We start from the raw sequence: 144179 nt of genomic DNA, 5'->3' as shown, positions 1-144179 counted from the left end.
CTAACTTTTTTCACATCCTCTGGCTCATACTCAACCCTCTGTGTCTCTTGTTTCTGATGCCATTAATCTTCTGGATTCCTTACTTGTGTTTTTCTGGAATACAACCTCAAATAATTTTTTCAGATGAATGTATGGGGGGCCAGTAAACTTTACAAGTGCTTTCAGGTTAAAAAATGCACCCCAAACTCCCCCCGGCCACACACACACTTGATTGACAGTTCAGCTGAAAACAGAACTCTAGGACTAAATTCCTTTTAAATTCCTTTTTCCTCAGGACTCCGAAGACAGTCTTTTAAGGACAGATCTCACATTGGTGCTGAAAACTCTGATATGGCAACGGTCAGACTCTTTTTCCTTTGGATCCCGGGCACTCACTTTATAGCAGGGTTTCTCAACCTCAGCACTATTGACATCTAGGGTCCAATAATTCTTAGTTGTGGGGTCTGCCCTGTACATTGTGGGATGTTTAACAGCATCCCTGTCCTCAACCCACTGGATACCATTATGGTTTAATAAATGCAATAACAGAACAAGTCATAGGAGTGTTAGAGCACAGATGAGGGTTTCATCCATGGTGGCAGCAGGGAGGTTAGGGAGCTGTCAGGTGATATTCGAACTGGGTCCTAAAGAAGGAGAAGAGGGAGTGAGCCAGGCAGAGACTGGGAGACCATGTTCTTGGCAGGGTGAACAGCAGCACAAATACATGGAGGCCTGAAATCAAACATCGCTTGTGTGATGGGGGCCTGAGGGAGGGGAGGTAAAGGGACAAGGAGGGAAAGGCAGAGAGGGCCAACTCCTCGGGAGGGTGCTACATTCTAGGATAAAGAAATGTTCATCCAGACTTTGGGCTGCAGATGACAGCAAAACCATAACTCTCACTCTCTCCTCTCCTTCTCCCTTCCATCCCACCCTATTTCCTTCCCTTTCTCTGTCTCTTAGGTCAGATTTCCTTGATCTTGGTCATTCTCACGTAGTCGATCTTCAAGTGATGGATCACTAGGGATTAATGACTTTAGAAAGAAATGGATGCCACTTTCCTCACAGCTCCAGCAAAAGTTCCCGGGGGAAAATCTGGATGAGCTCTGCTGGGGTTGGTCGGGCATCTATGACCCAGTCAGCAGGGACGGGGTAACCTGGGGCAGACCTGGGTCATGTGCCTACCCCCTAAGCTGGGGGGTAGGAGATGCTGAAAGGCAAAAAGCATATCTTCTCTATAGTGAACTCCTGAAGGGATTTTAGAATGATGATTGCTGGCAACAGTGTAGAAAGTGGCTGCAAGGGAGGGAACAGCAGCTAGAAAGATGGATTGGAAAGTCTTGTAAGGTCCAGGAATGAGCAGATGAGGGCTGTACGCTAGAGGAAAAATGTCACGCTGAAGAGATGTTTAGGAAGAAGAATAAGCACAAGGTGAGGGGTGCTTGAGTGTGGGTGTGAAGAGGGGGGTGTCTAGTTTGATAGGCTGATTTCTGATTTGGGAGAGGGTATCCCCTGGCAAAGTCACAGCAGACAGACCTTTGTGCCCTGGAGCATTTTGGAGCTGAAAAACTTCAGGGGCTGAGAGAAAACACATCTGATAAAGCAGAGAGAAAAGGATCTGAAAAGTGCTGGGGGGGGGGTTATTCCTTTTCTCACATTCCCTGCTTTTCTAATATAAATGTAAATTTTTTTAGCAAGAAAAAGGGGGCCTCTGACTAATTGAATCAGTGTGTATTAATTATGCATTAGTGAAAAATTCATTGCAGTCCTCACAGTCTTCAAGCAGAAGGTAAGTGTAGAATATAATTTTTCATGATAATAATAAGATCTATTAAAGAAGACAAGTCCTCAGCACCACTCTTGCTAGAAATTGAATCAGGAGTAAAGTACTTGACAAACTGTCTGCTGGGGGGTTGACAAACAGGCAGCCTCTGTGGTCAAACAGTGTGGCTGTGCAGAGGCTGGGCTAAGGAAAAGTGTCTGAGTGTGCTAGGGATGCCATAACAAAATACCACAAACTGGGTGGCTTAAACAACGAAATTTACTTTCTCACCATTCTGAAGCCTAGACGTCCAAGATCAAGGTTCTGGTCCATTTGGTTTCTGGTGAGAGCTCTCTTCCTGGCTTGCAGTTGGCCATCTTCTCGCTATGTCCTCACATGGCCCTTTGGTGGTGTGCCTGTGGGGAGAGAGAGCTCTGGCGTCTCTTCCTCTTATAAAGACACCAGTTCTATTCAATTAAAGCCCCACCCTTATAACCTCACTTAACCTTTATTGCCTCCTTACAGCCCCATCTCCAAGTACAGTCACACTGGGGTAAAGCTCCAACATGAATTTTGCTGAAGACACGATTCGGTCTCTAACAGGAAGTCTGCCACAATACAAGTAGTTTTCACTGGAGGCTACCTCATTTCTAGAATTTCTGAGATTACCTGAGCTGAAATAGAAGGTGATAGCTGAGTGGCTATAACTAATATGATACCCAGTGCTTTTCCATCCTGTTTCAAGGCTCCCTTGCTATTCATTGTCCAGCCTCGGGGACACAGAGAGCAGAGGTGGCCAGCATTTTCTCTGAAGCCCCCTGCCACTTCCAAGACCCAGTTCCAGAGCCTTGAACATTTATGATATGGGGAAGTGGAAATGGGGCCACAGTGGGCCAGACAACAACCTTGGGGTTAGCAAAGGCCTGGAATTGAGAAACAGAGGTTTTTTCTAGGAACACATTCTTCAATCTCTCTGCAGCTCAGGTTTCTCATATATAAGATGATGCTAATGATGCCAGTTTCACAGGGTGGTCAGCACATTAGATAAAATGATGCATGTAAATAGCTGGCCTTTGAGAATTCATGCTTTTGGTTTTCTATTTTGGTACAATGGGAACTATTCCAAGGGCTTTTACTCTCCTTGCCTAAAAAATAAACCTTGCTCCACAGGACAGAGAGCCAATAGAGAGATTCTGCCAGTTGCTAATTTCATCTTTTCTAATTACACCCTCAAGTGCCTGGGAAGTAGAATGGAGCCATCAGACACATTTTGAGGTGGACATGGACCAAAACATGAACTTGTACCAAAACACCATTTCCAGGTTGATCTCACATTCTGTCTAGTAGACCACACTGGCATTTTAAGAGCCAAGACCAATGATCCCCTAAACGGCTGGGCATTTTCCTCCACCAGTATACAGTTACCCTGGTGAAAGCCTGCAGTCCCTTAGAGAAGGCTAAACGGGAGATTTAGAGGACATTTTTGTGACTTTGTCATCAGATCCTTCCTCAAGGTTATACCACACCCCTTCACTCAGGGAGCTTCAGATCTGCAAACCATCTCAGGCTTGGGAATTAGGGGAGGGGGCTTGATCCTCTATGATAATTCAAGCTAGCTTTTATTCTGAGGCGCAGACTTTTTTCAGCTACACAATTTCAGGAGTGCCTTAGTGGGCCACCCATCCATCCTAGTTCTAGGGACTCTGTGACTAATCAGTCACCAACAAAGTTCCTTGAGGATCAAACCATTCTGATATGCCATCTGGCCATTTGCCCATGACAGAAACCATGCCAACCTTGCCCCTGGCAGATAACTGCTGCTCCTTGGCCTCTCCTACCCAGGAATCTAAATATCCTCATGGAAACCAAGGAGGCTATTTCAACGTCAGCATCTCCACCTTCATCCTGGTCCTCGGAGGACAGCCATCTCTGTACTTTTCAAAGTTGTGAGCTGTCATAGCTCAGATTACCTAGAATCAGAGCCTGGCCAGGGTTTATTTGTGAAAATAATTTATTGGTGAGTGGTCTCAGGAGAAGGGAAGTGAGAGAAGCAGGATAGAGCAGGGGAAGAAAACGAAGCAAGGAGTCTTGGCTGGACACTAGTTTCAGCCTCGTCCCCAGTGCTGAAGTATGGATTGCACCACAGAGCTGGTAGCACCCGGGGGCAAGGGGACCTGCCTTAGATTCTTTTTATCCGTCAGTCTTTGGCCTCTGCCTGCTTAGGAGAGCAACGGGGGTGGGGTAAGCTCTCAGTCGAATGGCTTGTTTGGTGGAGGGGAATTCTATGGAGAAGGCAGTAGCCAGGACTCAGAGCAGCTGACAATAGATGTTCCAGCCTCATGAAGGGAATTGGCACCAACAGTATCCACCATGCAAACATTCCCTTACCCATGTATCACTCAACACCGTGGTGAAGGAGGTGTCCTCTGGATCTTTCAGGGGACATAGGGGCAAGTAAGCCAGTAGCACATGATTAAGTTACTGTCACATTTCTTCCTATATCCCCAAGTCTTTGAAATCCTTCTTCTACATTACCCCAAGGAAGTTCTGACATCTCACCTTTGCTTACTGTCGACCTAGACCACTACACTAAATGGAAGAAAGGGAGGCAGTGTTCCAAACAGAGGAAACAACGACTATACAAAGACTCAGACCCAGCACAGAGCATGGCAAGTTCAAGGACATGGAAGAAGTTCAGACAACCGGTGTGAAGACAGTGAGGGAGGAATGACCAAAGACAAGTTAGAGAGGTAAGTGGAGGCCATGTGATATGGGGGCTGGGGTGTAGTAAAGGAGCTGAACTTTATACAGCAGCAACAAGGGTTCTGACCATGGAAGCAGCATGATCACACTTTGCCTTCAGAAAATTTCACTCTGGCTATGTGTCCAGATTGGGCGTGGGTTGAAGGAGAGCAAGAGTGATCAAGGGGCAAACAGTTTGGAGGCTGTTGGGGTCATCCACGCAGCAGATGATGGGACATTGGGCTTAGGTGTTACTGGTGGCAATGGAGAGAGGGATTAGACCCGAGAGATTGTTAGGATGGTAGTTTTCAAACTATGGGTCTTGACTGATTAGTGGGCATAAATTTAGTCATGACTAGAATTGTTTTAATGAAATAGAACTAAATAAAAACTACCAGAGGGGAGTTTTACCCAGTTTTCCTGGGTAGCTCCCATGTATACAGGAGGTATAAATGTTAATAAACTTGTTTTTTTCTCCTGTCAAAGTAAATAAATAGATAAATAAATAAAAATAAATGCTACCAGAGGACTTTGCATCTAAGATGGGTAGGTATTGCTTCCTGAAACGGTTGTTTCAGGTATGTGTGTGTGTGTGATTGTGTTGTATGGTATGCTGAGCTGTCGCATACAATGCATGCCTTCCTGTGGGCCACAAGAAGCATTTGAAACCACAGATGTAGAAGCAAGACCTACTGAATTTGATGACTGATGGGATGCGTAGACTGACGGAGGGGCAGGAGCTGGGAGTGACTCCATTTTCAGGTGTCACCTCCCCCAACTGGGGGGTAGAAGTCACTGAGGTAGGGATGGACGCTACTGAATGAGGAGATGGGATAAACGATGTTTCTTTATCATTTTAGGTGGACCAAAATAGGTTACAAACCCTGTGGGGATGGAGGGTCCTTGGGATACACAGGGCTCTCAAAAAAGGCCTCTTGGCGGGAGTAAGCTGGCTCCTCTGCAGCATTTCCTGCCCGTCAGAAAAGGTATCAGCAGCCGCTAGACTGTGGGCAAGGTCTCGGACCTGGGCCTGGACCCTAGTCCCCTCCCAGGGGCATCTCCTGCGCGGGTGCAGAGAGGCCCACATGCCCGTCACAGACTCTGCAAGGGAGGCTGTCTGCAGAGTCGGCGCCAGGATTTCGGCCTCGTATAACTCACAGCCTGCTCCTGGGGTAATGGATGGCCTCTGCGTGGCTGGCCATTGATCCAGGTCCTCTAGGAGGAGTAAAACAGCAGTGGCCGCAACAGTTACATTGCGCGCTGACACGTGCCTGCCAGGCTGCGCCAAGGCCCGCGGGACTGTGCCCATGACATCGGCAAGGCAGCACACGGCTCAATTGCTCCTTCTCTCACCCCTTCGTAAATTGCCTTTGTCAGCTTCTCCTAGCGGAGGCTACTCTCTTCATCAATCAGAACCAATGGCCTGTTGGAATGAAAAATCCCCCTTCCCAGCCAGCTGAAGAAAAGGGTTTCAGGCCTGGGTGCTCTCTCTTGGCTCTCAGGCACCACCAACGTGCTACCACACCCACTGGGCCGTCGGGCCCCAGCCCCACCCCGTGGAGACACACACACACACACACACACACACACACACACACACACACACACACACACACACACACACACACACACACACACACACACACACACACACACACACACACACACACACACACACACACACACACACACACACACACACACACACACACACACCCCTCTGCCTGCAGCCCCCCACGGCCAGGCACTCATCTCCTACCTGATGGTTTTGGTGCCTGAGCAGAATTCAGATTTTGTCCCTTGATTGTAGGGATCAGACCTGCCCAATTTCTAATCCTAATAAAGACAGCATCTACTTATACGATTTTAACCCTTTATGTATCCATTAAATGTTTGTTTCATTAAGCCTTCCTTTTTGAAACATAGGCTAAATGCCTGCCTTCTGGAGGCAAGGGATTTCCAAGATAGTTACACATAGATTATCTTGGAAAAGTTACAGCATAAGGTGATGAGAGGAGGCCCTGAGGCCAGGCTGCGCAGGGTTCAGTTCTGCTTTGCTACTACTACTGGCTAGCTGTACAGCTGTGGGCAAGTACGTCACTTAACCTGTTATTTCTGTAAAGTGAGGATCATATGGGTACCTATCTCATAGGAGGGATATGAGGACTAAAAGAACTAATAGGTGTCTTACAACACTGCCTGGAACGTGGTAGGTGCTATGTAAGTGACACCTATTACTTACTATTATCATTGTCATCAACAACACCATCATCATCACCATGTTCATCAATATCTGAGTCATCCCGTGAGAGAAGAAGATTAAGCATTATTATGCCCATTTTCTAGATGGAGAAACTGAGCCTCAAACACTTAAAGATGTTAAGTGACTAACTCACAGCTCTGATGTCCGCAAGTATGTCCCAACTCCAAACCTAATGCTCTTTCCACCTCAGTTACGTAGGTCTATAGAGTTAAGAAGTCTCTTTTATGCACTTTATTACAATTCTAAGAAAGCTTCCAGAGCTCCCCACTCCCAATATGATTTGAACATCCTTCTCTGTGCACCCTCTCCTCCTTGTGGGCAGGATAAAGTACCCCCACACACCCAAATGAGACTCCCGTTGGGGTGTCTCCAACGACTTGGCTTCCAAAGGCTGCTGCCATCTGTCACCAGGGGAATGGCGGGGGGCAGAGAAAGTGTCACTGTCCTGAGGGCCACCACCACCATCCCTTTATGTCACCTGGGAACAAGTGTGCCCTGGAAAAGGTAGTAAGCTGCGAATCGTTTCCCAGGTTGCTGGTGATACACAGATCTATGGGTGTTAACATCAGTCCTCGTCTTCCAGCGGCTGGCTGGCCACCAGCACTGCAGGGCGCACTGCTCCACAGCCAGTGAGAGAAGTGGCTTAGGCTTCTGCCTTCTGTTTGGCTGGAGGTGGGAGCACAGTGCGGACCCAAGGGGATCAGTTGATGGGGAGCTGTTCAACAAGGTCCACACTGACACGAGGCTCCCAGGGCCCCTCCTCCCCACAGGGGATTTGCTCCCAGCTCCTGAATGTAGCCTTGTCTGGACAGACAGCCCAGTCCGCGCCGCAACACCCTCACCTAGGCCCCTCGTTGCTGCCTCCCTTCCTCTCTGTCCTCTCTCTGACATAGTCCCATGTCTCCAACAGCCAGTCCCAGCTTCCCGAGGGCTCTCTGTGGTCAGCACTTTTGGTTCTGGCTCCTGACTTGATGTCAGCCCCTCCCTACCCCAGCCTTGGGCCCAGTGGGCTTCCTCACTCCTCTAGGAAGTAGGAGCCTTTCTTCAAGGGTGCTCCTGCCTAACTGCACTGAATAATGATGGCCCACAGAGCTGGTTTCTGCTTGTGGCTTCCCTCTGCTGCTATTAGCCATCCATTTCCTTTCATGCCTATCTCCTGAGTGACAGAGCTAATCAATCTCCACTAGCCCACCTGGGAGGCATTAATGCAGTTGATTGCCTACTGACAACAGGTGGTGGAAATACATGAGTCTCTTGTTTCCAGGTGGGAGAATGTTTATGTAAACAGAGTAGCCCCAAATTTTAACCTAGCAGAAGAATGGATGCCAGTATTGGAAGTTGGAATGAAAACCCTTATCTGTACTTATCAACTTGCGTCTTCCTGCCTTTTATACAAATTCTTCCTAAGAAATTCTATGTCTCACACTGCTAGAATCCTGAATATTCCAAAAGCGAAACAGCATCAACCCAAGCAAGAAAAGGGCATTTGCTGTAATTTACACTCACTCCTGGGACGCTCATTAAATATGCTTGTCGTGTGCTGTGAAGGCTAAACCCGTAGAGGGCAGAGGTTGCTTCATGAGACACTAAAAACACTTAGACAAGGCTTAGGAGCTCATTTCCAAGCTCCTCAAGGTTAATGGAGGTGCCCCAAGAACTTCTGCTTATTGTTGAAGAAGGTTGGAGTGTGTTGGGAAGACAGCGCTGTTTGTGATGTGATGGCTTAGCTCTTCTGCATCTACATTCCTCTCTGCAGCTTTAGAGGTGGATTTGGTGGTGGTCGCAGTGAGCAGAGGCAGGGACATGGCTGCTGTCACCTGTGCACATAGAGAAATGTGTCCACGAGCACAGCTGTGCAACCACACACTCTGGAGAAGCCACAAACGTGGCAAATGCCTGAGGATGTCTCCCCGAGCGCAGGCAAAATCACTGCATGTCTGGGGTCAGGGAAGACTGGACGAACAGTGGTGTGGAGAAGGGGGGTGGTAACTGTGGACTCAGTACTCATGAAGACTCAGAACTTCTGGAATTTTCGAACTTCTCTCCCAGCTGCATTCAAATAAGGAGGTCCTTTGTAAAACCAAGTGCTACGCTTGCAATATGTTTTGTTCTGGTTGGCATTAAACCCACAAAGAAACAACCTAGTAAAGTCCCCCCACCCCCGATTTACCTTTTTATTTATTTTTTGCCATCTCCATCCCAATTCTTCTATTAGAATAAAATGTTATTGTTTTAGGTTTTATCCATCTTGGAGCTGCCTCTGTTCTCTGGACCAAACCAAGCTGATTCTGGTTTTACCGCCATGAGCTAGAAGTCACAGGACACTGAGAGAGAGATACTGTCAATGTGCTTTCCACATTCTTCATTCCCTGTCAGATGCCATGTCATGTCCAGATTGAGTATCTACTCTGTTCCCGGCTTCCTGCCCTCAGTGAGACTCTTCACCTGTGTAATCAGGGCCCCCAACACTGGTGCTGCTTCTTCAACAGTGGGGGAGCTGTGGGAGGGAAAGACCCAGGGGGTTGCCCACATCTTCAGCTGGCTCACTGCAGGTCTGCAGGAGCTCTGTTCTAAGGCAGGAGGCAGAGGGACCCACATTTTCCCGGTGCCCTCAGGTCTCAGCTGTGGACCCACGTCCATACGCAGTCTCAGCTCTCCAACCTTCTCTGGGACAACTATGGGCAGGTTTTCCCCTGTTCTTTAATGGGGACATAAAAAGTAAGGGAATTTACAGATGTTACCTCTGTCTACCCATTCTGTGGTGAGGTGCCCTGTCCTTAGGGAAGAGGGAGCACGGGCCTGGGTATATTTTGCTTCAAGGAGAGGGAGAGAATTCCCAATGTATCAATCCCGTCAGCTTCCCAGAGGACGTGCCTCGGGTGTCAGGTCCCTGTGGAGGAATTGTCCTGAGAGCCCCTGTGGCACGGCAGCTGAGTGACAGGTTTCTTGATACCAGAAAGCTTTCTCTTTCTTGACACATTTGCTGCCAGCAGAAATCACTTCAGAGCAGAACATGGAGCCACAGATCCAACACTGAAGCTTCAGTGTAAAGCTGTGTTGAATTCTACTGTAGAGTGTTCAAGGGGTAGAGACACTCTTTGCCTGGGACAGAAATCCTGCCACTTTCTCATTACCAGGTTTCCCCAAACAACAGCAAAAGCTCCTGATTTATAAACACTTTCTCTTTCTCCACAGCCCCTCGCTGAGCTATTTTTGGCCACTTGCTGAGGAACGGAAGCAAAATTACATTAGAACCAACTATTAGTTTACTGATGCTGAGAGGTTTGTTAATCAATTCAGACTTTTTCCTTTCTTGATCAATACAGAGCTGGCTTGTCCTGAGAACAGACAGTTACCCAATTACCCGCCTTTTAATTGCAGCCTCTACATCCTTCAACAATTCAGCTGGTTTCACCGATCAGGTAACAACTAAATTGGCACCGGGTCCCTTGCAGAACAGATTTAATCTGGCCTGCATTTGATTAAAACGCCTCACCAAAACTAGTGCCAGATGTGATTTTATCACTTGTTACAGTGCCCTCAGGAGTTTCCACAGCACAACATGTAACAAGGCCTAGCATGGGGAAATTGAAGTTATAAGTCCACTCACCAGTCCTTGGAGGCTCCCAAATATACGACGGGATAAATGTGCCCTAGAAACACCGAATTCCTGGTCCTCACCTCCTTGAGAAAAATTTCTAGAAGTGGAATTCTCAAGTCAAAGGGGCAGTTCCTTACACATCTGATGATCTGCTGACTGCAGAACAAAAAAAATCAGAATATAAATATCACCAAAATATAACTATGGGAAAATAGTATTCCCTTTGTAAATTGATTTAATAAAAGATAAATTTTGTGAGAATCACAGTGTGATACACTAATAATTTTATAGAAATCTTTAAAACAATTCCTATGTCCTCAAGCATTTGTGTTGCTAAAATTTACTTAACAAATCTCTCATATTGTGAAAATTTTTTAATTAAAATGCAACTGTAGACTGCAATTCATTCATACAGAGTAATCACTTACCCTGTCCTTGGGGATTAAATAATGAAGCTAAAGCCTTTCTAATTACCAAAGGAAAATAATCTGTTATCTGTGTCATTAGTTTTCACCTCAACCTTGTAAAAGGAGAAAAGGCAATGAATTCATTTGCAGTAAGAATCCTAAAATTGTAAGTAGAAAACCAAAATATATCCAGTATTTTATAATGTGTGATGTAAATATAAATTATTTATAAATGGATTACATTGTACTTGCAACAGAGGAACAATGAACTCCTTGTCCAGGATGAGGCAAATAAGGAACACGGTGACTCATTGTAAGATGCCTTAGAAGCCATGGGGGAAAGTTAGTGTCAGGATTCCTGCCTTGACTCCACATAAACTATCTAGGCAGCTATGCAAAGGGAGCTCAGACCCAAAATATGTGCTCAAAAATGCAGAAATATAAAATATTTAAAAATATAAAAATGTTTTTTAAAATCAGCTTTCTCACCTAAGAGGAGAGAATCAAGTTCGTTGCTATGGAATAATGCTTTACAGTCTTGTTTAAATAATATTAGAGTTGGATTCAGATGAAATGCCTGCACTTCCTTATCTGAAACCAGAAATAATAACACTAACCGCACACCATTAATATTTACAGGATTACAATATTATTTACAAAAAACGTTAGGTGACAGTTTTCTTTCTGTACGCCAGTACTATACAATAAAGTGGAGGCAAATATAAGGGCAACAGATTAAAAAGAATACCTGCAAAAAACAAATCGTGGCATTTCTAGATTTTACCTTTCTAAATCAGTCACACTGCTCTGAGAAAAACTACCCTAAAACAATGGACACTGGAACCTGGAGCTTCACAGAACAGGAACCAAGATGGGAAATCTTCAGTTTGCTGGTGGCCACACTTTTCTGGCTATTTCCCAAATACCAGAAACCCACCCTGTCTTGCTAGGTTAAGCAAGATCCAGCTTGTCATTTTCTAGGACACCATGTGAAGTACATTCTTGGATGGAATTGCCATTAATAGAACGTCTCTAGGAGTCCACAAGAGACTCTGCTTTTCCTTCCTTCTCCGGGCCCTTCACGATTGCCTTAACCCTAGTTCCATCCTTCCTTCTGACAAGGGGATTTGACTGAAGACTATCAATACAGCCAAGCACCTCAGCTATTCTCAGGGGACAAATTGGTAGGTTCTCCCCTGTTTTGACTTGGCTTTAGCTATTGCTTTCTGAGGGAGAAGAATAGCTTTATCTTTTCTTCTGTGGAAATGTCTGAAACTGTTTCTGTTGTAAAGTACTAGGTGGTGCTATCTTTCAAGGTTGAGAGCACCTTCAAACTGGGTGGAAGTGGGACCATTGAGTGCTTGCCTAAATTGTCCCCAGGCCTCCAGATAGGCATATAACCTGGGAGCCCTCAAGTGGAAATAACACTTTTTGTGGAGATGATGCTGAGAAAGAGTAAAGGTGATTATTAAAGTGTTTCCTGCTAATGAGGAATTGGAGCCAGCTTCCCCTGGGTTTGTCATGTCACACAGTGGGTGCCTAGGCCTGGTACACAGTAGGTCCTCAAAGAGTGCTGCCTGAATAAGTCTACAGTGCAGAAGAGTTGGGCTTTTACTGCCATTTCTGATAAGAGTCTCTCGGGGTCAGGCCAGGGCACCTAGGGACCAGGGCTCCTAGGAACCAGGGTGGCTATAGACCCAGGCTAGTCTACTCAACACCATTTGGAAGAGTCTATTCACTACAAGGTTCCCATGTCCAGTGGGGCTTAGGAATCTTCTTACTGTTTACATTCTTCCTCCTATGCCACAACCTCTTCCTTTTTCTGTCCCTACTTCATTCACTCCAGTTTGCTTCCCCGCCGAATCTCAGCTTTCTTAGTCTCCTTTCCCTTAATGCAGCCAAAAATCATAGACATTAAAAGACGAAAGAAGCATTTGTGATTTTCTATTCCAGTGCTTTCATTTTACCCATGAAGAAATCAAGGATTGGACAAATTACATGCACTGCTCAAAGCCACATAGCTAGTAATAGTTATGATAGTTAACACTTGAGTGTTTACTGTGCGCCAGACACTGTTAAGTGATTTACAGCTGTCACTTAAGCTTTACAACGACCTGTGATGTAGGTACTTGTGGTGGGTCAACTTGACTAGGCTACAGTCAAGCATAATACAATTAAATGCTAATCTATGTGTTGCTATGAAGACATTTGTAGATTTAATTAAAGTCCATAATCAGTTGGCTTTAGTAAAGGAGATTGTCTTGGAAAATCGGGATGGGTTTAAAAGCAGAGGTTTCCATGGTTATGTGTGTGAAGCATTTTGTTGGAGGCCACATTTGAAGGAAACTTCTGAGCCCCAGCTCAGCCCTAGAAGCCAGGGTTGGTGGTTCCTTCCTCCTTCCTGTTCAACTGAAAGCAAGGGTGCTGGGCTTTCATCAGAAAGGGTAATACTCTCCCCCTGCAGTTTGGGGGTGGGGAGGTAGTCACAGTGGACTGGCATCTAACTTTGGCTATCAAATTTATTTGTCTGTACCAGGTCTTAGTTGTGGCATGTAGGATCTAGTTACCTGACCAGGGATCGAACCTGGGCCCCCTGCATTGGGAGCCCAGAATCTTAGCCACAGGACCACCAGGGAAGTCCAGCTATCAAATTTAAATGGCAAAATATGACTGCTCTGCTGGTAGAAGGAGGGGTGAGGGGCAGCTACAAAGGAAAGGCCTAATCCTGCAGTGCCTACCCACCAGGCTTCCCAAGGACCAGCTGTGAGTCCTGGGCAGAGGCAACTTCAGCCCTGCTCAAGAGGGCCACCTGGAGGGGCAAAGTTCCCTCAGGATAACGAAGCTACAAGCTCCGAAGTTCAAGACACATCATGAGAGTAAATCACCCACATCAAGGGCACTGCAAGGGGCAGTTCCAGGCAAAGGGGTCAGGGAGGAAGGGTCTCTAGCCCCCATGAGAGAGTCAGCAATAATACATGCCAGGCTATGTACGAGAGGGTGACACGCATAACAGTGAGTTATGGCCCAAGCTTGGTGTGGGGAGATGCCTCAATTTTAAATCAAGTTCATAGTTTTGATTATTACAGGGACTGGGCTTGTAATTTCTAAATACCGTGCCGAAATTTAGAATACCTGGAGGATTTGTATGACATGAGAGTGACCAGGAAATTCATGTGATACCCAGCTCCAGGGAAGAAATTGGCCCTACCAAATAAATTTAAATGGAAACAGAAAAAAGTTTTTGTTTTCTTAATACAATGAGACACTTATATGAGACAAGTCTGCTCTATGTACCATTTACATGAGTTGAATATTTCCATAAAGTTTGCCACCCTCAATGCCCTAGAATTGGACGCCTTCTTCTCCAGAGAACATAGCATTGTTTTATCTTCTTTGAGGGTTCTTTGCAGTCTTAGGTGCTTGAGCTGCAAACTCAGATATCTGTGTCTTTCTTTGAAGTTACTCATTATCTTGTGAGTGACTCTGTTGATTGTCATTATGAAAGGAGAAAAATGTAAGCAAACAACTCATTCTTCTTTATCCTTCTACTTCTGACAAATCATTAGTCTTTGCAAATTCTTCAGCTGTCATACTTCTCAACCATTGCTACATTTTAAGCCTCCTAATTTCAAATGTTATTTTTAGGCCCCCAATTCTGAAATCAGTACTTCTCTACTCTGCAGGATCTGGTGCCACAGTGGGTCTTAACATATATTGTTTTTACTCTGTTCCATGAGGAGGTAAGAGAGTGGGAGATTTTTTTTTTTATTAACACACACATACCCACACATTTAAAGGGAGATTTTCATGTATTTGTACTCAAGCATAGAAGATTATGAAGGAAGAATGCTACTCTCCAAAGCTGTAACTCCAAATAAAATTTACTTGTGGACGTACCTCAGATGTTTGGATCTCATCTCCCTCAAAATTTGTTCTTCCCTTTCCTTCCTTTTCTCTCTCTCTTCCTTCTTTCTCTCCTTCTAAAGCAAGCCTCTGTTGTAATGTGAGAAGTTACGTATCTTTTCCTTTCCTCTGTGCAAGAACACTTCTGCCCATCTCCTGTGATGATGCATCTATCCCACAAATGGAAGTTTCACAGGATCACTTGCTGAGAAGGAAGGGCTCCCCCTCTCTAATCCATAAAGGGAGATTAATTGTCAAATGTGTGAACACAGCGAACCGGGCAGAGCTGCTGCCAGACCAGTGATCTTGGATCTTCAGTGTGCACCGTTTTAAGTACATTGTCTCACTCACCTTCGTGAAAGACTGAAAGAAAGATAAAGCAAGACAAACCCCAAATCCTACAGAAAGCAAAGTAGTTTTCTATTAGCTTAAGCAGCAAAAGAAAGCAATTGTACAGGGTTGTATATTTGGAAAAGCCTCTTTGCATTTAAATATTGTGCTACAAATATAACCAGCAAAACTGAATTTAGGTTAAATAGATAAGATGCAACATCTAACTGAAGGGTTACAATGCATGAAAAATGCATATTCATTAGGAGATTACATTTATAATCTCTGCTTGTTTTTTTTTTTTTTTTTTTTTTTTTTTTTTTTTTGCTGTACGCGGGCCTCTCACTGTTGTGGCCTCTCCCGTTGCGGAGCACAGGCTCCGGACGCACAGGCTTAGCAGCCATGGCTCACGGGCCCAGCCGCTCCGCGGCACATGGGATCCTCCCAGACCGGGGCACGAACCCGTATCCCCTGCATCGGCAGGCGGACTCTCAACCACTGCGCCACCAGGGAGGCCCCCTCTCTGCTTGTTATGAGAAGATAACACAAAGGTGCAGATAAGAAATGAGATGCCCAGAGCCATATAGAGATTTACATGCAATCATCCTTTTGGAATTCCACTAAATTCTCCCAAATTGCCTCCTAAGAAAATTGTGTTGCTGTTTACAGGAGCTCTTTTCTCCTCTTGACATTGCCCTGTTGGCAATCACTGTCACAGACTATTACGCTTTCCTCCCTCGACTCAAGTCCAGGTCAGAGGCAGGATGGAAATAAGTGACACAGTCATTCAAGACAGACTTTCCGGCTGAGTTTCCTGGCTCACAGCAACCTAAGAATATCTGTGACCCTAAAAAGTGACACTCGACTCTTGACCAGAGACCCCCATTTCCATTCATTTTGAGTTTTCCCAGGTTTTTCAGTCTATGACATGAATGACCATGTGAGTAGGTGGAAATCACTACAAAGAACCTGAAACAAGCCGATTTTCATGTTGTCCACAGCCAAATTGGAGTCACCCTGAAAGATGCCATCCAGTACAAGAATTGCACGTGTTGCCAGGAGGACACAGGCTCCATGGGAAAAGGGACTAAGGGACTGGCAGTTTTCTGGGCGGAGCTGGAGCTGGAGCCCCGGTCAGCAGTTCTCCCAGCACCCTGCCTAGACTGGCTCAGTTTGCCCGTCGGAGCTTTTGCGGACACACAGCCTCAGGAATCTCAGGAGCACTTGGAGCGCCCATCCCATCTCTGCTAAGGTGGGAAACTGTCTAGCAAGAGACAATTGTGAGAGGAGAGCGTCTCTGAGGATCCCAGTCAGTGCTCCATATCCACTCTAGAAAGGGGGCCTCCCCTTTATCTTCTCTGATTCCCCCGAGGCGGGAATGGATCCAGTAACTCTCCTGCCACTGTCTGGCTATCCACCCCACCCCCAAATCTTCAGTTTTTATTAAGGCAAGTTTACTGAAGTACAATTTGCACACAGTAAAGTTCACTCCACTCCCACTCCCAGCTCCTGGCAAATTCTTATCTGCCTTCTGTTCCCAAAATTTTGCCTTTTTCAGAACGTCATTTTGTATCTAACTTCTTTCACTTAACAGAATGCTTGTAAGACTCATCCATGCTGTTGTACTTAACAGTATTTCATTTCTTCTTATTGCTGAGACGTGTTTCATTGAATCTCTGTTCTACAATTTATTAGTTTACAGTTGATGAACATTTTGGTTCTCTCCAGGGTGGGGAGATTATGACTAAAGCTGCCTTGCAGGTCTTTTTGTGGACGTGTATCTTTAGGTCTTTCTCTTGGGTAATAACTTAGGAGTAGAGTTGCTGGGTCATACGGTGAGTGTATGTTAATATTATAAGAACTTGCTAACTGGCTTCCGAAGTGGCTGTACCATTTTGCACTCCCATCAGCAATGTAAGGGAGTCCTGGTTACTTCACATGCTTGCCAGAACATGGCACTGTCCGTTTAAAAACGTTTAGACGTGAGTGGATGTATAGTGGTATAGAGGAATAAGAAGAAGACGGAGGAGGGTGAGGAGGACCATCTCCTTAGCTTTCCCCAGTTGAGGCAGTTTACTTGGGGTCGGTCTGCTATGGTCTGAATGTTTGTGTCCTCCCACAATTTATATACTGAAATCTTAATGCCCAATCTGATGGTATTAGGAGGTGGTATTGAGAGGTAGAGCCCCCATGAATGGGATTAGTGCTCTTACAAAAGAGACCCCACAGAGCGCCCTAGCCCCTTCTGCCCTGTGAAGACCCGGAGAGAAGTCAGCAGTCTGCAACATGGAGGAGGGCCTTCACCAGAACCCTACTGGGCTGGTGCCATGACCTTGGACTCCCAACCTCCAGAACTGTCAGAAATCAATGTTTGTTGTTTATAAGCCACCCAGTTTATGGTAATTTCGTTACCGCCGCCTGAACAGACTAAAACAGGGTCTTTTCTCTCCATTCAGGGGCCTGGTTCCCACTCATCTGGTGGCCCAAGATGCAGACATACTCTTTGTCCACACCCCCCAGCATCTCCTCTGCACGCCAAGGCTGCCTGACTGCCAGTACCTGCCACTCTCTGCCTGAGCACCTTCTTTTCCTTGCTGCAGGCACCTGTGCACCAGGAAGCAGCCCTTAGCCAATGAAAGATGGGGAGTTGATGGATCAATATCCCAGCTTGCTCGCTGCCCTCCTTCCAAGGTGAAGTGCCTGATGTGTGTTCCACACTGTCCTCCAAATCCCAGGCAGGACTGAGCCCTGGTTCGGCAGTGGCAATAGGCCTGAGGCACACCCTTTATTGGCTTCTTCCTTCTCCCTAATTCACTTCCCCACTTCCCACCTGGGCTCCTACTGTCAGCCATCAAATAACCTACTTGCATTTAAATTTGTCTCAGGGTCAGCTTCTAGAGGAACCCAAATCAAGATAAATTTTTTGCATTCTTTTGGACAGCTTTGCCCTTATGTCTAAAATACAAGCCAAATCCTTTTCAGAGAAAGCCCTGGCCAGAGAAGCAGAAGGATGGATTCTGGTAGTCTGGTATCAGGGTCTTCTGAGTAGTCCACTCGGAACCCTCTGGGCTGCCTCTTTATCCTATATGCTTCCAGTAGATTCCAGGTCCAGTTGTTTCTAAAATTCAGAGCTAAATACAGTTGCACTTAAGAGAATTCAGTGGGTCTGGCATGATGTGCTTCACAGTGAGTCAGGCAGCTTCTGAGTCTCCAACATGAGTGGCTGTGGACGGACCATATTTAGATCAAACCATCAATGACCTTCACCGAAGTGCAAACCAAAGCAACAGTTTACATACACGAGATTCATCCAAGTACTTTCCTAAACCAAATAGCTGGGAGTATTTTATCTAACAGACCGGCAAAATGCTTTAAGAAAATTAGAAAAGTGTCTTGCAATAAGAGTCGGTCTAGTCTCAGATCAAGCCTATTCTGAAGTATCCACTTTATGAGCCCAGGCCACTTTTAATACAATGAAACTGCCTTCTTTATTGGCCTATATCATGTTTGAACCCATAAAGCAACATGACCCAGCTTTGACATTATTTGTAGGTATAAAAACATGGTGTTCTTTTTATAAGAACAATAAGAATTATAAATGCTTCACTTAGCTTTAGGAGGAAAGCCTTCTCTTGAAAAATGGAAATCAATGTATAGTGTAACATGTAACACACTTAGAAATAAGGCAGATTCTATACAAGTGACAGAAGCTTGCTGGAAACAACAAGCTTGAGTGCACTCAATCCAGCCATTGCTGTTATTCCTCACAGTAGCTGAAGCAGGTTCTTAACAGGAGAGATGGGAATGCTGGATCCACAGTGCAATGAGAACCACATGTGATACACTGTAGTGTCAGTGTCGACAGCTGTACTCACCACCCAGCGGGGTCTCATGTCAATGTCTAAAGCACTGTCACTAAGGAATGATGGAGAACATCTGGTCCACTGTGACCAGGGATTTGCACCTCTTCTAGTCTGTTCCGGTTGGGTCTGGGAGTCTCTTAAACTTGCCAGGTTCTACTGGTGTTCATCTGTGTGCCATGAATGATTTTATTATCTTCTTTATTGCCAGAATCTTTACTAATTTTCAGAAAATTCTTAGCTCCTGTGTGTGCAGTTGTCCAATGCTCACTTTAGTACTGAATCTTTACTTGATTGCTAAGAGTCTTCTACTTTCCATCACTGTGACCCACATTGCTGGTCGCTGGTTACTCACAGCCTGGAACAGCATCTCTCCACCGCACTGCAGGGCAGGGCTCTGAGTCCGAGCATCCCCATGCAGCTGCCCAGGCTGCCATCTTGCGAGGGTTATTTATTATGCATGTTTACTTTTAGGTAGGAGGTAAGGAGCATCCAAAGCTCACAAGATTTAAACAACATATGGGAATATGAATCCCAGGACTAATTAGAGTCCCCATTTGGATGGTTCCAGGAGATTCTTTCCCACCTGCATTTTCTGTGAGATTCTCTGTGAAAATTAAACTGTTAACACTGATATAACTAAACAGCAATGCTGACCAGTATATCTCTTTAGCTCAGGTCTTTGTTGGTCAGAGCTGAGCTCTCTTGAAATCACATAGAGCTCTGGGTTTGGGCTAAACTAATTTATGTCTGTGTAAACATCTTGCTTGGAGATGACATTTGTTTTTAAAACAATTAAAGGCAGAGCAGATGCAATAGATCTTTAGAGGAAAAAAATGTTCCCAAGATAATGAAAATCAATTGGATAATGTTAATGTGGAAATGGCTTTCAGAAATGGTTAGAGTGGTTTATCATAATATTAGTCACAGACCTCCGAGAATATTAAGAAAATGTTACACACGTAGTAGAGCACAGGGAGTCTTTTCACAATCACATAACTTTAGATGCAGACGACCTGCCATTTCTCTTAGATTTGTTTAATGGCTCAAGTGCTCAAGATCCTACTTAATGGTGATGTTTAAGATTCTTGAATGTGAGGGGGCAGCCAGAAACCTTTCCCCGCACGCACGTGTTTGCTGGATCTCAGCAACAGGCCAAACACCAGGGCAGGACCATTAATCATCTTGTACTAAAGTCCCAGCCGGGTTCAGGGCCTTGTGCTATTGATTGTTCCCTTCCTCTCCTGCACCATCAACCTGTTCCTTGCAACTAGCTCCTTTCCATTAACATTTAAAAAAAATTTTAGTTATTTCCACTTTATTAAACTATCTGAAGATTTTTTTTACATCTTTATTGGCGTATAATTGCTTTACAATGGTCCATTAACATTTAACACTTAAATATGCTCCATGTGCTCCTGTCTTAAAATTCAAATGCCTCCTCTTATGCCTTTCTTTTCACATTTGGATTCCTTACACTTACTGGCTTCAACTCCTTACCTGTCTCATTCATTCCTCAACCCAAACGCAGCCGGACATGAGCTCCATGAACACTGCTCTTGCTCCTTGTCATTGAGTCCAATGGACACCTTTCAACCTCCATCTCCCTTGACCTCTTGTCAACTTCTCATGTTGTTGACCTCCTGGGGATTCGGCTGGGATGGGGCAGAGGCTGACAGGCTGAGGAGGCAGCTCCCTGTGATGCTGAGTGAGATCATAAGAGGTGGGAGTGTTAAGGAAGTGGGAACTGGGAGAGTATAAAGTTTCAGGACACACATCACCCCCTTCACAATTCTGCCCACACTGATGCTAGAAATATGACCCGGCACCCTGTGCTATTTGTTGCAGGAAGGAAGAACCAAGACTGGCTTTGCAGCACTTTTTTTTCTCCTCCTTAAAATTCACCCATTCAAGTAAGGATGACAGTTTCCAAGCAACATGCCAAAATAAGGGCATCAGCCTTCTCTCTGAGTTTCTGGTTAGTTTACCAAGCATAATATGCTAAACTGTAAGCAAACTTTTTTTTTTTTTAACTGACGGAACTGGGCAGGTTAGCTGTCATCTATGTTTTCCCCTTTTACCTTCAGTCACATGTCCTTCCTCCACATCACCTCACTGCCAGCTTCATTCATTTCTATAAGTAGTCATAACTTCTTGATTTACAAACCACACCTTCACTCTTGCCATTATATTTGTCTCCACCATGATTCTGTAGCCATGACTTCTATCCAGGTAGCTTTCTGTAATACCTGGAATGACAGTCATGAATTTGTTTTCTTTACAGTTTGCTTTTTTTATTTCCTAGACAGAGCTCTGGAACATAGACACACGAGGCCATAAATGCTGGTCTTTGCGACCTCCTTCTCTTTCCCTCCTAAGCACTTAGGTAACCATTTTGTGACTGTGCCTTTTTTGTGCAACATCTCTTGTTGAACAGCTCTCTCTGCCAGAAAGCCCTTTTTGCACATTGCGGTACTTAATAAATGTTTTGCTAGACTTGCAAATCTCTCTCCACCTCCAGCAACATTCATTCTTCTTTCCTGTGTCTAACTTCTGGGGTTACCTGAGAATACCTGTGTGTTGGGTTAAAGCATGGTGTGTTTGCAGAACTGGTCATTCTACATGACAGTCGTTACAGTGAGTGAAGATAGATGTCCTGTGTTTGGTTAGGGCAGGCACCTCAAAGCACTCCCTCTTTTCTACTACAGTAAAGGAAAATGGTTTTTACTCCGATAAAAATAAAAATCCCTGAATCTTTACAGTGGTGTACAAGGCCATACTCTTGTTATCATCATGCAAACCTCCATCTACTCTCCCTGCTCACTGCTCTCCAGCCTCACGGCTTCCCTGCTGTTCTTCAAACACTCCAGGGACATCCCGCCTGAAGTCCTTGCTCTCCATTCCCTCTGCTTGCGCCGCTCTTCCTCCCCGCTTCCCACTGGGCTCTCCCGCCACCTCCATCAAGTCTGCCCTCACTACCTGCAGTTTGTCACAGAATTCTCAATACCCCGAATTCTTGCTCCATCCTCTTGTCCACGGTAAATGATGTAATTTACTTATTTGCTAAGTTCATTGCTTATTGTCTGTCAACCCTAAGCCTCACCATGAGGGCAGGATATTTGCCTCTTTGTGTCTCTTCACCGTGTATTCCAACTCCTGAGAAAATGCCAGGCACATAGTAGGTGCTCAACTTATTCATTACTGTATGAATAAATTAATGTAAGCAAGGTGGATATAAAAAAGTAAAAGTGTATTAATTATAAGCAAGTTTCAGCTGTTTGTCTTTTTCTGATAAAATGTCTACAGCTCTATTTACTATCTTCATGCTTTTTCACAGCTCAGTGGAAAATTAGTCCTTAGAAAAGAGGTTAAAGAGGTTCAGTTGCCAGAAGCCATAATTTTGACAAAGGATCATGTGGTGGGGTGGGTTTGGAGAGGAGGAGTTGGAGGATTACATTCAAGAGATGGTGGTGGGGCTTCCCTGGTGGCGCAGTGGTTGAGAGTCCGCCTGCCGATGCAGGGGACACGGGTTCGTGCCCCGGTCCGGGAAGATCCCACATGCCGCAGAGCGGCGAGGCCCGTGAGCCATGGCAGCTGAGCCTGCGTGTCCGGAGCCTGTGCTCCACAACGGGAGAGGCCACAACAGTGAGAGGCCCGCATACCGCAAAAAAGAAAAAAAAGGACCTTTAGTCTGACTGTTTCTGTTTGTTTGGAAGAATCAGAGAAGCTTTTATAGAGGAGGTGGAGGCTAAGCTGGAATGGGAGAACAGGTAGGATCTTAGTGGGGTGCGGGGAGCCCCTTCCTGGCAGAGGGGACTACATAGGAAGAAACATGGAGATGCTGAGAAGGGAAACTCTGGCAGATTTTCCACTCAGCAAAATGCATGGAACCCTTCAGGAGCAGTACAGGGAAATAAGCAGAGACAGGAAAGTCACGTTCAAATGGGGTAGGACCCCATACTCCCGTCTCAGGGATAAGCTTTATTCTGGCAGTGACAAGTCACTGGATGTTTCTGAGCAGGTATTTAAATGGATCAGAGGCAGTCTTTCCTTAGATGTCGAGAAGTGAAGACTAAAAGGAACCCATCGAGGGGCTTCCCTGGTGGCGCAGTGGTTAAGAATCCACCTGCCAATGCAGGGGACACGGGTCCTATCCCTGGTTCGGGAAGATCCCACATGCCACAGAGCAACTAAGCCCGTGCGCCACAACTACTGAGCCTGCACTCTAGAGCCTGTGCTCCGCAACAAGAGAAGCCACCGCAATGAGAAGCCCGCGCACCGCAACGAAGAGGAGGCCCCACTCGCCGCGACTAGAGAAAGCCCGCGCGCAGCAATGAAGACCCAATGCAGCCAGAAATAAATAAATAAATAATTTTAAAAATAAATAAATAAAAGTAGCATGACCAATATTCAGCAAATATTTAGAAAAAAGTAAATAAATAAAAGGAACCTATTGGGAAGGAGGCTGCACAGTTCTGGACTATTGTCGGGTCCAGCTACCATGACAGACGTTAGAGACCGGACGGGCAAGTGGAATATTACAGAAGCTCAGGGGACTGCTCCTCTGCTCAAGGCCCTGGGTCACGACATCCAGGCCTCTCTCTGGACCTCCCTAAGGCACGTGGCCCCAGGCCACAGAAATGAAGAAAGTATATCCAGGCCCACTAGCAATAGCAGTCATGTATCTGAAATCTACGTCCCCTAAATAGATTCTCTACCTCAAATTGTTTCTGCCAGCCTGCCAATTTCTTTTTCTGGTTTTACATTAAGTCAAAAATTAAAAAAAAATACAACCTTTAAAAGGAAACATAATAGACATACCGAGTGAAAAATAAGCAGAAGAGAGCTGTAAACCATATTTCTAAAAGTAGTAAGATGGAATAATCACATCCATTTCAGAATCTTGGCCACAAAGGCAACATCTAACATCTGATTAGATAGTCCTCTTCAAGAAATAAATATAGATGATGACAATTTTGTTGCTCTTTGTGTATGTCATCATAGGCCTGACTTCTTCAGAGGTTACAGGGCAGGAGTAGAAAAACTGCTTTAAAATAATCCTCTGTCATTTTTCAATTTCCAAATAAAATTGGTTACTTGGCTCAGAAAGTACTGCACAAGAGACAAATCATTTTTAAGAAATATTGAACGCTATTAAATTTTGTTCTTTATGTGGTAGACATTCTCACTTTAAAGATAAATACGTACTTTACAAATTAAAGTATAGCAGGAGCATTTGTTCTACCAAAGTTAACAAGAAAACATGTCGAAAGGCGCATGCCATCTGTTTCCCTGCCTTATGCTGATATGCCCCATTCCTTCGTATGTACCTACACACCTCGATGTACATCACGTATTAATAACAGGCAGTGTGACAGATGCTCCTGTTTCTGCTGCTTTTGGAAAAATTTAACAGATTGTATTTAGCTATTCCGTGATTATACTGTCTCATGTTGAACAACCACCGTAGACGTATGCTGTTCTGTAAGTAGCCAAAGCTAAGTACCAGCCATGTCTTTTTACTTTATTCGAGGGCACTGGCTGTGGAGCTGTATTTTAAAACCAGGAAGGTTGTCTTAGTTCAGGACTCTATAACAGAATGCCACAGACTGGGTGGCTTATAGACAAGAGAAATTTACTTCTCACAGTTCTTGAGGCTGGAAAGTCTAAGATCAGTGCACTGGCAGATTTGGTGTCTGGTGAGAGCCTGTTTCCTGGTTCATAAGCAACCTCTTCTCTCTGTGTCCTCACATGGTGGAAGGCGGAAGAGAGCTCTGTGGGGTCTCTTTTATAAGACCACTAATCCCACTCATGAGGGTGCCAACCTCATGCATGCAGCACCTCCCAAAGCCCTCATCTTCAAATACCATCACACTGGTGATTAGGTTTCAACATATGAATTTAGGAAAGATACAACCATTCCGTCTATAGCAAAGGTATAGCAGCTTTGTCTGGCTTCCTCAACTTCTTTGTTCCCTCTTCTATAACAGGTAATGCTGGCCATAAAAAAAGCATCTTTATTTTTTAAATTTCTATGTATTTTGATTAACTAACGTGTGCAGAAATACTTCATTCTTAATTAAAAATAAAACATTGTGTGCATATGGGCACGTGTGCACGCTCATGCACACACACACAGAAACACACACGATGATGTTGAGATTGCATTTTTCATTAAAGATATGTAGCTAAACTTCACAGAACCATCCCAGCGCTTGAGGTAAAATCCAGTTTGAGTGTGCCTTCAATCAATCTCCACATTTGTTTCAGTAACTGCATTCCATTCCACTCACACACATCTTTGTCTTTTCACAGTACATCTTTGGAGTATTTTCAATTAGTTGAAAAGCAATGCTAAAAAGCTTTATTGTTTTAATACAATTACCAGGTAAAAGCACAGGATGTATCTGTTGCTGAAAATTTACAGACTTGGTTTGACAACTCTGTCTCTCCACAATGTGGAGGAGATATTTTATTATGTGTTATTGGATTCAGGCTTATCATGCAGCATTAATGCATTTATTAGCTTACATTGAGGATTCTCTATTTACATGCAATCATAGTTTTATTTTCCTTTTAGTATAAACACCTCTGATGAACATAATGTACCCTGCAGTTAAGTGTGACATTTCCCTGCTTCTCTTCCACCTTGTCTGACCTTTTATGCATTCGCTGAATACCTTTCTGCTGTAGGACTTGAACAGCCCTTCCTGTGGCATGATGAATCCAATCAAAAGTGTGCCCTGGAGAAGATGGAAGTACTGACGTTCAAGGAGAGGACAAGAAGGAGTTAAGGCGCAAAGGCCATTCTGAGGTGTGGTTGTCACTAGGAATATTACTGAAGAAACTTACAGTCCCAACAAACATGGCATCCAGGGGACCATATTCCAAACACTTTTACCATTCTGAGCACTGTCCCGAAGAGTCCAGAAACTCTTCCATGTAAAGAATAAAGAAGCTGCTGAGGAGCCTTCTCTCCTCCCTCCCTCCAGTCACAATAAGAAATGGCTAAGGGAAAAGGAGGGAGAAAACTGGTACTGTGTTGTTCACGGGAACAGAGTCAGGGTCAGAGTGGGGAAGTCAGAAAGGACTGATTTTAGCATTCCAATATTAAGATGTAATCTGTACCTAGATTTGTCCTCTAGAGGAATGAACGGCCTTATGAACTCCATGGCACTGGAGTTTCCATGGGGAACCACAGATATTCTTCTCTATTGGAGGGTGAAGTTGGCCCCAATCAGTGGTTCTTGGTGCTGACTGTACTTTAAACTAATTGGAAGAAATTTTTTTAAACTGAACATTCCTTGGCCCTATACTTACTAATCAGAATACTCAAGGGGAGGTCCTAAATATTTGTCTTTTTATAAACTCCCCAGGTGGTTCAGATGTGCAACTAGCACTGGGAGCTACTTGTAACAAACAACTCTTACGATGTCACTCCAAATCAAACTTCTTCTCACATACCCACAACAATATGATAGCAGTAACAATACTAACACTCTGGCATCAGATATCCGCTTCTCTTTCCATGCCTAAAGTTTGCTTTCCTTGGCTTTGGATCAGCCAGGATCTCTCCAAGGGGTGGTAAACTTGACAACTTTCACATCCTCCCTTCCAAGTAATACGTATTTGCCAAAAATCTTATATTTCCCCTAATATGTATAGAGGCATGAAATGAAGCAGGAAGGAATTTTTAAGGAATTGTGTGCTGTTAACCTACACTCATATGAAAGGTTATTTTTTTTCCATTTTATTTATTTATTTATTTTTAAACATCTTTATTGGTGTATAATTGCTTTACAATGGTGTGTTAGTTTCTACTTTGTAACAAAGTGAATCAGCTATACATATACATATATCCCCATATCTCCTCCCTCTGGCGTCTCCCTCCCACCCTCCCTATCCCACCCCTCTAGGTGGTCACAAAGCACTGAGCTGATCTCCCCTTGCTATGCAGCTGCTTCCCACTAGCTATCTATTTTACATTTAGTAGTGTATATATGTCCATGCCGCTCTCTCACTTCGTCCCAGCTTACTCTTCCCCTCCCCGTGTCCTCAAGTCCATTCTCTACATCTGCATCATTATTCCTGTCCTGCCCCTAGGTTCTTCAGAACCACTTTTTTTTCTTTTAGATTTCATATCTATGTGTTAGCACACGGTATTTGGTTTTCTCTTCCTGACTTACTTCACTCTGTATGACAGACTCTAGGTCCATCCACCTCACTACAAATAACTCAATTTTGTTTCTTTTTATGGCTGAGTAATATTCCATTGTATATATGTGTCACACCTTCTTTACCCATTCATCTATCGATGGACACTTAGGTTGCTTCCATGTACTGGCTATTGTAAATAGAGCTGCAGTGAACATTGTGGTACGTGACTCTTTTTGAATTATGGTTTTCTCAGGGTATATGCCCAGGAGTGGGATTGCTGGGTCATATGGTAATTCTATTTTTAGTTTTTTAAGGAACCTCCATACTATTCTCCACAATGGCTGTATCACTTTACATTCCCATCGACAGTGCAAGTGGGTTCCCTTTTCTCCACATCCTCTCCAGCATTTATTGTTTGTAGAGTTTTTGATGATGGCCATTCTGACTGGTGTGAGGGAATACCTCATTGTAGTTTTGATTTGCATTTCTTTAATTATTAGTGATGTTGAGCATTCTTTCATGTGTTTGTTAGCTGTCTGTCTTCTTTGGAGAAATGTCTATTTAGGGCTTCTGCCCATTTTTACATTGGGTTGTTTGTTTTTCTGATATTGAGCTGCATGAGCTGCTTGTAAATTTTGGAGATTAGTCCTTTGTCAGTTGCTTCATTTGCAAATATTTTCTCTCATTCTGAGAGTTGTCTTTTCATCTTGTTTATGGTTTCCTTTGCTGTGCAAAAGCTTTTAAGTTTCATTAGGTCCCATATGTTTATTTTTGTTTTTAATTTCCATTTCTCTAGGAGGTGGATCAAAAAAGATCTTGCTGTGATTATGTCAAAGAGTGTTCTTCCTATGTTTTCCTCTAAGAGTTTGACAGTGTCTGGCCTTACATTTAGGTCTTTAATCCATTTTGAGTTTATTTTTGTGTATGGTGTTAGGGAGTGTTCTAATTTCATTCTTTTACATGTAGCTGTCCAGTTTTCCCAGCACCACTTATTGAAGAGGCTGTCTTTTCTCCATTGTATATTCTTGCCTCCTTTGTCAAAAATAAGGTGATATGTGCATGGGTTTATATGGGCTTTCTGTCCTGTTCCATTGATCTATATTTCTGTTTTTGTGCCAGTACCATACTGTCTTGATGACTGTAGCTTTGTAGTATAGTCTGAAGTCAGGGAGCCTGATTCCTCCAGCTCCATTTTTCTTTCTCAAGAATGCTTTGGCTATTTGGGTTATTTTGTGTTTCCATACAAATTGTGAAATTTTTTGTTCTAGTTCTGTGAAAAATGTCATTGGTACTTTGATACGGATTGCATTGAATCTGTAGATTGCTTTGGGTAGTAGAGTCATTTTCACAGTGTTGATTCTTCCAATCCAAGAACATGGTATATCTCTCCATCAGTTTGTATCATCTTTAATTTCTTTCATCAGTGTCTTATAGTTTTCTGCATATAGGTCTTTTCTCTCCTTAGGTAGGTTTATTCCTAGGTATTTTATTCTTTTTGTTGCAGTGGTAAATGGGAGTGTTTCCTTGATTTCACTTTCAGATTTTTCATCATTGGTGTATAGGAATGAAAGAGATTTCTGTGCATTAATTTTGTATCCTGCTACTTAACAAATTCATTGATTAGCTCTAGTCATTTTCTGGTGGCATCTTTAGGATTCTCTATGTATAGTATCATGTCATCTGCAAACAGTGACAGCTTTATTTCTACTTTCCGATTTGAATTCCTTTTATTTCTTTTTCTTCTCTGATTGCTGTGGCTGAAACTTCCAAAACTATGTTGAATAAGAGTGGTGAGAGTGGGCAACCTTGTCTTGTTCCTGATCTTAGTGGAAATGGTTTCAGTTTTTCACCATTGAGAACAATGTTGGCTGTGGGTTTATCATATACGGCCTTTATTATATTGAGGTAAGTTCCCTCTATGCTTACTTTCTGGAGGTTTTTTATAATAAATGGATGTTGAATTTTGTCAAAAACTTTTTCTGCATCTATTGAGATGATCATATGGTTTTTATCCTTCCTTTTGTTAATGTGGTGTATCACTTGATTTGCGTATATTGAAGAATCCTTGCATTCCTGGATAAACCCCAATTGATCATGGTGTATGATCCTTTTAATGTGCTGTTGGATTCTGTTTGCTAGTATTATGTTGAGGATTTTTGCATCTATGTTCATCAGTGATATTGGCCTGTAGTTTTCTTTCTTTGTGACATCTTTGGTTTTGGTATCAGGGTGATGGTGGCCTCGTAGAATGAGTTGGGGAGTGTTCCTCCCTCTGCTATATTTTGGAAGAGTTTGAGAAGGAAAAGTGTTAGCTCTTCTCTAAACGTTTGATAGAATTCGTCTGTGAAGCCATCTGGTCCTGGGCTTTTGTTTGTGGGAAGATTTTTAATCACAGTCTCAATTTCAGTGCTTGTGATTGATCTGTTTATATTTCCTATTTCTTTCTGGTTCAGTGTCACAAGGTTGTGCTTTTCTAAGAATGTGTCCATTTCTTCCTGGTTGTCCATTTTCTTAGCATGTAGTTGCTTATAGTAATCTCTCATGATCGTTTGTATTTCTGCAGTGTCATCTGTTACTTCTCCTTTTTCATTTCTAATTCTATTGATTTGAATCTTCTCCCTTTTTTTCTTGATGAGTCTGACTAATGGTTTATCAATTTTGTTTATCTTCTCAAAGAACCAGGTTTTAGTTTTATTGATGTTTGCTATTGTTTCTTTCATTTCTTTTTTATTTATTTCTGATCTGATCTTTATGATTTCTTTCCTTCTGCTATCTTTGGGGTTATTTTGTTCTTCTTTCTCTAATTGTTTTAGGTGTAAGGTTAGGTTTTTTTATTTGAGATGCTTCTTGTTTCTTGAGGTAGGATTGTATTTATATAAACTTCCCTCTTAGAACTGCTTTTGCTGCATCCCATAGGTTTTGGGTCATCGTGTTTTCACTGTCATTTGTTTCTAGGTATTTTTTGATTTCCTCGTTGATTTCTTCAGTGATCTCTTGGTTATTCAGTAGCATATTGTTTAGCCTCCATGTATTTGTATTTTTTACAGATTTTTTCCTGTAATTGATATCTAGTCTCATAGCGTTGTGGTCAGAAAAGATACTTGATATGATTTCAATTTTCTTAAATTTACCAAGTCTTGATTTGTGACCCAAGATATGATCTATCCTGGAGAATATTCCATGAGCACTTGAGAAGAAAGAGTATTCTGTTGTTTTTGGATGGAATGTCCTATAAATATCAATTAAGTCCATGTTGTTTATGTGTCATTTAAAGCTTGTGTTTCCTTATTTCATTTTGGATGATCTGTCCATTGGTGAAAGTGGGCTGTTAAAGTCCCCCACTATGATTGTGTCACTGTTGATTTCCCCTTTTATGGCTGTTAGCATTTGCCTTATGTATTGCGATGCTCCTATGTTGGGTGCATAAATATTTACAGTTGTTATATCTTCTTCTTGGATCGATCCCTTGATCATTATGTAGTGTCCTTCTTTGTCTCTTCTAATAGTCTTTATTTTAAAGTCTATTTTGTCTGATATGAGTATAGCTACTCCAGCTTTCTTTTGATTTCTATTTGCATGGAATATCTTTTTCCATCCCCTCACTTTCAGTCTGTATGTGTCCCTAGATGTGAAGTGGCTCTCTTGTAGACAGCATATATACGGGTCTTGTTTTCATATCCATTCAGCCAGTCTACGTCTTTTGGTTGGAGCATTTAATCCATTTACATTTCAGGTAATTATCGATATGTATGTTCCTATTACCATTTTCTTAATTGTTTTGGGTTTGTTATTGTAGGGGTTTTCCTTCTCTTGTGTTTCCTGCCTAGAGAAGTTCCTTTAGCATTTGTTGTAAAGCTGGTTTGGTGGCACTGAATTCTCTTAGCTTTTGCTTGTCTGTAAAGGTTTTAATTTCTCTGTCGAATCTGAATGAGATCCTTGCTGTTAGGGTAATCTTGTTTGTAGGTTCTTCCCTTTCATCACTTTAAATATGTCCTGTCATTCCCTTCTGGCTTGCAGAGTTTCTGCTGATAGATCAGCTGTTAACCCTACCGGGATTCCCTTGTATGTTATTTTTCCCTTGCTGCTTTTAAACTTTTTTCTTTGCATTTAATTTTTGACAGTTTGATTAGTATCTTTCTTGGCATGTTTCTCCTTGGACTTATCCTGTATGGGACTCTCTGTGCTTCCTGGACTTGATTAACTATTTCCTTTCCCATATTAGGGAATTTTTCATCTATAATCTCTTCAAATATTTTCTCAGTCCCTTTCTTTTTCTCTTCTCCTTCTGGGACCCCTATAATTTGAATGTTGGTACATTTAATGTTGTCCCAGAAGTCTCTGAGATTGTCCTCAATTCTTTTTATTCTTTTTTCTTTATTCTTCTCTGCAGTAATTATTTCCACTATTTTATCTTCCAGGTCACTTATCCGTTCTTTGCCTCAGTTACTCTGCCGTTGATTTCTTCTAGAGAATTTTTAATTTCATTTATTGTGCTGTTCATCACTGCTTGTTTGCTCTTTAGTTCTTCTAGGTCCTTGTTAAACATTTCCTGTATTTTCTCCATTTTAGTTCCAAGATTTTGGATCATCTTTACTATCATTACTCTGAATTCTTTTTCAGGCAGACTGCCTATTCCTTCTTCATATTTTGGGCTGGTGGGTTTTTACCTTGCTCCTTCATCAGCTGTGTGTTTCTCTGTCTTCTCATTTTGCTTAACTTACTGTGTTTGGGGTCTCCTTTTCGCAGGCTGTAGGTTCGTAGTTCCCATTGTTTTTGTTGTCTGCCCCCAGTGGCTAATGTTGGTTCAGTAGGTTGTGTAGGCTTCTTGGTGGAGGGGACTGGTGCCTGTGTTCTGGAGGATGAGGCTGGATCTTGTCTTTCTGGTGGGCAGGACCGCATCCGGTTGTGTGTTTTGGGGTATCTGTGACCTTATTATGATTTTAGGCAGCCTCTCTGCTAATGGGTGGAGTTGTGTTCCTGTCTTGCTAGTTGTTTGGCATAGGGTGTCCAGCACTGTAACTTGCTGGTTGTTGAGGGGAGCTGGGTCTTAGCATTGAGATGGAGATCTCTGGGAGAGCTTTTGCCGTTTAATATTACATGGAGCTGGGAGGTCTCCAGTGGACCAATGTCCTGAACTCGGCTCTCCCACCTCAGAGCACAGGCCTGTCACCTGGCCAGAGCACCAAGACCCTGTTAGCCACACGGCTTGCTTCCCCCTCTTGCAATCCTATCTCCATCTCAATTTCTATTCCTATGGCAGGCACCTGACATTTGAAAGAGCAGAAGGGTTTAAAGTCAGAAGAACTGGATGAAGTGATGCCTCACTCACTTGCTGGTTGTGGAGTCCAGGTACAGCCCAAATCTCCCTGAGCTTGTTTCTCACCAATATTAATGGATGTTTGGAAGAAGTTGATTCCAATCCTCCTGGATGACTTTGAGGGGTTCAAGACTTCAGTGGAGGAAGTACATCCACTCAGCCCCAGGGCTGTTCCAATGTCATCAGGTCTCTGCCTGTCCCTTGTGGCTGGTGCACCTCCTCCCCAGTGTCTGGTCCTCAGGTGACCTGGAAAGTTTATTTTCTTATAGAAGGTGAACCGCTGGTCTCAATTCCTCTTGAGAATAGTGCAAGACAAAACGAGTTTGGTTTAGACACGAAGACAAGCACCTTTTCATTGAAGGTCATCACACCTGGAATATGTTACTGATAGTACATGCATTTCTTGTAGGAATCTCTGGAAATTACATGGGCTCCTATGTGCCCAAGAGGACTGAGTTCTATCTACAGGTCAGAGGCTCTTGCAGCCCTAAATTCTGTATTAACTTTCAGCCCCCAAATGCATCTGCAATTTTGACTGCTTTCTCAGGTGTAGCTTCAGTGTCTCTTGGGGAGAAGGTATGTCTGCATCTGGTGGCAGGGGTTGTAGTAGTGGTGTGGCCCAGGGTCTGGCTTTAATTTTCACAAACTTTATTTTCATTGTTTCTCTTTGAGACCAGGGCACAAGAAGGTGATTGGACTTTTGTAGTTGTTTTGTTTATTCATTTATTATCTAACTCTCCTTTTCATAATGAGAGAATTAAATTTGTTTGATTGGCTCAAGGATGTTATCACCAATGCCTAGAACTCTGTTGAATGAATTAATCAGAAAAATAATTCGTTTGGAAGCTGGGAGATCAGTGGCCAACTTATAGGTGCTTCTTACTTTCTTTGCAGACTTTGCATGCACTTGGTCCACCTGACCAAACACAAGGTCCCCTCCCCTCTGCAGAGTGAAACCCTGGCCAGGGTACTCCCGGAGTGATGAGGGCCAAAGAGAGTTTGTGGTCTATGAGCTGTGCTTGCCTTGGGGAGAGGTCACTTGGTGGAGGTCATTAGCCACAGACCACTGAATACCATCCTGCAGGAAGCTGGGAAGGTGGTAGGGAAGCATGAGTGGTGTGCAAAGTGCAGAAGGGCTGTTCACTGTGCAGAATATCTAGGTGCTCCATGGGAGTGTCCAAGAAGCTCCATGTTGTGAAATCAAGGAACTGAGGATAGAAGTATCCTGAGCTGGTGTGAATGGAAAGCAATATCCCAGGTCAACCAATCAGAAATCTTTTCATCTCCTCATTTTGCTTTTTCATTTAACTTTATTGGTAAACATCCTCCTTTTTGGATACGTCAATGTTGCAAATGAAAAATATTTTACTGCTTTTTTCTTATAGAAATTCCAATTTATTGAGCCTACTTTGGCCACTTCTAAGATTGTGTTTGATAGAGAACACCCTGTCTTCATGTGAATTAGTGCAAGAGTGATCAAGGTGGTGGCCTGAAAGCCAGGAGGGGGATGGTTTGGACATGCCATTCCACAGGTAACCTGTCCTCCATGGGAGCTGCCAACTAGCCTTGACTGTGCCAGCTCATGTTATTTTTGGATCCAACATTCTACAATTCACACTTAAACAAGAGATAATGTAGTGAATGTCTTGTATTCCTTTTTAACCTAGAATTTCTTTTGCCACCCACCATCTAAACATGACAGACCAAATCTTCTGAAGAGTTTTCAACACCCACAGCCTGGCAACTCAGAATAGGAAAAAGTCACGCACTTTAAAAGTATTTTTAGTTTTTTCCATGAAGTGACATTTTATCTTACTCTTCTTAAAAACATTTAACTGTCAGCAATGGCTCATGTCTGCTGAGTTCTGCAATTTCTCTGAACAACTTGCTTAGTTCCTCAAGACAATGGACAGCTTCATCATAACTTGTTTGCCCAAGTTACAGCAGGCTCAGAGCAATTTGGTGTGATTGCGAAACAACAGAAGTTTACCAAGGGAAGTAGTAGGATCTGCTCTCCCCAAACCAAAAATGTCCAAGTCCTAATCCAGAATAGAATACATTTAGATCTACCTGACATGATATATATGAGCTATATCAGAGTCCTTGGGGAAAAAATGGCTGATCCAAAGCAGATAATTTGAGGGGATTTTTTTTTTAATGGACTACTTGCAATGGTGTGGGCAGGGTGATGGGAAATGGTAAGGAAATTTGCAGGACTAGCAAGAGCAGGGAGTCACCACCTCTAGGCCTTAGATGGATGGAGCAGTTATAGGACCCCAGAAACAGTAGTTGTACAAAAAGCACTTCCTAGTTCAGACCTCACTCTGCCTATCCTCCAGTCTCCTGCCAGTGGTCCCCATCAGCTAAACCTGTGGGAAGGCAGATGACAAGGGAGCCTGTTGATTTAGCCTCCTAGGCCACAGGGAGGATGGAGAAAGATGGATAATGGATCCCAGGGCAAGTGGAAGATATGCAGTAAATGGGGATTTAGAGAAGCAGAGGTGACTAACCAAATGCTCAAATTCAGCTCTTTGTTCATTCATTTACTCATCAAACATGTATTTGTTAGGCACTTTCTATATATTGTTAAGCACCTTGGAAAACACTGGTGAAGAATGATCAATAGTTCCTTCTCTCAAGGAGCTCTTAATTGAACAGGGGAAAGAAGGCATAACCACGTGGAATGTCGTAAAACAAAAGCTCAGCTCAAAGTAGTAGCATGGTAGAGAGTCAGAGGAGGGGGTAGTCAGCATGACCCCTGAGGGAAGGGCGTGGGTAGAAGAATAAGAGAATTTTAACAGGATTTACGGAGTGGGGTCGGGTTGGGGAGAGGAGTCCTGAAGGCTTCAGTCCCCACCTCAGCACCTCTGGAGTGACAAGCTAACCTAGTGATTTCTCAATGAATCCTAGGACCATACAAAAACTAAATATATATACTGTTTTTTATTGAGTACTTACAATGTATCAGGCATTTTACACACAATATCTCACTAAAGCCTTATGATGACATTACTGAGATGGATGTTATTTTCCACATTTTATGGATGAGGATAAATGAAACTCCAAGAGGTAGTGTGTCTTATCTAAGATAACCTATCTAGTGGTAGAAAAGATGTGATTCAAAGCCAAGTGTTTCTGACATCAAATTCTAAGCTATTAACTGTAAATAATAATGACAGTAAAGGACTTAGCAATGGTGCCTGACTTGGGTTTAAACATTTCTCTTGATAACACCTCCATGTGTTCTCCGATGACTAGTAGCTAGAACTAGCTATTCCTCTATTTTAAGAAGCTGCTTGATGTGTAAAATAGGTATTAGCTGCCTGCATTTAGTTGTAGCATTGGCATCTGAGGAAGTCTGAGGTGCTGCTATCTTTGTATCACCCCTATTTAAAGCCCTCTAATGACATTTCATTGTGCTTGGAATTAATTCCATGAGCTGTATGGACAGATGATCTAGCCTCTCCTACCTCTGACTTGTTCTCTTACTAACCGCCATTTTCTCACTCTGCTCTAGCCACACTGGCTTTCTTTCTAGTTTTTGAATAAGTTATGCTCCTCCCACTATGATTGTTGCTCTACATGTTCCCTCTGTCTAGAATCCTTGCCCACCAAGTCTTCACAAACAGGCTTCTTTTGTTATTCAGTCTCAACAGAAATGAAAGAGAGCCCTTTCTGACCATGTCCCATAATGGTGCCCCAATCAATCTCTAAAACATTACCTTTCTCCTAGAGTAATGGAAATAAAAACAAAAATAAACAAATGGGACCTAAATAAACTCAAAAGCTTTTCCACAGCAAAGGAAACCATAAACAAAATGAAAAGATAGCCCACAGAATGCGAGAAAATATTTGCAAATGATGAGACTGACAAGGGATTAATCTCCAAAATATACAAACAGCTCATGTGGCTCAATATAATAAAAACAACCCAATCAAAAAATGGCAGAAGACATAAGTAGACATTTCTCCAAAGAAGACATACAGATGACCAAGAGGAACATGAAATAATTAGCACATGAATAATTAGCTCAACATTGCTAATTATTTAGAGAAATGCAAATCAAAACCACAATGAGATATCACCTCACACCAGTTAGAATGGCCATCATTAAAAAGTCTACAAGCAATAAACGCTGGAGAGGGTGTGGAGAGAAGAAAACCAGGGAACCCTCACATACTGTTTGGAGGAATGTAAATTGGTAGAGCCACTATGGAGAACAGTACGGAAGTTCCTTAAAAAACTAAAAATAGAGCTACCATACGATCCAGCAATCCCACTACTGGGCATATATCCAGAGAAAACCATAATTCAAAAAGATACATGTACCCTAATGTTCACTGCAGCACTATTTACAATAGCTAGGACATGGAAGCAAACTAAATGTCCATCGACAGAGGAATGGATACAGAAGATGTGGTCCATATACACAATGAAATATTAAGCATCCATAAAAAGAATGAAATATTGTCATTTGTAGCAACATGGATGGACGTAGAGATTATCATACTAAGCGAAGTATGTCAGACAGAGAAAGACAAATACCATACGATATTGCTTATATGCTGAATCTAAAAAAAATAATACAAATGAACTTATCTACAAAACAGACTCACAGACTTAGAAAACATACATATGGTTACCAAAGGGGAAAGGTGGGGCGGGGGAGGGATAAATTAGGAGTTTGGGATTAACATATACACACTACTATTTTAAAATAGATAACAATAAGGACCTACTGTATAACACAGGGAACTCTATTCAATACTCTGTAATAACCTAAATGGGAATAGAATTCAAAAAAGAATAGATATATGTATATGTATAACTGAATCACTTTACTGTACACCTGAAACTAACACAACATTGTAAATCAACTATACTCCAATACAAAATAAAATTTTTTAAAAAAAACAAGGAAAAAATAAACATCTGTAATATTTAAAAAAAATTTTTAAATAAATAAAACATCACCTTGTCTTACGTAACACTCATCACTACATAATGTTTCCTGTTGGTCTATTTACTCTCCGTCCACAAGAAGACTACATACTTTCAGCATCTTATGCAATGCTAGATAACCCGTGTCTTGGATAGTGCTGAACTCCTTAACAGTTTGCCAAATGAATGAATGAATTCATGGAGATGAGCCCTGGTTCAGAAAGAAAAGTAATCAGCATGTTGTGTTTATTTATTATTTAATAGTCACCTACCTTTGTATTATTTCTCCTTATATTTCATGATGAGAAAAGTAAAGTTTAGGGATGCTCAAGACATGCAAACAACAGAGCAGGACCACAACACACACCTTCTGACCCCAAGCCTATTGAGCTTTCAAACCCACTACTGCTGCTTAATAAGTTATGGCTGTGATTATGAGGCCCCCATGTACAGTGGCTTAACTAAGATAAACTGATTTTTCTCCATGTAAGTGTAGAAGTCAGTGTCTCTGCCAGGTGGAAGGTATAGCCTCCCTCTATGGGTCTAGGCTGGCTGTTCCAGTTGTTGCCATTTCCTAGCCCGTGGAAAGGGTGAAAGAGGGAGAGGAGGGGAGAGGAGGGCCCGCAGTGCCTTGTGAAGACATGACGGGGAAGTTGCACACTTCACCTTCACCAGAGCTGCATGAGAACCTGGTAGATATAATGGCTGGTTTAGAGAATATGTGTCCAATTAGTGCTTGGTGAATTCTATTACTAAGAGGAAGAAGGGGAAACTAGACGTGGGGACAATAAGCAGACCTTTAGGCCTTATAACAATCACATTAGATAGAGATTAGTATCATTTCCATTTTACATATGGAGAAACTGGGGCTTAAAGAGGTCAGAGATCACACCGTTAGTCAGTAAAAAGGCAGGACTCATAACAAGATTACATTTTAGTTCGCTGTTTAACATTTTTGTCTGTCTGTCTCTCTCACACACATACACACACACACACACACACAAAACACACACACACAAAAAGAGCTCAGTGTTCTGTGCTTAGATGGGATTTATCCCATTTTCATGCTTGGAATGTCATTTATCCTTGACCTCTTAGAAAGAATTCAACCAACGAGGACAAGGAAGGAAGTAGAGGTGAGTGTCCGGAGGGCCAGGACCCTGACGCTCTGACAGCAAAGCTTGCCTTCTGGGGAAGCTGCCTCTGGGGGCAGCATGTACTGATGAGTCAGGACCTGGGTCTCAGGTGGAGGGGACTGCATGAGCACTGGGAGCTTTGTAAATAATGAAAGGCCGGGGTCCCTGACTCTTAAGCAACAATAGCAAACAGGCCATCAGTAGGTATGGTGGCCATATGTCCTTGTGAACTGAGATAATCCTTGTGCACAGCTGTTGTCCCAGTGCATTTATTAAAAGTACCCCTCTAAAAAGTGCCCCAGTTTGGATAAATTATATGGTTACCCTACCAACAGCCCTATGTTACCACTGGTACTCAGCCTTGAAAACGTCAGGGTAAAAACTATGGAGATCTTAACAGCTTGGAGAGATGCCTAAATATGAGTCCTAAATTTAATTGCCATTGTTAAGTCCCAATAAGAAATTGATCAGCTGTTCAAATTAACAGTAATTCCGCCCTGCTGGATAAACCTGAACAATCTAATTATAAAGGTTAATTTTATAATTCATACTTAGATTACTGAACAGAGTAAAAATGTCTTGGAGGATGTTTTATGCTGCAGAATCATTAATGATTAAAATGTCTGGGAACAGAAGCATGAATAGTTACAAATTATTCAAACCACATAGGACTTTATAAAATTCTATCTAGGAAAGGCATTCAATAAATAACCCAGAATTCATCTATTTCATGTCCATGCCCTTTGGTTTCAATGACATTCTCATTTTTCAAAACAATATTGAGTTACGCTGCACATGGAGTTTCAGAAAAGTTCTTCCCAGTTAATCAAAATTTACTCAACTTGTAGCACAACAATTTTATTCCCCAGAGGTCATCATTGACACTCCATATCTATGAACCTGACCAAAAAATCCTGGAAGAAGAATTGCAAAATGACAGTCCTCAAGGAACTTTGTGATTTGGAATCAGAAAAATGTCAAGATCAAGGCATAAGAGAAGTTTCTCCTTCTTGAAACATGTCCTTGAACTATAGGACATGTTCATTATCTAAGGATAATGGACAAGAGAAAGAAAACAGCAATTTAAATTGAACTCACATAAAATAGGGACCAACATTTCACAGTAAATAATGAAAACAAAACAAGTTTCCATAGAAGTCAATGAAATTAAGAACTGTGCAGATTTTGCTGTAACTTTCCAACAAAATTGTACTTCCGCATATGCCATATTTCATTTGATGCTTGATTTTCACAACATGACCACAAAGAGGATCATTTAACAAAAACATGTGAAGGCTTCCTTGGTCTCCCCAGGGGATTCCTTTAACCCTTTCATATCCAAATATTTACTTGGGTGCTTAGCTAGTTGGCCTCCTTGTCCTCTTCTCCTCTCAGCTGTCAATTAGTGTGACTCTAACAGGGCTTCATTTATCAAAGTCTTAGCGCATGTGCCTTTGAGCAGTTTTCACTTCCATCAACCTCAAGAAACCCTGCATCTTTCACAAGATGTGCATTTTCACTTTGCAATCAACGTGCATTGTACAATATTAACAATGCATTGTTGGATATTCCAAACAACCAATAATCCTGGAGTCTGAAAAACGAAGACATTGATGTGATCGGTGGGAATCAACCCTAAATGGAGCAGAATGTTTGAATGGGGAATAACTTTATGACTGTTTGGCCCATTAGATAATATTTTTCTTTTAAGCCCCCCTTGCCAACTGTGTGAACTCTGGGGTAGTCAGGACTCCCTAGTATTTCAGGCTCAAGTCCCAACTCCATCAACTTGTTCTATGGTCTTGAGCGAGTCACTTTATTTCAATGACAGTCCAAGCCCAAGAAACCCAGATTCATCTTCTGGGATCCAAGGAGTTCTGCATATATGTTTTAATGTGCATGTTCTCAGGGAGTTTGCTCATGTGTTTCCTCAAATTCTCAAAAAAAGTCAAACCATCAATCGTGAACTTTCTCACATGATCTCTAAAGTTGCTTCTGGCATTCACATTCTCGATTTCTGACTTTCCCTGGGTCAAACTATCTATAGGGAATACAAGTGGAAGATTGGATTAGGCCAGGGAAAAAATATTTGTGAACCTGTAATCAGTGTTGAAACATAGGTAGGTAACCCATCTGTTCTAACCAACAATCTGCTTCCCAGCAACGTCTTGAAACTTGTTTTGAGAAACTAAAGATTTTCAAGTTGTTTCAGGAGAGGCAGGACGCTATATAGACGATTTAATAATGCTTGCACAAATTGTTAGAGAAATACTGGGCATTCAGCTGAGTCTATTTCTTTTTTTTTTTTTTTTTTTTTGCAGTACGCGGGCCTCTCACTGCTGTGGCCTCTCCCGTTGTGGAGCACAGGCTCCGGACGCGCAGGCTCAGCGGCCATGGCTCACGGGCCCCACTGCTCCGTGGCATGTGGGATCTTCCCGGACCGGAGCACGAACCCGTGTCCCCTGCATCGGCAGGCAGACTCTCAACCACTGCGCCACCTGGGAAGCCCCATCTGAGTCTATTTCTAAGGATCTGAAATATCACCAATAACTACCATCCTGTATCAGTAATTAATTATGACTAAAATCATTGCAAATATCAGAACCAGAAAGATAGAAAATGATACATAATATCTGATGTGGGCAGAGCAAGTAGGTTTTCTGAACTGGACTTTAATACAGTTATTCCAAACCTTGACATCATCATAGCTATAAGTTTATTAAATACTCAATGCTAAATTTATATTTAAACCTCTAACGATGATCTCAATATGATATTCTTGTAACAGCAAATACAAGGGGAAAACAAGGAAACTGCTTTGATGACATCAGTTTCACTTTTAAAGTTCTTTAGAATCTCCTTTGTTGGACTCAAAGGATCTGAGTCTCATTTACTTATCTATTCATCAGAAATCGAAGGGACTCAAGATGGGGAAGTCTGGTATGACACTATCGCACTATTACACTGTAACTCATGAAATCTTAAACGACAATATTCAATAGTGGAAGGGCTAAGGCCCAAGACTTTAGGAAAATAGCCTATATATTTCTGTTTAGCATTCATAGGCAAATAGAGCCTATCCCTTTGTAAGTGTGGGGTTGAGAAATTTATGGAGAAACAGGTTATAGAGACTGACTTAATTCAAATATAATGAGAGGGTAGGACACAGAAATTGTTAAAGTGATTTACTATCTACTTTCTCAACCACAGAAAATTTTTGATTTTTAAAGGGCTCTGAGAGAACAAATATGTTGGACTCCTGATCAGACCATGCTTCCTTACAGATATGGAAAGACATATGAAGAAAATGATCGAAACTGTATGGAGAAACAGAGAGCGTAGCTTACTAATTCAAGTATATGCCAGGATTTATATTGAAATTAGATAGAAGTTTTGGGTAACTGACAATAAGAAGGAATTATTTTCTATTGCCAAACTGCCAAGCACTTATTTAAATCACAGATTCTCAAAACTTGCACAATGATGAAAGTCAATTAACAGTTTCAGAAGAGATTTGTAGGTTTTTATGACCACATAGTGGGTGACATTTTGGACATTTGTGGACATTTGCCTTCCCAGCATTCATTACCCCTTCTTTCTTGCAGTTGCCCCTGTTTTCCATTGGCATCAACCCCTTCCCCACCATCAGTCTATAGGTCTGTGCAACTCCATCCAAAGCTCCAGCGGTGGTCTTGTGCTGAAACACATGACTCAGGCCTGACCAATTATAGCACCACTTCCTTCTGGTCACAGTGATTTGAAGAGTAATGGGTATGACCAACGTGGCTACAATCATATTGCACTTCTGGGCTGTTGGGGAGGCTACTGAAAAGACCTCTCTTGATTTAGACTCAAACGTAGGAGGATGTGAGGCTGTAGATGCCATAGCGACTTTGTCAGGCACCACGCTGAGGAGCCTGAGAACGACGCACTGCTACCATCTAAGCCCCAGACCTCACTCTGGTTTACGCAAAAAGGTCCAGTTCTGTACCACGCATTGCATTTAATGATCATGTCTCTGAGGTCCTTTTTAGTCTGGAACAGTTTCTCAGCTTTTCTGACTTTCCTGACCTTGAACCTTTTGAAAATGACAGGCCAGTTGTCTTTGGAGTGTTTCTCAACTTGGGTTTTTCTGATGTTCCTTCATAGTTAGACTCCGGTTATGCATCTTTAGCAGGAATATCACAGAACTTCTTCTGAAGGCCACCTATCAGGTGACACAGGATCTCAATTTGTCTCATTACTGATGATGTTTCTTCACTTTGACAACTTGGATAACATGGTGTCTGCCAGATGTTTCCACTGCAAAGTTATCTTTTTGCAAAGTGTTTTATGGAAAAGTAATTTGAAATTATGTAATTATACTATTTTTAAATCAAACTTTCACTTATTTGTTTATTACCTGAACGGATTCATAGTTTCCTATTTTGGTTAATGGGTTATAGTCTTTCATGATCATTATTTAATTCGATGCACAAATTGTCCCCTATTTGGCCAGTGGGAGCTACTTCTAGCACCTTTTGAGACTTTGTGAACTGTCTCCATTCTCTGATCACTTCCTTTTCTGACTCAAGGTGTTTTAGGCTCACCTTGTACTTCTCCTAGCCCAGCCCTAGAATTAGCCATTTCTCCAATAAGCCATGGTCCCTTTTAGTGGAAGATGGTTTTTAGAGACCAAGATCTGGGTATTAGGATTATCACTACTCCTGGCATCTCAGTGGACAGAGGTAAGCAATGCATATTTGTATGCACACACACATACAAGCATTTACATCTCTATTTCTATATCTGTGTATACTGAAAACCATGAATTCACACTGACATATCCAATTCCAATCAATACCAGAGGGTTCATTTTCTCCCTCTCCACATTTGTAACTCCCTTCACTGACAGTAAAAAATCTGGATTCCGTATCATTAGTATATTTATTTATTTTATCAATCTCCCTGGATGTAACCAATCTCCTGTCTCTGCCACCACCATGTACAGCCTGCACTCACCTCACGGGCTCTGGCTCTCTACACAGGGCTACCTCTGCATGGATGCCCACCTCACCCAGCTTGGCCTTGACTCTCTCTGGCAGCCACCCCACTACTGCTTGGGATCTGATTACCCTGCTGGGCCCTTCTCTGTGGGGATGCTCTCCACACCTGTTGGGCTCCAGTACCCCACCCTGTGGCACTTGGACACACCATGATGAGCTGCTATGGAGGCATCTCCTCCCCCTTCTCAGACTTGGGCACCTACTCTGGGCCACATGGCTCCCCTCACCCCTGTGCCTATACCTCCCTCACTCTGCTCTACCTAATGGCTTTAGGACTGCAATTGTTCAGGAAGGAAAGAGGAAGAGGTAAGCTTTGGATTTTTTTAAGGAAATTTTTTGTGCTTTAAAGAATAGCTTTGGTACTGAAAAGTGAACCATTCTTTTTGATTGGAAAGAAAGAAAGAGAAGGAAGTTTTAAGGGTTTCCAGTGGTAGTCTGGTCCTCGCTTAAGCTTTTTGCTGAGAGTAATGGATGAAGGGATTATGAATGTCTTTATAGAAGCCGGTCCCAGCACAGAGAAAGTGCTTTTCCCCTTAATGGCTAAGAGAGACAACAGGCCTAGGGAACCACTACCACTGGCCCAGCCTTGGGGCCACCTCAGCTGGGTTCTTCAACACTAATTGTACCCTATAGAGGATAACTGCATGCATACTTCAGAGGGCCTCCTGGCCCATGGGTCTGGTCTCCTGAGCTGCCCTAGCAACTTGACCCTCAAATATATTTTTCTTTTGCTATAGAAAAGCTCATGTCCTGGGAGGCTTCATAATTTATCTTCAAAGTTTTGAAAATAAATTTGGGCCTTTTATTCAGCACACTACTTAATGGAACCCTTGCTATTTAGGAGAGTGGGTTATTAGTGGATTCGATTATTATTCATGAATTCTGTGAAAATCTGGATGATCATTTTACCCTGGACAGAAATTACAAATGATTATAAAGGAAAGCATGAGTTTTTTAATAACTCAGTAGGCTTATTTACACACACAGGAGGTGAGGGAAGTTTGAATTTGCGTGTTGGGAGCTCTATTTTAGCAGAACTCGGCAAAATGAGCACAGGGACCTCCTGACAATGCCACGTGGCACCAAGTGGCTGGACCCCAGCCTGTGCGCCTGGCCTTTCTCCATGAGCAGAGCCCTCGAGGCCTATGGAGCCCACCCAAGAAACAGCAGTGAGGAAGGAGTTCATGCTAGAGCCATAAATCACCAGGAAAAGGCCTTAGAAAACATGCTTGCTTACTTTTTATGTTTCTGAAAAAGATTAGGGAAATTCTTGCCCCTACAGAAGGTGTCTTACCCTTCTTAAAAAGATAAAATACAATTTTGATTGGGTGAAACATTGGGCTCTCAATTTCTGCCTTGAGTGAAATTCACTGTCTGAGTGAAGTCTCTAAAGTGTGAGAACATGCCCCACTTCAGCAGGGTTTCCTCTCTGTAGTGCAGCGGAGGCTCTGTGGTGACAGGGGACAGGCCCTCTCTTCTTGGCACCTCACTGCCTGGAGGCCCAGGACTGTTGGGACAGTGGAGGATCCCACCCTTAGTTTGAGGGCTGGAAGCAGTGGGATCATGACTGGGTATTTCATGGCACTATAATAATAGAGAATTAAGGAAAACTGAAACACTTTGGCCAGTCTTAGGACTCCAGAGTCCCATGCTTTCTGTTTTGTTGTGATCAAGAACCAAGTGAAGTGTGTCCTGAATAGTCAATCAGTCCTAACTATGGCAGGCAGGCCTCAAAGTGGAGGGAAAGCAAATAACAATCCTATGACAGGACAGCTTGCTTAAAAAATAATATTCTAAGCAGAAATTATTAAATTATAAATAAAAATTTCTAAAGAAAAGTCTTTGAGGATAAATAACACTCTGTTCACTGAGTTTTTAACTATACACACACACATGGCTTAATTTCACAGGATTCAGTTTGCTTTAAGAAATAATATAGATCACAGAAATCCCTGTGTGCTTTTCCTTGAGGGCTTTTGCCTAAAAAAAAGAAATTTTGCTCTAAACTTTAGTGAGCATGAGGATCACCCAGGAATCTGTTTACAAGGCAGATTCCTAAGTTCCATCCCCAAAGACTGTTTTAAATGATACAAAGAGCATACTTTGAGAAACAACAAATTAGAGAGAAAAGAGCAAGTCTTGCCATAGGAGACAAGACTGCTTAGTGTGACTCAGGCATGGGGACCCTGGGGCTACAGATTGCTGGGAGAAAGGCAATGGCTGACCCTCCCTTAGAAAGAAGGCATTTATTAAATTATATTAAAGTAATATAACTATATTACACTTTTTTAAAGCAGTAAGAAATAGAATCCAATTACTCTAACATATTCTCTATTATCACTTTATTCCCATCCTTTTTTCAGATGTTAAATTTTCCTTAGTTATAATCACAAGATATACATTTATAAAATTGCACTGCCTCCTTTCCTCTTTATTTTATTTCACAGAAGTCTTATTCCCTGTCTCTCCCTGGCCTCCCTAACATAATGGCAAAGCACTCCATATTGGCTTATTGATTGGTTTAGCAATGACTTTATCATGTCCTTCCTACATTTTGCTTCCAATTTTGCTATGTTGAATACCTTCATTCCTATAACCCTTGACCTTTTGAATTAAACGCTAAGGTAGATACACTTCTTTCCGGGCATCTAGTTTTTTAACCCATGAATACACCTCTCTTGTCATCTTTCCCTCAAGTCAGGGCCCAGGTACAGTCTATGGGCCTCAAGAGCACTGCAGTTGAGCGCTAGGAAGCAAAGAATTTTCATTCAGTCCAAACTACTGAAGGATATTAAGAAAGAAGGGGATTTCTTTCTGTGCTATCGTCCAGGTCTCTGGAATAATCATAAAAACAAACAACATCAACAAAAAATCCAGGGATCTTGCAGAGCTCAGAGAAGAGTTTATAAGCTTTTGAGAATGGAAGGGAAGGAGAAAAATGAAACATAAAATGCAAACTGAGGAAGTGTATCAAGACAGCAATGTAGGAAGATCCTGAACTCACCTCCTCCCACAGACATACTGTATCTACAGCCGCACATGGAACAATTTCCTCAGATAAAGGTCTGAAAACTAGCTGAGCAACTCCTACGCATGTGGCAAATGAGATAAAGGTCACATTGAAGTGGGTCAGAGAGGCTGAGACACAATCTCACCGTGAACCACACTCCCAGTGTAGGGACCCACAATCAGGAGGGAACTCACAAACCCTGAGCTTCTCCTTGAGAAGTGAAAGGTTCATACCTCATACCAGACACCTCAATTTTTAAGACATGTACCCGACCGACAAGCCCCTAAAACAGCTGACCAATGGGGTTCATTTCCATGAGAACCAAAGGGCTGTAATGAACTGAGAAACACCTCCTAAAGGGCTCATGCATGATGTCACCCACCCCAGGTCCCAGGGCAGAAGCAGCCATTTGAAATGTGCCCAGACTTCATGTGAAAGAGATTCATTTGCTAATCTTAAAGTGTTAGCCAGAGGAGCAGAGGCTTGTTGGGATATTCTCTGGGGATGGAGGAGTTGGCAGGTGCCATTTCTATACTCTCCCTCTGCCTTGCTAAAGCCAGCAGACATTACTATTTTTATTTTACTCTAGATCTTTGTTTTGTTCTCAGCAAGTGCCTTCTTTATCCTCCAACTGACAGGCGTCATCTTTGCACTCTCTGTCTGCATCTCCCAAAGGGGAGATTTCACACATGTCTGATGCCCCAGTTCTTATATCTGGTGCCTCAGTTTTTACAGCTGCAGCCCAGGGGATGCCCTTTCATCACCAGGCTCTGGAGGTCAGGGGATCTTGCATTCCTGTGTCCAAGGGGACCGTAACAATCAGAAAGACAGTTCTTGGCAGTCTACCACCTCCAAGGTACTACACAGATAGCTGACTGAAATACACCCCAGCCTCTCTAGGAAAGAGACCTATTTGCTTACACTGGAGCATCAGTCTGAAGGGCAGGCTTCAGGTTTGGCACACATCTAGGGGCCTAGGGAAGTGCTCTCAGGGAACATAGGCCAGAGGACACCATCTTTGTGCTTTCCCTCTGCCTCACTACACCTTGCTGGTATCTCCCAGAAAGGAGCCCATAGATCACGTAAAGCCCTGATTTCTGTGATTATCATCCAGGGGACACTCCAGATTGCCTGCTCTGGTGGCTGGTAGGGCTTACAGTTGCAATTACACAGGACTGTATATAATTGCATACTTTAAATTTTCCACCTGAAGCTGTGGCTTCCAATCAGCCTGAATCTAGGTGCTGAGATTCCACCCCTCTGGGACACTGACAGGTCTTGGAACACCCTCAAAAATTGAGAACTATTAAAAATAAAACAGACTACTTGGACAACCCCACAGGTTCAAGGGACAACAAAGAGCTAGGACAAGGTTGAACAAGGTTCATCTCCTGCATGAGGTTACTCCTTCATGACTGGGAAAGGTGGCTGTTTTATCTACTACATAGAAACAAACACAGAGAGTCAAGCATAATGATAAAACAGAGGAATATGTTCCAACGAAAGAACAAGATAAAACCTCAGAAAAAAACGTTGGTGAAAAGGAGATAAGTAATCTACCTGATAAGGGGTTCTAAGTTCTAAGTAATGGTCATAAAGTTGTTTCCTGAACTTGAAAGAAGAATGGATGAACACAGTGAGAATTTCAACTAAGAGACAGAAAATATATGAAAGTACTAAATAGAAGTCACAGACCTGAAGAATACAATAACTGAGCTGAAAAACACACTAGAGGGGTTCAGTGGAAGACTAGATAAAGCAGAATAAAGGATCAGTCAGCTTGAAGACAGGGCAATGGAACTCATCCAATCAGAGCAGCAAAAAATAAAAAGAATTTTAAAAAGTGAAGATAGCTTAAGGGACTTATGGAACAACATCAAGCAGATTAATATCTGCTTTATAGGGCTCCCAGCAGAAGAGAGAAAGGGGCAGAAAACTTATCTGAAGAAACAATGGCTGAAAAATTCCCTAACCTGGGGAAGGAAAGATATCCAGATCCAGAAAGCCCATAGAGGTCCAAATAAGATGAATCCAAAGAGACCCAAGACAAATTATAATTAAAATTTCAAATAAAGACAAGAAGAGAATCTTAAAAGCTGTAAGAGGAAAGCAACTTGTTATGTGCAAGGGGACCCCCATAAGACTATTAACAGATTTTTCAGCAGAAACTTTGCAGACCAGAAAGCATGATATATTTAAAGTGCTGAAAGAAAAACACTTCCAACCAAGAATACTCTAGCTGGCAAAATTATTATTCAGAATTGAAGGACAGATAAAGAGTTTTCAGACCATCAAAAGCTAAAAGAGTTCATCACCACTAAACCTACCTGAAAAGAAATGTTAAAGTACTTCTCTAAGATGAAAAGAAAGGGCACTAATTAATAACAAGAAAACATATGAAAGTATAAATCTGACTGGTAAAAATAAATATATAGTGACCGTAGTGGATTAATCACTTATAAAACTAGTATGAAAATTAAAAGACAAAGTAGTAAAAATAACTATAATAATTAAGGGATACACAAGATAAAAAGATGTAAAATCTGACATCAAAAACATCAAATGTGGTAGGGGAGAGAAAAATGTAGAGATTTGGAATGTGTTCAGACTTAAGCTGTTATCAATTTAAAATATACTGTTATAAATATACGTTGTTATATGTAAGCCTCATGGTAACCACAAAGCAAAAATTTATACTAGATGCACAAAAGATAATGAGAAAGGAATCTAAGCATACCACCAAAGAAAGTCATCAAACCACAGGGGAAGAGAGCAAGAGAAGAATAAAAAAACAGAAAACAATTTTAAACATGGATAAGTACATAGCTATCAATAATTACATTTTAAAAATGGATTAAATTCTTTAATCAAAAGACATAGAGTGGCTGAATGGATTAAAAAAATAAGACCCATCCATATGCTGCCTATAAGAGTCTTATATCAGATGTAAGGACACACACAGACTAAAAGCAAAGAGATGGAAAAGGATATTCCATGAAAATGGAAGCCAGAAGAGTGGGTGGCTATACTTACATCTAACAAAACAGACTTTAAAACAAAGACTGTAATCACAGACAAAGGAGGGCATTACATATGATAAAGGGGTCAATCCAACAAGAGGATATAACATTTGCAAATATTTATGCACTCAATATATGAGTGCTTAAGTATATAAAGCAAATATTAATAGACCTAAAGGAAGAAATGGACAGCAATACAATAATAGTAAGGGACTTTAATACCCCACTTACATCAATGAATAGATATCAGCCTTAAATGACACATTAAACTTAATAGATATATACAGAACATTTCAACCAAAAGAAGCAGATTACATATTCTCAAGTGCACATGGAATATTCTCCAGGATAGATCATATGTTTGGCCACAAAACAAGTCTTAATATATTTAAGAAGACTGAAATTATATCAAGCATCTTTTCTGATCACAGTGATATGAAACAAGAAATCAATTACAAGAAAAAACTGGAAATTTCACAAATATGTGGCGATTAAACAACATGCTACTGAGCAACTAATGGGTCAATGGAGAAATAAAAAAATACCTCTAGACAAATGAAAGTGGAAATACAACATACCAAAATTTGTGGGATGCAGCAAAAGTAGTTCTAAGAGAGTTCACAGTGCTAAGTACCTACCTTAAGAAATAAAAATAACCTCAAATAAATGAAGTTTACATCTCAGGTAACTAGGAAAAAAAGAACAAAGACCTAAATTATTAGAAGGAAGGATATAACAGAGTGAAAATAAATGAAATAGGGACTAAAAAGACAAGAGAAAAGATCAATGAAACTAAGAACTGGTTCTTTTAACGATAAACAAAATTGACAAACCTTTAGCTAGACTCATCAAGAGAAAAAGGCAGAGGACTCAAATAAGTAAAAATCACATAAGAAACAGGAGATGTTACAACTGATACACAGAAATACAAGGAATCATAAGAGACTTCTATAAATAATTATATGCCAACAAATTGGACAACCTGGAAGAAATGGATAAATTCCTAGAAACATACAACTTTCCAAGACTGAATTATAAGGAAATGGAAAAGCTAAATAGAATGATTACTAGAAAGGAAACTGAATTGATAAACAAAAATCTCGCAACAAACAAAAGTCCAGAACCTGATGGCTTCACTGGGGGATTCTACCAAACATTCAAAGTAGAATTAATACCAAACCTTCTCAAACTCTTCCAAGAAAAAAAAAAGAGAGAAAAGAAAACACTTCCAAACTCGTTTAAGGAAGCCAGCATTATCCTGATACCAAAACCAGAAAAAAATACAAGAAAAGACAATTATAGGCCAATATCCCAAATGAATATAGACACCAAAATTCTCAACGAAATATTAGCAAACCAAATTTAACAGTACATTAAAAGAATCATACACCATGATCAAGTGAGATTTATTCCAGGGATACAAGGATGGTTCAACATTCATAAATCAATCAACATGACACACCACATTAACAAAATGAAGGCTTAAAACCCATATAATCATCTCAATTGATGCAGAAAAAGCATTTGACAAAATTCAATATTCACTTATGATAAAAACTTTCAGTAAGGTAGTTATAGAGGGAATGTATCTCAACATAATAAAGGCCATTTTTGACAAGCCCACAGCTAACACCTTACTCAATGGTAAAAAGCTGCAAGCTTTTCTGCTAAAATCAGAAATAAGACAAGGATGCCCACTGTTGCTACATTTACTCAACATAGTACTGAAAGTCCTAGCCAGAGCAATTAGGCAAAAAAAGATATAAAAGGCATCCAAATCAGAAAGGAAAAAGTAAAACTGTCATTATTTACAGATTACATAATAATACATATAGAAAACCTTATAGACTTCACCAAAAACTGTTAGAACTAATCAACGATACATAAAGTTGCAAGATACAAAAATCTGTTGTGTTTCTATACTCTAATAACAAACTATCAGGAGGAAAAATTAGGAAAATAATCCCATCTAGAATTGCATTGAAAAGAATAAAATAGCTGGGCATAAATTTAACCAAGGAGGTGTACACCAAAAACTATAAACATTGATGAAAAAAGTTGAAGAACACACAAATAAATGAAAAGACATCCATGATCATGAATTGTAAGAATTAATAGTGTTATATATATGGAATCTAAAAAAAAAATGGTTCTGAAGAACATAGGGGCAGGACAGGAATAAAGACGCAGACGTATAGAATGGACTTAAGGACACGGGGAGGGGAAGGGTAAACTGGGACGAAGTGAGGGAGTGGCACTGACATATATACACTATCAAATGTAAAACAGATAGCTAGTGGAAAGCAGCCACATAGCACAGGGAGATCAGTTCAGTGCTTTGTAACCACCTAGGGGGGGGGGATAGGGAGGGTGGGAGGGAGATGCAAGAGGGAGGGGATATGGGGATATAAGTATATGTATAGCTGATTCACTTTGTTATACAGCAGAAACTAACACAATGATGTAAAGCAATTATACTCCAATAAAGATGTTAAAAAAAAGAATTAATAGTGTTAAAATGTCCACACTACTCAAAGAAATCTAGAGATTCAATGCAATCCCTATCAAAATTCCAATGGCATTTTTCATAGAAATAGAACAAACAATCCTAAGATTTTTATGGAACCACAAAAGACCCTGAATAGCTAAAGCAATCTTGAGAAAGAAGAGCAAAGGAGGCAGCATAATGCTCCCTAACTTCAAACAATATTACAAAGCTAAAGTAATCAAAACTGTATTTTATTGGCACAAAAACACATGAATAGATCAATGGAACAGAATAGAGAGCCCAGAAATAAACTCACGCATACATGGTCAATTAATTTATGATAAAAGAGCCAAAAATATACAAATGGGAAAGGACAGTCTCTTCAATAAATGGTGTTGGGAACACTGGATAGCCACATGCAAAAGAATGAAACTAGACCATTATCTTACACTGTACACAAAAATTAACTCAAAACGGATTAAAGACTTGAGTGTAACAACTGGAACCATAAAACTCCTAGAAGAAACATAAGCAGTAAGCTCCTTGACTCAGTTTTAGCAATGATTTTTTAGATCTGACTCCAAAAGCAAAAGCAACAAAGCAAAAATAAACAAGTGGGACTACGTCAAATCAAAAAGCCTCTGCAAAAAAAAAAAAAAGGCTTTGCATCAACAAAATGAAAAGATAATGTACTGAATGGGAGAAAATATTTGCAAACATTAAGAGTCCTCATCACAAGGAAAAAAATTTGTAACTATGTGTGATGATGGATGTTAACTAGATTTATAGTGGTGATCATTTTGTAATACATACATATACTGAATCATTATGTTGTATACCTGAAACTAACATAATGTCATACGTCAGTTTTACCTCAATATTAAAAAAATGTAACCTGAATGCTTAAAAAATGATAATAACTAACTTGGAGTGCTTACTATTGAGGACTTTGAGAGGGCTTGAATAAGTAGCACCCCTCTTTCCTGACCAAATTCTAAACAAACTGAGGAATAAGACAGAAGGGTTGCAGTTAGTGGCCAAAATAGCACCTCTGTTACCGATAAAGGTAAGACGGGGGAATAGTTTTTTTCTATGAGCAAATGCTTTTCTCCAGGACAACCCCTAAGGTGTGCAAGGCTCCAAAAATATTTCTGTTGGGCCCTTGTCTAGATAAATAATTTGATTAAAAATATATTATAAAACTCATGGACCCATGTGAGGTACTGTGATTCATCAATCAAGATTTAGAACCAGGGGCTTCCCTGGTGGCTCAGTGGTTGGGAGTCTGCCTGCTAATGCAGGGGACATGGGTTTGAGCCCTGCTCTGGGAGGATCCCACATGCCGCGGAGCAACTAGGCTCGTGAGCCACAACTACTGAGCCTGCGCGTCTGGAGCCTGTGCTCTGCAACAAGAGAGGCCGCAACAGTGAGAGGCCTGCGCACCGCGATGAAGAGTGGCCCCCGCTCGCCACAACTAGAGAAAGCCCTCGCACAGAAACAAAGACCCAACACAGCCAAAAATAAATAAATTAATAAACTCCTACCCCAAACATCTTCTTAAAAAAAACACACAAAAACTGATTTAGAACCAATAATGAGAAAAGAAGATGTACTTACATATTTGTTTATTATCCATCAGTGCATGTGAATATTTTTCATACTATGCAGGCACCATCTCTTCCCGTCCAGGTTCAGGAACCATTTATTCATGTTCTCTCTTATCATATGCAACGTTCCTGGCTAATTTCATATCGCCCATAAGGAGGAAATGACAGCAATAGCATTATTACTCATGAGGCCATGGCTTTCAGAACCTGTTTGTATTGAAACATGGGTCTTCTTGCCTCTGCAGGTTCCTCCTTCCATTATTTAATGCTGGTTATATCATTACTCCTGATGCCACTGTATTGCTCAAAGTGTGGCCTGTGGATACCAGCTTCCAAAGACTCCATCAAAGGTTGTTATTGTGCTTCATTGATGATGACCACATATGCAAGTCTTATCCAGAGTAGGCAGGAAAGTGGGAACAATAATTCATCTTCTAGATACGTTAAATGTACTGTTCTGAATTTTATGGCATCAACAGAACAGCGTATCTTCCAACTACATCCTCTCTTGAACTCCTTAGGCTGCAATCACTTCATTCCTCGAATGTGATCTCTTTCCATGTAGACCTCTTCCACACCATCAACAGGGAGAAGGGGTGTCAGATGGCGGGAGAGAGCAGTTCGTTCCGCACAAGAAATGCCGATCCCTCCCTCATCCAGCACAGTTTAAGACCAACCTGTGAGAGCACCACGATGTCACCACGACTGGAGGCAGGAGACACGGGTGGAAAGGGTCCCACTGGTGTGGTGGGGCAATGGTCTCCAGTGTCCTCAGAGGAGATGGCACTGCCACCCCAGAGACGACCTGCTGGGCGTGGGTGACTTCCCTGGGTGCCAGCGGTGGGAGTGGAACAGGGTGGAGGACACCTGCTGGCCCCCACCTTAAGTGCCATAGAACAGGCGGCTTCAGTGACACAGGCCCACACATGCAGCTCAAGCCAAGACTTGAACTTGCTCCCTTTCTGACGTGAGTGAGAGGCACTGAGGATCAGCATGATTCTGGCGGCCTAATCTTGTCCACTTTTCAAAAGAAATATTGTCAGTCAGCGGGAGAAAGTTGCTGGCCAGGTCATCCTCCTGAGGCCAGAGCCGGGCCACGGGTCATTGTGCCCACTTGCATGGTAGAGGGTGGGGGAGCAAATGCCGGGTCTGGGGCCCACAGGGATACCTGCCCAGACATCACGGCCTGTCCAGCCAGCCCCAGGCCCTGGAGGGGGACCAGGAACGCCTCGAGGAAGCAACGCCAAGGCGCAGGACCCTCACTTGCGGCAAAGCGCAGCGCTGCTCGTCTCAGTAGGGAATCTGGGATTAGCCTGATGGCGCCGCCGTTACAGCGCTGGGCCAGAGCCAGTCTCGTATGAGGACTGCCCTCGGAAGGGCAGAGGGGACTACTCACTTCCAAGAGATGAAGAGAAGCTGAGACAAGCACGCCGGTTTACTCGCCCTGATTCTAACCGGATTAAGCCACTTCCCAGCAAGTGAGAGCGAGAGAGGTCGGGAGTGTCCCAGCAGCAGAGTTCCCGCCCCGTGGAGGGAAACATGGGGAGCGAGGAAAAAGTGTTCCCCCCTACAAGTTATTAGGGGCCTGACCAGACTCAAGTATCACTGTACTGACTCAGTCAACTCTCATGACCACACTACAAGAGAAATACTATCTATCCCTCATGTATAGATGAGGCAACACACATGGAGGTCAAGTAAACTGCCCAAGATTTCACAGCTGGTAAATGGTTGGATTTAGGATTTCAACGGAACCAATCTGGCTGCTGTAGGAAAGAAGTAAAAGAAGGAAGGGGAGGAGGGAGGGAGGGAGAGAAAAGAGTAGAAAAGGCTAGTGCCTCTCACCTCTGGAGTAACAAGCAGGATTGAGGTGTTTTTCTCTTCCCTTGTAACTTGGATTGTGTAAATATTGCCTCATCTTCCCTCTTCTCAGGCTCAAGAAAGTCTGCACAGAACAACCTGAAATTTGTATTTCCATTTGAAAAGAAAAAATATTCTCCTTGGGTGCAATGAAGCTTATCCTCACTTTTGTGTACATCATCTCTTACTTTTAACACCAGAGAATGCTATTACTCAATTTACAAGACAGAGTGTTCCCTTCAATGTGATTTTTTTTTTTTTTACCCAGCAGGTTTCCTACTTCAGGACCACGAAGCAATCACCAGCTCCTAGGGATGATTAATCAGTGTTATCCTTAAAAAGCTCAAAATTTCACCCTGTACTTTCATTGTAATAAAAGGCCTCCTGCAAAGCAAGCTGTCAGAAACGCAAAGGCAGGCTAGGCTGCAGTCTAGAAGAGATGAAATGCACCTCACCTCCTGCCTGGAGCTGAAGAACCACCACTGCTTCCCATGAGGCCTTCCATAGACTTTCCAGGGAGGAACTACGGTGGAAAACAGGCCAGAGGTTAGAGGTAGAATTTTCTGCAGAGGGAGTCCATCCAGAGAAGGATAAGTTAATTCCTTTAAGAGATGTCTTCCTGAATGCAGTGCAGTTCAGCTTTTACAGTGATTTGGGAGCAGAGCATTACAACGGTGTCATCTCTTAAAGCTCGCAGGGTAGGGAGCTTATCTAGCTGTTGGGCTGAACAGCTGTGGCACATCCCACAGTGAACAGAGAGGTCTGGGCGGTGGGGGCGGGGGCGCAGGGAGTAGTGAGGTAGAGCTGGGAGCAAGCACGGCTCTCAGCCCCCACGCCAACCCTCCCACACTGGAGCTGGACATACCTTCCCAATCGTGGCACTCTCTCTCTCTGAGCCTGGATTCAGCTGTACTCTCTCCAGCAAACTGAGCAGAGTTGACAAGTTAGGCAAAGCCTATTTATGATCCTTGATGGTGGGAGACATATGTGGTTTTAGAAGGGCCTCTGAGAATGAATCAGGTAGTGGAGGTTGAGGTCAAAACAACTTTCCCAGGGACACGGCCCTTTTTTGAGGAAAAGGAACGACTATTATACATAAATATACATATGAGCATTTTTTTTTGTCAATGTGGTAAAATGTTAATAGTTCTTAAGTTGTCAAATCCACTGCAGACAGATGATGGGTATATAGGGATTTGCTGTATGTCCTTTTAATTTCTCGGGTATTTTTGCAATGTTATTAAAACTTATTTTTTAAACTCGTGACATTTGTATTTTAAAACCCCTTAGAAGTTTAACGTTTGTGCTCTGCAAGAGCGCGGAACACCTGTTGAGAAATTCCCTCAGGTGCTGGAAGCCAGAGAACCACTAACATTGCTTTTATTTTTTGTCTCATGCTAGTTCCCTGCTCTGCCACTCTGTTTTTTCTCTCTCTATCTCCCCCTACCTCCTCACCCCAAGTCTTTCCTAACTTAAAAAGGTCCAAAAATGGAAGAATAAAAACAGGAATTCACAAGCAAAAGTCTTCATCTGCTTATTTGTCATAATTTTCTCACTTTGTCTGCTGGCAGGTGAGGACCTACTCACAGAGCAGGTTTGGAGGTAAATACAACCTATTTCTGATCTAATCTTGCTGCTGCCCTGACTCACCAGAGGATGACACTGGGCCAGAAAGCAAGAGGAGTTTGGGGCATGGTCAGGAGACGTGCCTTCAAGTCCTAGCTCCAGCATTTTCTGGTTGTACGATCATGGGCAAGCTGCTGCTTCCTCCTTAGGCAAGGTAATATGTTGGTGATTTACTTGTTAAGTTTTCATTGATTCTAAGCACAGCAGTCTATGAATAGTAAAGCACCTTCTGCCAAGTTGCTTGGGCAATGCTCTCCCAGCTTCCCTTGGTATTTGTAACTGGAGATGATGAGGCCATGGGTACTCATTAACCAAAAGGATTAGCTCTCTGGGGCAGAGACCAATTAGGACAGAACAAGAGCATGTGGAGTGCATTTAGGGTGAAGAATAGTAGGGACTTGACACTTATCTCCATTCAATCACAACCTGCTTTCTACCCAGGCCTTACCAGTGTGACAAATAACAGGCTTCCTTGACCACATTATTGTTCTTGCTTACTTAGAGCTGTGGGTAATGGTCACTGGTACTGTGGGTACCACAGGGACTGACAAGAGAAGAATGATTGAGGCAGAATTCTCTCTGCAGTGGGCTGGAAAGTAACATAAACTTCTGCAGCTGCTGAGATCTTTTGCTTTCTTCAGGTAGGAGACTAAAGCAATTTAATATGTTTAGGCTCCTCTCAGCCTCTTTGGGCTGATTGATAAAGGTAATTACCAACTTCAGAGTAGTTTTTGGTCCAAATGTTAGGTTAGGCTATTGAACTTGCAGGTCAGTCTGTGAGAACTATCAGTACTGAAGCTGAAATTTACTTCATTTATTCTTACCTTGAGTGTTAACTCACTTGCCTATGCAGGATGCAATAGAACAAAGCAGTGAAGAGCACTGGATTGGAATCCTGACTCCCCTACTTACTAGCTGTGTGACCCTTGGCAGCTACTTAACCCTTCGATGCCCTTTGGAGATTAGAAGTCTACATCTAAAAATTTTTGTTAGGATTAACTAAGGTAATGCATGTAAAACTACCTCCAAACGTTCCTGGCATATAGTATGCACTCAATAAATGTTAGCCAATTTACTGACCTACGACATCTTTCTGCGCCTCTTCTGTTCCTTATAACCTGAGTTCTTTTTCAACTAAAGACTCACTCAAATTCTCTGCAGTAATGGCTTGTGTATGTGTTACTGTAACGGATGCCCATTTTGGTGTGGGGAGCAGATGGGGATGAAAAGTAAGGAGCTATGACTGCTTCTCTGTTCTCGTGTCCACAGTAACGAGGCTCCACTTCCTGCCTTCCACTGCAGTTGCCTTCCTTCCCCATCCACTCTCGCATATCTTCTCCCACTCGTAGTTTCTAGTTGCTCTTACTTTCTGCTGCCTCATCGCTTCAGCATGATCGTGGCTACTCACAACTTTAATACCTCCTTGTACAACCCTTTTGCTGAATTCATCTCCCATTTCCTACTGGGAATTGCCTATTTCCCAACCAAAATGGGCAAATTAGTGAGAGGACCTGCTGGCCTGCCTAACCTTTAGCCCCTGGCCACTGGCCAACCTCTGAATGGATGGGCTTTGAGTCTGATGCCCCCATCAGTCAAATCAGCTGTGGCTGGGGTGAGTGGGGTTTCTTGACCTGCAGTATCCCATCCCTTTAGCAGGGTCTACAGGTATTGGGAGACAATTCATGGGTTTCTTGTGTTTCTCATGTCTTCTGAGCAAGAGGCATTGACAGCTTTGTTCTGTACTGGAGTCTGTATAGAAAAATCCTAGAAAACAGATATATTATTCCTCCCTCATCCCCCCAGGTCAGAGGACAGATTTGTTTCCTGACCAAGATAACATATAATGTCTTTCTCCAGGGCAAGGTTAGGCAGGCTTACCAGCAGTCCCTTTATAAGACTAGGGTTTCCTAAGCTCAAGTTTTCTCATCTGTACAGACTCACTGTGTGTGCAGCGTCCACCTGGGCCAAGCTCTGCATCGTCCGTGAGGGACATGGGGGCAACAGGAACTGCTTAGGCGATTATGCAGCTCATGCTGCCCACTGTACCATGAGAAATAAAACCCTTTGTCTCTGATCCAGGGGTCCCATAGATTCAGCCAGAATCTATGAAATGTGTTAGCTTACAAGCAGGGTAAACTCTCAGACCCTCTGCAGCTCTGGACAATGAGAAGGGATGCTTCAAGTAGGGTGGCCATGGCAGGCACCATCTAATGCAGCCTTCTACTCTGCTTCCTCTTTATAAAGTGTCACCTACAGAAGGATTAAATAAGCTCTAGGGGCTTCTCCAGGACCTGATTTGGGGGAGAAAAATGCATTATACAGCAGTGGGGGTGGCGAGGGGACAAGAACCCAAAGGATTGTGCAGCATTTCTGCCCTCCCTGAGTGAGACTTGGCATGCATAGGTGTGGCAACTCTGTGTACCATGGTGCTGCTGCTGAGTCAGGCAGGGGGTGCCCTAACACGACTGTGCATCTGCATAGCATTTAGTGCCCTTGCTGCCCAGTTCATTCAGCTTCTATGGTAATCACAGTGTAGCAAACTTGACAGTGGAGCTTACTCCTTGTCCAGCCCTTAGTAAGAGTTTTCAGGGTATGTTAGCCCTGGTTCTCCAGCATGGTTACAAAAGCCAGCAGAAAGGCAATGTCTCAGAATTGCCTGCTTTATGTTCCATCTTCTGGGGAAAAACACACTGGATGCTTATGTGTAAATGCCTTAGAGCACAGGGAGTAGGAAGCAAAGGTAATAATACAACACAAATAAGGTGAAACACTTTTAAGTTTTCTCTCCATTATGGCCAGCCCCATCTCTGAGAAAAAAAAAGAAATCTTTCCAAATTCTCTGGTTGTGAGATATCATTACCTGCTGGGGGCCATAGGGCATACAACCTCCTAAGAGATCTTCAACCTATAAATACAGTAACACAGCTATAGATCATTGGGGAATGAGGGTAGCTGCCGGTAGCTAGTTACCTTGGGGGGCTCCGGACGTGTTATTCTTTCTTCCTGCTTTGGTTGTTTCTTGTTTGGATAATCACAGGCATCCTCCAGGCCAAGATGAACTCCTTCCCATACAGTGAATCCAGCTGCTTTGGGAAAAAACGTGTAATAGAGTCTCCTCAATACAGGGAACACTCCAGGAAGCCAGGGGGTTTGATGACCTTGTTAACAGTTGTGCTAGATTAGGCACTTGATAAACATTTGTTAAACAGATAGCAGCTCAGCATATGGAGTTAATTTGTTGGATTTGATGAAAGTGTTGTTTCCACAGATTCAAGGAGGACGCCAGCCTGGTATGTTTAATATATTATTTTATAAGCCAACTAATTTTTATTAAAAAATTTAAACATCTTCTTTCAGGTGCTATTTACTCGGTTAGATTGGGCTATAACTGCGGTTCACCTGTGAGTCATCACCATCCAATCTAGGCTAGAGCTTGCTTTCCAGACAAGGTTGATTTTGTAAGCTCCCCAATTCCTATCCTCATCTGCCTTAGAAGTGAATCTAAACTAAAAACTCTGACATTCTTTAGTGGCACCAAACCTAGGGTACTGCAATACCAGGGTTGAAGGATCCTTGCTCCAGGTCAGGAGGAGGAATTGTTTGTGGAGGCCAAAGGCCGATCACAATGGTGGTACATAGTGAAGCCCCTTATAATATTTGTAACACTTGAGGTCTTTTAACAAGAAAATGGAAATAGAATAGACAAGAGAACTAGGGCATAGCTTAAATGCCTGGAAAGAATTTAAAATACCATTTAAGGACTGAAATCAAAAGGAAACCCTGTGTCAAATGTTTGTTCCTAATGATGAAGCAGTCAGGGGGTAAGTTCTCCACTCTGAGTGATTGCAACTGTGAGGGCAAATGTCCATGGCTTCTGAAGGAAGAAATCCAGAGACTTTTGGAAAGGGTAGGGCTAGTTGCTTATAGACAGACATCTGTATTAGTAAGGTCTCATTGGTTGAAGAGACAAGAGGATGCCACACAGCTCTCAGGCCAGAGAGAGTTTCTGCAGAATAATTTAAGGTTCCCAAATAGTACTGCAAAGGTAGGAAGTTCTCATCACATCTTAATGGTGACTAAGAAACTTCACTAAGTAGGACATTATAACTTTGGTCAGCAGTATATTACTTAAGGCAAAAATGTCTCTCTATAACAATTTAGCAAAATAATACAAAAAGGAAAAACTAACAAAATATTTTTCAGAATTTTAAAGACCCCCCCCCACTTTTCCCATTTTTAAAACTCAGACTACATTTCAAACAACTTAGTAAATATTAACATTGATCATATAGGTTGTTCCTACCCAGGAAGGTGGCATGAACTACCCAGAACCCTCAGGCTCTTGTTTAAGAACCAGGACTCAATTTTTTCATTTGTAAAAGTTGGGACAATATAAACTACGCTGCAGATTCATTATGAAGATTAGCTAAAACAGAAAGCCTAACACAATGTCTAATATTTAGCACTTCATAAATGGCAACTATTCTTATAATGTAAAAATGCATTTTTCTCAGTGAATCTTATTAAGAAGAACTGCTGTTTTATAATCAAAGGAAAAGAAATAATGGTGGCTTGCATAATTTTTCTTACTGACAGTGAATGGCTAAGAGGTATTATCTTTCAAAAAAAATAAGATAAAGACCTCCCCTCTCTAATATTTACTAAAAAACTGCACATTGATTATAAACTAAGAATACAAAATGGAATAAACTGCCAGATCCAGGCATGTAGCCTTTTAGTAAAACTGACATTAATTAAATTTTCTTTTGATTTAATAAAGTTTCCACGTCAAATTCTTTCCGCTCCTGAGAGGTGATTAAGATGCTTCGTTATTCCCCATGACTTTGCACATCAACAAAGAACATTTTTTTCAAACCTTTACCCATGCACAAACAGGAGTACTGAACCTTTAATTCACAGTCTTTATAGAGAAAACAGAAGCAGAGTAATTAAGTGACTTGTCAAGGTCATGTTACTTCAAACATCATTAATTTTTGAGAGGAAAATAAGTAGATTCCAAAAATTAGAAAAATGAGGTTGACATTGATCACTTATCAAATTCTAGAGAAGACTAACAGATGGCATGTGAGCAGTTAGAAAAGGAGGTTGTATGGTTTCACTAAGAGTGAAGCATTTCCAGCTAACTTCATTTGTTTTCTTGATTTAATATACTAGCAGATTAGGCTACTTCCATAGTGCTTGTCGACCAAACAGGACAAAATTTCTTACGGTGTCCTTTTAGGAACCATGAAGAAACAAAAGCACTCAAGTGACTGGTAGTTGCTTCAACAACTGTACCCAGAGTACTGACTGGTGGATCAAAGTCATCTAGAGGGCAGTCTACAGTGGCATTCTGAAGAGGGTCTGTATTTCATCCTGTTCTATTCAGTATTTATCAGTAACTTGGACAAAGCCACTAAACACCAAAGGCATGCTTCATCAAAATTGGGACTGATACAGGTTAAGAATCAGAATTCATATGGACCTTTACAAGTTAAATTTAGTAAGGATGAATGTAGTCCAATTAGGTTAAGAAGAAATTGTGTAAGTAATTATTAGGAACAGACTTGGCTTACCAGCAATATCTTGAAGTTTAGCAAGAGACAACAATGTGATACGCTTGCCTAATAATGATGGTAATGATAATAATATCAACATATACGAGTCATAACAGTCATATGAGAATCACTTTGATGTTGGCAATAATGCTTCTGGACCTTGCTCTAGTCAGACAACAGAGGAACTGTGTTTAGTTCTGAGCAACACATTTTAAGTGAGGGATGGAAATAGCCAATGCCAGGCTGGTCTAGAATAGATATCATGCAAGATCTGAGAAAAGTGTGAAGCCTGAGGGAAGACAGGAAGAGGTGGCCACACAGAAGAGACAGGACCTTTCTGCCTAGCTTCACATATGTGCTCTTTATAGGAACATTTGGGTGATACTTTTCTAACGAAATCCAACCCTTGTAGGGGTGCTGAGTGGCTCCAACTCTGGAAGTCCATCAACCACTTCTGTACAGCTGAGGTCTCTTTTAGGGTTTTCCTTCTTAGATCACAGTTAAAGGAGTATAAAATCATGTGCTCAGGAGCCTATTCCAGACTTCCTTAGTAGCTGTGTACTTTGCTATAAACACTAAATCCTCCAGGGGGTTACATTATAGAAGTGATAAGACTACACAATTAAATATTAGAAATGACCACTGAGTATATCCTGTTTATTGTTTATGATTTACACGAAAAATGATGGATTGGAGTTGTAGAACAATAAACCAAATCATTACGTTTAGACCTGGGCTTTTGAAAAACTTGCATTCCATTTTAACAGTTCACATATATTTAACAGTTTATATATAAATGCAGATCACAAATAAGAGTTAGTTAGCTTAGAGAAAACAATTAAGAAACACAAAAGAAAACCACATAGATCTACCTTTAAATATCAGCATTCAAATTACAAGAAAGAAGAAGACGTTTAAAAAATAAAATTATTAGGTCAAGTCACTTAACATATAATAGAGAAATAAGAGAAACAATACTTTTATTACTATTTATATTTCTAATTTACCTTCATATATTCTTTACTTTTTCAAAAGGAGCCAAGACGTGATCAAACAATATTTAGGTGTCCTAACTTGTCAGCCTCAGCTTATATCAACTTGTTACAATGAAAATTCTAAAACCTCAATTTTCTTTTTAAAAGAATTTTTAAGCCAACTCTTATTCAACTTTTCTCCTTCATAGCAGCTGTTTACAGATAGTAGGGAGCCAAGAATGAAGGGCAGAAACAGATGGAAAGCAAAAAGTACAACAGCTCTCTTACGTTCAGCTCTCAACACTGCTGGTTGAATTTGGAACCAAAACCTCTTAACAACTGGCAGATAATAGCTAAATCTTAACAGCCAAAGAAGAAATATTTTCTTTGGGACAGCTGCTATCTCGGAGAAGAAAACCAAGGTCCCTTTACACTGACTAAATATAATGTGTGGCTTATTACAGAGGAATCTGTAACAATGTCAGTTTAACCACTAAGTGTCACAACTGATCATTATTATTTAAAGGAAACAAACAACAATAATAAAAATCACACTAGCCACAATTTCCACAATATACACATGAGAATTAATTTTAACTTGATTTGACTCCTTGACACTAACTGATCATCAATGAAATATGGTATGGAAAGATCACAGAGTAGAAAACAAGCAAAGATTAGTTTATACAACAGTGACTATATACATCAGAAGGAAAACATGCTACCTAATGCAACATTAAGGCTTAAATGTAAGCATTTCCAAAGTCACAGAAGCCCCAAAGAACCCCTAAATTACAAAGTCACCACATTACATGCATGCAATGTTCAGTTTTGTTTTACCCATAAAAGGATACACAGTATTTTGCTGTAAGTACCAGACACATTTACAATATATGCAAAAATTAGAATGCAAGTGTTATGTTCCTTATATTTAAGCCTCAAATGTGCCAACAGTGAAAATTCATTTATTTTTAAGAATGAAGAAAAGAGATGGAATATAAATATGCAGAGAAATTATACAAATAAAATGTAATTTTGCATTTGGGAAGCCATATAAACATTCTTTTTATGTGTCTAAACTAAATTATCATTGTACTACTTGGATGGATGTATACTCACTATGTGTTTTACTATTTTACTTGCTCAAATGTGGCATTCTAACACCCATCATTCTCTGGTGTTGATACCTAACACATCTGTAAGTTAAATATTATGTCCATATTGATACATACTTGCCTACTGGGTGTGATCACCTAAACCGAAAGCTGCCCACTCTTAGTTTGGTTACATAATTACAAAGATGACCCTGTGGGTCAAATTTCCCATTAAAAAAAAGTAAAGTAAGGAAAGCTGATTTCCTCACTTTTGTAAAAGCTTGTGAACAGATCTCTTTCAGAGGATAAATGTGAGGTCAGCATCTTTTCTCTTTTAGAGAAAGGAAATTAAGAACGGAACTGTGTTACCTGTTCAGTTCTGTTCATACAGTCACTAGGCAATCATACAATCTATTCCTTTTTCACCCATGGCTTAATTTGAAACTTCTTGTTTTTATTTTAGTTCCAGGTGAATAATTTTCCCAAAATAAATTAGTGTAAAGAAACAAAGGCTGATAATGTAATATGACTAATCCTTGTTCAACAATATTTTAAAATAATAAATTATAACATAGTAAGGTTTAGATATGTTGTAAAAAGGTATGGCCAAATCTGTCCTGGACCCCATCAGTTTTATGCTTTATACAAGACAGCACAATTAATCTTCTAGTTTTTTAAGGATTCAGATTTTCCTTCGGGATACAACCGAATGAGTGTTTTAAAACACTTTATGCTTGTTTTCAGACTTTCCAAAATATTTCAGAGCCAAAATTGCCTTTAACTATATCCAGAATTTATTACACAAATGTGCCATGAGTGTTCTGGACCTTCAAGTATAATTTTAACCAAATAGAAAGGACTTCATAAGGCCATCTAATTCATCTCACTGTACCAAGCACTGAGCACATGAGATTGTTTATATGCTTTACTAACCTTACTTTAAGCACATCCAACATTTCAAATATAATAACTTATTTTACTACCTAACCATTTCAAGGAGATTACCTTTAAGATTTTAAAATTTTGTGATGCTCTAGCCAGAAGTTTTATTTGGCATTCTAAAAAGTCCTAATTTTAAACAAAGATGAAAGAGTAGGTTATCTTCTTATAAAACCACTCAGTATTATGAACCAAGAGGTTTTGATGAAGCAAAAGCAAAGGGACCAATGAAAAAGCATGCTTTAGAATTCTTTTTTATTTCCAACGAAACCGAAATTTACTACTGTTGTGATCACAATCTTCACATTTGATGCAAATAGGAAAGCTTAATTATAATCACTTAGTGGCAGTACTTCAGACAAAACCAATAATGTGTGCCACACAGATGATTATTTCTTCTGGATAAAGTTAATCGATAAGCTTGACATTACAATTAATAACATATTAAACTAAAGAAAATGAATGCACTACTTCAACATTCAGCTTGAAAATGTTTAGTACTTTCTGCAAACCTAAATTTAGTTTAGAAAGGTTAATATTCTCTTTCTAAACTATGGCATAGACTATATATAGCATTTTAAATATATATATATATAATTATTTGCACATCATATTTTAGAAGGATCTGCAGATTTACTTCGATAGACCGATCTCATTCAAGTGTTCAGGCTTAGGGGGCTTCTGCAGTACTGTCGTTTGCAAGTGGGGCATCATGATCAGGCTCAGAGGAAGCAGCTGCAGGTGTTTCCATCACAGCAGGTGGGAAATGACGGCGGCACACAGGGCACGTCCCTGACTGGGGGGAGAAAAAAACAAGTTCACAGCCAATGGAAAGATCTTAACTGCTACAAAGTATCAAACAGTATCATTATCCTCAAAACAAGTCAAATAACTTAAAAACAAAACCAAATAAACTTCAAATCCACACAGTACAGAGCGGCGAAATTTTGATGCTATTTCCTCTTCATCCCAATCAGACTCAACTTCTCTGAGGGTAAACAGTGTCTCCTAATCATGTTTGTATCTTTTAGGTCACTCAGCTTTCATGTAGTGAGTATTAACTAAGAGTCTACTACATGCTCCACTTGGCACTGGTGCTACAAGGGTGAGCAAGGAGTCACAGGGCGTGTCTTCACCTGAACTGAATGCATATGTTAGAGAAACCAGAGACCTAATTAATTCACATATTTATTACACCAAATTATCCCCCTAGGATCTTCCTCATATATACTAAAGCCTCACTTTAGTGTAGCACAGATATGTCAAAGCAGATGGACCACAGACCTTCTTTATAAGCCATATACTTCCTTTTCAAAAAGATATGGAGAGTTAGGTGCCTTCTAAATGATAAAACAAATCAATGAGGGAAGGTGGAACAGGGAAAGCAGTTAGACTGGGAGTACATTATTTTAGGACCAATGGAAGGTTATAGAGATGTGTCATCTGGTGATATGTTATCCCCTCACAAATCTTGTCTTTTTCCCAGAGATCTCCCTGATAGAAAAAAGGTTGAAGAAATCAGGCTGCTGAAGGTGACAAAGATTTAGAACTTGGAAACCTTCTCCCTAGAGGAAAGGCTTCACAATAAGCTGCTTCCTGACAGGAGACAGACTAAAGAGATTATTACCTTGGGTTAAAGCAAAATCAATGACAATTCAAGATTGTACAACATACATAATATTTACAATTCAAGAATTTAATTCAGCAAACATTTATTGTGCACTTCCCTTACAGATGGGGCCAAAAGAGCAACATTTTAGAGTCAAATATGTGAGTACAGACTCAATCAACCACACACTAGCTGTGTAACCTTGGATGAATAACAATGATTGGAAAATGAGAATAAGGATACCAGAGTTGTCCAGAGTTGTCCCAGAGTTACTGTTAGGATTAAATGGGAAAACACACATCAATCATCCAGCGATACCTGACACAGAGCAGGCATGGACAACACCAGATACTTCTTAAGGCTCTGATACTATTGTGGGAGTTTATAAAAGAGGATATTAAGGATAGAAAAGGTCGAATTTAAGTGAACCTACCTAGATCATCTATTCTTACAGTAAGGGGAAGATCACACCAGGCTAAGCAAACATGAGTAAATGTACAGAGGAGTAAATCTGACGAGATAGACTAGATCACAGAAGGCCTGGAAAGCCTAGACAGAAACTTTATATTTTTTACTTTTTTTTTTTTCCAGTACGCAGGCCTCTCACTGTTGGGGCCTCTCCCGTTGCGGAGCACAGGCTCCGGACGTGCAGGCTCAGCGGCCATGGCTCACGGGCCTAGCCGCTCCGCGGCATGTGGGATCTTCCCAGACCGGGGCACGAACCCGTGTCTCCTGCATCGGCAGGCGGACTCTCAACCACTGAGCCACCAGGGAAGCCCAAAACTTTAGATTTTATAAAGGAATCATGAACACTTCTGCACTGGATTTCAGATATCAACTAGAGTTTTGACAAAGATGAAGTAGCAGTAGAGGGGGAGCAACAGCAAAGAAAGAGAAAGGAAAGAAAAGAAGGGAGAAAGGAGAGGGTAGGAAGTAAGAGAGGAGAGAAGGAAGGGAGTGGTTATAGAGAAGAAAGGGAGCCATATCCATAAGTAATTAAGCTGGGAATGTGATTTGGGAATTTCTACTGAACTGCATGTAAATATCCTTTATGCAAGAATAGAATTTACTGAGAAGATGTAAGTAAAACTTTTTTTTTCTTAAGTAATTCAAATATACTTAAAAATTATTGGGTAAACATTGAAAAACAGTATATAAAAATTTGAATAGGAGGTACTTGGTAGGTTATTAAATATTTATCATATACATTTTAATTTTTAAAATATTTTCTTGTAGTATAGTTGATTTACAATGTTGTGTTAATTTTTGCTATATAGCAAAGTGATTCAGTTATACATATATATATTCTTTTTCATATTCTTTGCCATTACGGTTTATCCCAGGATATTAAATATAGTTCCCTGTGCTATATGGTAGGATCTTGTTGCTTTTCCTCATATACATTTTTAAAGATACCATCTCATATTAGCAGAATATCTGTATACTGTTATAGTACTCTGAGTAGTCCTAAAGGCTTCTTTGCTTAAGATATTCTTGAAAACATCAAATTTCAGGGATATAATCAAAGATCTAATTAGCTTTATCCTAAAATCATTTGCCTATATTGTTCTTAGACAATGTTAGTAAGGTAAAATAGTTGGATATATCATTAATCTGTAATCATTAAAAGGTAACCAATTTTAAACACTGAATTAAAAATTACTACGAGTATGTAGCTAAATAAAATAGGCTTAAAAGACACTACTATCATCATTAACTTGTAGGAGAAACTATTAACTTTAAAAAAGTAAATCTGCAACTCACCTTCTGCAGCCAAATTGAGACACAAGGTTTGTGAAAGAAATGATGACAGGGTAACTCTGTTGCTATATCATCCTTAATATACTCACTGCAACAGATTGGACAGCATTGCTCCTGACCAATAGCTGAAAACAAATAATTTGATTTATCAATCCCATGAAGTTCAATTTTAATAAAATTGAAAACCAACATATTAACTCATAGACAATACCTATGAAAGACAAAAGAACCAGACTTTGGTGAATTAACTGGCAAAAGTGTTTTAGCTTAATACATGACAATTTGGAATTTAATAAACATTGCTTTTGTAGCAAAGTTGTCCCAGCCTATCACTTGATAAATTAAAAAATTCCACTAGGTAAAAGTTTGTCTGAATTAGGTTTCATACAAAATCTAATGAAAGTTTCTGGCAGTCACTATTTTATCTTCTAGGTGCATTGGTAATATACTTGAATATGCAAAGTGTCGTTCAACATTAGAGATCAACTTTGCCCTTACCAGTGTGATCTTCAAGAACAAGGGTCTCTGGAAGACCATCAATGCTCTCCTTACTGGCTGGTGGATTGGCCACCTCAACATCCACTGCAAGAGACTCTAAATGTGCCAGGGCAGTCTGAAAATAAAGTCGCATTTCTTTGTTAGGAAACACTTTTTAAAACAGTAACGAAAAACTATTTCTAAAGGTATCTTCCAAAATTATATCCACCATTATCCTCTTCCTACTGGTTTCTTTCGCTTCAGTTCCTGCCCTTTTTGCCTCCTTCCAAAAGGAACCATCACCAAACCAAAAAATCAAAAAACACAGGAAAAAAAAAATCCCTACTTTTCACAAGTACAACAAAAATCTATCTTGTCTCAATAACCATTTACTTGCCCATCATACTTATATTTTCAAGAGTGGTTACCTCTTCCAACTTATGAGCTTATGTGTGCGATCAATAACATGAAAGAAAATAAATACTTTGGACAGGTTCAACTCATGAAAGATAAAATGTGGCCAAGATTACAAGATGTTCAAGATAAGATGTTCAAGGTAGGGAAGCAAATAATGCCTTCCTGAACGGCTGTATCTACTACTAGCATAGAGTCAGCACACCCACATTACTGGTTCACTAGTACTGGCACAACTCATTTTATTGCACTTTGCAGATACTGCATGTTTTTACAAATTGAAGGTTTCTGGCAGCCATGGCTCAAACAAATCTATCAGTGCCACTTTTTCCAACAGCATTTCTCACTTCATGTCTCTGTGTCACATTCTGGTAATTCTCACAATATTTAAAACTTTTTCAATATTATTATAATTGTTATGGTGATCTGTGATCAGTGATCTTTGATGTTACTACTATGACTCACTGAAGGCTAAGATGATGGTTAGCATTTTTTAGCAATAAAGTGTTTTTTAATTCAGGTATGTACATTTTTTTGGACATACTGCTATTGCACACTTAATTGACTACAGTATAGTGTAAACATAACTTTTATATGCACTGAGAAACCAAAAATTTGTGTGACTCGCTTTATTGTAGTGCTCTTGAACTGAACCTGGAGTATCTCTGAGGTATGCCTGTATTCCTAGGTTATCTGGATTGTGAACTTTATTTAGGAGTTCAAATGTCTGGAGAAAGTCACTAACAGGAATGGAAAGAACAGCAAATCATATGACCATCTAGTATGAGTCACCCTCATTCTTTTGTGGCTTGATTAGCCCTTATGGCTACAATTAGGTTAGAACTGCAGATAGGACCTATAATCACAGGATCTAAAAGGTAGAAACACACCGAGTATCCACAGATGAATGGATGAACAAAATGTGGTTGGTAAAGATAAATATTCAATATATAGTCAAATTCAGAATATTTTGATATCGTAATATGGTAGTATATTAACCACTTTACTAAGAATGAATGTTAAAGGACAAGAGTATTAAAAATAATTATACTACAATAACTTGTTAATGAATACTCAATATAAGAAAAGGTAAACTGTGACATCAAAAACATAAGAGTGGGGAAATAAAAGGGTAGAGTTTTTGTAGGCAATTGAAGTTATCAGCATAAAGTAGGCTGTTAAGATGTTTTATGTAAACCTCACGGTAACCACAAAGCAAAAGTCTACATTAGATTCACAAAAGGTAAAAAAATCACCAAGTCACAAAAGAAGACAATAAGAGAGGGAGAAAGTAACAAGGGAACTACAAAACAGCCAGACAACATAATAAGAAGGCATTAGTAAGTTCTTATCTATCAATAATTACGCTAATATAAATGGACTAAATTCTCCAATCAAAAGGCATACAGTGGTGAATGGAAAAAAAAAACAAGACCCAACTACATGCTGCCTGTAAGAGACTCACTTCAGCTTTAAGGAAACACATAGGCTCAAAAGTGAAGGGATGGAAAAAGACGCTCCTTTCAAGTGGAAACCAAAGGAAGCAGGGGCAGCTATACTTACATCAGACAAAAGAGACTTTGAGCCAAAAATGGTAAAAAGAGGCAAAGAAGATTATTATACAATGATACAGAATCAACTCATCGAGAATACAACAATCATAAATGAATATGTACCACAAAAAAGAGCACCTAAATATATTAAGCAAATAAAAACAGATCTGAAGTGAGATTAGACAACAATATGATATTAGGGGAGTTCAATATTTCACTTTCAATAATGGAGATATCATCCGGACAGAAAACAAAAAGGAAATATTGGACTTGAACTATACTTTAGGTAAAATGGACCTAACAGATATTTACAGAACATTCCACACAACAGCAGCGGAAGACACATTCTTCTTGAATGCACATGAAACATTATCCAGGTTAGATCATATATGTCACAAAACAAGTCTTGGCAAATTTGAGAAGACTGAAATCACACCAATTATCTTTTCTGACCAAAATGGCAAGAAATGAAAAATCAATAGGAAGAAAACTGGAAAATTCACAAATATGTGGAAATTAAACAACACACTCCTGAACAACCAATGAGGCAAAGAAGAAATCAGAAGATATCTTGAAACAAACAATAATGGAAACACAATATGCCAAAACTTACAGGACAAAACAAAAGCAGTTCTAAGAGGGAAGTTTATAGCAAAAAAAAATGCCTACATTAAGAAAAAGGAAATATACCAAACAACCTAACTTTACACCTCAAGGAAGTAGAAAATAGTTTGAAAATTTTTTTCAAAATATCTGAAAAATAAACTAAGCTGAAAGTTATCAGGAGGAAGGAAGTAACAAAGATCAGAGCAGAAGTAAGTGTAGAGACCAGAAAAATAGAAAATACCAACTAACACCTGTTTTTTTTGAAAAAATAACATCGACAAGCCTTTAATTATACTAAGAAAAAAAGACAGAAGACCCAAATAAAATAATAAATGAAAGAGGAGACATTACAACTGATAACACAGAAATACAAAGTATCAGAGGAGACTATCATGAATAACTGTACACCAACAAATTGGATATATTAGAAGAGAAACATAAAACCTACCAAGAATGAATCATAAAGAACAGAAATACTGAACAGACCAATACAAGTAGGGAGAATGAATCAGTAATCAAAAATCTCCCCCAAAAGAAAAGCCCAGGAGCAGATGGTTTCCCTGGGAAATTCTACCAAACATTTAAAGAATTAATGCCAAACCTTCTCAAACTCTATCAAGAGGAGGAGGGAACACTCCCAAACTCATTTTATGAGTCCAGCATTACTGTGATAGCAAAGCCAGTTCAGGACACAAGAGGCATACCTTGCTTCATTGAGTTCTGCTTCATTGCGCTTCACAGATATTGTGTTATTTACAAATTCAAGGTTTGTGGCAACCTTGCATTGTCAGATGATGGTTAGCTTTTTTAGCAATGAAGTATTTAAAAATTAAGGTATATACATTGTTTTTCTAGACATAATGCTATTGCCTACTTAATAGAGTAAGTATAGTGTAAACATAACTTTTTATATGCACTGGGAAATGAAAAAATTTGTTGACTTGCTTTATTGTGATATTCACTTTACTGCGGTGGTCTGGAGCCAAACCCGCAATATCTCCGAGGTATGCCTGTACAAGAAAAGAAAGTTACAGCCCAATAATCCTGATGAACATAGATGCAAAAATCCTCAACAAAATAGTAACAGACCATATTCAACAGCACATAAATGGATCACACACCATGATCAAGTGATATTTATCCCTGGGATGCAAGGATGGTTCAACACATATGAATCAATAAATATGATACAGCACATTTGTAAAATGAAAAAATAAAAAGCATATGATAATCCCAATAGATGCAAAAAAAAAAAGAAAAGAAAAAGAAAAAAGAAAACACTCATTTGACAAAACACAGCATCCTTTCATGATAAAAACTTTTCACAGATGGGTATAGAAGGAACATACCTCAACATAATAAAGGCACACAAAGCCCACAGCTAACATCATAATCAACAGTGAAAGGTGGAAAGTTTTCCCCCTAAAATCAAGAACAAGACAAGGGTGCCCACTCTCACCACTCCTATTAAACATAGTACAGAAATCCTAGCCAAAGCAATCAGGCAAGAAAAATAAACAAAAGGCATCAAATTGGAAAGGAAGAAGTAAAAGTGTCTTTGTTTGCAGATAAGATCTTATATATATAGAAATTCCTAGACTCCACACACACACAAAAAAAGTTAGAACTAATCAACAAATTCAGTAAAGTTGCAGGATACAAGATCAACATATAGGAATCACTTGTGTTTCTATACATTAATAATAAAATATCTGAAAAAGAAATTTTTAAAAATCCCATTCATGACAGCATAAAAAATTTAATAAAATACTTAGGAATAAACTCAAGCAAAGAGGTGAAAGATCTGTAAACTGAAAACTATACCACTTTACTGAAAGAAGACATGAATAATGCAAAGACATCCCATGTTCATGGATTGGAAGAATTAAAATATATGTTAAAATGTCCATACTACCTAAAGCAATATACAGGTTTAATGTAATCCCTATCAAAATTCCAATGGCATTTTTCACGGAAATAGAAAAAAAATCTTAAAATTTGTACAGAACCACAAAAGATCCTGATCCTGAATAGCCAGAGCAAACAACACAAAGCTGAAGGCATCACATTTCCTGATTTCAAACTGTATACAAAACTATAGTAATTAACCAGTATGGTACTGTCATAAAAACAGACATATAGATCAAATAACAGAATCGAGAGACCAGAAATAAACCCTGGCAAATACGAACAACTGATAAGGGAGCCAGGAATACTCAATGGGGAAAGGATAATCTCTTCAATAAATGGTACTGGGAAAACTGGATAATCACATGCATAAAGCTGAACCCCTACCTTACACCACTCACAAAAATTAACTTGAAATGGAATAAAGACTTACACATAAGAGGGCCTCCCTGGTGGCGCAGTGGTTGAGAGTCCGCCTGCCGATGCAGGGGATACGGGTTTGTGCCCCGGTCTGGGAGGATCCCATATGCCGCGGAGCGGCTGGGCCCGTGAGCCATGGCCGCTGAGCCTGTGCGTCCGGAGCCTGTGCTCCGCAACGGGAGAGGCCACAACAGTGAGAGGCCCGCGTACAGCAAAAAAAAAAAAAAAAAAAAAAAAAAAAAAAAAAAAAAGACTTACACATAAGACCTGAAACTATAAAACTCCTAGAAGAAAATACTGAGAAAAAGTTCCTTGACATTGGTTTTGGCAATGATTTTCTGAATGTGACAACTAAAGCATAAGCAACAAAAGCAAAAATAAATAAGTGGACTACAATAAACTCAAAAGCTTCTGCATAGGAAAAAAAACCAATCAACAAAATGAAAAGCCTAGCTACAAAGTGGGACAAAATATTTACAAATCATGTATCTGATAAGGGATCAATATTCAAAACATGTAAGGAACTAAAAACAAAGGAGCTAAAAAACAAACAATAAAAAAATGAGCAGAGGAACTGAATAGACATTTTTCCAAGGAAGACATACAAAAGGCCAACAGGTACATTAACAGATGCTCAATATCACTAATCATCAGGGAAATGCAAATCAAAACCACAATGAGATACCACCTCACACCTGTTAGAATGGCTATCATGAAAAAGGCAAGAAATCAAAGTGTTGGTAAAGCTGTGGAGATAAGGGAACCCTCATGCACTGTTGGTGGGAATGTTAATTGATGCAGCCACTATGGAAAACAGCAGAAAGTTCCCCCCAAAAAATTAAAAATAGAACTACCATATGATCCAACAACCCCACTTCTTGATAGTTATCTAAAGGAAATAAAATCAGGATCTTCACTGCAGTATTATTCACAATAGCTAAGATATAGAAACAACCTAAGCATCCACTTATGAATGAATGGATAAAGAAGGTGTGGTGTGTGTGTGTGTATAGATCTGTCTATCTATCTATCTATCTATAAAATGGAATATTATTTAGCCATGAGAAAAAAGGAAATCCTGCCATTTGTGACAACATGGATGAAACTTGAGGGCATTATGCTAAGTTAAATAAGTCAGAGAAAGAAACACAAATACTGTATAATATAACTTATACGTGGAATCTAAAAAAGGTGAACTCATAGAAACATAGAATGGTGGTTGCCAGAGAGTGGGAGTTGGGGGAAATGGGCAGTTACGGGTCAAAGGGTACAAACTTCCAGTTATAAGATGAGTAAGTTCTGGGGATCCAAGGTAGCAAAGTGATTATAGATAACAAATTGTATTATATACTTGAAAGTTGGTAAGAGAGTAAATCTTAAATGTTCTCACCACAAGAAAAAAATGGTAATTATGTGAGGTGATGGAGGTTAACAACCCTACTGTGATAATAATTTCACAATAAATGTGTATCAAATCAACACACTGTACACCTTAAACTTACACAATGTTACATGTCAAATACATCCCAATAAAGCTGGAAAAATGTGGTATACACATGCAATGGAGTAGAATTCAGCCTTGAAAAAGAAGGGAATTCTGACACATGCTAAAACAAGGATGAACACTGAAGGCATTATGCTAAGTGAAATAGGCCAGCTACATTAGGATAAATATTGTATACCTGATATGAGGTACCTAAGGTAGTAAAATTCATAAGATAAACAGTAGAATGATGGTTGCCACAGGATCAGGAAAGGAGGGAATGTGGTTAATTGTTTATGTATAATGACATTTAACTATATACTTAAAAGTAGTTAGAATAGTAAATTTTACATTATGTGTCTGTTACCACAATAAAAAATAAACAAACTAGGCTTCCTAGGTAGGAATAGGATTCTGCCTGATGGCTAACATTGTGTTCTCTTGGATGGCAAACATAATCTTTTGTATACTCCTCAAGATCTAGCCAAGATATTTTAGCAACTGTCTTTCCAAAAAGGATTTGAGATGGCTTACAATAAAGGATAGGGCCAAGGCCAAAGCAAAGTCAGGACTAAAAAAAGAGCGAGCAAAAAAAATTCACTGTAATAAAAGTTAATAAACATAGTTAATAACATTGAACACCAAATTTGACTCTGGATTTGTAGATAGATATTGCAAAAAGAAAAACAGTGTGCCAGTAATAGAATTATTGCCTCTGACAAAGTCACCTTTCATTTCCGTCCCGTGAAAATAGATCTGGGCCCTTTAAATATTTTTCCTTTGTCAGCTACCATGATCTTAGGCTCTGCAGGAGAGGGTGCTGGGAGAGACATCACAGGAGGAATGGGCTGTTTAGTTCTAGTATGCTTGTTGGGAGCAGTATGTGAGGCTTCCCTGTTGTGGGCTTCTGGAGCACAGATGACTTCTGCACCAGGTTCCTCCAGCATGATGAAAGGTTTCTTCAGCACCTGGATCCGGTAGCACATGCAGTTTCCCCAGTGCCTGACAGCTGCAGTATAAGGTGGCCAGCAGCTTCCCCTGGCACGCATCTTGGGTGGTTTTGTAGCAGGAGCGCTTCCAGTTAGTCTCTTCCCTGTGAATAGTTTCTTTAGCACTCCAAAGGTAGGTTTTTGCCAAGATCCAGAGGGCAGATTTCCAGCAAGTTCTGCCAGCATAATAGCATAAACACTTCTCTAAGAGCCATGGTTGTGTCCTCTTCAACACAGCCTAGATCTCAGCCCTGGGGGGTGGGGAGGTAGAGTGCTTCATCCCAGCCCTAAGGCTATGCCTTAAATCTGCTATTCCTATATTCTTTAGAATTCACTTTACTTCCTAGTAGCCTAGCTATAGTTAGTAATTCTTTATACTAAACTTACCCCGTTCAAATTAATTGTTTTCTCCCTGTGACTGAGCTCAGACTGATACAGAACTGGTATCAGGCATGATTCCATGAAGTAAGAATGGGATTGGTTTGGTTGAGCTTTTGGGCTTGAGCTCACTGCTGAGCTCTTTACCAGCTGAAGAGGGATGCTATCAATCCATGGTCTTCAGTGGCATCAAAGTTAAACTATCACTGTGGGTGAACACAATGAAGTGCCAACTAAAGCACATGTCTTGGGAACCCAGGTGGCTGCTGCACCTGATCTAATGGCAATAATGATGACTATAAAAACTGTGATGTGGGATGGATCCTTCTGAGTGCTCCTGAACACTTACAAAGAGAAAGTGACAGACTTGGGCCCTTAACTCTCAAAGTGAAGCACAGTATGAGAACCAGAGCATGTCCATGATAGCCCTTAAAAAAATCTCTTACTTCTGAAAATCAAACATACATGTTAAATTAAATTAATTCTCAGTCAAGTTTCTCAAAAGTTATATCACTGATTGATTTTAAAAAAGGATTCTGAGACTTAGAATGGGCACATCTGGTTGAACTCAGATGAAACTGACTATTTTGAATCCCCATGTCACTCTGAGCCTCCTTGTACCAGTAGGAGTAGCTTACCCTCCACAAACCAGCCTTCCTCTACTTGAAAATCCTGTGATAATTTCAAGTATAGAGTATACATCTCTTAGTACTTCTATGCCCAACAGTATAAAGTTACCAGAAAACTACAGCAGCCAAAAAAGGCAGGATGATTGAGGACACAGGCTCTTGAGAAATGTAGGTTTGGGTCACACCACCAAGTAAAGAATCCCAAGCAGGTGAGATTCTTGCTGATGACAGAGAAAATAAGGACGAAAGACACTATAGCTATGAATTACAGCCGGTGACCAAATACAGAAACAAGGACTAGTAGCTTTGCATATTTTCTATTTGCTTGTTATATGTATATATTTATCTGTATCTACTAACAATTTTCTTTTTTTCTGTCCTTCCCATTTTATACAGCAGTCAACTTTACAATTTAATCTTTATATAAGAGTATATTCAGTATGACTGACAATTTATGAAGTAATTAATATAGCCAGCGATGAATACAATGACTCTTGGGACTGTTCATCTGTTCATTCTGGGGAAAAGGTAAAAACTTCTTCTTTTGTTAGAATAGCTGTATCTTGTTAGGTAGAAATATAGCTGTACTGTTGTTGGATGGCAGTTGAAATGTGTGTAGAAAGGTGTATACAGAATCCAAGTAGTCAAAAATACGGACTGTTCCAATAATCAATTATTGCTTCTCAGATCTAAATTCACTGTTTTTGTAAGCTCTGTGAAAATGGATTTGGGCCATTTAAATATATTCCCCTCTGACAGTTGTCATGATGTTAAGCTTTGTTCATAGAGGATGCTGAAGAGACAGTGAAGGAGGAAAAGGGCTTTGCTTCTGATCCTGGTGAGAAGCCTTGACAGGCTTCTGCGGCATGCATAGCTTTCTCCAGCACCAGACTCCTGCAATGTGCACAGCTTCTCCAGCATCTAGCTCTTGCAATGCATGTGGCCAGTAGCTTCCTCCAGCACCCACCTTGGACAGTTCTTTAGTAGAGGGTTTCAAGTTAGACATCACCCTACAGGGCTGATTTTTTAGCAAGTTCTGCCACCCCAGTATCACAGTGACTTCTCAGCTATTCGGTGAGCCACAGCTATGCCATCTCCATCAAGGTATGGATCCCAGCCCTGGAGTAGAGTGTGAACTCCTCCTTAGGTGATCCTGGGTGGTAGCTGTTCCTTATGTGTACTTTTTCTATATTCTTTAGAATGATCTTTATTTGTTATTAAATGATCACTTTTTACTCTAATCCCCTGGTACAGTTAATAACTCTTTATATTAAACTTTCCCATCAGGAGATAGGAAATGGAAAGTAAGAGCCTATTATTTGTCCCTTCTGTATCATGAATAACTGTAGCTATAATCATGAATCTCCTCTAATTCCCTATGTACTTCTCAAGGCAGACTCTGCAAGAACTTATCTGGCTACACATAAACAAAAAGAAGGGATACCATTTACAGGAAGATCCACTTGGGTAGGTTATTCCAGGCTAACTATGCTTTAATACATGTTTGTGTCAATGGGTTCCTTATTCCTTTCTGAAGACTATCTGCATATTTGCAGTACTAATAAATACCTGAAATTTCAATATATGTAAAAATAATTTATTGCCTTGGTACTGACATATATTTAAGGTGATCTGGGATCACTTATAAGCAACAAGAGCAAGAGAGACAATTTTATAGCCACTGCTATGAAAATCCATAAAAATCTGTCTATAACTTAGTACAATATTTATTCAAATGTTAGTCCAAGTGTCAGGAAGACAACTAGATGGCCTAAACAGCCCAATTGGAATACATCTAGTTTTAAATACATCCAGTTTTAAAGATTTTGTCAGCACAAAATCTAGTTTCTAAAGAATAAAACATAATTTAGTTTTTAAAGAATGAACACTTACAACAAATGATTTAATACTGATTTTGAATGACCACTGAATCCAGATTTGCTAGATGATTACCACTTGGTTGACTGCTAACTTGAATGTATCTTTGAATATATCCATTTACTGAGAGCTTACCATGGCACCAAGTATTTTGCTAAGTGATTTAACACAATCTCACAATAACCCATGAGGTAAATTTTGTTATTCCCATTTCGTAGATGAGAACCTGACGCTTAAAGAGGTTAAGTGAACTATCCAAGGTCACATAGTCTAAAAGAATCAATCTAACTCAAAAGCCTATGCGCTTACCTCACGTACTATCTTCCTAAGGCCTACACTTTAGTGTAAATGAAATACACTGTAAATATGTAAAGACTTTCCTAGGGGTCCACGGGGCATGGAAAGTCTTAAGAGACTCAATTTCAATTAACTTTCTTATGTAATCTTTCCTCAAAGGAATCTGCCTAACAATGCACCTGCAGTCACAGTATCCAGCTGGCTCTCCTGTTCCCACATTCATTTTTATACTCACCGTTTTTCCACTTTATAAATAAAAGCATACTTCTTCCCCATTCAAAGGGGCAATCTGAAATACTGGGGTCAAAATGAACTATAATGACTGATAACAAATCTTTGTAGATGGCTTCCAATTTTCTACTTAAAAAAAAAATAGAAGGAGTATCTAAACAACTTGCCAAGTTTTTATGATTTTGGTAAATATATGAGAAGAATTCAGTGACAATGCTATGATAAACTCCTTCCATCCCTACCAATTTACTTATTTGAATAAGGTTTTTCAATCTACATTCATACAGATAAAAAACAGAAATAAAGTTCATGCTGAATTATGCCTCACTCTAGGAATAAAATTCACTCACAAAGTAATCAGCAAGGGAAAAAAGCTTCTATCTCATTAAGAGATGCATTTCTAGTAAAATTTTACTTTACGTTTAAGTAATTATTTATCAGATTTTATAACAGTTCGTTTTTTTTGTTTTTTTTTTCTGGTACACATGGGCCTCTCACTGTTGTGGCCTCTCCCATTGCGGAGCACAGGCTCCGACGCACAGGCTCAGCGGCCATGGCTCACGGGCCCAGCCGCTCCGCGGTCCGTGGGATCTTCCCGGACCGGGGCACGAACCTGTGTCCCCTGCATCGGCAGGTGGACTCTCAACCACTGCGCCACCAGGGAAGCCCAACAGTTCGTTTTTGATCAACAGACACAACAAAACAATTTTATACTCAATCTAAACCAATTTTTTTTACATTTAAATTCCTGAACATATTTTTATTACAAAAGTGATATAATAGGGTAAATAATATTACTTAGGATTTATGCCAAAAAATTTTAGATGTCAACATAAAGATGTGCAAAGGAGTACTTTTTTTTTTTCCAAGATTTCTTTGGGAGTGAGTACAAAGCTTTAAAATCAGTTTTTCAAACAGTTAAATATCTTAAATATTTTGCCCTCATATCTGAGACAGAGATATGAGGCAAATGTTTATTGTCAATATATTCACCAGTATCTACTACCTGAAAACAAAGAACAGCCTAGTACTGGAAAAATAACAGAAATGAAAACAACCACTGACAGAAAGAGATAGGGCTGCTGAGAAAAAAAACAAATCAGAGCACTCAGTTTGTCTTATTACTTGTTTTTGCTTTATTTAAAGAATGTTAGTGTTAAATTTAAAAGGAAAAATCCTAAATTATAAATTATTTGTTTCATTTTTCAAAATGAATAAGTGAATGCTAGAAAAATAAAGATTTCTAGAGAGTGATAGGAAGAAGGAACTGTATTGATTCTCTAGGAGAGAAGCATGTCTCAATCAAATTCAAATAAAATAAAGCTGAGCACTAAATCTGAAGAAGCTGTTATGCTGCAGAGAAAGGGAGACATTTAATGCTATTAATCTGAAACAGAAGGATAGATGGCTAAGAACAACTGAAAGTGGCAGTGCCACTGGGTTCCTGAGAGCAGGAGGCAACAATGTGGAGACTCTATGTTCCCTGGATATACTACATTCTTTCCTTCCTCTTGTCTTTGTCTACTCTGCTAATGCCTTCATCTAGCATGACCTCTAATGACCAGTCTCTCTCACTCTTCTTTCAAGATGCCAATCAAATGTCACAATTCCCATTAGTAATAAATGATAAAACTTCTAATTTTCAAAACTTCTTTATAAAGACATCTCCATATTGTAGGAATCATAAACCATGAGCATAATAATGGAAACAAACTATTTAACCACTGTGAAACCAGACTCTAATATTGATGTATATTCCATGTGGTCACTTAAAATGTCTTTAACTCAAGGAAGTTAGTGATCCTTAATCTTTATATATTCTATTCCTGATGCAGGTTATCATGCTGTGCCACTGTTTCCCATGTGTCCGAATTTGGCAAGGCAAGTTATATAATCTGGGAAAAGTCCTAAGTGTATTATCCTGTCTCATGATATTCTGACTTTTCGTCTAGTACATGGTATTTTTCTTTTTCTTCTCCCAGTTTTATTGAGATATAATTGACATACAGCACCATGTAAGTTTAACATATATAGCATAATGATGTGACTTACATACACCATGAAATGATTATCCCAGTAAGTTTAGTGAGCACCCATCATCTCAATACAGATGCAAAATTAAAGAAATAGAAAAAAAGTTATTTCATTGTGATGAGAACTCTTAGGATTTACTCTCTCAACAATTTTCATATATAATATACAGCAGTGTTAATTACATTTATCATGTTGCACATTACATCCCTAGTACTTATTTATCTTATAACTGAAAGTTTATGCCTTTTGACTACATTCATCCAATTCCCCCTCTCCCCAACCCCCCGCCTCTAGTAACCACAAATCTGATCTCTTTTCCTGAGTTTGTTTTTGAAGTATAACTGACTTACCCCACTGTATTAGTTCGTTATACTACATAGTGATTTGATATTTCTATACATTTCAAAATGATCACCATGACACATAGTATTTCTGCTATAGTCACTTTGAGAAAAACACACTATAATGCATAATTGACAGCAATGATCTCCATGGAAGATTACACACACTTAAAAAAGTGATGCCAATGCAGAGCTAACTTGTGTGTGTACCTGTGCATGCGTATGTGTGTGTAGATAAATAGGTCTGGATCTCTCTACCTAATACCTAATTTATAAATCTAAACTGGGCTTTCTAATCTCATAACATTTCAAGATAAAATGGTATTACACTGTTCCTGAAAGTTCCCTCTTTCATTTTTGTTCTCTCATTTTTGACTCATTCATGTTATTACTGTTCCTCTACTTTGGAAATCACTGTGGAAATAGTGATTTAAAGGAAGACTTCTTACAACAAAATCCACTAGTGCAGTGGAAGTTCCCAAACATGAAAATGCTTGGGCTTTTGACCATAGGCAAATCAATTATGAACAAGTTTTTGTGTTTTGGTCAAATAAAGCAAAGAAGGCAAGACAAACAGGCACCAAATGCGCCACATTTATTAACCTGTGTATGTGTATGGGGATGAGAGGGAATAACTTTTCTAACTACAGTAAGCAGCTAGATAGATTTAGAAGCCTTAAGAACCAAAAAAGGGAAGTGATTTGTAATATATCTTTAGAGATCTTTAATTGCATTTAACAAATATTCCTGTGTGTGTGTGTATAAAATATTCAGATTCACAGACCTGTATACAGTAATTCTATAGAGGAAGAACATTTTCTAAATGCAAGGAAAACAAACACTTTACATTCTGTAGTAAAAGCTGGAAAATATTGTAATTTTAGGCAAATTGACAGGATGTCAAGTACAATTTCTATACACATACTGAATCACTATTCAGTAATTGTTATTAAATTGATAAGAAAATTATTCACCTTTTCTTAAAAGCAGTTAAAGAAACCTTTAATTTTTATCACTTGGCATCCCACCAACCTATATATGGGTACCAGAGCACTAAAATAAGCACTAAAATACCTCCATAGCCTGGGCTAAGCGTTCTTCTAGTGCCATGTAAGTGAGGAACTGAGGGTCCACATAAGAAATAGCTTCAGCAACTCCTAGTCCATCTGCAAAGCCGTCAAACAGGCTGGAAAAAAAAGTACAACCGTGATTTGGGAAACCTTTATAGTGAAGACATAATTATATTAGCATACTGACAAGCCAATAAAGATGCTACAAGCAGAAAACCTTAAAATATTTTAATATAAATCTCGTGGGGTGAGGGGCAGGAAGAACCCAACAGAAGAGTTAAATGCTAAGCATAAGGAGGTAAGATACCATTCCCAGTCCCAATAGGCTGCCACACTCACTGCACAAAGTTTGTAAGAAAATTCTCTGTTTCTAGTTCTAGCTCTGGGAACTGTTTATGGCTGGGATAAAGGTAGTACTTTTTCCCTCCTAATTCTTTACCATATCTTTCCCCTTTATTTTAGTTTCCAATCTAAATTTAGGTGAGAACATGTTAAGAATACTGCATTTATTTTAATTCTATCATTGGTCAAAGCCACTTTTTCTTCTCTTACCTTGTACTGCTTAATTACTTCAGGCTTAAGAAAATTTTATTTTCTCAAGTTTATCTCATTAATCTCTCTTCTATTCTTCTAAAAACTAGGGCTACTCCCTTATTATTCAGTTTGGAAAAGATTTAGCTCCTAACTGCTCATTTTTATTATTATTTTTTTTTCTGAAGGGTTGTAAGCCCCTTGAAGAAAAATATTATGTCTTAATCTGGTCCTTATCTGCTTCCTCCATGCCTACATATATATGGATTCCTCCTTTTTCTCTAGTCTTAGAAATACCAAGTATTTCAAGATTCAGAAAACATAAGTATTTCCTCAGTCCTCTTCTTTCTAAATCTTGATCCCTTGGCAATTACATTCAAGTCCACCCCTTCAATTATCCTTTCTACAGATAATTCCTAAACCTCTAATTCCAAAATCCCTCTTGAGTTCTTGACCTACATTTTTAGTTTTCTGTGGGGCACTTTACCTCAATGAACTCCTACCACCTCAAATCCAAGATCTCCAAAACTGAGCTTATTTTGTCTACCTAAAGGAAAACTTCTGTTGGCTTCCGCATTTCTATCAGAAACTGAATATCATAGTCAGAAAAATCCAGTTACACATGCTAGCTCTAAACAGTTATGATGTCAATCTTTCTGCCACCATTAAAATTACAAATCTATTGCCCAGAGATACAGAAGTACTCCTATGAAGAATATATTAAAGCTTAGTAGTATCTAGAAATCAGCAGACATCACATGGTACAAAGGAACAGACATTTTCATATAATCACAGATTTTAGAATTAGAATTAAAACTAAGGTTACTGAATAAACCTCCTCTGCAATACTAGAACTCATTCATCTATCAGTGAAATGTAGTGCAAAGAGGAAGAGTCTTGGAGTCAGATAAGAATTTAATGTCACATTTAACTGAGTCATAGTTAAACAGTATGAAAATATTATTTAACTGTTACTGTTTCTTTATCTGTAAAACAAATTAAATAAGTAGATGCACACAGGTGCCTTGCACAGAGATGGCACCAGAGCAGGCATTCAAGAAACAGTAGAACCATTTCCTCCATGTGGAAAACATACCGCTTTCTAAGCAGGTGCATGATGTATGGGAGAGCCCTAATAGAAGTTTGAAACTTATGTGAAGTAAGTGCTCTAGTTCTGCCTGCTGAAGCAACACAAACTATGCCCACTTTCCCTTTGCAGAAAACTCCTTCAAATGATTGGAGTCAACTATCCCACAATAATTCTTTTCTTCTCTAGGCTAAACAAATCTAGACACTCAGAGCATGGTTGTAATTTGGTAACTTAAGAATAATCAGCTAATATTAAAAATTCTAGTATCATTCATTTGGTAAACACCATGGTCATAACTGTCTCAGACAACAATCACCAAGGACACTAAAACTAGTAGATGGAAGCTTGATAGTTTGAAAGGTTATCTTCCCACTAGATGCTTATATAAAGTTAAAAATGGCAACTGTACAGTGATGAAATCTGAAAGATAAAACCTTTACCAAGTGATCAGAATTAACATCATCAGTAATGGGACAATTCGACACCATGTGCCTTCTGATATGAACTGAGAACAAAACATTGTTTCTATGGTATTCCTGCTAAAAATGTGTAACTCGAATCTAATTATGACATTGGACAAAACCAACCTGAAGGACATTCCACAAAATAACTGGCCTGTACTTTCAAAAATGTCAAAGTTATAAAAGACAAAGAAGACTGAGGAAATATTCCAGATTAAAAGAAACTAAAGAAACATGTTAACTAACATGGTGGTCTTGGATTGGACCAAAAATGGCATTACTGGGACAATTATAGACATTTGAATAGGTCTGTAGATTAGATAATGGTACTGTATCAATATTAATTTCCTCATTTTGACAATTTTATTATGCTATATAAGAAAATATCCTTGTTTTTATGAAATTCATTCTAGGCTATTTATGAGTGAAGAGGCATCATGTTTGCAACTTACACATAAATGCGTCAGAAAAAAATATGAATATAAAGAAAGGAAAGAAAGAATGGTAACATGAATGTGGTAAATGTTAACATTCAGGGAATCTTAGAGATATATGGGAATTTTCTGTACTACTTTTGCCATTTTTCAGTAAGTCTGAAATAATTTCAAAAGAGTTTAAAAATTCTATTATTAAAGCATGGTTATATCCACAAAGAATTAATTTCTCACAATCTTATTAGGTTAATTATTACAACCCTGATTTCTTATTAGGTTAGTAATTATTAAAAAGTAATAATTATAACTCCAATTTCTAACCAAGAGAAAGCTTAAGTTGTTATCAAAGAATAAATAAATGGTACATTTGGGATATGTCTAAATCCAAAATCTATGTTTTCTCCACATCAACTCCTACCACACTAATCTATGAAATATTCTCTGGTTATTCTACAATATTTCTGTGACTTAATCAAAACAAATAAACAAACAAACTTTTGATAGAGGACTTTTTCCGTTTTCCTTTAAGCTAAAATAAAAAAGCCAAAGGGCTTTAATTTTTTTCCTAAGCAGTGGCAAAACTGAAAAGAAAGTGTCTCAAATTTGGGCTTTAGATAAGAATTGCTGCTGTTTGTCATGGCTTTTCCTTTTAGTTGTCAAAATGACATGCTATTTTATTCATTTATTTATTTATTTATTTTTGCGGTACGCGGGCCTCTCACTGTTGTGGCCTCTCCCGTTGCGGAGCACAGGCTCCGGACGCGCAGGCTCAGCGGCCATGGCTCACAGGCCCAGCCGCTCCATGGCATGTGGGATCTTCCTGGACCGGGGCACGAACTCGTGTCCCCTGCATTGGCAGGCAGACTCTCAACCACTGCACCACCAGGGAAGCCCCTGACATGCTATTTTAATATGAAAATCAAATCACATTTTCACCTTATCAACATTTAGCTACTACCATATAAATTGAATAGAGTACCACAAAAGCAAATAAGGAGGTGTTGCCATATCTAGACAAAATTCAGAACAGTAACCTTCAAAAATTTTGTCTTAAAATCAATGCTAAATTGTTTTCCATATTAAAAAAAAAAGTACTTTGAAGCTCCCCAATTTTAGAACAATCAGCAATGTCTCTAAAATCTTAATAAAACAGCCATATCCAGAAAGATCATCAATGAATTAGAAGTTTTCAAATTTAAGCTAAATTTTGTTCAATACAGACCTCGATTATACCTTCAAATTTTTATGTGAGGGCTTCCCTGGTGGCACAGTGGTTAAGAATTCGCCTGCCAATGCAGGGGACACGGGTTCGAGCCCTGGTCCGGGAAGATCCCACATGCCGCGGAGCAACTAAGCCTGTGTGCCACAACTACTGAGCCTGCACTCTCTGCATGCCTAGAGCCTGTGCTCCGCAACTAGAGAAGCCACTGCAATGAGAAGCCTGCGCACCACAACGAAGTTTTCTCTAGTTGCGGTCCCCGCTCGCCGCAACTAGAGAAAAGCCTGCGTGCAGCAATGAAGACCCAATGCAGCCAAGAATAAATAAATAAAATAAATAAATTAAAAAGAAAAAAAAGCTGATGGGACCAATGGACTGCAAAAACAAGTGGAGAAAAAAAAATTTTTATGTGAAACCTGTTTTGAAAGTTATTTAGAAATACATCCAATGCATCGAGATCTTAAAAAATATCACACATCTCAGTAATGTCACCTCTTGTTAATCTGTCCTAAAGAAATAAACTGAAGTACAGATCAAGTTTTATGGGGGGGGGAGTTTACTGCACTATTTCAATGGGGAAATAATTAAATTTTAGTGCATCTATAGGATGGAGCACCTATATAATGGAGCTGTAAAAATTGTATTTACAAAATTTCAAAAATGTGCAAAAGAACAAAATTCCTCATATAAAACCATAACTGCCTCCCAACCCACATAGATGACACTAAATAGGCAATTCTGTCCCTGCCGAGCACTGTAATGACTTTGTATAATGTCATCAGAGAAGACATCAGAATTAACAAGGAGTTCAGTAACGGGAATGGGCAGACATAAAAGAGGCAAGAAATGAAGGGGATGTCAAGATCACCAAGACTAGGACTAGGTGAAGCCACTGATTTTCCACAATGTTTGGGAAGACAGAAAATAGGCTTTGGAGGAGAATATTTAGGATGGAATGACAAATTGTTTGTGTGGCTGTGAGGAAACCCCACTTCTACTTCCACAACATGGTCAGTAAGAGTCTGCTCTGAACATATAATTTTTTTCTTCCCCTGGGGAGTGAGAAAAGGAAACAGTAAGGAGGAATTCATGGAGATGTTGAGTTTCATGTTTGGAACAATTTGGAGAAGTACAAAGAAGTAACTAAACACTCAGAAAGAGAAACTAAAGACACAAAGCAGGCCTTAAAAACATAAGTTCTAGAAACCTGCAGGGTTACCTGGGGTATGAATGAGTTTTTCTTACCTTTGTTTTTCTAAATTTTCTGTAATGGAATTTTAACAGGAAAATCAAGACAAATTCTTAAAAATATATCTGTGCAGAGATGAAAACGAGGGTAGTACCAAGTCATGATTTTTCCAGAAAAAGTAACAAAAAGGGATTAGTTGGAACATTCCCTCTACATCTCAATAATTAGCTGCTTCCAGAGGGTTACTGCACACTTGAAAAATAAGTTTATAAACCAAAACAGTTAAATTCTGATGATTGTATCATGAGCCATAACAATTCTATAATCCATTTAATTTATATGTTACTTTTATTTGAAGCTCACTGCTCTTTGTCAGCATAAAGTAAATTTAATACACTCAACATCTCTGAGAAGGTACAATTATATTTTCCATATTTTGCATATGGAGAAGGAAAACTATAGTCTTATGATTCAATCACAGGTTTTGAAATTCTTCAGGTAGTATTCGTCATGGACTTTTTATTTTTAAAGGATTATACTAAGTGTTATATTAAGGAGATTGGGATACATGACATGCATTTGTTGTATAAAAAATTTTTTTTAAAAAAGCCAAATTTAAAAGTCAGAAACCTCAAACCATTAAGTGTATAAATAACTAGTATATAAAGTGAGCTTCCATAGAGCTAACGGTCAAAGAAGGAAGAGGTCAATGACTGGAGTAAGAAAGAAGTTCACGTATGAAGTGACATCTGAAATGAGCTTTGAGGGAGAGGAAGACTGACAGATGAGAAAATTGAGATATTTCTTAGCTGATTATCAGAGATTCAGTTTTCATAATTCAGAATCAAAAACAAATTCTACTCAATGATCAATTAAGGATGGTAATCACACTGCGCTACATACCTCCAGTCCACATCCAAGTCTTCACTCACACTGGAGTCATCCTCAAGGTTATTGTTACCATCCAACATGAAAGCTTCTGGCTGTGCAAATTCGTTGGCAGGCTCATTTCCTTCATCACTGCTGCTTTCATTGACTTCATTGTACTGTAACCAAGGAATTTCTCCTTCTTCCAAGGATGTCTGTTCCCTAATACAAACATTTTAATGGAAGAAAAAATATTATTTTTAAAACACATCATAAATTTTTTCTTTAAAGAGTTCTATTTAGTAGATACTTTATTCTTTGAGTTCTAAATTCTTGGTACTTAGATGATTCTAAAAATCTGTTTTCTTTAAAATGTAAAATTATTTAAAAGGGAAGCAAATTTGTTATAGAGTCATATGTATATAGAAATACCTCCTAATTACATAATAACCTATTTATTTGATATACATACTGTCTATGTTCCTATATTTCCTCTTTTGCAGGAGAAAAATAAGAAAAACTCATCCTAGACAATCTGAATCTTTAAGCCCTGATCTTGAGTAGTTTCCCTTCACAGTTAAAATAAAACCCAAGTGCTCAGCCCGGCTTATGAATCTCTACATAATACATGCTTTCCCCTCAGCCCTCTTTTCCAACTCTTCCTAGTTCCTCACCACTCTTCCCCCATTCCTCATTTACTATACTCCTATTATTCTCTCTTCTCTTGGAGCAATGAGGTCATTCACCTTGGGGCCATTTCCTCTACCTGAAATGTACTTTCACCAGAGTTTTGCACAGCCTCCTTCCTTGGTTTTCAGAGTAAATGTCACTTCTTTCAGGGAAGCCTGTCTTGACCACTCATTTTAAGTAGATCACCAGTCACTGACTATATGTCATTCTTCTTGTTTTCATTACAGAACTTACTTTTACTTATCATTTTCTTATTTGTTTACTGTTAGTCATTCTCCCACTAGAAAATAAGCTCACAGAAACAGGGACAGAGAAATTAATAAAGAAAATAAGAAAGATGAAAGAAGTATTTCAAAACTATAAGGAAAAGGATCACTCGATAAATGATATTGAGACAACTGGGTATCCACCTGGAGGGAGGGAGTTAAATCTCTATGTCATTATTTAGCCTTAAATAAACTCCAGATCTACTTTTAAAAAATGCATGTCCATCCTCAACACCACTAAACAAAAAAAGTACTAGAAGAATCAGGAGAGACATTTTTACAAAAATCTCAGTGTCATTTTAAACATTATGCAAAACCTTGAAGCCAAAGATAAACCGATTGTTAAATTTCACAACATACACATTAAAGAAAACACTTACAGAAAAGTCAAAACACCAAAAATCTGGACACAAAGACCAAATGGAGAAATATTAATAATTATAATATATAAGAAAAAAAGGTATTTCAAGGCTGCAATGACCATTTATAAATAAATTATACTGGTAGGATTTTCTTTTTCATTTTATTTAACAAAAAATACCTTTTACTATATCAAAAGGAGGCTAAATATAGTCTTGGCAAAGTTTAATTTTAGTTTGGGTTTTAAGATGAGAAATAATGTTATACAACAATGTATGTATTTCAACTTGAAGAACAACTCTAATTAGAATTCTATTCTTTCTAATGTGCAAATTTAACTTGAGGGATAAAAATATTTATGAAAGAGATGCAGATAATGCCCACATACAAGAATCAACACATTTTAAATACAAAGAAACAGTATCTCTTTGTATAGCTAAATTCGTAAATGTTTCCTTAATTTCAGATCCTAAACTACACTTCAGAATAACACATTTATATGATTGTCTCATAAAATCAGAGAAATTAGCATAACAAAATGTGCTTATTTTGTTAAATTTTTAATGCCTAATACATAAGACAGTAGATGTTTTCGTTTCATGCATAATAATTAGGTCCAATGAAAAATTAAGCCTCAAATGGTTTTAAAATACAAAATCAAACTAAAAATTCCTAACCAGCACATCTCTCTTCACACCTTTATGAGAGTACTTGCCACATTGTACTGTAACTTTTCTGCTGACTCATTTGTCTTCTCCTAGACTGGGAACTTCTCAAGGGCATACAATGTTGTCTCTCATCATTGTAGCCTTACTTCCTGTAACAAGTACTTGACACATCATAGGTACTCTCTCTCTCTCTGTGTTGCAAATGTAATAATAAATCCTTGAAAAATAATCTTTTAAAAGTCAAATAATTTAGAGATTAAGCCCAGAATAGTCCTTGGAAATGTCTGTTATTTCTAATGTTATTTCTAAATACATTTCTGTTTCCTATTATACAGCCATCAAAATGACTCTGTTACTCTGTACTTCAGATACATAACATAAAACTCAAATACATTGGTGAAAATGATTCAGTGTAAGAAATAAACATTAATTTATGAGTTTTTTTAAATTCAAAGAAGGAAACTAAAATAAGAAATAATTCTGAATCAATAAACAAAAATGTCATTAATACTCTTTTACTATATAAACAATTCTTGGCTACATATTTTGCTTAAACATTTGATTGTCTTTCATGACGCATTATAACACAGTTACAGAAACAAAATAAGTGCTGTGTAGCATATGCTTTCAACATGTTACATAAAGTTCATTCACCATTTAACACAAAACTTATCAGGCTAGAAGAGGAGCCATGTGCTGGGCCAGAGTTGGCTTGACAGTATAACAAAAGGAATTTTGATCTCAAAAAAAAAAAAAAAAAAAGAAGAGATTCGGAACAATAGGGTCAAAAGTATCTTTCACTTTGTGTAGCTAACAAGAGAAACAAATATCCCCATGGGAATGTAAGTATATAATGTAAGTTTAGATGCTTAAAAAAACTTGGGGCTTTCCTGGTGGCGCAGTGGTTGAGAGTCCGCCTGCCAATGCAGGGGACACAGGTTCGTGACCCGGTCTGGGAAGATCCCATGTGCCGCGGAGCGGCTGGGCCCGTGAGCCATGGCCGCTGAGCCTGCGCGTCCGGAGCCTGTGCTCCGCAATGGGAGAGGCCACAACAGTGAGAGGCCCGCGTACCGCAAAAACAAAAACAAAAACAAAAAAAAACAAAAAAAATCTTGAAAACATTTCAGCAATCTCTGTTTTCTTCCTGCCTATATATATACACATATGCCCATAACATACACACACCATATGTAACACATTCACAAAAATTTAGACCTCAAGGCCCTTTCTTCATTTTGGTAATTCAAAAATCAACAAAACATCATTACAATGTTACACAGTAATTTATGAGACTTAAAAAGACATATTATCTAATCATACCTCCAAATGGTCAAGTCTAAAAAAGTAACCCAGTAGATGGAAGATGCAGAAGCCATACCGCCACTACTACCAATGTCACAAGTATTTCACCTGTGAAGGGAAATTGCCAAGCTGTTCTTTCCTTTTGAGCAATTTCAGCACAGTTTGGAGGAAATGAATGCTGCTGCCGTAACAGGAAGCCAAAAATGCCCCATCAGGTATCTGCACAACCTACCTCCAGTGAAAATCCTAGAAGACCACCCACATGATATTCTCTTAATTACAGGCTATACTGTTACTTCAAAGCTTCAGATAAATAGACTGTTGATCCCTTTATGATTTATGCTTCATGATTAAAGATCTCTATTCTTCAATAACAGAAACTAAATTTAATAATATTACTGGAATAGCAATATTAAAAGTATTAAGATATACCAATAAACTAATACTATTGGGTATCTTAAAGAAATTTTCATTAAAAAGTTTTAAAATATGCTATTATATAATCATGCATCATAGAATTTCCTGAGAAATGAAGAAAATGAAAGGTAGACAAATCAAATTAAATCCCGGAAAACACTAACTACTCTGATTTTACAAATCTGAGTGGCTTCCTTTAGCTAATAAAATCAGCAATTTGAGTATTCATTAAAAACAGCACAGACTATTAAATCTTCAGGTTAATACCAACATTTTAAAGGGCTAAGGCTTTCATAAAATAATATAGCTATATTATAAGAAATTTATTTTATAAAATTCTAGAGAGCATAATAAACATTCTTAGTTAAATGGTATTTAACTAACCGGTTTTCATTTTATAACTCAAAACACACATACATTTAAGTACTTGCTAAGCTTTAGATATAAGCTCATTTTTAATAATTCTAATTGTATAGCAAATGTTTAAGATTTCTAATCCCTATCGTGGAGGTAAAGTACAGAGGAAAGTAAATGAAATTTGACTTAAGAGTCAAAAAAGCCTAAAGGGAATTACAGCTTACAAAATCAAGGGTACCCTGTTGCAAATCCTTTGCATGGATTCCATGGCATCCAGTTGCAAAGATGGATTCCCAGCACTTAATTTGAAGAATTGTTTCTTTATTCTAATATATTTAGCATTGATTAATAGAAAAATTTTATTATTAAATTTTTACTAAAAAATGTTGAGTATTTACATTAAAAGTTTGTAAAGTCACCAGAACAGCTGGAAAAGCCTAAAGAAAAATACAAAAGTGTGATGTCTCTAATTTAACTTTAAATTCAAAAACATAAATCGCAAATGGATACTTAATACTGTCCAGCAATTACTAAGTGTCTACCTAGCAAGTCTGTTGTCTAGTTCTCTGAAAGCCCATTTCCCACCTTTTTCTTCTTAAATTTCACCTTCCTATCCTCCCCATCTCTCAACATCTAGTAACAATGAGAATACTGAAGTCACTCGAGACTCATCTTTTCTTCCCAGCAGCAAATCTACAGACTCACCTACACTTGTACCTACCTGTTACCTTCCCACGAGTTACAATGGAGGAGTCTCTGCTCCTATAGACCCTCTCCCTGAGCTCTGGATCCCTTTTCATCTTCGTCTCATCTTCTCAAGAACTTCACCTTATCTTTGCTATAATTATCAGTTAATTACTTTCTTCTTGAACATTCTACACGCAAACAATCATGCTTTTAGGTTTTTAGGGGTGAGAACAACACTTTTCTAGGCCCCAAATCCACCTGTAATCTCTTCCCTTTAGTAAAGAATTGGGTATCTCCATTCTCTCACCTTCAATTCCCTTTATTTTTTAATTTCTTTTTTTAAATAAAAAATATATACAATCTATTTTAGTTATAAAGCATATTATACTGAACATTCATAAACCCACCACCTAAGCCAGGAACTAGAATATTACCACTGACTAGCATATACCTTGTTTTCTACACTTTTCCTATCCCCTTGGCCTGACCACAGAGCAAAGTACTATCTTGTTGATGCTGTTATCATTCTACTGCATTTTTCTTTTTTTAAAATATTTATTTATTTATTCATTTTTTTTGGCTGTGTCGGGTCTTGGTTGCAGCACGCAGGATCTTTTGGGCTCTCTAGTTGTGGTGTGCAGGCTTAGCTGCCCTGTGGCATGTGGGATCCTAGTTCCCCGACCAGGGGTTGAACTGGCGTCCCCTGCATTGCAAGGAGGATTCTTAACCACTGGACCACCAGGGAAGTCCCTCTATTGCTTTTTTATTTTTTAATTTTAAAAAATATTTATTATTATTATTTTTTAAATTTTTGCCTGTGTTCGGTCTTCGTTGCTATGCACGCGGGCTTTCTCTAGTTGCAGCGAGCAGGGGCCACTCTTCATTGCGGTGCACGGGCTTCTCATTATGGTGGCTTCTCTTGTTGCAGAGCAGGGGCTTCAGGCATGTGGGCCTCAACAGTTGTGGCACGCGGGCTTAGTAGTTGTGGCTCGCTGGCTCTAGAGCGCAGGCTTAGCAGTTGCAGCACACGGGCCCAGCTGCTCCACAGTTCGTGGGATCCTCCTGGACCAGGGATTGAACCCATGTCCCCTGCACTGGGAGGCGAATTCTTAACCACTGTGCCACCAGGGAAGCCCCACTTCCATCATTTTTTGAAAGATGTTTTCACTATTTTTGCATACTTAAACAAGATATTTACTACTGCTTGTTTTTAAGCTTTATGAAATAGGTATCATACACATTTTCCCAGGAATGGTTGTTCTCACTCAACATTCTATCTTTAAGGTTCATCCATGTTTTTGCACATAGCTGTGCCTCATTCGTTACCATTGCTGTGTAATACTCCATGTACGAATATGCCACTAATTTTTCTCTTATTAATTAATATTTGGGTAATATCCACCTCAACAAGCAGTGTGTAAGAATTGATTTATATCCTCCAAAACACCTGACATTGTCATATTTCTTAATATTTGCTAATCCGATGGGTGGGTAAAAGATGATACCTCCTTGTAATCTTAATGTACACTCCCCTGATTACTAATGATCTAAGTAAGCATCTTTTGATATTTTTATTCACCATTAATATTTCTTCTTCATTGAATTATCTGCTCAATGTTTTGATGATTTTGCAATCAGACTGTCAGTTTTTCTTACTGATGTCTAGGAGTTCTTTCTTGTTTTTTTTTTTTTTTTTGCGGTACGCGGGCCTCTCACTGTTGTGGCCTCTCCCGTTGAGGAGCACAGGCTCCAGACGTGCAGGCTCAGCAGCCATGGCTCACGGGCCCAGCAGCTCTGAGGCATGTGGGATCTTCCCAGACCGGGGCATGAACCCGCGTCCCCTGCATCGGCAGGCGGACTCTCAACCACTGCACCACCAGGGAAGCCCTAGGAGTTCTTTATACATTCTGCACATTAAGACTTTATACTATAAATGTATTTTCCTAGTTTGGTTCTTTCCTTTTTGGTGTCTCTTCCTTTACATCTTCTTTTATTTTTCTGTCTTTTATTATTCTCCCATCCTGCCATGCTAATACTTCCCCCCACAATGGCTACAGAAATGGTGCAACTTGTCTTGCTCCTGATCTTAAGGGGAAATTTTTTTTAATGCTTCCTTATTGAAACGATTTCTATTTTTTTTAAGATAGTTTTTATGAGGGCAAGGAAATTCTGTTCTGATTTTAGTTTCTGAATTTTTATCATAAGGAGGCACTGAACATTACTAAGTGATTTTTTCCCCTTGCATCTATAGAATTTATCATATGAATTTTCTCCTGTATTTTGCTAATGATTTGGTGATGACATGACAGGTATTCAATGCGAAACTACTTTTGTATATCTGGAATAAACTCAGATTGGTAACTGAGTTTTATCTGTTAAAAAAAACACACAAATTCAGATTTCCAATAATTCTGTTTAAGATTTTGATGAGTATTTTAATGAATGAAATTGGTTTATAATTTTCTTCACAAACTCTTTTGGTATTAGGGTTATTCTGGCCTTATTTGAATGACTTGGAGAAATAGTTCTTTTTCCATTCTCTCGAAGGGTAGTGTGATATGATCCTTGAAAGTTTAGTTTAAGAGAATTCAGCTCTAAAATCACCTGGATCAGTTGTTTTCTCCATGGGAAGATTTTAAACCACTGATTATGTATCTGTAATAGTTATCATATTATTTAGGTTTCCTATTTCTTCTTGAGTGAGTTTTGGTGAATTCTATTTTTCTAGGAATTTGTCAACTTCTAAGTTTTCAAATTTACTGGTATAAAGTTCATAGTACTCTTTTTTAAAAGTCTATACAAACTTTGTGTTTGCAGCTGTGTCCACTTTTGTATTTCAGTATTATTTATTTGTGTCATCTTTATTTTCCTGTTCACTAGCAAGTAGAATGTCTCTTTTTCTTAATCTTTTCAAAGTATCAGCTTCTGATTTCTTTGATTCTCTCTATCGTAACTGTTTTCTGATTTATTGATTTTTGTTCTTACCTTCCCTAATTCTAATTCTTATCTCCTTAGTTTCTTTGTTATTCTAATATTTCTTTTCTGTTTTTTAAGTTAAATGCATAGCTACTCCATTTTCAGCTTTTGTTCTTTTCTAACATAAGGATTTATAAAGATAAATTTCCCTTTAAGTATCAATTTCATTGCAATTCCACAGATTTTGATTGGTGGTATTTCCATTATCATTGAGTTGGTGAGCATTTTAAACTTCTAGTATGATTTCTTCTTTGTCCTACTGCTTTTTAAAAAGGATGGATAATTTAAAATGCATGGAGGATTTTATATACATATAAAGTATATTTATATATTAAGAATTTATATTTGTATTATTTCTAAATTAATTGCACTGTGGTCAGAGAAAATGGTCTCCAGGATATTGATTCTTTGAAATGTGTTAACCTGTACTTTGCAGTCTAGTACATGTTCAGTTTTGTGTGTTTGTGTATTCCACAGCATGCAGTGTTCATTAAAGCATGCTTAAGTAAGTTGTTCAAATCTGCAAATAATTTTTTATATCCATGAATTATTGAGAAAGGTATTTAAAAATTTTCTAATATGACAGAAAATCTGTCAATGTTCTCTAATTTGGTGAAATTTTGCTGTATATATTTTAAGTCTGTGCATTCAAGTTTAAAACTGCTACATTTTACTAGTAAATTGGACTTACTAGATAGTGACCTCCACTCTCCCCATTAATGCTTTTTCTGTCTTTAAGTCTAAATTGCTAATGTTAGTATAATTAGTCCATTTCTTTTAGTATTTCCCTGAAATATCATTTTCTGCCCTTTTACTTTCAATCTTTCTGTATATTAATGCTTTAAGTGTGTCTTTTGTAAACAGCATTTAACTTTAAAAAAATCCAACTGATTTGAAGCTTTTCTTTCACAAGCAGAGAGTAAGCAATTTATATTTATTACAGGACTTTTTCTTACATCTCTATTTTTCTTCCCTTTTTTATGCTTTTTCTTCCTTCCCTTTTTTTTTTTTTTTACTGTTATTTGGATTGACTTTAACTGTTATTTTTCCATGTCTTAAATTCCTTTTTCCTTCTTCTACTGGTTTCCAATACATATACTCTGTATTTATTCTTGTAGTTGTTACCCTTGAAATTTTACCGTACAAATTTAACTACGTCAACAGTTAACTTTCAGACCTCTCCCAAACTATACACTTCAACTCTGATCTTCCCCCATCAACTGAAATACTACTGCTGTCCAGCATTTTAGTTCTGTCCCCCCTCACCACTTGACTTCTATTTTTTTTTAAATCAAACTACCAGTTTTATTATTGTAGGATATCAATGCAATTAGCTGATGATTTTCAAATGTGTTTCTGTTTATACATATACCTGTACACCTACCTACAATTCAGGATACTTTCCTTAAACTTGTAAGTTAAATATCCAAGTGCCTCCTGCCATCTACAATGCATGCCTCACTGGCACTTAAAATTCCAAAAAGGAGTTCCTACTTCCCAGTCCTCTCCTCAGGCTTCCTCATCTCAGTCAACGACATTAACATCTACCCAATGCCCCAACCAAAAAACCTAGGCATAACTGACTGATTTCTCCCTTATCTCACACCCAATCCTTCCTAATACTTACAACTCAAAAATATTCTCAAACCTGTTCACCTTTTTAAATTCTCACTACCATCCCCTCACAGCCTAATCCACTCTCATCCTCTTTTTTACTTTAGTCTCTTTCCAATTCGATCTCCACAAAGCTGTTAGAGTGATCCTTTAAAAATGTGTGTCAAATCAGTTAATTCCCCACTTCAAATCTCACTGCTCTCTGAATAAATTCCAGATGCTACATGTCCTGCATAGTCTGGTTCCTGCCAACTTCATCTCATATTACTATTCTTTCCACTCATCTGCTTCAGCCCCAGTACCATCTTACGTGCCAACCCTTTCCTTTTCAGTACCTCTGCTCTCATCTTTCTTTTTGCCTAGAAAGCTCTCCTTCAACTAACTGCTAATTCTCATCTTTTAGAGCTCAGCTCAAAAGTCAATTCCTAAGAAGTCCTCCCTGATCACTCTAATTAATGTAAGCCCCTGTCAGTTACTTTACCACATTAGTGTTTTATTCCCTTCACAGTAATTATCAGTTTGTAATTTATCATATTTGTATCTTGTTTATTACCTGCCTCTCCACCATAATGTAAACTTCATGGGAGAATCTTATTTATCTTCTTCACTGATATAATCCCAGGATCCAGTACCATGCTTGGCACATACTATATGCTCAATAAATATTTGTTGCATGAATAGTTACTATCTCAAATTACATATGAAAAAATGAATAAAACTTAGTAAACTAACTAATAGTGATTAGAGATGATCAAACATAAAGTTAGGAAGAGGAAAAACATGCCACCTCAACCTACCACTATCAAAACCAATTATGTTCTTACATTTCTTTCTTTACAAATTTTCTAATATGCTTTATTTCCAGAGTTTCTCACAGAAGTAATCCCAAACTGGAAATTTATACTTTTTGAGAAGTAAAAATTTTAATGTCCAAGTTGAAATAGGTTTTTCCTAAGAAAACATATTTACCAAAATAGGTCCCTTGAGAGACTAAATTAGAACCAACCAATTATCATAGAAAAAAAATTTAATTATCAAAGAAATACTCCCTCACAACAAAACACCAAGCTTAGAAGGTTTCACAAGCAAATACTAACAGTCTTTAAAGGAATAAATAGCTATTTAAACACCAAAAGATACACACACACACACACACACACACACACACATAAATATAAATATAAATATAAATATATATATATATATATATATATATGGCCTTTTAGCAAAGCGAGTATCAAACTTATCAAGAAAAAAATTAAAAAAAAACACAAAACCCAACCAGAACACAGCTAGAGACAATTCATATTTACAGGTCTCAATATAAAAATCCTATGTAAAATATTAACAAACAGAATCTAGCAGCTCATTAAAACAATAATAAGCCATGGCTATGTGATCATGTTGGGTTAATTAAATAGAAGTAAGGGTAGCTGAATGTTAGGAAATCTAGTAACAGAATAATTGCTCATGATCATTAGGCCAAAAGTAAAAAATCTTTATATCATTTCCATTGGCTAACAAGACTTTAATAAAAAATTCAAGAAGATGTGGCACATATATACAATGGAATATTACTCAGCCATAAAAAGAAATGAAACTGAGCTATTTGTAATGAGGTGGATAGACCTACAGTCTGTCATACAGAGTGAAGTAACTCAGAAAGAGAAAGACAAATACCGTATGCTAACACATATATACGGAATTTAAGAAAAAAAAAAATGTCATGAAGAACCTAGGGGTAAAACAGGAATAAAGACACAGACCTACTTGAGAATGGACTTGAGGATATGGGGAGGGGGAAGGGTAAGCTGTGACAAAGCGAAAGAGAGGCATGGACATATATACAGTACCAAACGTAAGGTAGATAGATAGTGGGAAGCAGCCGCATAGCACAGGGAGGTCAGCTTGGTGCATTGTGACCACCTGGAGGGGTGGGATAGGGAGGGTGGGAGGGAGGGAGACGCAAGAGGGAAGGGATGTGGGAACAGATGTATATGTATGACTGATTCACTTTGTTATAAAGCAGAAACTAATAAAAAAATAAAATAAATTAAAAAAAAAAACAAATTGGATTCTGAGGCTGGTGAAGCTACTGTTGACAAAAAAAAAAAAAAAAAATTCAATGAACATTCTTGCCAGAAACCTATAAAATACAAACAGGGTAAAATTTCCTTAGTGTGATTGGGATTGACATATATACACTAATATGTATAAAACAGATAACTAGGGGCCTCCCTGGTGGCGCAGTGGTTGAGAGTCCGCCTGCCGATGCAGGGGATACGGGTTCGTGCCCCGGTCTGGGAGGATCCCATATGCCGCGGAGCGGCTGGGCCCGTGAGCCATGGCCGCTGGGCCTGTGCATCCGGAGCCTGTGCTCCGCAACGGGAGAGGCCACAACAGTGAGAGGCCCGCATACCGCAAAAAGAAAAAAAAAAAAAAAAAAAACAGATAACTAATGAGAACCTGCTGTATAGCATAGGGAACTCTACTCAATGCTCTGTGGTAACCTAAATGGGAAGAAAATCCAGAAAAAGAGGGGATATATGTGTACATATAGCTGATTCACTTTGCTGTACAGCAGAAACTAACACAACATTGCAAAGCAACGATACCCCAAATTAAAAAAAAATTTTTTTTTAATTTCCTTAGTGTGATTTAAGACAAAAAAAATTTTGTATGTGTGTGTGTATATGTATGAAATCAACCTAAAACCCAGAATCATTCTTACTAGGGAAATACTAGCGGAGCAAGGGCTGGTTAACTATGGCCCACAGGTTATTTCCAGCTTGCCACCTGGTTTTATAAATAAAATTTTGTTGGAAGACAGTTACACCCATTCATTTACATATTGTCTATGGCTACTTTTACACTGTAACAGTAGAACTGAGTACCTCCAACAGAGACTGACACACAAAGCTGGAAATATTTACTATTTGGCCCTTTGTAATATAAATTTGACAAGCCCTGCACTAGAGCATTCCCATTAAAGTTAGGAAAAGACAAAGATATATATCATCAACAACTAATTTCTGGAGATATAATCCAATGCAATTAGAGAGAAATATTAAAACTTCAACTTTTCTTACTGCCTGCATTTCCATGAAAAAATCACTGATTTCCCTCTGAGGTCTCCCATTCTCCCTTGCTATTATCTTCACTGAATAGCAATGGCAGCTCTGATTCACTCATACCTGACTTACCAAAATGATCTTTTAAATGTCCAAGGTTTCTTCAATAAAGCAAAATGGAAACACATACTGTATCTAAGACAAGACACTGTAATTACCATTATTTTCAATTTAATTGTTCTTTGGAAAATACCGAAAGCATAACAAAATTCAGCAGGATCTACTGGTCCTACATAGGGCTTGTAAATGCAATTAATAGCATATCCAACATCTGAATGTGATGTACAACACTCTTGTGCAGTATGCATAAAAATAACAAATCTTACTGTTAACATACCCTTCCTGAAGAGATAATTCTTGGTTTTCCTCTTCGGGACCACTGCTATCACTTTGTAGTTCAGGTTCATTCTCATCTTTTCCTGGCAGCGTCTCCCAGCTTTCATCACTTGAGGACTGATCTTTTTCCGTACCAGAAAATCGATGAGGCAAAGAGGCAGACCATTCTCCATCACTGCATTCTGAGCTGCAAATTTAGAACAGAAATATACTGTCATTACAAGTGCATTTATCATTTGGAGTGTTAACCAGGCATCATGGTAGACAGTGGAGTACTGATGCTCTACATGTTTCATCAGGTGCCAATTAAATTTTAACATATTTAAAAAATAAATACAGGGCTTCCCTGGTGGGGCAGTGGTTGAGAGTCCGCCTGCCAATGCAGGGGACACGGGTTCGTGCCCCGGTCCAGGAAGATCCCACATGCCGTGGAGTGGCTGGGCCCGTGAGCCATGGCCGCTGAGCCTGCGCGTCTGGAGCCTGTGCTCCACAACAGGAGAGGCCACAACAGTAAGAGGCCCGCGTACCGCAAAAAAATAAATAAATAAATAAATAAATAAATAAATAAATACAGAGATAAATATTCAGCAGAATGTAACTTTTTCAAATGAATATAGCATATGGCAAGTTATGAAATTATCAATTTATTATTTTCTTCATTAAAGTAACTAATTCCATGGTGCTTAGACACAGGTTCTTTATATTTTAGACATACTTCTACACAACATTTTCAGTAATTTATTCGGTAATGCCAGATTAAATGCTATCTGGAATAAATAATAGAGTTATTACTCACCTGACTTAAAACAACTTTCTAATTACATACTGACAACTGATATCATATCCTCTATGAATAAATTTTCACTATTACCATGTTTTAGAAGCTTACTTTTTTCTTCCTTTTACAAAAAACACTTTACAATGGAGAGAGATTCAATTCATAAAAAGCAGCACTGACAAATCTTTACTGAAGTCCTTTGGTAGGACTGTGAACACAAAATAAATTTCAACTCAAGAGAATACTTAGATAAGGAATGAAAAAGTGTGATAAAAGGGTTAATAAAAAAATCTCCAAAGAATTACTTTTAGATAGTATACGTATTTAACTTTGGTTAATTTGGTTACATTCAACAACTTGCAAAGCATCAGACATCTTATATTACCAGAAGCTAAAATATTACTTAACAGTGTTGAAAATAAATCTTAAATGCTTTTTCTAACCATATCAACCATTCTGGTCAAGAATTCTCTTAAAGATATTACCCTTTGTGCACTGACCTTTAAGAAACCCAGAAATAACAAAATTTAATTTACTTTTTTGAAAGGAAGTGATAATTGGTATTGTCTCCTTCTACAGGCAGATAAGCCCAAGAGATCAAGATGCAATTAACAAAGAGCAGCATTAATCTGAGCTTCGAGAAGTTAGCAGAAGTAGAAAAAATAAAATCAACTTCCAATTTTCAGGGCCCAAACATCCTGGAGAAGAAACAGAACATAGCCCTGGCATAGCAAATAAAAGGTGTTCCTTCACTGGGTATGAGCCAAAACTGCTTATACTCTGTAAAATTTTCTGTGACCCAAAGAATAATCTAAGATCAAGTAAATCATTTCCAGACTTGTATCAGTGTCAAAATCTAACACAGAAAATAGTTTTAAAGGAGCTTACGGAGCTAACTTTCCTTGACTATGAAGCTTCTCAAATTCACAGCTAAATTACCAACTCCAGTTTTGAAATGTTTTTAAGAAGTAGGGTTGGATTTCTAGATTAATTTCTGGCAATTTTTAACATTTATTTAAAAGCAAATTTCATTTTTTAAACATTTCTCTCAGAGATTGATCCTGTCCAGAAAGATAACATAGAAACTTCTGAACTTTTCTGAATTAATGAAATAACTGATGGAATATCTCCAAATTTCAATAGAAAAGGAATGTCTATGATAAACAGTCAACATATTTAAGAAGGTTATGTCAAGGACTGGCAAACTATAGCCTTTTAGCCAAATCTGGCCCTGTTGCCTGTTTTGTTTGTTTGTTTTATGGTATGTGAGCTAAAAATGTTTTTTTTTTCCCTATCTATATTAGATTTTGCCTCTTAGTTAGCAAAACCTAAAATATTTACTATCTGGCCCCTTAAGAAAGTTTGCAGACCCCTGGCCTACATCATTATTACTCATTACACATAACACTCACCTCGAAGTAGATAACTTTTAAATATATATCCCCAGCCCTGATCACCATACTAAGCTTTCATAACCACTAACTGCCCACCAAACATTTTTAGATTTTCAGCCTCCTTTTAAAAATTATATTTTTATAACAAAATTCATCTGCCATTTAAGTCCCTTTCTTGATTTTCTATCTAATGGTATTATCCTGCCCTTAAGCTGGAAACCACATATCTTTGACTCTTCACAAACTCCCCACATTTAAGTCCTTTTTTACTTTCCATTCTTTCTGTTCAATGGCTCTTATGTCCTAGCTCCTTTTTCTCCATTTCCCCTAAAAACCCTTGGTTCAAGTGCTTTTCTCCAAACCTAGTTTAAGACAATCAATTATTAACTGGTGTCCCTAAACTTAATCCCAAATCCCTCAACTCACTTAAAGAACGCATTCTGAATATCCCTATCACTTCCATTTATATCAAACAGTACATTTATAACATTACTCCAAAAATTTTCAACAGTTCCTCTCTACTAAAGCTGCATTTCATAAACTTAAGCCATTTGCCTACAGTCCTCACAATTTTTGGCTACAGTTGTACATTAACACTGTGTCTTAAGGTACAGCAGTTGAGGACACAGGTTCTGGAGTCAGCTGGCCTGGATTTGAATGCACCAGTTATTAGCAGTGAAAAAGTTACTTAACCAATCTGTACCTTTATTGCCTCACCTATCAGGTAAATATAATAGTATCCACTATCTCACTGAGTTCATTTGAGGAATAAATGAGTTAATATATAGAAAACATTCTAACAGTTCTTAGTAAATAATGTCATCAGCAACTATTATCAAATCTTTTTTTTAACAACAGTTTTTTTTTCACTCAAATACATTTTAGTTATCTCTTAAGCAATATCCATAAAGTTCCAAATTTGATGTGCTAGCTATATTTTTTTTGATTCACACTAATATAAATATATAATGATAAAAATTAAAAACACTTGTCTGTGTGCCACTTAATATATTTTACCCTCTTTAAAAACTACTGGCCTACCGAAAAAAAAAAGTTTGAACTTCGAATGGCACTTATGATTTACTACATCTGATCCCCGTTATGAGTACATCCTTACATCCAACTCTTTCCATCCAATATGCTCTATTCCAAATGCTGTCCCCCAAATACGAATTTTCATCACAACTATTCCTCCCACCACCAAGAATGTCTTCACAATCACTTCACCTTTTTTCCCATTTCAGGACCAGATCACTCTTTCAATACCTTCCTCTACAACACTGTTTCTTTTGTTTTTCAATTAATTCATGGACTAGCCTTCTTATTCGTTCAGTCTAAACCACTGAAGTGCAGCTGCTTCTTTAACACTGCATTTAAAGGTATTTTTCTAAGTGCAAAATCACAGTTCCTTTTCCCAGCAAAGCATCTAAGGAGATCTGTCTGAATTGTGAAGTACCTGTAAGCTCTTGGAAGTTAACTAAGACTGTGCTATCGAACGACTTTACATAGACAACTTTCAGTGATATCAGTTTATTTAAAAAGGGCCAACAATTAATCATCTTTAAAGTACATTCCCCAGAAATTAATACACATTTGTGATATAAGTGATAGAAAGTAATATATCAATAATTTCTTATTAATATTTCATTCTGCATGTTATTATCTATGACAAATTTCAAACTTAATGTCTATTAATAATTTGTAGCTCTAAAAGTCCAAACTGGCTCAGAGAGCTAGTCAGAGGAAACTATGAATCGATGGCTAAGATTTTTTACTATGAAAAACAAAAAACCTACCACAGGCAATTTCTTTACTGAAGAAACAAAATACTACATTTAACACCAGGTGAAAGTTCCATCTACAACATATGATCGCCTTTTTCACCATGGCAGTGGAACACCACAATGGCAAGAGCAAGCTTTGAAGTCTGATAGAGTTTAGGTTAGGATCTGCTCAATACTTACTAGTACAAGCCTGGGCAATGAATGAACTTCCCTGAGCTCACTTTTCCTCATCTGTAAAATGAGGATATTAATATTTACTTTTCAGGTCTACAGTACTGTTTAAATGAATACCACAGATAAAATGTTTTGCACAATTTTTGGAAAATGGTAAACATTTAATAAAGGTAGTTACTTCTTTCATTATATAAGCTGTTTGCTTAGAAATTTCATTTGGATTTCCTACCAGCACACCACCATTTTGCTCTTTTCTCTACCAAAGAAAATCTACTTGACATCCTCTGGTCTGTCTTACTGAATAGCAGTATCAGCCTCCTGGTCACCCAACAGCTTTATACAAGAGGTCAGCAAATTATGCCCTGGAGCAGAAGCCAAATCCAGCCACCTGTCTGTTATTTAGTGGACCGGAAGCTAAGGATGTTTTTCTCGTTTTAAAATGGTCATACAAGTATCCAAATAATATCCTCAATGTTGCCCTTTAGTCCACAAAGCCTAAAATATTTACTATCTGGTCAACCTTTTAAAAAAAGTTTGCAGACCCCAAAGAAGATGCAGCAAAGAAGCATCGAACATAGGTCAATGGAAGAGAAACCATGGAGCAGAAAAGGGTGAGCAAACAGCTCAATGGTAGCACTGAAGTCAAAGAAAATGGGTAGAGAAAAAAATCAATTGGCTATGGAAATTGGGAGGTCACTGTTAACATGGGAGAATATAGAAATAATACAGGGAGTTAGATTTTGAGGCATTTAATAATAGTGGAACGTGAAGGAACAGAAGCAGTGGATGTGGAACATTTATTCTGAAAATTCAGCAGTGGAAGAGAAAATATAAACAGGCAAGTAGTTAAAAGAGGGAGCAAGATCAATGAAGGCTGCCCCCAGGATTTAGAAAATTTAGAGAAGGAACCCAGGAGTAAAGGTAACAGATATGTAAGGTGTCAGATATGACTGCAGGCACAGAATGAGAAAAGTCAGCTCTCTTCATTGAAGAAGAAATTTAAAACAGGAACCAATACCAACATATTCTAACATGTTAGTATGTTAATATGTATTCTGATAGAGGAGAGGAAAACAAGAAAGTTCACATTTGATTATTTCAGTATCTCCAGGAAAGCAGAGACAAAGTTATCCACTAAGAATGACAGGAATATAAGGAACTAAAAGCAAAAAGAGAAAAGATTTTAAAGTAACTTTTCAAGGAGAACAAGCAACAGAACAAACAGGACACAAAATGGTCATGGACTAGCGAGGACACATTTGTTCTTGATTATAAAAGCGTATGAGTTAAACATTTAAAATTTTTCAAAGTAAAAACTAAAATACCACTGTGACTTTTATATGGTCTTTCATTAGTACTGTCTCCCATTAACATTTAGAGCTATATGCAAGAGCAAAAAACTATAACTTACTCAAGTATTACACTCTTTACAGATCCAACTGTGAATTGAAAAACCTTTTTCACATAAATAAGATTATATGTGGTTTCTAGACAAAACATTTTATGTACAAATCTAGGTAGAAATAAGATACAGAAGTAAAACCAACCGAAAGCAACCTCTTATTCCCTAAGTCCCCCAAGAAATTGGTTTGTCTTCTTTGATATTTATCACATCCACAAAAACTCAACTATATAGGAGCTAGGGAAGAGTGAAATTTTAGATAATTTTCTTATCTGACCAGCTGTGGATCAAAAACACTTTTTGAATTTTATTGAAAATACTCTGGAAGGAAATTATATTAAAACATATTATATAATTCTCTGCATTTTCCAAAATAGTATACTAAACATAATCTAACAGTTTGGGACTTTTTACTAGTACTAACACCGAACTATGTTGTAATAAAATAATACAAATGGAAGCTGTTCAAATCTATGTCTACTTAATTTTGTAAATAAGGCCCAAATGGTTTGTTTTTTTGGCTGTGCCACGCAGGTTGTGGGACCTTAGTTCCCTGACCAGGGATTGGACCTGAGCCCTTGGCAGTACCATGGGAATTCCAGGGAAGTCCCTGGTTTTTCTTTTTCTTTTTTTATTTTTTTGTGGTACGCGGGCCTCTCACTGTTGTGGCCTCTCCCGTTGCGGAGCACAGGCTCCGGACGTGCAGGCTCAGCGGCCATGGCTCACGGGCCCAGCCGCTCCGCGGCATGTGGGATCTTCCCAGACTGGGGCACGAACCCACGTTCCCTGCATCGGCAGGCAGACTCTCAACCACTGCGCCACCGGGAAAGCCCCCGGTTTTTCTTTTTGAATTGTGCCTGCCTTTTACAACTTTCTGATCTTTTCCCCTAATATCAAAATATTGTAATCTATGACTCCCTAGCATGCCTGAGGAAAAGTTATTTATCCCCAATTTACTCCTTTTAAACTTCTATGAACTTGGAAACAGATATAAAGTTTTCCTAAAATATTAGAGCATGTGCTTAAAGATCTTTGTTTTGGCTGTTCATAGATGTTTTACTTGTTGGGAAATAGTGAGATCAGAAGAGCTTTCTTCATGGCTTTCTGCAAACATACAGGAGAGGAAAGGAGCTTAATTTAGCCTCATGATAATTATCTGTATATTCTGTCTTCCTCATAAGGCTGGTGAACACCAAGGCAACAGGAATCATTATTATTTGTATTTACGGAGTACCTGAAACAAAATGTGACCCCTGGGAGGATTTCAATAAATCCTTTTTAAGTATATCAAATCGTAATCAACTAAATAACCAATATTCCTTTTATTCTCCCAAATTCATCACCAACAACAAAAAAGTTGTCCTGACATTTTTATCTTTGGTAAGGTTTTTTACCTTTTAAGCAAGGTTAAGGCCTAGGGGACAAAAACTCTGCCAAAAAACCTCAAGTACTATAAGAAGTGGTCAGGAGATAGCATACCTCTCTTCAGAACAATTAGGCCTAAGGTTAAAATGTGCTGGCATGGCTGAAAGGTTCTTTTAAACTCAAGATCTTGTCCTCAAACAGTTATTAAAGTTCTCAGGGTATATTTCAAAAGAGCAGGGTATTAACCTAACTCTCTGGTCTAATTCCAAGTCTAGTAATTATATGCTGCCTGTTAAAATTCCCCTTGCAGTTGTAATTTAATAAGGTGGCGTTCAGTTCTCGTCAAACAGCTCAGAGCAATGCAACCAGCTACAATGCTTATCCCATAAAGTGTAATGTTTCAGATATGATTAAGTGATCATTTAAAATTTTTCAGGGAATCAGGCCATACATTCATTAAAATATTTTTCTACTTGTAAAAAATAAACTATATACTTTTTAAGTGGCCAAAAATTCCTATACCTTGAAATGTCACAGTAAATTTTTGTTTATGTTCTTTATAAGACAGTTCTATTTGTAGCTATTATAATACTAACATGACAAGAAAACTCTTCAAGTATATCATTTTCAAGTTTTACAAAGCAGAGAAAATGCAAAAACCCCTCACAGACTCAAAGCAGAAGCTATTTATACTTTCCTTCTCAAGGTACTGGTGGGAGAGTCACTGTGTTTCCCCATTTCTCCAATCTGCAAATACCAGAACTTAGCAGAACTACAGTAAAACATTAGGAAGATGAACAAGTGGCAAAAATGAAACTAAACAGGAGTGTACAGCTACAAAATTTCAACATTTATATGGCGCCATATTAAAAGGCATTCTGGAACGGTGATCTTTTGCAGAGAGTAAGGGTAGAGGAACTGGAAACAGTAGCACAGAAATAGAATTACTCCCCAAGATTGTACAGACTATTGATATGAGGTCCTAAAATATATCTTACAGATGCATATATAAGCAGAATCCTAGGTAGAATCATTATCCTTGATGAGAGCCTTAAAAAACAAACAAACAAAAACAAAACAGTAAGTGTTTCTGGCATTTCAATGTGTCTTAAAGAATACTCTAAAATTAGTTCCATCATTTAAGTACACCCAACCACAGGTTCTATAAGTCAACATATTACTAAAAAGTCAAAAGAAAAAAAAGTTTCTATTAACTGTAAGTGTTTCTATTAACTGTAAGTGTTTTTCTCATCTGTATATTCTGTTTATAAAAATCTGTCATTTTTCAGAGTACTGACATTATCACTCAAGGAAAAAACTTATAAAGAAATATACTAAGACAATACCCTATAACCCTTAAAAGTCCAGAATCATTCTAGGCAAACAAAACAACACTACAATTAACGACAACAACAACAACAAAAATCAATTTAAAAACCAAGAGCTGAAAACACTACCATTTACCACTGCAACAAAAAGAATAAAATATCTAGGAATAAACCTACCTAAGGAGACAAAAGACCTGTATGCAGAAAATTATAAGACACGGATGAAAGAAATTAAAGATGATACAAACAGATAGAGAGATATCCCATGCTCTTGGATTGGAAGAATCAACATTGTGAAAATGAATCTACTACCCAAAGCAATCTACAGATTCAGTGCAATCCCTATCAAACTACCACTGGAATTTTTCACAGAACTAGAAAAAAAATTTCACAATTTGTACAGAAACACAAAAGACCCCGAATAGCCAAAGCAATCTTGAGAAAGAAAAACGGAGCTGGAGGAATCAGGCTCCCTGACTTCAGACTACACTACAAAGCTACAGTCATCAAGACAGTATGGTACTGGCACAAAAACAGAAATATAGATCAATGGAACAGGATAGAAAGCCGGGAGATAAACCCAAGCACATATGGTCACCTTATCTTTGATAAAGGAGGCCAGAATATACAATGGAGAAAAGACAGCCTCTTCAATAAGTGGTGTTGGGAAAACTGGACAGCTGTATGTAAAAGAATGAAATTAGAACACTCCCTAACACCATACACAAAAATAAACTCAAAATGGATTAAAGACCTAAATGTAAGGGCAGACCCTATCAAACTCTTAGAGGAAAACACAGGCAGAACACTCTGTGACATAAATCACAGCAAGATCCTTTTTGACCCACCTCCTAGAGAAATGGAAATAAAAACAAAAATAAACAAATGGGACCTAATGAAACTTAAAAGCTTTTGCACAGCAAGGGAAACCATAAACAAGATGAAAAGACAACCCTCAGAATGGGAGAAAATATTTGCAAATGAAGCAACTGACAGAGGATTAATCTCCAAAATTTACAAGCAGCTCATGCATCTCAATATTAAAAAAACAAACAACCCAATCCAAGAATGGGCAGAAGACCTAAATAGACATTTCTCCAAAGAAGATATACAGATTGCCAACAAACACATGAAAGAAAGCTCAACATCATTAATCATTAGAGAAATGCAAATCAAAACTATAATGAGATATCATCTCACACCAGTCAGAATGGCCATCATAAAAAAATCTACAAACAATATTATGCTGGAGAGGGTGTGGAGAAAAGGGAACCCTGTTGCACTGTTGATGGGAATGTAAATTGACACAACCACTATGGAGAACAGTATGGACGTTCCTTAAAAAACTAAAAATAGAATTACCATATGACCCAGCAATCCCACTACTGGGCATATACCCTGAGAAAACCATAATTCAAAAAGAGTCATGTACCACAATGTTCACTGCAGCTCTATTTACAATAGCCAGGACATGGAAGCAACCTAAGTGTCCATCGACAGATAAATGGATAAAGAAGATGTGGCACATACATACAATGGAATATTACTCAGCCATAAAAAGAAACGAAATTGAGTTATTTGTAGTGAGGTGGATGAACCTAGAGTCTGTCATACGGAGTGAAGTCAGAAAGAGAAAAACAAATACCGTATGCTAACACATATATATGGAATCTAAAAAACAAATAAAAAATGGTCATGAAGAACCTAGGGGCAAGACGGGAATAAAGACGCAGACCTACTAGAGAATGGACTTGAGGATACGGGGAGGGGGAAGGGTAAACTGGGACGAAGTGAGAGAGTGGCATGGACATATATACACTACCAAATGTAAAACAGATAACTAGTGGGAAGCAGCTGCAGAGCACAGGTAGATCAGCTCGGTGCTTTGTGACCACCTAGAGGGTGGGATAGGGAGGGTGGGAGGGAGACACAAGAGGGAAGAGATATGGGGATATGTATATATGTATAACTGATTCATTTTGTTATAAAGCAGAAACTAACATACCATTGTAAAGCAATTATACTCCAATAAAGATGTTAAAGAAAAATTAATTAATTAATTAATTAAATAAAATTTAAAAAACCAAGAGCCAAGAAAACTACCCTTTTTCGTGAGGTTGGAAAACAGTGTAAATATTTCATCAACTTCATTAGATGACATCAGGCCTAACTATAAAAAGCAAACAAAAGAAGCTTTTATTTTTGATTAGTGTCTATAATGGAGAAAGCACAGCCAAATTAAATGATTTTCTTCAAAAAAGCAAAATGTAGTAAAAAATGCTTAGATATACTATTTAACAATTCTCACTAGGGTCTAAGCCAGCACCCAGAAATCAAACACTTTCATATTTCTGTAGCAAAAAGTATGAATACTTGAAAATAGTCCTCGTTTTAATTTAGATCTAGATCTACCATCAAGTAAGTTAATATTAGGTCAAGTTTTGTTGTCAATTTCTGTTTTTAGAACTTTGCGGATTTTGGATAAAAGACTGTGGACCTAAACTGAAAAAGAGAAATAAATCAGGCACAAGTTCTTTTTTTTTTCTTTTTTTAATTGGCCGCACCACATGGCATACAAAATCTTAGTTCCCCAGCCAGGGATAGAACCTGTGCCCCCTGCAGTGGAAGTGCAGCATCCTAATCACTGGATTGCCAGGGAAGTCCCAGGCAAAAGTTCTTAACTAACTTTATTCTTAGCTTAGAAAATAGTAGGTTACATAAATATTGTCTGCTAACCCTTGAAGTTTACAAACTTCAAGATAGCAGTAGAAGTATTTTAAATTGTTTCTACAAGTTACTTATACTATACTACGGAAGCTTAATTCATACATCCAATGAAAATCAAAGATTTTATTAACTTTATGATATGAAGTAAAATATATAAAATGCATTCATATTCAAAAGGATAAATTTCTTCCTTTATAGTACTTTCTAGTTAAAAAAAACTATTTCTGGGGCTTCCCTGGTGGCACAGTGGTTGAAAGTCCGCCTGCCGATGCAGGGGACATGGGTTCGTGCCCCAGTCCGGGAGGATCCCACGTGCCGCGGAGCGGCTGGGTCCGTGAGCCATGGCCACTGAGCCTGCGCGTCCGGAGCCTGTGCTCCGTAATGGGAGAGGCCACAACAGTGAGAGGCCCGGGTACCGCAAAAACAAACAAACAAACAAAAACAACTATTTCTTTAAATTAATAAAATCTTGAAATTGAACTGTAATGGAGCATGGCAAGGGTTCCCACTAGCTTAAAAGGATAGGTGAAAGTGACTCTGAGGTAATGAAAAGTTAGCAGTTGGACAAAGAAATTCTCCATTTCTCTGTTCTTTCTGTTGTCCTACAGTTTGGAAAAAAAGGAATCTATGTAAGAGGAATCAGAATGCTTATTATAAGAAAAGTTATATGTTCTCTTGAAAATAGTAAATTACAGTGAAGAACACAGAGCCTGGAGTTAGTCAGTAAGTAGATAATCAAATTCCAGCTCCACCTTTTACTAGCTTTGTGACCTTAGGAAGTTAGTAAGTGCTCTTATGCCTCAGTTTCATCTACAAATGCAGAAAATAATAGAATGTACCACATAAAGTTGTTAATGAAAATGCTAAACAAAAATAAGTAAAAAATAAACAGTGACAGGAACAGCAACAGGAAGAATAAACAGGTGATATTAGTAAATACTGGCAAAGTTAATGCAATATTACCAATCAAAATTTTCTGTGGTTTTAATCACTTTTTAAACCCAGACTGGCTTAGAAATTTTTTAAAATACAATACAATGTTTACCTTGCATTTTATTAACTGAAATACCATGAACTGAAATAATTAGTAGCTCTATCTTTTTATAATAATGAATAACCATTACCTGAACTTATAATTTCTGTAAACTCCTGAAATCCCTCAAAGAGAGTTTCTGTGAAAAACTAACCAGTTTACATGTATGGTTACCACTCAGTAAATAAGAAGATTTGATAAGTCAAAATATCTAATTCCCTGACCATGTCAGACAGCCCATCCACCACATATCATGTAACTAGAAATAAACCACTTTGCTCACTAAACCATCTCACAAAGCACAGCACGAAACCTTACCTATCTTCATCTTTGTCATACAGTTGGTAATAATCTCCACAGCCATTCCAAAACGTGTTATCCACAACTTCTTGCCTTCCTGTGGCTCCATTTTCTGGTGTTATTTGGTTATCTTCTGTTTCCCTCTGTGTAACTCTTGCGAAAGGCAGATCCAAGAACATACAATCATGTTCTCCATCATAGTCATCACATTTTATTAAGAGGTCATCTGAGCCATTTTCCTCAACTTCCAAAGCCTCTCTCCACCTCTGAACACTTCTTTGTTTAGCCTCATGCCTATTAAAACCTGTTTCTTGGTCCACCTGGCTTGAACTTATCAGTTTCCTAACTTTGGGCCTCACTACCTGTTCAGGAGAACTTCCCTGGTTTTTGCCCCTATCACTGGTATTTTGCTCACTGCAAATATGCCTGGGAGCACAGGCTGAATCTTCAACTGAATTTTCTCTCTGTCTCTCCTGGCTAGTATTATTTTGTTGTTTCTTTCTAACCACTTCATCCTCAGAAGAGGACCTCTGAAATTCCTGATTGTTCTGATTGACAAACTCAGTATCACCAGTTGAACTTTTCACTAAAGGTGCTGAATCTACCTCTTCAAACTCATCTCTTAATTCACAGTTAAAAGAGGGAACTGTTGGTGAAAGACCAGTGTATGCCTCTACCTCTCCATTTTCCAACTCAAACACTGTATTGCCCAATGCTTCCTGATATCTACCACCTTCCACAACGTCTGCAGAGAGCTGATGACGGTCATTATCCTCTCCGTGTCTGCCATCTGGATCATAAGAGTCAGTATGAACCAATGTAATTCCATTTTGGACACTTGAAGCATTACAAACTCCTGAAGTATATTCTCCCTCAGAATGATTGTGAAGATCTGTACTGCTTCCTAAGGTCTCCCTGCCTTCCTTGCTATGATGTACTGCAGCAAAGGATGGACTGCTCTCAACGGTTTGATTCAATGCTGTATCACAAATGGGAATTTCTGCTTCCGTTTTTTCAAATAAAGGATAATTGGGTAAAGAAGAATGAACTTGATCCAATGGACAGGAACCTTCATAGGGAACAAAAGAAAACATATTTAGAGGGATTAATTTAGATAATGTTTTATTTAATAATGACTCTTTAACTAGAAATCATACCAATTATTACTTATTTGAGAATATGAGTGAATTTCTCTGACAGGTGCTTCTAGGCTCCCTAACTTAACTGGGAGGGCAGACTGGTTACCCTATGAGTTCATTTATGCCACTGTGCAGCCTCTTAATATCCTCTCCCTCAGATGTCTTCTGTAGGTTTTTCACCTAAATCCTAATACCTAAAACATTCTGTAAAAGACATTTAAAAGAGAGGCTAATGAGAGACTAACAATGAGAGGCATAAGTGAAGTCACAGGGTAACCAATCTGCCTTCCCAGTTGTTGGACTGTGCAATTCAGACTTAAATTACTTTATTACATGTAGATTTTTTAAAAGGTGGTTATAATAGATATAAGAACAGGCTATATATAGATCTAACAGAAATGAGACTCTACTGTGTTTTATGTCAGTGTAGAAGATTATATCTCAGTCCCTAGATACATAATATTAGATTTCTATCCCCAAAATGAATTGTTAAAATATATCTAGAATGAGTTAACTTTAACTATGTTACAGCTATCAGTGAAAAACAACAAAAGAGTCAATATGTTGATTCTCTTTGTCATAGTTTGTCAGAATTCTGAGACAAGAGTAAAATCCTATCTACTCTACAAATTACTTTAAACATGAGTATCTTTTACCACCACTAATGTAATAACAAAAAATGAAGATGCTAAGACCTGTTGGAACAAAAATTTATAAATAACTGAAGGGAAGTCTTGTCATATCACAAAAAGGCTGCTTTAACAGAATGACCTTAGCTAATAATTCAGATTCTTGTATATAAATGACAGTAAAAAAAAATAACCTAGAATTATCAAGTTTGCTCAGGACAAGAGGAAAATGACATTCCAGTCCAAAAATGTGTAGTTATAGTACATGGATACCTGCAAAATACTTTTTCAAACTAATGAATAATTAGGAAATTTTAATTAAATAACTATATATTACTTGACATTTATATTTTATACGATTCTAAAAGAATCAACTTAACCAAGTTAAATTATTGAGATACAAATAAAACAACAAAAAGCTATTTAAATGTAATATGCAGGGAAAAATATACTCAGTTCACATTAAAAATTTTTTTGGATTGAAAGATGAAGATTTCCTCTGGCTGAAGGATGTGACAACATGTAATCACTGCCATGACAATGTAGTTATAGTTTAATGATTGGGCACATTCTATCTTTTTCTATGTTTAAATGTATACACTATTAAGTTAATAGAAAATTTTGAAATGAATTTCTTGATAGGAAATGTATAGCATTTATACTCAGAGACACACATAAAACCCACTCACTATTTCAAATATTACAAGATCAATTTTTACATGGTTATTAATAGCTTTTAAATAATCCCATGTTGCATACCTGAGGAATTTTCTTTTGGAACATCATCTAGTTCCAACACTTCATAGTCATCACCAGCCCTACCTAAGCTTCTTTCATGTCTGGTCATACACGGTTTGAAACTGACATATGCATGTCTTCTGCCATATCGCCTGCCTGTGATTGTCTGATATCCTCCTGCTGGTTTGGGCCAGGCCGCCTTGCTGGATTCTTGATCCATTGCTGAAAAACAGAGTTAAAAATAAAAGAGGCACAGCAATGACTCTTATTCTGACATTTGGGGTGATGTTTCAACATATATTGCCAAATCATATGCTACTGAACATCAAATGCCCCTTACTAGTAATATAAAACATACTCGAAAAGAAAACATGAAATACTACATTATGAGAGTTACGTGACCCCCTTATCCCCCAAAATATCTTTTAAAGTTTGGTTCCTTTAAGGTATTTCAGATTTTTATAAGGTTACTTACCCCAAATTTTTTCCACTTGCCGAATTACTATACTGTAAAAGCTCCTTAAGGATTGGAGAATGATTCTCCAAGTTATCAAAGTACCTTATGTATAAGTGCTCAATACATATTTGTTGAGTGAATTATTCACACATACATGATACGATGGTTTCAATTACATTAAAAGTGAATAAATTCCAGTCAAAGGTAACAAGTAATTTCTTTAAATGGTATCTGTACTATTATAAAGAACTAACGGGACCACAATAAAATATATCCCAGGGCTTCCCTGGTGGTGCAGTGGTTGAGAGTCTGCCTGCCAATGCAGGGGACGTGGGTTCGAGCCCTGGTCTGGGAAGATCCCACATGCCGTGGAGCAGCTGGCCCCGTGAGCCACAATTACTGAGCCTGCACGTCTGGAGCCTGTGCTCCGCAACAAGAGAGGCCGCGATAATAAGAGGCCCGCGCACCGTGATGAGGAGTGGCCCCCACTTGCCGCAACTGGAGAAGGCCCTCGCACAGAGACGAAGACCCAACACAGCCATAAATAAATAAATAAAATTAAAAAAAATATATATATATATATATATATCCCAAAGATCAGGGTCAGGTAAAATTCTCCAAAAGAAAATAGTGGTGAGCCAAGTCAAACTTTTCAAAACTACCAATGGTATACATATGGTATGTATGAAAAGAAAAAGCCATCAACATTTGAACAATTCGAATACTAAGTTCTGATGCCTGAGGGATATATAGTAGCAACAGTAGCATCTTTTACTGAGTAGGACGTTATCTCATATATACATATAGCAAAAGTTTGCTTAGTCAATTGAGTTTTACATATATTATGCAGGAACTAAACAAAATATTTTCTCACAGTTTACGGAATAGTCAATAAATGAAAAAGTTACACATTTTTGTTTTATTGCATTAGAATAAGAAATATAATTGCTTTTAAGCACAAAAACAAACCTGTATTTATAACATTATAATATATGATACCAAGTGTTACATTGTTACTTCATCCCCTCACAAACCTGACTGTATTTTATTTTAAAGAATAAAAAACTAGGGTTAAAATGAATTATTTAAGAAACTTGTCCAATAACCCAATATTTTGACTCCAGACCAGTACCCTTAACAACACCTCCAAAAGAATAGTCTCCAAAGTGAAAAGCACAATAGATGCCAAGGGGGTATGGAAAGAAAATATGAGTCTCTATTTATACTCATTTTTGTATCAAAAATTAGAAATTAAGCTTTATAAATATTCAACACATGGATTGAAACTAGCCTTAAGTAAGACCATGATCACACATCACGTATGGTACTTAAGGAATCTGGAAGGAAAAATATGAAGTTCTCAATGTAGAGGAACTGACAGAGACACCTTGCTTACCTGCTGGCTCTTTTTCAGTATACTGTGACATATATGGCAGTTTTTGTGTGCCCAAATCAGTGGAATTATGGATGTGATTTAGTTTTTACTCACACAATAGATAAGCTGCAGGAGATTCCTACAAAGAAACCATGGATTAAACAAAATATTAATAATACAGGCACAAAACAAAAATAGCAAAACTAATACTACTTCTCCTAGTGAAGTTCTTAGCTAGCCCATAATAACAGAGAAAAACACAATTGGATCTGTCAAGTCAATCAAAAAACCTCAAAACTATGAACATGGCTATTTGAAAGAGATTTAGACCTCCTCTTGAAAAACCTTGCCTTAAGTATATATCATCCTTAAGATTGACAATGATAATAACACACAAATAATTTATAAGTAAATAAGCAAATATACTGGGAGAAGTGTTGATTGGGGTATGTGACCAAACTGCTTGGGGGTCTACTACACACTATCTGCTTCTCCATCAAGCACTAAAGTTCCTTTAGCCCTGGCATTGTTAAAAGAAGTTAACCCTAAGAATACAAACTTCATTTTAAAAATGTATAGTGGTACATTTTAAAAATGTATAGTGGCTTATGACAATTAATAATTAATGTGTATAAAAATGATACACTTGTTCTTTACAATAAGTCAGTTGACGATTCAGATATTTTAATCCCAAAGAAAAACCCATTCTAAATTAGAAGAACTAAAATTTACCGTGCAAAGTATAAAATGACTTCATCTGTTTTGAAATTAATCCATTTATTTACTATTTTAAAAGTTGCAACCTGTGCTTTTTTTAAAGTTTGTCAAGAGCTTAGCTTTTTAATTAAATACTTTAATTACTTAAACACAAGCTATTGCTAAACTGCCTACCACCAACTTAAAGTTGTTACAAGATGATAGTTCTGAAAATTAGTTTAACTGTATATGTTATCTATCTAGCCATGTATAGCTATAAATTAACATACATAAAAGTACACACATTCTCCCATATAAATTATAAATTCAGCAAAAGGTTGTACAGTAATGTTCTAATATAGCTAAATCAAGTCAGATGGTTAACAATAGCTAAAGGGTAAGAGAATGTCAAGAAAATAATTCTACCATACTGGCAAAAACACAAGCTCTGATTAATATTGTTTTAATAGTAAGAAAAATAATCCACAATTAACTTGAATCTTCACAGATTCACAGTATAATACATGGCAGACTCAAAGGTTGGCCATGGATTTAAGTTCATGAGTATTTTACCCAAAGTCTTTTCTTTGAAATAAGGCAATATTCCAGGCACTATTTTCAGTGCTGAGGATATAACAATGAACAAAATAGACAAATATTCCTGCCCTCCTAAAACTGCAGTATGGGGTATAGACATTAAACAAATAAGTAAAAAATAAAGATATGTTAGACAATAAATACTATGGAGCAAAATAGAGCAGAGAATAAAGAGCTGCTAGGGGTGTGCAGTTTAAAGTAGTGTGGTTAGGGAAGGCCTCACTGAGAAGGGATCATTTGAGCAAACACCTGTGAGGAGAGAGCCACGTGTAAACCTAGGGAAAGAACATTCTCAGCAGAATAAAAAGAAGATCCTGAAGTAAGAATTTCCAGAATTTACCTTAGCAAGAAGTCTGGGATGGAATGAGGAAGAGAGAAAGTAACAGATGAGGTTAGAAAGTTAATTAGGGAGAAGGGAGTAAGGTGGAACAGACTACATAGGTCTTTACAGGATAATAGAAGAAATGTAGGTTTTATTTTGAGTGAGAGGGAAAACCACCAAACAGTTCTGAGAAGAGAACTTCTGTTTTAAAAGGAACACTCTGGCTACTGTGTTTAGATGAAGGGGAACAAGGTCAAAGGCAGGGAGACTGGCTAGAAAGCTATGGAAATACTGACAAGAGATCACAGTGGTTTGGACCAGAGTAAAAACAGGTGGTGAGAAATGGTCAGATTCTGGCTATACTGTGAAAGTAGAGCCAACAAAGTTTTCTGATATAGGTTATGAAAGAAGGTAAGGATTTGAGGTTGACTCTAAGTTTTATAGCCTGGGCAACTAGAAAAACAGAGTTGCCATTAACTGACAGGAAAATTTGTGGAAGACATAGGTTTGGAGAAAGTATCTTGAGTTTAGTTCTGGATGTGTTAAATTTGAGATATCTATTAGATATTCAAGTAGAAATGTTAAATAGGATGCTGGAGTTCACTGGACAATTCTGAACTGCCAGTATAATTTGGGAGTTATCAGGATATAGACAATATTCAAAAGGGCTTGAACTTGGAAGAGATGTCTAAGTAGGCTTGGAGAAGGAAAGAAGTTCACGGGCTGAACCCTGAGATGATCCGAAATTAAGAGGCCAGGGAAAAAGAAGTATCAGGAAAACCGACCAATGAGAGGGGCTTTTGAGAGAAAAGAAAAAATCCAGGAGTGTGGATGTCAAATGAAGACAGTGCTTTAGACCAAAGAATTGATCCACTGTGCCAATGCTGCTAAAAGGTAAAGTACGACAAGGATCTATAATTGACCACTAGACTTAGCAACATGGAAGATTACTGGAGTTCTTGACACGGGGCACCTTTGGTAGAACAGTGGGTATAAATGCCTGATCAGAATGTGCTGTTAAGAGAGAGTGCTGTTAAGAGTACAAAATCATGAAAATCGCTCTGTTTCTTAATCATACTTTTCTTCAACATGAATCCACTTCCTTCTAAAAGATTCTTTTTGGAGCCCTCCAACATCCTGATATAAATTTAGTCTACTTGTTTTCAAGATCCAACTACTTCTGTGCTAACTTTTGATGGTACTTCTGAGTTAGGTCCCCTAATTTGAAACCCATGTTTTCCTTTCTTTTGTTTGTTTTGGGAAGGGGTGTGCATTTGTTTGTTTTGTCTTTACTAGAAGATCTTCAAGTAATTATTTCAGGAATTTTATGTAAGGAGGCAAACACTGAGTCTTTGCATGTCAAAATGTTTTCATCTTTCCCTTACACTTTGGATATAGGTCAAAACAAAATCATTTTTTACAAACTCTAAAAGGCAATGTTTTCTAAGCATCCCATGTTGCTGTTAAGAAACTGTTCTGCCAGTTTATTTCTCATCCTTTTCTAGGTAAACCAATTTTTCTCTTCGGAATAATTAGGATGTTCTCTTAATAAACAGTATTCTATAATTTCGCAAGGACTTTCTTAGGCCATTTAAAAAATTTCTATGGCATAGCCCTAGTAGGGCTGCTTTAATTTAAAGGCTTTCATTAGATTGTCTCAAAGATGTCCTTTTTTCTTTTCCTTCCTATTTTCACTGTATTTGGCCCACGTAGCTTAATCCTTTGTCTCTAAACTTTTCTTTCTCATTTTCAATTTACGGAATGGTAGCTTTCATCTGCTTTAAATTCCAGCCTTCCAATATTCTCTACAATAATTTTTAAAATTTCTTGCACTTTCTTATTCCCTTCTTCTTCTATCATCATCATCATCATTTTCAATAGTGGCTCGTCTTACGAATAAAATGTAGACTAGAATTTCTCTGTAGACACTAATTATCTCTATTTTATCTGAGGCCAGCTATGTAGACAAATGTAACTCATTCCTATCTCTGAAGTATAAAAGAGAAAACAAAGCAAAACAGGGAGGAGAGGATAAATAATAAAGAATAAAGACCTTTAAGATTAAAGATTAAAGTGTCAAGATTAAAATGATTAATTCATCAGTGCCAAATTTGTATCTAAAGTTTATTGGGAACATTTGGATTCTGAGTTTTCTCTAAAGCAACGTTTCCTTTGTTAGTACTATTCACTTAATAAGTAACATATGATTCCTCTCTACTTGTGATGATTATTCATCTCAAATGCTTTGGAATCTTCACATACGTCTTTCTAATTATAAAAACAAACAAACAAAAATAACCAAAAAACAAAAAAACAAAAAAACTCCATAAATATGCTGTCTAAGAATTAAAGGAGTTAATCAGGGAAGTATTAATTCTAGATCTTCCAGTTATTTACCTAGATATCATCATTTATCATTTTAACTAGTATAGTACACCAGCAGCTCTAGATAGGCAATGGAAACAACCTTCAAAAGAATACAAGGAAAAGCATGGGTATGGGGTGTACACCTCCCACAGCAGAATTGAAAGACTGTGGTGAATTTAAAGATAAAGACCTTGCTTTAAGTGCATTATGTCTATTAAATGCACTGTCTTTACATTCTCTAACAAGATACGAATTTAAACAGTTGTGAAAAAAGGGATGAATGAATGAATGGCAATTCTGTGTTCCTTTCTCTGATGGAAATATGAAAATATAATGAAAAGAGATGAAGAGTTGGGAATACTTATATTCTAACTCCAACTCTTATACTTACACACATTAAATGAAAGCTAGTGGTAGTAGAACTAATTCAGAAAACTAAAAATCTAAAATAGTAATAAAAGAAGACCTTCAAGATGGTAGAGGAGTTAAGATGCGAGATCACCTTCCTCCCCACAAATACATCAAAAATACATCTACATGTGGAACAACTCCTACAGAACACCTACTAAACGCTGGCAGAAGATCTCAGACTTCCCAAAAGGCAAGAAACTCCCCACATACCTGGCCGTGTGGCTGCCAAGGTCTTGGTGTTCCAGCCGGGTGTCAGGCATCAGCCTCTGAGGTGGGAGAGCTGAGTTCAGGACACTGGACCACCAGAAACCTCCGGGCCCCACGTAATATCAATCCGCGAGAGCTCTCCCAGAGATCTCCGTCTCAATGCTAAGACCCAGCTTGACTCAACGACCAGCAAGCTCCAGTGCTAGACACCCCATGCCAAACAACCAGCAAGACAGGAACACAGCCCCACCCATTAGCAGAGAGGCTGCCTAAAATCATAAGTTAACGGACACCACAAAACACACCACCTGACACGGTCCTGCCCACCAGAAAGAAAAGATCCAGCCTCATTCAGCAGAACACAGGCACCAGTCCCCTCCACTAGGAAGCCTACATAACGCACTGAACCAGCCTTACCCAATGGGGGCAGACACCAAAAACAACGGGAACTATGAACCTGCAGCCTGCAAAAAGGAGACCCCAAACAAAGTAAGGTAAGCAAAAGAAGAAGAGAAATACACAGCAGATGAAGGAGCAAGGTAAAAACCAACCAGACCAAACAAATGAAGAGGAGATAAGCAATCTATGTGAAAGAGAATTCAGAATAATGATAGTAAAGATAATTCAAAATCTTGGAAATAGAAGAAAATACAAGAACCCTTTAACAAGGACGTGGAAAAATTAAAGAGCAAACAAACAATGATGAACAACACAATAAATGAAATTAAAAATTCTCTAAAAGGAATCAACAGCAGATTAACTGAGGCAGAAAAACGGATAAGTGACCCGGAAGATAAAATGGTGGAAATAACTACTGCAGAGCTGAATAAAGAAAAAATAATGAAAAAAATTGAGGACAGTCTCAGAGACTTCTGGGACAACATTAAACACATCAACATTCGAATTTTAGGGGTCCCAGAAGAAGAAGAGAAAAATAAAGGACTGAGAATATATTTGAAGAGATTATAGTTGAAAACTTCCCTAACATGGGAGAGGAAATAGTCAATCGAGTACAGGAAATGCAGAGTCCAATAAAGGATAAATCCAAGAAGAAACACCCCAAGAAACATATTAAGTAAACTATAAAAAATTAAATACAAAGAAAAAATATTCAAAGCAGCAAGGGAAAAGCAACAAATAACATACAAGGGAATCCCAATAAGGTTAACAGCTGATCTATCAGCAGAAACTTTGCAAGCCAGGAGGGAGTGCCAGGACATATTTAAAGTGATGAAAGTGAAAAACCTACAACAAACATTACTCTACTCAGCAAAGATCTCATTCAGATTTGATGGAGAAATTAAAACCTTTACACACAAGCAAAAGCTAAGAGAATTCAGCACCAACAAAAAAGCTTTACAGCAAATACTAAAGGAACTTCTCAAGGCAGGAAACACAAGAGAAGGAAAAGGTCTACAATAACAAACCCAAAACAATTAAGAAAATCGTAATAGGAACATACATATCGATAATTACCTGAAATGTAAATGGATTAAATGCTCCAATCAAAAGACATAGAGGGGCTGAATGGATACAAAAACAAGACCTGTATATATGCTGTCTACAAGAGACCCACTTCAGACCTAGGGACACATACAGACTGAAAATGAGAGGAAGGAAAAAAATATTCCATGCAAATGGAAATCAAAAGAAAGCTGGAGTAGCAATTCTCATATCAGAAAAATAGACTTTAAAATAAAGACTATTACAAGAGACAAAGAAGGACAGTACATAATGATCAAAGGATCAATCCAAGAAGAAGATATAACAATTTAAATATTTATGCAACCAACATAGGAGAACCTCAATACATAAGGCAAATGCTAAAAGCCATAAAAGGGGAAATCAATGGTAACACAGTAATAGTAGGGGACTTTACCACCCACTTTCACCAATGGACAGATCATCCAAAATGAAAATAAGGAAACACAAGCTTTAAATGACACATTAAACAAGATGGAATTAATTGATATTTATAGGACATTCCATTCAGAAACAACAGAATACACTTTCTCCTCAAGTGTTCATGGAACATTCTCCAGGATAGATTATACCTTGGGTCACAAATCAAGCCTTGGTAAATTTAAGAAAACTGAAATCATATCAAGTATCCTTTCCAACCACACTATGAGACTAGATATCAATTACAGGGGAAAAAAACTGTAAAAAATACAAACACATGGAGGCTAAACAATATGCTACTAAATAACCAAGAGATCACCAAAGAAATCAAAGAGGAATTCAAAAAATACCTAGAAACACGATGACCCAAAACATATGGGATGCAGCAAAAGCAGTTCTAAAAGGGAAGTTTATAGCAATATGATCCTACCTCAAGAAACAAGAAACATCTCAAATAAACAACCTAACCTTACACCTAAAGCAATTAGAGAAAGAAAAAAAAAAACCAACGTTAGCCAAAGGAAAGAAATCATAAAGATCAGATCAGAAATAAATGAAAAAGAAATGTAGGAAATGATAGCAAAGATCAATAAAACTAAAAGCTGGTTCTTTGAGAAGATAAACAATTGATAAAAGTTGATAAACCATTAGCCAGGCTCATCAAGAAAAAAAGGGAGAAGACTGAAATCAATAGAATTAGAAATGAAAAAGGAGAAGCAACAAGTGACACTGCAGAAATACAAAGGATCATGAGAGATTACTACAAGCAACTATATGCCAATAAGATGGACAACATGGAAGAAATGGACAAATTCTTACAAAAGTACAGCCTTCCAAGACTGAACCAGGAAAAAATAGAAAATATAAACAGATCAATCACAAGCACTGAAATTGAAATGGTGATTAAAAATCTTCCAACAGGGGCTTCCCTGGTGGCGCAGTGGTTGAGAGTCCGCCTGCCGATGCAGGGGACACGGGTTCGTGCCCCGATCCCGGAAGATCCCACATGCCGCGGAGTGGCTGGGCCCGCGAGCCATGGCCGCGGAGCCTGTGTGTCCGGAGCCTGTGCTCCGCAACGGGAGAGGCCACAGCAGTGAGAGGCCCGCGTACAGAAAAAAAAAAAAAAAAAAAATCTTCCAACAAACAAAAGCCCAGGGACCAAATGGTTTCACAGGCGAATTCTATCAAACATTTAGAGAAGAGCTAACACCTATCCTTCTCAAACTACAGGCCAATATCATTGATGAACACAGATGCAAAAATCCTCAACAAAATACTAGCAAACAGAATCCAACAGCACATTAAAAGGATCATACACCATGACCAAGTGGGGTTTATCCCAGGAATGCAAGGATTCTTCAATATTTGTAAATCAATGTGATACACCATATTAAGAAACTGAAGGATAAAAACCATATGATAATCTCAGTAGATGCAGAAAAAGCTTTCGACAAAATTCAACACCATTTATGATAAAAAAAACTCTCCAGAAACTGGGCATAGAGGGAACCTAACTCAACATTAACAAAGGTCATATATGACAAACTCACAGACAAAATAGTACTCAATGGTGAAAAAGTGAAATGATTTCCTCTAAGATCAGGAACAAGACAAGGATGCCCACTCTCACCACTATTATTCAACATAGTTTTGGAAGTTTCAGCCACGGCAATCAGAGAAGAAAAAGAAATAAAAGGAATCCAAATCAGAAAAGAAGAAGTAAAGCTATCACTGTTTGCTGATGTCATGATACTATACATAGAGAATCCTAAAGATGCAACCAGAAAACTACTAGAGCTAATCAAAGAATTTGGTAAAGTAGCAGGATACAAAATTAATGCAGAGAAATCTCTCGCATTCCTATACACTAATGATGAAAAATCTGAAGAAATTAAGGAAACACTCCCATTCACCACTGCAACAAAAAGAATAAAATACCTAGGAATAAACCTACCTAAGGAGACAAAAGACCTGTATGCAGAAAACTATAAGACACTGATGAAAAAAATTAAAGATGATACAAACAGATGGAGAGATATACCATGTTCTTGGATTGAAAGAATCAACATTGTGACAATGACTCTACTACCCAAAGCAATCAACAGATTCAATGCAATCCCTATCAAACTACCACTGGCATTTTTCACAGAACTAGAACAAAAAATTTCACAATTTGTATGGAAACACAAAAGACCCTGGACAGCCAAAGCAATCCTGAGAAAGAAAAATGGAGCTGGAGGAATCTGGCTTCCTGACTTCAAACTATACTACAAAGCTACAGTAATAAATACAGTACAGTACTGGCACAAAAACAGAAATATAGATCAATGGAACAGGATGAAAAGCCCAGAGATAAACCCACACACATATGGTCACCTTATCCTCGATAAACGAGACAAGCATATACAATGGAGAAAAGACAGCCTCTTCAATTAGTGGTCCTGGGAAAACTGGACAGCTACATGTAAAAGAATGAAATTAGAACATTCACTAACACCATACACAAAAATAAACTCAAAATGGATTAAAGACCTAAATGTAAGGCTAGACACTATAAAACTCTTAGAGGAAAACACAGGCACAACGCTCTATGACATAAATCACAGCAAGATCCTTTTTGACCCACCTCCTAGAGAGATGGAAATAAAAACAAAAATAAACAAATGGGACCTAATGAAACTTAAAAACTTTTGCACAGCAAAGGAAACCATAAACAAGATGAAAAGACAACCCTCAGAATGGGAGAAAATATTTGCAAATGAAGCAACTGACAAAGGATTAATCTCCAAAATACACAAGCAGCTCATGCAGCTCAGTATCAAAAAAAAAAACCCACCCAATCCAAAAATGGGCAGAAGACCTAAATAGACATTTCTCCAAAGATATACAGATTGCCAACAAACACATGAAAGGATGCTCAACATCACTAATGTTAGAGAAAGGCAAATTAAAACTACAATGAGGTATTACCTCACACCGGTCAGAATGGCCATCATTAAAAAATCTACAAACAAGAAATGCTGGAAAGGGTGTGGAGAAAAGGGAACCCTCCTACACTTTTGGTGGGAATGTAAATTGATACAGCCACTATGGAGAACAGTATGGACGTTCCTTAAAATCTAAAAATAAAAAAACCTACCATATGACCCAGTAATCCCACTATTAGGCATATACCCTGAGAAGACCATAATGCAAAAAGAGTCATGTACCAGAATGTTCATTGCAGCACTATTTACAACAGCCAGGACATGGAAGCAACCTAAGTGTCCATCTACAGATGAATAGAGAAAGAAGATGTGGCACATTCATAAAATGGAATATTACTCAGCCATAAAAAGAAACAAAATTGAGTTATTTGTAGTGAGGTGGATGGATCTAGAGTCTGTCATACAGAGTGAAGCAAGTCAGAAAGAGAAAAACAAATATTGTATGCTAACACATGTATATGGAATCTAAAAAAAAAAAAAAAAACGGTTCTGAAGAACCTAGGGGCAGGACAGGAATAAAGATGCAGATGTAGAGATTGGACTTAAGGACACAGGGCAGGGAAGGGTAAGGCGGGACGAAATGAGAGAGTGGCACTGACATATATACACTACCAAATGTAAAACAGATAGCTAGTGGGGAGCACCCGCATAGCACAGGGAGATCAGCTGGGTGCTTTGTGACCACCTAGAGGGATGGGATAGGGATGGTGGGAGGGAGACGCAAGAGGGAGGGGATATGGGGATATATGTATACATATAGCTGATTCACTTTGTTGTACAGCAGAAACTAACACAACAATGTAAAGCAATTATACTTTAATAAATATGTTAAAAAATAAATAAAATAAAATAGTAATAAAGCAAAAGACTTAAGCAAACAGAATAATGAATGTTCATATATCTAAGTGAACACAATATACACTGAAGTTGATACATACTAAGCCTACACCTTGAATTGCCTTCAGAATCATAGTTCTCCTACACCACTGAGTAGTCAACTAATAAACCAGCTTGTATAATACTTAAAACTTACACATTTATTGTTATTATTTTTGCGATGTAGCCCACTCACTTCAGTAACATCACCATACCTCTGTTAGAATAATGTGCTGGTTTTATAATATGTCCACAAATTCTTTGATACTTCTCCCTTCAAAGAGCAGAACCTAATTTGTTCCCTTTAAGTGTAGGCTATAATTAGTGACTTTTTTCTAATGAAGATAAAATGATAGAAGTAACAGTGTGTGATGTACAAGATTCAGACACAGAAGACATTGTAGCTTCCTCCTTACTCTCTTGGCTCACTCTCTCTGGGAGAAGCCAGAGTGCTACACCATAAGATCACTCAAGTAGTCCTATGGAAAGGTCCACGTGATGAGGAACTGGCAGTTTCTGCCAAAAGCCAGAAGAAACTGAGGTCTTCTGGCAATAGCCATGTGAATGAACCACCTAGGACGCAGATCCTCCAGCCCCAGTCAAGGCTTCAGATGACTGCAGTTCCAGCCTACACCTTGATTGTAGCCTCATGAGACCTTGATCCAAAACCACCCAGCCAGGTTACTCCTAAATTTCTGACCCATAGAAACTATGAGATAATAAATGTTCTGAGCTGCTAGGTCTATTGCTGCATAACAAATTATACTGTATTAGATAAATACAAGCAATTTCAATTACGGGTACTTAGATTCTGAATTTTCTTATATTTCCACCTATCACCAGAACGAAGATTTTCTAATACCATCTCATGAAAGTACATTTTCTCCCTTTAAAATATCTACTTATTCTCAGCTTGGAAAATGCCATGTTAGGGATAACAGTACCAAAATGAATTATACTGGTCTTTTGCTTGTTGACAGTGTCAGAACTGCTGCTTAGCACTTACACTCCACCTATCACCTAGTAGATACTCACTGAAAAGCTACTGGATCAGGAACACTTACTTTTAGAATTTACATCTAAATAATTTAAATGAAGTTTTAGGCAGAAGGAGAGAGAAATCAGTTGAACTTCCAGAGGAAAAGTTTCAACTGAAAGCCTGTATCTATACCACTGTGATCCATTTGCTGGGAGCCAGAAAAAAACTCACTTGGAAAAAAAAAAGAGGTGTTAATGACATATAACATTGTATTAGGTGTACAACATAATGATTCAATATTTATATATATTGTGAAATAATCACAAGTCTAGTTAATATGTGTCACTATACAGAGTTATGAAATTTTTTTCTTGTGAAAAGAACTTTTGAAATCTACTCTCTTAGCAACTTGCAAATATGCCACATAGTACTATTAACTATTAACTATTAGTCAACATGCTGTACATTACATGTCCATAACTTACATATTTTATAACTGGAAATTTGCACTTTCTGACCCCCTTCATCCATTTTGCCTGCTCCTAACCCCACCTCTGGCAACTACCAATCTGTTCTCTGTATGTATGAGTTTGGGTTTTTTGGTTTTTTAAGATTCCACATGTGAGATCACATGGTATTCGTCTTTCTCTGTTTGATTTCTTAGCAAAATGCCCTCAAGGTCCACCCATATTGTCACAATACCAAGATTTCATTCTTTTTAATGGCTAATATCCCATTTATACACACACACACACACACACACACACACACACACACACCCCACATCTTCTTTATCTATTTATCCACTGATGGGCACTTAGGCTGTTCCCATATCTTGGCTGTTGTAAATGATGCTTCAGTGAACATGGGGTGCATATATCTTTTCAAGTTAGTGTTTTCATTTTCTTCAAATAAATACCCATAAGTGGAATTTCTGGATCAGATGATAGTTCTATTTTTAATTTTTTAAGGGACCTCCATATTGTTTTCCATAGTGGCTGCACCAATTTATATTCCCACCAACAATATATGGTAATGAATGGTAACCAGACTTTTGGTAATGATCACTTTGTAATGAACACAGATGTTGAATCATAATGTTGGACACCGAAAACTCAGATACTGTTATATAGAAAACAGAACAAAACAAAAAGTTAGTTCAGAAACAAATACAATTTGATCCAACGATTTGAAGAGGGAAGTCTTGATTACTCTTCCAAGCCCACTGGAATATTTATTTTATATTCTCCCATATTTAGCTTTACATATATGCTTCCAAAGTGCCCTAGAAACGTTTCTTAAAATTCCTCTTAAAACAAACTTTTATAATTATCTAGCCTGCATTTCCTTTTAGTAAGATAATTCTTTAGTCATACAAAATTTTGTAATTATTACCACACTTGAGCTATATATTCAGAAATAAACACTTCATGACAAAATGAGTTTATGACAAACTCTGACAAATGCCACTAGAAAGCTGTTTCATATATGTTGGAACCAATTACATTGAAACCTAGCTTCCTAACGTTATCTCGTCGTTCCACTTTCAGCTGCTAAGGCAAAGTAAATATCCCAAGAGATTAATAAAGTATCTATTTTGAACAATGTAAGCTTGCACTTGATTCTATTTTACACTTACATATTATTTCTAATATATCTCTAGATTTTTCCTGTCTTCTATCCACAAGCACAAATGGTTGCTTATACATATATACAACTGCAAAATATTCAATACATCTAACTAGTAAACAATAAATAAGGATTGAGGTGACATTACTCCCATATATCACTGTAAGCAACTGGACACATTACTAAAAGTAACTGCAGTAAATCAAGTAATTATCAACCACAAGACTTGAAAGTTAAAAGCTGCTACACAAGCAAACTTCGAGGCTATGACTGGCAAATTCTGCAAGGAACAGCTGTAGAAATGATAATACCTAAATCAGAGAGAAATTTTAAGGTACAACTGTTAAACTTCTAAGGTGAAATGGGTTTGCTATCCCTAGTTACAAGAGGTAACCTGATAGAAGGCTATACTTGATTAACTAACTACTACTCTTCTCTGAAAACTTTTTGTAAACCACTGTAAAAGAGGAACAGTAAACTCAGCATTGGTACAGTGAAAATTACATTACAAAACATAACTCAAACATAAAATATACATAATCAGAAACAAATAATCCAAAAATGTTATATTTAAGTAGGTAAAAAACTATATTTTCAAATTCTGTTCTGGTAAACCCTCTATCTCACCAAGTGTTTATAAACTTGTCATTCTGTTAAAAAAAAAAAAGTGTTAACAAAATACTGTTTTTTTTAAAGACTATCAACAGCAATCTTTGAAGAAAGACTAGAATGAGCATACACCCAATACCCAACACACTAGAACAATATTTTCTGTGTTTTACTGGAAGCGTAATTGGCTAAGGGGGAACAAGATTAACAAAAGAAAAGTAAGATGAAAAAATATAGTATCAATTCACTAAAAAACAAGATGAAGAACATTCCTCAAATTTACCTCTCATTTAGATAGGAAGATCTCTGATTCAAATGTGTCACAAATAAGGATGCTGCTCAACCTACTCTCTTTTGAGATGTGCAAGTCAATCAGCTCAGAATAAAAAAGCTGCAGAGAACTAACACAACATTGTAAATCAACTATACTTCAACTTAAAAAAAAACAAAGCTGCAGAGATTTACTTTCATGTCAGTGAGCCACGAAAAGAAAAAACAAGGGAACAGGAAATAAGGAAAATAAAAAATAAAATGTTATGCATATGAAAAGGTAGCAAATTTCATCTGATGTTAAAAAATACAAAATATGCTCAGAATAAATTAATGTATCTGTTACAGACATTTAGATGTGGGCACTACCAAAAAACAACAAAAAAGGAACATAAGTGTGAATGGGGGTGGGGAGATACAGAAACAAGCATGGCAAAATGTTGAAGCAAGATGATATGTACATGGGGGTTCCTTGTACTCTATTGAAATTTGTTTGGAAATTTTCAAGATAAAAACTTTTAAATTATTTTCCTTTTCTCTGCAATCATTTGTTGAAGAATTGTTTACATATAATAAAGTATAAAACTCAAGTATACATTACAATTCGATGAATTTTTACATAGGTATATATCTGAAAAACTACCACCTACGTGAAGATGTAAATCATAGACCATCACTTCAGAGGGTTCTCTCTCTCTCTCCTTCCAAGACACTGACTCCTCACAAACCAAAGGCAACCACTCTCCTGACCTCTATTACCCCAGTTTAGTTTTTCCTATTTTAAACTTCATACAAGTGGAATCATACATCATGAACTCTTCTGTGTCTGTCTACTTTTGCTTGACACAATGTTTCTGGGATTCATTGCCGTTATGAACATCCTTGTACATGTTTTGTTTTGTTTTGTTTACCTTTCTTGGGTACATCTAACCTGAAATTACTGGGTCACAGTACAGAGCTATGTTTAGCTATAACACATACTAACAGTTTTGTAAAGTGGATGAAACAACTTGACATTCCCACCAGCAATATATAAGAGTATCAGTTGTTTCATATCCTTGGCAACACTTGATATTGTTTCACATCCTTGGCAACACTTGATATTGTCAGTCTCTAATTTCAGCCATTCTGGCAGGGGAGTGATGGTGCCTCATTGTGATATTTCCCTGATGAGTAATAATGTAGAGGAGGGGTCCCCAAACCCCGGGCCGCGGACCACTACCAGTCCACAGCCTGTTAGGAACCAGGCCGCACAGAAGGAGATGAGCGGCAGGAGAGGGAAGCTTCATCTGACACTCCCCATCTCTCCCCATTGCTCGCATTACCGCCTGAACCATCCCCTCTCGCCGGTCCATGGAAAAACTGTCTTCCACGAAACCAGTCCCTGGTGCCAAAAAGGTTGGGGACCGCTGATGTAGAGCACCTTTACCTATGCACATTGGCCTTTTGGATAACTTCTTTTGTGAAGATCTGCCTGTTTTGCATATTTAAAAAAGTGTGTTGTTTGCCTTTTTCTTTTTGATTTTTAAGAGTTACCTATATTTTTCTGGATACAAGTCATTCACCAGATTTACTTAATGTGAGTATATTCTTGCAGTCTGTGGCTTGCCTCTTTTCTTTAATGATGTCTTCATGAATAGAAATTCATAACTGATTGTAGTCTAATTTATCAATTTTATGTTCTATTTAAGAAATTTTTGCCTACCCCAAGGTGATGAAGATATACTTCTAGGTTTTCTCCTAGAACCTTGATAATTTTAGCTTTTACATTTAGTTCCATGATCCAACTCAAATGAGCTTTTGAATATAGTATCAGCTAAAAATCAAGGTTCATTTTTTCCCAAATATCCAATATCCAATTTATCTAACACTATTAAAAGTAAATGTTTTCTTAACTTCAGTGGAGCTTTTGTCATAAACCAAGAAACGACATATGTGAAGGTCTATTTCTAGACACTCATATTCTTCCACTGGTCTTTTTGTCTACCTGGTTCTAATATAACACTGTCTTAATTACTGTAACTTTATAGCAAGTCTTGAGACATTTACATTTTGATATAAATTTTGGAATCCATTTGATGAAAATTTTTAAATTCTGGGATTTTAATTGAAATTTTATTGAACCTATAACTCAACCTGGGGGAAATTGACATTTTAACAATATTGAGTTCCTACCATATAAAGATGTAATATTTCTCCACTTATTTAAGTATTTTTAAATGTCTCAGCACTGTTTTATATTTTTCAGTGTAGAAGTTTTGCCCAAGTTTTTATTATATTTATTCTTAGGTATCTTACATACTTTGATGCTATTCTAAATGTACTTTTCTAATTTTATTTCATACTTTTTGGTTGCTAGCACACAACTTACAATTAATTTTTGCATGTTGTCCTTGTATCCAGTCACCTTGCTAAATTCATTTTTTCTAAAACTTTGCTGGTAAACACTTCCAAAATTTTTTTCCATTTTTTAAAATTAACTTTTTTTTATCCTGAGGGCACTGGTTAGAATTCCAGCATAATGTTAAATAGAAAAAAAGATATGGGACATGAAACAAGGTTTTTCATTGAGTATGATATTAGCTGTAGGGGTTTTTTTGTTGTTGTTGATACTCCAGAAAATTAATAATATTTTCTTCTATTCCTAATTTGATGAGAATTTTTTAACACGACAGATGGTGACTTTTGTCAAATGATTGCTCTATCTACAGAGATGATCGTATGAGTCTTCTACACTGTTAAAGAGATGGACTACATTGATTAATTGTAAAACAACAAACCAACCTTGTATTCCTGGAACAAATCTGTGATATCTTTTTTACATATCACTGGATTATCTCTGTATCTATGTTCTTGAGAAATATTGGTCTGTACTTATCTCTTCTTTCTCATGTTCTTGTTAGGTTTTTCCTACCAAGATTATGCGAAAATCATAAAATGTTCAGGGAAATGTTTTCTTTTTCAGTTCTCGAAAAAGTCTGTATAAAATTAGCATTATATCTTATTTAAATGTTTGAGAGGTTTACCAGTGAAGCCATCTGGGCCTGGGGTTTTCTTGATGGAAAAGTTTTTAATAAATTCAATTTGTTTTTCAAAGATTATGACCTTTCATTCAAGTTATCAAATGTACTAACATAAAATTGTTCATAATTTTCCTTAACAATTTAATATCTATACAATTTGTAGTGATGCTTCATTTTTTCATTCTTAGTATTGGTACTGTCTGTTGTCCCCCAATTTTTTCTTGATCAGTCACTACAGGTTTATTATTTTTTTAAAAGTCTTCTCAACAAACTGTAAATTTTTGTTTCATTGATTTCTACTTTTATATTTACGACTTCCTTCTTTCTGCTTTCTTTGGGTTTGATTTGTTGCTCCCTTCAGTTGTGAGCTTACACCACTGATTTTGAACTTTTCTTCCTTACTAATATATGCATACAGGCATACCTCAGAGATATTGTGGGTTCAGTTTCAAACCACCAAAATAAAGTGAACAGTGCAACAAAGGAAGAAAATTTTTTTTTGGTTTCACGGTGTGTATAAAAGTTACATTTTTGCTATACTGTAGTCTATTAAGCATGCAATAGCATTGTGGTTAAAAAAAACCCAATGGACACAACTTAATTAAAAAGTATTTTACTGCCAAAAAAGTGCTAACTATCAGTGAGAAAATGCTGTTGGACAAATGGCACCGATAAACTTGCTCATTGCAGGGTTGCCACAAACCTCAGTTTGTAGAGAAACAGAGTATCTGTGAAGTGCAATGAAACAAAGCACAATAAAAACGAAGCGTGCCTGTAAAAAGCAATAAAGTCCTCTCAAAGCACTGCTTCAGTTACACTCAACAAGCTCTGATGTAATACTTCTGTTGTTTTTCAGATCAAAATATTTTCTAATTTCCATCGTGACTTCATTTTGATTCATGGGCTATTTAGAAATGTCTTGATTAATTCTCAAACATTTGGAGCTTTGCTAGCTATTTTCTGTTACTGAGTTGTAATTAATTCCACAGTGATCAGAAAACATGTACTGTATAATTTCAATTCTGTGAAATTTGATCATACTTCAAGGACCAGAATATTTTGGCAAATGTCCCAAGTGCACTTGAAAAAAAAAGTAGTCTTCAGTCTTTAGATAAAATGTTCTATGAATGTCAATTATATCAAGTTGATTAATCATGTCATTCAAATTTTCTATTCCCATACTGATATTTTTATATAACTGTTCTGTCAGTTACATCAAATGTATATGTAAAATCTCCAGCTATGAAAGCATACCTATCTTTACTGCTAATTATATTAACTTCTATATTCAGAAGCTATGTTATTAGGTAAACACACACTTAGGATTATTATATCGTCTTGATGAATTGACCTACTTATTATGATACTTTCCTGTTATCGCTTATACTTCTTCCTTTATGTCTATTTTGTACAATATTAATATAGGCACATCAGCTTTCTTTTGGTGAGTGTTTGCAAACAATATTTATCCAATCTTTTTACTTTCATATTATGTGTGCCTCTAAAGTGCTTTTTTAAAAAAAAATAAATACTTTTAAAGGTTTTTTTTTTAATCATGCAAACACAAGTCAAAAGAAAGATGGAGTGGCAGCATTAATATCAGATAAAGTAGACTGCAGAAGAAGAAATATTATCAGAGACAAAGGAGGATACTACATAATGATAAAGGGGTCAATTCACCAAGAAGACATAACAATCCTAAACATATATGCATCTGACAACAGAGGTTCAAAATTCATGAAGCAAAAAGTGTTAGAACAAAGAGGAGAAATAGACAAATCCACAACTATACTTGGAGACTTCAATTCTTTTCACTGACCAACTAAACAAGTAGACAAAACCTCAGTTAGGAAATAGAAAACCTAACAAGCACCACCAGTCAACTGACACTTACAGAATATTTCATATAAATATATAATTTAGTTTTTAATATGGAATGTAGAATTTATAGAATATTCCACCCCAAAGCAGCATAATATACATTATTTTGAATTGCACATGGAACATTTACCAAGACTTACCATATTCTGAGTAATAAAACTTCAAAGAATTCAAACAAAAGTATACAAAGTATCCTTCCCATCTAAAACAAAATTAAGCATAGAAATCAATTATAGAAAGAGATATGCAAAATCAACAAATAATTGGAAATTAAACAACATACTTCTAAACAACCCATGGGTCAATGTGAAAGTCACATAAGAACTCAGAAAATATCAACATAAAAATTTGTGGGGGGCTTCCCTGGTGGCGCAGTGGTTGAGAGTCCGCCTGCCGATGCAGGGGACACGGGTTCGTGCCCCGATCCCGGAGGATCCCACATGCCGCGGAGCGGCTGGGCCCGCGAGCCATGGCCGCGGAGCCTGTGTGTCCGGAGCCTGTGCTCCGCAACGGGAGAGGCCACGGCAGTGAGAGGCCCGCGTACAGCAAAAAAAAAAAAAAAAAAAAAAAAAAATTTGTGGGACCATGGCTTTCCTGGTGGCACAGTGGTTAAGAATCCTGCCAATGCAGGGGACATGGGTTCGAGCCCTGGTCCCGGAAGATCCCACATGCCACGGAGCAACTAAGCCCATGCGCCACAACTACTGAGCCTGTGCTCTAGAGCCTGCAAGCCACAACTACTAAAGCCCACGTGCCTAGAGCCCGTGCTCCACAAGAGAAGCCACTGCAATGAGAGGCCTGCGCACCACAAAGAAGAGTAGCCCCCGCTCGCCACAACTAGAAAGAGCCCACGCGCAGCAACGAAGACCCAACACAGCCAAAAATAATAAATAAATAAATAATAATTTTAAAAAATATTGTGGGACCATCTAATGTGGTGCTTAGAAGGAAAAGAAGAAAGGTCTCAAATCAATAGCCTAAGCTTATACCTTAAAAAATTGTAACAGAGTGGATTTAAATCCAAAGCACACAAGAAGAAATAGTAAAGAGCAGAAATCAATGAAATTGAAAACATTTGATTTTTGAGTAATAAAATAAGAAGCTGGATCTTTGGAAAAATTAACAAAATTGATAAACGTGGAAACAAACTAATAAAGACAAAAGAGGGGACACATTGCCAATATCAGGAATGAAAGAAAAGACACCACTATAGATGCTATAGACATTAAAAGGACAATAAAGAAACAACTTCATGGCAATTAATAGATGAAAGAGACAAATTCATTGAAAGATACAAACTACTAAAGCTCATATAGTAGGTGACTCACATAGTCAAAGACCGAAAGATTTTAAGAAAAAATTAGATAACCCTAACCATCCTATACCTATTAAAGTAATTAAATTTATTCTTTAAAGCCTTTCAACAAAGAAAACTAGGCCCAGATGAGTTAGCTTGCAAACTCTGATAAACATTTATAAAATAATACTAATCTTATCCAAGATTTTTCGGGAAATATAAGAGGAATAAACACTTTAAACCTATGAGGCCAGCATTATTCTGATACAAAAATATTACACAAAAAGGTATTCTTCATGTACACAGATACAAAAAAATACCCAACAATTTATTAGCAAATCTAATCCACCAATTTATGAAAATGATAATACATCACAACTAAGTGAAGCATATCTAGAGAATGCAAGGTTGATTCAACATCTGAAAATAAATCAATGTAATCCATCTTATTAACACACCAAAGAAGATAAACCATAAGATTATCTCAATAAGTACAGTTAAAACATTTGAGCACAATGTACAATCATGATTAAAAAACTCTCATCAGTCTAGAAACAGAATGGGGACATCATTAACTTGATAAAAGGATTATTATACTTAATATAATAATATGTAGTATATAATAAAACCTGATAAAAGGCCCTAGTATACTTAATAATGAAAGACTGAAAGCTTTTCTCTTAATATCAGGAACAAGACAAGGATATCTGCTCTCACCACTCCTGTTCAACATCATACTGGAGGGCCTAGTCAGCGCAATAAGGAAAAAGAAAGGGTGGTAGGGGAGGTGGTTACACATAAACTGAAAACAAAAGAAACAAAACTGTTCTATATCCACAAATGATACAACTATCTACATGAGAAAATCCGAAAGAATCTACAAAAAAAAAAAAGTTACTAGAATAGGTGAGTTTAGCAAGGTTGCCAGGTTCAAAGTCAGTACACAAAACTGTATTTCTAAATACTGTCAGTGAACAACTGGACATGGAAATTTAGGAAAATTATATTTATAATACTATCAGAAGTGATGAAATACTTGGATATAAATCTGACAAAATATGAACAACATCTGTATGTTGAAACTATAAAATGCTAATGATGGAAAATGAAGATCTTTGATTAAAACAAAATAGATGGAGATATCCTGTGTTCACTGATTGAAAGACTCAATATTAAGATGTCAATTCTTCCCAAATGGATCCATGCATTCAATATAATCTAAATTAACATCCCCTCAGTACTTTTTGTAGAAACCAACAAGTCATTTCTAAAAAATTGTATGGAAAAGCAAAAGAACTAGAATATCCAGAATGATTTTGGAAAAAAATAAAGCTGAAGAACTTACATTACCTGATTTTAAAACTTACTATAAAGCAACAATAATCATGACAATGTGGCATTGGCAAAATGATAGATACAAAGATCATGCGGACAGTCCAGAAACAGACTCACATACACAGTCAACTGATTTTTGACTAAGTTATTAATTCAATGTTGGAAAGGAAAGTGTTCCCCCAAAATGGTGCTAGAATTGGGAAAATAAACTTGACCCTTATCTCACACCATATACAAAAATTAACTCAAAATAGATGATACACCTTGACATAAAAACTATAACATTTGTAGAAGAAAACATAAGAGGAAATATGCGTAACTTTGCACTGAGCAAACAGAACACAGAAACACAAATCATAAAAGGAAAAACTGAATTTAGTCAAAATTAAAAGCCCCTCTATTTTAAACAGTTAGGAAAATGAAAAGGTAAGCTTCAGACTGCACTCTCTGTATATGCACCTGTGTGGGTCAAAGGACTTGTATAGAAAAATGTTTAAAGAATTCCTCCAACTCAATAAGACAAACAACTCAATGTTTTAAAATGGGCAAAAGAGGGCTTCCCCGGTGGCACAGTGGTTGAGAGTCTGCCTGCCTATGCAGGGGACACAGGTTCGTGCCCCGGTCCAGGAAGATCCCACGTGCCGCGGAGCGGCTCGGCCCGTGAGCCATGGCCGCTGGGCCTGCGCATCCGGAGCCTGTGCTCCACAGCGGGAGAGGCCACAACAGTGAGAGGCCTGCGTACCGCAAACAAACAAACAAACAAACAAAAAAACACACTGAGCTGTACATTTTATTGTACGTAAATTATCCTCGATAAAGTTGATTCTTTAAAAAAAAAGCTCTCTTGGGAAAATATTAACCAGGGAATACTGGTGATGCCCCTATACGACCACTCAAAAGATATCAAAAACATCAATAAAATTCAATACCCACTTATGGTTTTTTAAAATGTCATCAGAAATGAAAAACAACAATAAAATCATCTTGGAAAGCTAAGAATACAAGAACACATTTTAACCTATTACACTCTCCATTTATCAGAAAGCTTCAGCAAACATCATAATTGATGGCTAAAACATCAGAAACAATCCCCTTAAAGTCTGAAACAACACCAAGTTGAACTATCACTGCTATTATTTAACATTATATAAAACGTATAATAGCAAAAGCAATGAGGAAAACACACAAATTATAAAACTTAAAAGAAAGCCACAAAACTATTTTCAGATAATCAACTCAATAAAGTGATTAGATACATGATAAACAGAAAAAAATTCAAAAGCTTTCATGTAACTGGAGGGGGAAAAAAAGAGAAAAAATGTTACTAGAAAGTTTCCATCCACCAGAGCTGTCAAATCATAAAATAGCTAGGAATACTAAGAAGGAATGTCATACATATGGGAATAAAACTATGAAACTTTCCCTAAGCAAGGTGTGAATAAAATGTAGAGACATACCATACATACACATATTTCTGAGGGGAGAGACTCAGTATCATGAAGGTCAGTTTGCCCCATATTAATCTAAAATTTCAATATAACCTCATTCAAAATACCTGAGGATTTTTTATTTAATTTACAAGTTAAGTCTAAACTTCACTTGAAGAAATGCATAAGAGTCAAGAATAACTTCAAAAAGAGTAATACGGAGGGAGAAATGGTTATCAAAATTTTAAATACACATTCTCTTTTTAACCCAGCAATTCCATTTCTAGGAATCCATGCTCCAGAAATAATCACATAAAGAGGAAGTTTCCTGAACAGCTCTTAGGATGAAGGTAGAACTAGAAGGGGAAGTGGGAGGTATACGTTTTACCTTACAGTCTTCCATACTGTCTGAAGTTTTAAAATTTAAGATTTAAAGTTTGTAATTAAAAACAAATAAATGTAAAAGTTGGCTTCAAATAAAGCATTATTTGTGATAGGAAAAAGAAACTAATTAATTCAAATGTCTTTCAGTAAGGGAATGGTTAAGTAAATTACAGCCCATTGAAGCTATTGAAATATCATTTAGCTTTTAAAAAGTATCAGGGAGACAGGTTTAACAAGTAAAGATGGCCAAGATGTGTAACTTAGTGAAAAAAGCAAGTGATATAATGTGTTTGGTACACCCCACCAAACTACCCCAACTTTACATGTATGCATATGCGTTTAAAAGTGTACATGAGAAAGAAGTACAATACTGTTAACTCTAGACAGTGGAATAAGACTGGGGCATGAAAGGAAATGTTCACATTTTACTTAATAGTTCATTTTCTGTATTGCTGAATTTTACATCTAGTTCGTATGTCTGTAATTAATTTTTTAAAATTAAAGTTATTTCATATAAAAATGATAAATTCCAGAGGACATGGGAAAAAATAGTTTAAACGTTTATAAAAATCTTTAAAACGTTTATCTTCATGTTTATTTACATACTCTGCAAATGATCTATAGTCTTCACCAGAGGTGGCTACCAATGTAAAGAAATCTAACTTACCAGTTATGATAAAAACAACATATTAAGCCTTAAAAAAAATCATATTAAGCCTTTAAAAAAATCATAAACTTCCCCGAACCAAAGCAGACTCAAAGCAGTGCCTATGCATATGTTAAAAAAGAAAAAGAAGAAAAAAAAAATGACTGGAGAGGTTAAGTCTCCTAAATAGATTCTTCCTCTCAGTAAAAAAGACTACCTCCTCCCCTCTTCTTCAACTTGGTCTGAGCGGCTTTAAACTCACCATTTTGAATGTGCGCAAAATGATTAACAAGCAGTAATCTCAGGGAGGCCGAAACTGAAGGTGCATCCGCCAGAGGCGTGCTCTGACCTGACAGCGCTAACTGGGAGAAGCATTGATGGAATGGTGCTAATATCGGGAGAAGAATGATTGTTATGGTCTGTACAGGGTGTCTGGGTGACAGAGCCTCGGTGACAATCGGGAAAAATGCAAATACAGTCAGCAGAGCGACGGCAACGGAAGGTTTTTCGGGGAAGGGGTGTTGATGCAGGCCTGTGGCGTAATATGGATCAGCTCTACACAGGGTGACTGGAAATGGGCAGAGAGGGCGGGTGAGAGGTGTTAGTAGGGGACACACTCTTCTAACACAGTCGCGATTGTAGGGAGAAAGGCAGCGGGGTCCTTGGCCAAGGCACCAAGGACAGCAGAAGAGGCAGCAAGAAAGAGCGGCCGGTGGAGACCCCGATACCAGTCTATGCCATCGCCGGAGGCAGCGGGCGCTGCGGCCACCGACAAGAGCGTGGCCCCAGGTTCGGGCTGGACAGGGCCCAGAAGGCGAAGAAGGCCTCTCCCAGCCATCAACCCCACCCACCATGGCCGGCGCGGCGGGCCAGGGACAGGCCCCACTCCTTCTCGAGGACAGAAATTAAGAAACGGAGGAGGTGAAGGCAGCAATTTCCTCGCCTTGTCCCTCACCTTCCCAACATGAGAACAAGCCAGATTAAAAAAAAAAAAACCCTCACCGAACTGTGCAGCGGCTCCGGAGCGAGAACAGCGCTCGATCCTCCACCCGCCACCACCGCCTTCTTCTCCGCCTCCGACTCCTCCCCCGCCGAACGCGCAACGGCTCGCGGCGGCGGCGGCGGCTGCGGCGGCAGCGGCGGCGGCGGCGCCGGCGGCGGAAGCAGAAGCGGCCGTGGCGCGTCCCGCCCCTTGCGCCGCGGCAGAAGAGAAGGAGGAGGGAACGCAAGCCACGCCCCCAAAACAGAGTCGACCAATAGGCTTAAAGGACCTCTGCGGGAAAAATCCACATACCCAATCGGAACCTGAGGAGTGGGCTCACGTCAATGGTTGGGACGTGGCAGAAAAAGGGAAATATACTTAGACTGTCTTTACACCCTGGTCCCCCTTTCTCGCCCAGGGGCGAGTTCACCGATTGGCC

General features: G+C 38.4%; 1 protein-coding gene across 1 annotated transcript; it reads right to left on the bottom strand.

Annotated features, from left to right (window-relative positions):
• Positions 1 to 63252: 63252 nt before the first annotated feature.
• Positions 63253 to 143907, bottom strand: PJA2 (praja ring finger ubiquitin ligase 2). The gene is made up of 10 exons (XM_082622812.1): positions 143761 to 143907; positions 118935 to 119052; positions 117103 to 117303; positions 114594 to 115644; positions 102292 to 102477; positions 89523 to 89708; positions 83700 to 83811; positions 69486 to 69600; positions 68991 to 69112; positions 63253 to 66413 (listed from the first exon to the last, which is right to left on the bottom strand). Exons 2-10 carry the CDS (start codon positions 118963 to 118965, stop codon positions 66288 to 66290), a joined length of 2130 nt encoding a protein of 709 aa, XP_082478938.1. The 5' UTR covers positions 118966 to 119052; positions 143761 to 143907; the 3' UTR covers positions 63253 to 66287.
• Positions 143908 to 144179: the final 272 nt, after the last annotated feature.

Source organism: Mesoplodon mirus (assembly GCF_964341445.2).
Source record: "Mesoplodon mirus genome assembly, chromosome: 5".
Classification (NCBI taxonomy): domain Eukaryota; kingdom Metazoa; phylum Chordata; class Mammalia; order Artiodactyla; family Ziphiidae; genus Mesoplodon; species Mesoplodon mirus.
The sequence above is the reverse complement of the archived record's forward strand: the minus strand, read 5'-3'. Positions and strand labels throughout refer to the sequence as shown.

Excerpts from the sequence above, each read along its gene's own strand:
- PJA2 (XM_082622812.1), bottom strand. The coding sequence starts at position 118,965 with ATGTCACAGTATACTGAAAAAGAGCCAGCAG. Across the intron at positions 89,709-102,291 it reads GAATTATCTCTTCAGGAAGG|GGAACAGACATCCTTGGAAG; the intron begins GTATGTTAACAG and ends TGTTTGTATTAG. Across the intron at positions 83,812-89,522 it reads GACTTGGATGTGGACTGGAG|CCTGTTTGACGGCTTTGCAG; the intron begins GTATGTAGCGCA and ends TTTTTTTTCCAG.